The 121,896-nt window shown below is 59.9% G+C and overlaps 9 protein-coding genes, 1 long non-coding RNA gene and 2 other non-coding genes across 22 annotated transcripts; 4 read left to right on the top strand and 8 right to left on the bottom strand.

Annotated features, from left to right (window-relative positions):
- The first annotated feature begins 1,574 nt into the window (after positions 1 to 1,574).
- Positions 1,575 to 10,933, top strand: HDGFL2 (HDGF like 2). 4 transcript variants are annotated; one of them, XM_061466946.1, is made up of 16 exons: positions 1,575 to 1,696; positions 4,004 to 4,080; positions 4,160 to 4,298; positions 5,897 to 6,076; positions 6,432 to 6,548; positions 6,668 to 6,739; positions 6,916 to 7,063; positions 7,277 to 7,352; positions 7,449 to 7,734; positions 8,369 to 8,463; positions 8,907 to 8,977; positions 9,298 to 9,368; positions 9,576 to 9,677; positions 9,770 to 9,983; positions 10,579 to 10,702; positions 10,856 to 10,933. In XM_061466946.1, exons 1-16 carry the CDS (start codon positions 1,625 to 1,627, stop codon positions 10,920 to 10,922), a joined length of 1,911 nt encoding a protein of 636 aa, XP_061322930.1. In that variant the 5' UTR covers positions 1,575 to 1,624; the 3' UTR covers positions 10,923 to 10,933. The 4 variants fall into 4 exon arrangements, with proteins under 4 accessions (XP_061322930.1, XP_061322929.1, XP_061322931.1 ...); XM_061466945.1 differs by having other exon boundaries at positions 10,853 to 10,933; XM_061466947.1 differs by lacking the exons at positions 4,004 to 4,080; positions 4,160 to 4,298 and having other exon boundaries at positions 10,853 to 10,933.
- A 2,020-nt stretch (positions 10,934 to 12,953) lies between these two features.
- On the bottom strand, positions 12,954 to 15,215 carry LOC133276280 (perilipin-3-like). The gene is made up of 7 exons (XM_061466974.1): positions 15,136 to 15,215; positions 14,785 to 14,980; positions 14,463 to 14,545; positions 14,088 to 14,385; positions 13,807 to 13,997; positions 13,597 to 13,719; positions 12,954 to 13,524 (listed from the first exon to the last, which is right to left on the bottom strand). Exons 1-7 carry the CDS (start codon positions 15,184 to 15,186, stop codon positions 13,180 to 13,182), a joined length of 1,287 nt encoding a protein of 428 aa, XP_061322958.1. The 5' UTR covers positions 15,187 to 15,215; the 3' UTR covers positions 12,954 to 13,179.
- Positions 15,216 to 16,028: 813 nt separating this feature from the next.
- On the bottom strand, positions 16,029 to 20,192 carry LOC133276279 (perilipin-3-like). Of its 2 annotated transcripts, XM_061466972.1 has the most exons (8): positions 20,105 to 20,192; positions 19,334 to 19,392; positions 19,061 to 19,256; positions 18,559 to 18,641; positions 18,261 to 18,474; positions 17,540 to 17,718; positions 17,342 to 17,455; positions 16,029 to 16,691 (listed from the first exon to the last, which is right to left on the bottom strand). In XM_061466972.1, the coding sequence occupies exons 2-8, from the start codon at positions 19,379 to 19,381 to the stop codon at positions 16,275 to 16,277; spliced, it is 1,251 nt and encodes a 416-aa protein (XP_061322956.1). In that variant the 5' UTR covers positions 19,382 to 19,392; positions 20,105 to 20,192; the 3' UTR covers positions 16,029 to 16,274. The 2 variants fall into 2 exon arrangements, with proteins under 2 accessions (XP_061322956.1, XP_061322955.1); XM_061466971.1 differs by having other exon boundaries at positions 18,261 to 18,641.
- A 793-nt stretch (positions 20,193 to 20,985) lies between these two features.
- On the bottom strand, positions 20,986 to 22,574 carry LRG1 (leucine rich alpha-2-glycoprotein 1). Its single transcript, XM_061466976.1, has 2 exons — positions 22,404 to 22,574; positions 20,986 to 22,261 (listed from the first exon to the last, which is right to left on the bottom strand). The coding sequence occupies exons 1-2, from the start codon at positions 22,527 to 22,529 to the stop codon at positions 21,254 to 21,256; spliced, it is 1,134 nt and encodes a 377-aa protein (XP_061322960.1). The 5' UTR covers positions 22,530 to 22,574; the 3' UTR covers positions 20,986 to 21,253.
- Positions 22,575 to 23,018: 444 nt separating this feature from the next.
- Positions 23,019 to 43,032, bottom strand: SEMA6B (semaphorin 6B). Of its 2 annotated transcripts, none has more exons than XM_061466929.1 (17): positions 42,909 to 43,032; positions 30,024 to 30,175; positions 29,711 to 29,840; positions 29,377 to 29,437; positions 29,222 to 29,284; positions 28,834 to 28,935; positions 28,648 to 28,738; positions 28,453 to 28,572; positions 28,275 to 28,363; positions 27,622 to 27,839; positions 27,385 to 27,516; positions 26,861 to 27,010; positions 26,116 to 26,310; positions 25,439 to 25,579; positions 25,175 to 25,245; positions 24,921 to 24,986; positions 23,019 to 24,821 (listed from the first exon to the last, which is right to left on the bottom strand). In XM_061466929.1, exons 2-17 carry the CDS (start codon positions 30,139 to 30,141, stop codon positions 23,848 to 23,850), a joined length of 2,721 nt encoding a protein of 906 aa, XP_061322913.1. In that variant the 5' UTR covers positions 30,142 to 30,175; positions 42,909 to 43,032; the 3' UTR covers positions 23,019 to 23,847. The 2 variants fall into 2 exon arrangements, with proteins under 2 accessions (XP_061322913.1, XP_061322914.1); XM_061466930.1 differs by having other exon boundaries at positions 30,024 to 30,172; positions 42,909 to 43,031.
- Positions 43,033 to 63,453: 20,421 nt separating this feature from the next.
- Positions 63,454 to 69,480, top strand: TNFAIP8L1 (TNF alpha induced protein 8 like 1). Of its 2 annotated transcripts, none has more exons than XM_061466992.1 (2): positions 63,454 to 64,055; positions 68,182 to 69,480. In XM_061466992.1, exons 1-2 carry the CDS (start codon positions 63,806 to 63,808, stop codon positions 68,742 to 68,744), a joined length of 813 nt encoding a protein of 270 aa, XP_061322976.1. In that variant the 5' UTR covers positions 63,454 to 63,805; the 3' UTR covers positions 68,745 to 69,480. The 2 variants fall into 2 exon arrangements, with proteins under 2 accessions (XP_061322976.1, XP_061322977.1); XM_061466993.1 differs by lacking the exon at positions 63,454 to 64,055 and adding an exon at positions 67,654 to 67,935.
- Positions 65,937 to 79,871, bottom strand: LOC133276285 (procathepsin L-like). 3 transcript variants are annotated; one of them, XM_061466983.1, is made up of 9 exons: positions 79,385 to 79,871; positions 78,057 to 78,177; positions 77,827 to 77,949; positions 77,180 to 77,329; positions 76,731 to 76,955; positions 76,490 to 76,658; positions 76,241 to 76,355; positions 75,291 to 75,386; positions 65,937 to 65,946 (listed from the first exon to the last, which is right to left on the bottom strand). In XM_061466983.1, exons 2-9 carry the CDS (start codon positions 78,171 to 78,173, stop codon positions 65,943 to 65,945), a joined length of 999 nt encoding a protein of 332 aa, XP_061322967.1. In that variant the 5' UTR covers positions 78,174 to 78,177; positions 79,385 to 79,871; the 3' UTR covers positions 65,937 to 65,942. The 3 variants fall into 3 exon arrangements, with proteins under 3 accessions (XP_061322967.1, XP_061322969.1, XP_061322968.1); XM_061466985.1 differs by having other exon boundaries at positions 79,528 to 79,871; XM_061466984.1 differs by lacking the exon at positions 65,937 to 65,946 and having other exon boundaries at positions 75,282 to 75,386.
- Positions 70,524 to 74,780, bottom strand: MYDGF (myeloid derived growth factor). Its single transcript, XM_061467002.1, has 6 exons — positions 74,607 to 74,780; positions 73,926 to 73,976; positions 72,715 to 72,776; positions 72,401 to 72,482; positions 71,766 to 71,838; positions 70,524 to 71,462 (listed from the first exon to the last, which is right to left on the bottom strand). The coding sequence occupies exons 1-6, from the start codon at positions 74,760 to 74,762 to the stop codon at positions 71,383 to 71,385; spliced, it is 504 nt and encodes a 167-aa protein (XP_061322986.1). The 5' UTR covers positions 74,763 to 74,780; the 3' UTR covers positions 70,524 to 71,382.
- A 523-nt stretch (positions 79,872 to 80,394) lies between the features above and the next one.
- DPP9 (dipeptidyl peptidase 9) lies at positions 80,395 to 100,147 on the bottom strand. 3 transcript variants are annotated; one of them, XR_009745808.1, is made up of 22 exons: positions 100,056 to 100,147; positions 97,970 to 98,057; positions 94,832 to 95,085; positions 92,080 to 92,192; positions 90,948 to 91,121; positions 90,557 to 90,725; positions 90,288 to 90,401; positions 89,878 to 90,006; positions 89,328 to 89,389; positions 88,690 to 88,790; positions 87,157 to 87,334; positions 86,607 to 86,772; positions 86,419 to 86,498; positions 84,808 to 84,960; positions 84,471 to 84,606; positions 84,026 to 84,171; positions 83,588 to 83,734; positions 83,290 to 83,442; positions 82,598 to 82,740; positions 82,175 to 82,286; positions 81,299 to 81,705; positions 80,395 to 81,014 (listed from the first exon to the last, which is right to left on the bottom strand). XR_009745808.1 is itself a non-coding variant. In XM_061466932.1 (22 exons), the coding sequence occupies exons 2-22, from the start codon at positions 98,023 to 98,025 to the stop codon at positions 81,613 to 81,615; spliced, it is 2,583 nt and encodes an 860-aa protein (XP_061322916.1). In that variant the 5' UTR covers positions 98,026 to 98,057; positions 100,056 to 100,147; the 3' UTR covers positions 80,395 to 81,612. The 3 variants fall into 3 exon arrangements, 2 of the variants coding, with proteins under 2 accessions (XP_061322916.1, XP_061322915.1); XM_061466932.1 differs by having other exon boundaries at positions 80,395 to 81,705; positions 94,832 to 94,886; positions 94,983 to 95,085; XM_061466931.1 differs by having other exon boundaries at positions 80,395 to 81,705.
- Positions 100,148 to 100,600: 453 nt separating this feature from the next.
- TRNAG-UCC (transfer RNA glycine (anticodon UCC)) lies at positions 100,601 to 100,672 on the top strand. Its single transcript has one exon. It is a non-coding gene; the product is annotated as a tRNA-Gly (tRNA).
- Positions 100,673 to 100,972: 300 nt separating this feature from the next.
- On the bottom strand, positions 100,973 to 101,045 carry TRNAV-CAC (transfer RNA valine (anticodon CAC)). Its single transcript has one exon. It is a non-coding gene; the product is annotated as a tRNA-Val (tRNA).
- A 366-nt stretch (positions 101,046 to 101,411) lies between these two features.
- Positions 101,412 to 104,925, top strand: LOC133276311 (uncharacterized). The gene is made up of 3 exons (XR_009745819.1): positions 101,412 to 101,465; positions 102,080 to 102,155; positions 104,446 to 104,925. It is a non-coding gene; the product is annotated as an uncharacterized LOC133276311 (long non-coding RNA).
- Positions 104,926 to 121,896: the final 16,971 nt, after the last annotated feature.

Here is a 121,896-nt window from a genome sequence, read left to right as displayed (position 1 = left end):
TGCCCCCAAAGCACGTGCAGAGGAACCGGGTCCCATTAAAACCAGGTTTAGGAATCGAGCTTCTGGGCAGACTGAGCCATAGCCTATAGCCTGACCCGCACCCTATAGCCTGACCCGCACCCTATAACCTGACCCGCACCCTATAGCCTGACCCGCACCCTATAGCCTGACCCGCACCCTATAACCTGACCCGCACCCTATAACCTGACCCGCACCCTATAACCTGACCCGCACCCTATAGCCTGACCCGCACCCTATAGCCTGACCTGCACCCTATAGCCTGACCCGCACCCTATAGCCTGACCCACACCCTATAGCCTGCCCCATAACCTACAGCCTGACCCACACCATATAGCCTGACCTGCACCCTATAACCTGACCCGCACCCTATAACCTGACCCATAACCTACAGCCTGACCCATAGCCTATAGCCTGACCCGCACCCTGTAGCCCTGGTGCATAACATATAGCCCTGCTCTTCATCCTCCAGCCCTGACCCATAACCGGTAGCCTTACCCATCGCTTATGGTGCTGACCCTCACGCAGTAGCCCTGGCCACTTCCCTATGGCCCTGGCTCATATCTATAGCTTGACCCATACCCTATAGCCCTGGCCCATAACCTATAGCCCTAGCTCATAGCCTATAGCCCTGGCCCATAATCTATTGCTTGACTCACACTATAGCACTGACTCATACCCTATAGCCCTGGCCCCTAACCTATAGCCATAGCTCATAGCCTATAGCCCTGGTCCCCTCTCTATAGCTCTGGCCCATAACCTGTAGCCTGACCTACACCCCATATTCCTGACCCCCTTCCTATAGCCCTATCCCATAGCCTATAGCTCTATCCCATAGCCTATAGCCCTACCCCATAGCCTATAGCTCTATCCCATAGCCTATAGCCCTACCCCATAGCCTATAGCTCTATCCTACAGCCCTATCCCATACCCTATAGCCCTACCCCATAGCCTATAGCTCTATCCCATAGCCTATAGACCTATCCCATAGCCTATAGCTCTATCCCATAGCCTATAGCCCTACCCCATAGCCTATAGCTCTATCCTACAGCCCTATCCCATACCCTATAGCCCTACCCCATAGCCTACAGCTCTATCCCATAGCCTATAGACCTATCCCATAGCCTATAGCTCTATCCCATAGCCTATAGCTCTATCCTACAGCCCTATCCCATACCCTATAGCCCTATCCCATAGCCTATAGCTCTATCCTACAGCCCTATCCCATACCCTATAGCCCTACCCCATAGCCTACAGCTCTATCCCATAGCCTATAGCCCTATCCCATAGCCCTGACCCACCCACTGTATCCTGCCCCATAGCCCCCGCCCTGTCCCCACCCCACACTCCCGGCCCCCCCCCGCCCCCTCTGGCCACGCCCCTCAGCGCCCCCTCTCCTCGGCGCCTCTAGCGGCGCGGCCCAATCCCGTTATCCCGCCGTGCCTTCTCCTCGCTCCTACTGGATGAGAGCGCTGAGCGGCGCGGCGCAGAGCCAATGGGAGCTGGCGCCGCGGGCGGGGGCGGGACATCCTGCGGGCCGGGCCGCCGCCGCCGCCGCCGCGCCGCTGCCCGGTGGTGCCCGCGGCCTCCGCCGCCCGCGGCCGCCATGCCGCACAGCTTCAAGGCCGGGGACCTGGTGTTCGCCAAGATGAAGGGGTACCCGCACTGGCCGGCACGGGTGAGCCCGCGGCGCCGCGCGGGGGGCACCGGGGGCGGGCGGGCAGCGGCGCGGGCCCGCTCCGCAGTGGAGGTGCCATAACGGGACCGGGGCCGGGGCCGGGCCGCGCTGCCCCGGGATGGGGCTCGGTGGAGGCGCCCGACGTGGGGCGGACGGAGCGGACATCCCATAGCGGGGCTGGTGCCGGGAGGAGGGCGTGGTGCCGGGCCCGAGCATCCCGTACCGGCACGGGAGGGGGCACAAGGGGCTGTGCGGGACCCGGTACCGGGTGTCCCGGAGCGGGAGGGGGCACAAGGGGCTGTGCGGGACCCGGTACCGGATGTCCCGGTGCGGGAGGGGGCACAAGGGGCTGTGCGGGACCCGGTACCGGGTGTCCCGGAGCGGGAGGGGGCACAAGGGGCTGTGCGGGACCCGGTACCGGGTGTCCCGGAGCGGGAGGGGGCACAACGGGGTGTGCGGGACCCGGTACCGGCTGTCCCGGAGCGGGAGGGGGCACAACGGGGTGTGCGGGACCCGGTACCGGGTGTCCCGGAGCGGGAGGGGGCACAACGGGGTGTGATGGACCCGGTACCGGATGTCCCGGAGCGGGAGGGGGCACAACGGGGTGTGATGGACCCGGTACCGGGTGTCCCGGAGCGGGAGGGGGCACAAGGGGCTGTGCGGGACCCGGTACCGGGTGTCCCGGAGCGGGAGGGGGCACAAGGGGCTGTGATGGACCCGGTACCGGGTGTCCCGGAGCGGGAGGGGGCACAACGGGCTGTGATGGACCCGGTACCGGGTGTCCCGGAGCGGGAGGGGGCACAAGGGGCTGTGCGGGACCCGGTACCGGGTGTCCCGGAGCGGGAGGGGGCACAAGGGGCAGTGCGGGACCCGGTACCGGATGTCCCGGAGCGGGAGGGGACCGCACCGGGAGCTGCCCTGCGATGGGACCGGGCGCTGCCGTGGGCGGCTGCCCCCAGCACCGCACTGGCCCGGGGACCCGGGGTGAGAATGGGGTGTTCCGAGCGGAATGGGGGACCCCGCTCCCCGTGCTGGGGTGGGGGCTCAGCGCTGGCGCTGCTGGGATGGGGCCGGGCACCCCGATGGAAGCACCCGCGCAGGATGGGGGGTACCGGCATGGAGAAGCCCCCAGCCTGTGCCGGGGGTCCTGCGTGGGCACCTGTGCAGGGAGGGCGCCAGCGCCGGGCTGGGGGTCCCACACCGGTGCCTGTGTGATGGGGGGGGTGACCTGGGGGACCTGTGCCCAGGAGCTGTTTGACAGCCCCGAGCCCTCCCGTTCCAGCCGCACCCAGGGGAGACCCTGACCCCCTTGGGGTGATGGCGCGGGACCTCAGCCCTGGTTCACCCCCGGCACCCCTGCCCTGGGGATCCTCCCTGCTGCTGGGGAGGGACCAAAGGACCCCTCCTCTCCTGGTGCTCCAGCACCCGAACCCCATAGGGGTGTCCCTCACATCCCTTCCCTTCACCCTCCATCCTCATCCTCCCACTGCCCCTTCCCAGCTCCCTGCCTGGACATCACCCACCCTCTGTCTGGGGGGGGCACAGAGCAGGGGTCTGGGGCTCTGTCCCTTGTCACGGATGGGGGCACACACGTGGGTGCTAAAGCAGTTCGGGGGTGATGGAGCGCGTGTGGCCGGGTGACAGCATTGTGGTGCCTGGAGGAGATGCAATGGAGCAGGGCAGGACGTGCTCGCTGGGGGGCTCGGATGGGGCCCGTGGTGGTGCCTGGTGAGGCAGGTTCATGCGCTGAAGGTACCCGATGGGAAGACGCTGGCAGGTACCGGGGAGGCTCAGGGTGCTGGAGACGACGCTGCTTGGCTGCACCGCGCTGTGACTGGGATGCCATCCCCGCCATCCCCGCCGTGCCCGTGCTCTGCTGTCGTAGCTGGGGCCGAGAGGACTCGGTCCCTCCACGCTGCGGCCCCTCCTGCTTTAGCTGCTTGCTCCTTTGGGGAAGGCTCCCCTCCGAAGACCTCCCCAGCACCCCGAGGCTCCCGACCAGGCGGAGCGGACGGACGGGCGCTGGATGAAGACGGGGCGGCCCCGGGGCCTCTCCTGCAGCCGGTCTCCAGCCAGGAAGGACCCTCTGGAGCCGGAGGGGGCTTCCCTTGGGCGATGGATCTCTGGGGAGTAGCACAAGGCTTCCCTGGGCGCTGAGCCCGGCGGTGGAGCGACGACCTCGCGCCGAGCTCATCCACGAGGATCCCTTCTGTTACTCTTGTAGAGATCCCGCGTGTCCGTGCTTGCCTGCGAGGGGACGCTCCGGCTGCTCTCTCTGACCACCCCCTGCTTTGGGTTTCCTTTCAGATCGATGACATCGCGGACGGCGCCGTGAAACCCCCCCCGAACAAGTACCCCATCTTCTTCTTCGGCACCCACGAGACGTAAGCGCTGCCTCGCTCCCCGCTCCGGGCTGCGCCCCCGCTGCCGCCCCGGCCTCACCTCTGCTTTGTTTCTCTCCAGCGCCTTCTTGGGCCCTAAAGATCTCTTCCCTTATGAGAAATACAAAGACAAATATGGGAAACCAAACAAGAGGAAAGGCTTCAACGAGGGGCTGTGGGAAATCCAGAACAACCCCCACGCCAGTTACAGTGCCCCCCCGGTGAGTGCGGCGCCTGCCTCCCTCCTCTCTCTGCTTCTCATTGCTGCCGTGCCGATGTGCTTCCAGCTCCCAGACTGCCTTCCTCAGGGCTGCTTCCCTTCCCTGCCCTCTCCCTTCCTCCTCCTCCTCTGGAGGAAGACGCCTTTGCCCCAGCTTTGAGGTGGATCCGGGCTTGTGCTTTGTGCTGCTTGCCCAAGCCGTGGAGGAGTTCATTGCCACAGAGAACACTTGAGGCTTGCTCAGCTCGAGGCTCCTGCGTGCGAACTGCTGGGCGCTCCCTGCTCTTCATCCATCTCTGAGGTCCTGAGCCAAAAGCCCCTGGGCTGCTCCTTCGGTGAGCTTCAGAGCAGGCCAGGAGATGGCTCTTGGCCGTCAATTGCTTGTGTGGGCATTTCATAGCCATGGCTGTGTGGTGCAATCTCGTGCGTAGCGATCTTCAGAGGAGGCGTCCAACGCGGCTTCACAGGCAGCTGGTCTGAGGAGGCAGAGGGAGGTTAAGGTGGGCTGCGAGGACAAGGGGGTCTGCAGGCAGCTGGGCTCTGGGGCCGAGCCCCTCGGCTGTGCTGCTGCCAGGGCAGGACACAGGATGTGGTTTGAGCTGCAGGAGATGCTCGGGCCCAAGGCTGCAGATGTAGGGGAAGGTGAGGCCATGGAGGTGCCCGAAGAGCTGGAGAACAGCTCCAGTTGGGCTGTTGGGAGGTTGGTTGGCAGCACTTGCATTGTGCAGGGGCTCCACAAGAAACCTCTGGTGAGGGCCCTGCTCTGATGAAAGGACCGTGGGGACACCAGTGGCCCCCCCAGGGCTCACCAACACCAACTGCATCTTGAGGCCACACTGCTTGGAGAAGCAGAAGAAGAGACTGAAGGAGAGGTCTTTGTTGGCTTTGGACCCAAGTGAAGCGAGGTGCCGGGATCAGTGAAGGACAAGGAAGCAGGAAGGCTCCAGTGCTGGAAGAATCCTGGCTTTGGGAACACCGACCCTGCCGTGCACGAAGACAGTGAATCAGTCTGGAAGATGGGAGCTTGGATGCGATGTCCTTGCACGAGGAACCTCCTGATGGGCTGGGGAGAAGTCAGGAGACCTTTCCTACATGGGATCAAGGGAGCAGGACACGGGAGATGCCAACCGGGACGAAGGCTGGTCGCCATGCTGGACTTCTCACGGGGACCTTTCCAGTGGGGAAGGTGTGTGAAGTGCTGTGGGGTGAAGCCACCCGAGGAGGAAGAGGCCTGGTGGCCACCGGAGGGGAACGCTGGAGGCACCGTGAGGGCTGTGGAGGGCTGGGGTCTGCTTGCCCAGGAGGGGTTGTCAGGATGAGGTTTCTGCAGGGTCTTTGGCAGTGGGTGCAGGCTGAGCAGGGAAGGTGCTGCTGGTGGTCTCAGGGTGCTGTGTGAGGGGTTTGCTGAGGGTCTCCGTGAAGGGCTCCTAGTGCTGCCCAGAGCCACGCTGAAGGGTTCTGTGCCACACACCTCTGCTCACACCCCTCTGCTCCATGCTGCCATCCATCGCTCGCCACCCTCCTGTGCCCCTTCTCCTCTCCCTGCTCCGCGTGCAGCCCCTCCAGGCCCTAACCCACCTCTTGTCCCCGTGTCTGCAGCCCGCGAGCTCCTCGGACAGCGACGTGCCCGAGAACGACCCCATGGGGGGAAGCGATGCTGGGGACGATGAGGAGGACGCTGCCATGGCCGGAGTCACCACGGAGAAGATGGAAAGCGATGAGGACTCGGACGGAGGCAGCGACCACAGCGGGCTCAAGCGGAAACCGCTGCCTATGAAGGTGGGTGCGGGCTGAGGGGGTGCCACGCGGTGGGGACAGGAGGTGGCCTGGTCCTTGGGTCCACCACTGAGCTTCCCTCCACCCCACAGCACGGCAGGAGGTGGTGGTGAAACCAGCTCCCTCTGGATCCTCCCATGGGAAGTGGGGGTCAGTGCCTGCCTCCTGTTGTCTGTGAGGTGGTGCCGTGGCCGAGCCCTGGTGCAGTTTGCACCCTAGAGAAGCCAGATCTCTCCTGAGTGCCCATGGCTGCTCTTGCGGGGCCGGTCAGGAAGAGCTGGGCCACCCCCTTCACTGCCTTTGTGCTGTGGGTGGAGGGGAATGAGCTGCTCTCATGTTGTCATTCCTCACACACCAGATGCCAGTGGCAAAACGGCCTCGGAAGTCCTCCAGTGACCTGGATCAGGGCAGCCCCTCCGGGACGGAAGAGGAGAACTCGGAATCGTCCTCCGAGTCGGAAAAGAACAGTGACCAGGTGAGAGGAGATTGGGATGTGCTGGTGGGGAAAGGGCTGGAGCATGGCTGGAAGGAGCCTCCCTGGCTTCTGAAAGCATCGTGAGACTCTTCCCTGGTTTTTCCTGTGTTTTCCTGCAGGACTTCACTCCCGAAAAGAAGCCGGTGGCCAGGGCTCCACGGAGGATGCCGGCGGTGGGGAGGAAGAAGAAGGTAAAAGACCCTGAGTCTGTGGTGCTGCGTGAGGGGGGTCTTTGGGGTCTGCACTGCCTGGAGCAGGGGTGCAGGGCTCTGGATGGAGGCTCGGTGCTGGGAGGGACCTGGTGGGTGCCTCAGTGGCCTGGTTGCACCCTGTGGTGCTGTGCTCCAGCCCCACTCTGTGCCTGCAGAAAGTGGAGTCCGGCTCCGACTCAGACTCCAAAGCGGACTCGGATTCGGAGCTGGGGAATGCGACTGTGAACATGGCCAAGTCAGACTCCAACTCGGATTCGGACTCGGATGTGTCTGTGAAGAAGGCTCCACGGGGCAGGAAGCCAGGTAACACTGAGGAGGCCACTTCTGCCACTGCGGGGTCCCTGGGGGACTGGGGAGATGCGAGGCTCTGGGGGCTCCTGAAGCTCGGGGGCTCCTTCTGCCGCAGACCCCTTCCAGCCCATCTCAACAGCCCTCTGCCCCCTCACTCCGGGGCTGTTTGTTATTAACAGAGGGACAGCCAGGGCTCCTGCTGAGCATCTCCCCGTTGTCTTGCAGCTGAGAAACCCCCTCCCAAGCCCCGGGGCAGGAAACCGAAGCCTGAGCGTGTCCCAACCAGCTCCAGCAGCGAGAGGTGAGACCAACGGGGAGCCATCACCCTCGGGGCTGGGCTGGAGCCTCACCCCGTCCCCTTTGCACAAGGGGTCCAAGCGAGCTCCATCCCCTGCAGTGACAGTGACAGCGACGTGGACCGCATCAGCGAGTGGAAGAGGAGGGATGAGGAGCGGCGGCGGGAGCTGGAGGAGAAGAGGAAGAGGGAGCAGGAGGAAGAGATCCGTCGGCTCCGGGAGCAGGAGAAGGAGGAGAAAGAGAAGAGGAAGGAGAAGGCAGAGAAGAGCGAGGAGGTGCACTCGGACTCAGACAGCAGCGCAGAGGATGAAGTGGCCAAAAAGGGCCGGAAAGGCCGGGCCAAGGCCCCTTCCTCCTCGGACTCTGAGCTGGAGCTGGAGAAAGAGGTGAGTGCAGAGCTGGGCACAAGCAGGCAGCCCATCAGCAACCTGGCAGGGACCACAGGCAGTGGCAGGGACCTTGCATTACACTGAGGTTGCCCATGCAGCCCTGGGAAGGGTTGTGTCCATAGGGACGTCCATGCTTTGCACATGGGAGCTCTCCCCCTGGCCCAGGATACCCATCCAGCTCTGGGTGCAGCATCTCCGCAATGCTCTCCCTCTCACCACATTGTATTTTCTCTGCTGTCCTCCCTGGGGCCTGGGGGGGCATCAGCTGGATGGGAAGCACAGGAAGGGTTGTGGAGGGCTCTCGGGAGCCGCACTGCCCATGGGCAGAGGTGAAGTCCAGTTCGTCCCCATGGAGGGGGACTGGGGAAGCAGCACAAAGATGCTGATGTGTGGGAGCACCCACGGGTCAGCCGTTCGGGTGCTGCCTGCTGTTGGAGGACAGCTCCAGGTACCAGGACATTCCCTTTTGGAGCAGCACTCACTGTGCTGCAGGCTGGGTCCTTTCTGCCCCTGCACCCTGCAGACTGGCAGCAGTGGGGTGGCCGCTGTCATTGCTGGCCATGGCTGTGGCATCTCTCCCCCTGCCGCAGGGAGGGCTCAGCCTCTCGCCTGCATTGTTCTCTCCTCCAAGGTAAAGAAGCCAGCGAAGAAGCAGCCCTCGGAGTTGTCAAGGAAACCGAATCAGAAGGAGAAGAGGGGCCGAGCAGAGGAGAAGCCACGGAACAAGTCAGCACCTCCTCCTGCAGCTTTGTCCTTGGGGACGGTGCTGTCGCTCTGCTGCTGCCCAGCCCATCCCTTGGGTGCGGATGGGGCTCCCGTGGAGCTGCCCCGTGCCAGCAGCACCCATGGAGGGGCCAGGTCCCTTCCCTGCTGCCTCCTAGAGCTGGAGGGGCTGGAGGAGGTGTTGGGGGACCAGGCTGAGGAGCTTCCCTGCTGGTTTCCATCTCCTAGAGGGCGATGTTTGGGGCTTTGCCTTGCTGCAGTCACTGGGAGCTGGGCCATGGGGGAGCTGCTGCCTCAGGGCTCTGCTGCCTGGGAGCTGGGATGTGTGTGTGGCATCATGGCAGGGCTCTGGGGTGCACACCCGAAGCGCCATCACCCTCCCGGTGAGCCCAGCAGCGAGCAGGGGCTTCCCATGAGCAATCTTCCCTCTTCCTTTACCTCCACAGACCCTTGAAAGTGGAACGAGGCCGGAAGAAATCCGACCTGATCCCTGAAAGGAGGATGGAGAAGAAAAAGGGTGAGGGCCCCGTTGCTCACCATCACAGGCGGAGAGAAGGGATCCAGGGCTGGTTTCCCCCATCCCAGGGAAGAGGAGGGATCTTTCCCGCAGGGATCAGTGTGGTGGTGCTGGGGCCTTGGCCTCGTGTTGGGAAGTGCAGGGCGTGCAGAGGCATCAGGGAGCTTCCTACAAACATCCCCAACCCCTGCTCCTCAGAGAGGCCCCTGAGGTTGTGTTTGACCTTGGAGATGGAGGAGGAAACCAAGCCCTTGCTGGGGGAGAGGTCCCGTGCTCTGCCCTGGTGGCCTCACGCCACTGAGGTCTCTTTCTTGCTCCAGAGCCCACAGTGGAAGAGAAACTTCAGAAGCTTCACAGTGAGATCAAGTTTGCGCTGAAGGTGGATAACCCGGTGCGTTACCTGCTGCAGGCTCGGCCACCATGGGGGCTCAGCCTGGCTCCCAGCCCTGCGGGTGCTCAGCCTGGCTCCCAGCCCTGCGGGGGCTCAGCCTGGCTACGCCTCTTCTTGCCTTGCTGGCTGACAGGAGGGGAGGGTGCTGCCCCAGGTGCCCATGGGGAGCCTTCCAGGCCCCTTCTGATCTCGGTGTCACCCTTGCAGGACATCAAGCGGTGTCTAAATGCACTAGAAGAGCTGGGCACACTCCAGGTCACCTCTCACATCCTCCAGAAGCACACTGACGTGGTGGCTACGCTGAAGAAGGTAGGACAGAGGCTTCCTCCTCTCTGCAGGGAGCCAGGAGCCTGCTTGGGCCGCCCCAGCCCTGAGCCCATCCCTTCTCCTTCCTGGTGCAGATCCGTCGCTATAAAGCGAACAAGGACGTGATGGAGAAAGCTGCTGAGGTCTACACCCGGTTGAAGTCGCGTGTGCTCGGACCAAAGATGGAGGCGATCCAGAAAGCCAACAAAGCCGGGCCTGAGAAGGACAAGGGGGAGGCGGAGAAGGGGCAGGAGAAGCTGGCAGGAGGGGAGCCCCGCAATGAGAAGGGGGACGAGGAGCCGAGTGCCGGTACCGCTGCTGCGTGGCTCGGGGTGGCCCCTGCTCCGTGCGGGCACGGAGCCATCCGGGGCATCTCCCGTCCGCTGGGGCCAGGGGCAGGGCTGGCTCTCGGCGCTGCAGGGGTTGGCAGCCCCGGGGGTTAGCTCCAGGCCCTTGTTGCCGGGGTGGGACGGCACTGACCAGGCAGCGCTGGTGGCACTGGGAGCAGAGGGCGAAGCTCAGAGCCTTTGGGTGCCTCTGGGCTGGGGTTGGCTCTGGGTGACTGCTCGCAGGCACCAGGGAGCTGCAGGACCGGAGACGCCCTTGGCTGCTGGCTCCGTGACCCAGAGCTTCCAGCCCCTGCCTGGGGCCGTCCCGGGGATGCTGCAACAGCATTCCCAGAGGAGCTGCTGGGGAAAATCCGCCCCGACGCCTGCTTTGGGCCGGGGGGGTGGAGGCTTTGGGGCCCTGCTCGTAGGTGTCGGGGTCAGGGCAGACCTGGGGTCCCCCCGTGCTCAGCTGGGTGTCCTGTGCCTGGATGGGGACAACCTGTGGCCGTGGGTCCCTGGGATGGATGAGGTTCACGGTGAGGACCTGTGCATCTGAGGCTCTCCCTTCCCTTCAGACTTGTCAGGTCCTGTGAATGGTGAATCCCTGTCCCAGAAGGCTGAGGGCACAGAGGAGAAGGACAAAAGCCAAGGGCTGGGAGCCAGCGAGCTGGAGGCATCCACGGAGGAGCCCCACAACAAGTGAGCATGGGGGGGGACCCCTGCATGTGGAGCACGGCCAGGCTGGGCTCGCACAGGGATGATGGGGGGGGCTCAGGGGTTTCCCAGCTTGGGAATGAGCCCGGGATGCGGGAGAGGGGCTGCAGGGGCTGAGGCCTCTGCTCTCGCCAGCAGCGTGCAGGACTACGCCAAGGCCGAGCGAGCCGTGGTGGAGGCTGTGGAGGATGTGGAGGAGAGCTGAGGAGGAGGAGGCAGAGGGGTTGCGAGGGGGAGCCTTCCTCTGCTCGGGTCACTGCACGCCGCGCAGCAGCTGATGTCCTTCGGTCTCGTCCCATGCCCCGGCCCCGGCGGGGCTCTGCTGGTTTGTCTGTGTTCGTCCCCTCGCTTGGTCCTGTTCTGTTCCCTTGGGCTTGGTTCATTTGGGTTGGTTTTTGGGTTGGTTTTTTTTCCTCCTCCCTGATTTCTCGTGATTTCAACCCACATGAAATGAATATAAAGGGGTTTTTTAATGAAGCCCAAGCGTGTGGTTCTTGAGGCTCTGCTGCCCGGGGCTGCCACTAGGACCCCCCCACCACCACCCCAGGCCCCTGCCTGCTGGGCAGCAGCAGCTCTGCCCCTTTGCCTGCTCTTTTGCCTCGATCCAAGGCTTTTGTCCATGGAAAACAAGGATGTTCCAGCTCTGAGTCCTCTTTGTGGCCATGCCCCGGCCCCGCTCAGAGGCTGCTCTTGCTGTAACCCTGCCCTGGGGAGAGGTTGGTTCCTTTTTGCTTCTCCGGGGCTGATTTCATGCTCCATAAACAAAACCCAAATAAAACCTTTTGCCTCTTGCCCAATAGGGCAGGGGCAGGCGGGGGGGGGGTGCTGTGCTCAGCCCCATCCTCACGCTATGGAGATGGGGAGGGACATTGAGGGAACCCAGCTCCTGATGCTGGGGATGGCAGATGGGGACAGAGGGCTGCATCCCTGTGCCCCTTGAGGGGCTGGTTAAGCCCCACACTGCCCCATCAAGGTGTAACCCCCCCTTGGGCCAGCACCCAGGGGTATTTGGATGAGCTTTAAGATCTCTTCCAACCCGAACCATGCCCTGATTCCATGATTTAAAGGCAGATCCAGGGTCATTCCATTGGTGTTCCCCCACCTCCCCCTTGCCTTGGGCCGTTGCAGCCCGCATCGTTGCAGAGGGAGCATGGAATAGCACCAAGATATGGACGTGAGCTTGAGCAGAGCCTTGTTGTTGGGTCGAGGAGGGTTTCAACCCTCACCCGGAGCTGGAGCTGGTCCAGGCTGGAGCGCGCTTCCCTCTACCGCAGCAGCGGGTGCTGGAGCAGGTACGGCACCAGAGCCGCCCAGGCTTGGGCCACCATCTCCCAGCCTCGGGCCACCATGGTCCCCAGCAGCTCCCGCAGGGACCGTGCCTGCCTGAAGGGGTTCTGGACCTCGCCGATGCTGTGCCGTGCCCGGCGCAGGGCCTGCTGCACCGTGTCCTGCAACCGCTGCGCCAGCAGCACCGCGGGCTCCTGCTGCAGCTCCTCTGTGTTCTCTGGGGAGGGGGGAAATGGCACTTTGGGCATGGGGGGGCACACATATGGTGGGGGGTCCCCCCCTGCAGATGGTGGCTGCAACCAAGGGGCTGCTAGTGCTGGTCTGGATGGATGGGGGTCCCCAAGCAAAGTGGGAACTTCAGCTGCAGCATCCCAAGAGGGGCACAGGAGCCCACAAGATGGGGCCTTGGTGCTCACCTCCTTTGAGGGGTGCATAGGGCACCCTGGGGCTACAGTGCTGCATCCCAAGACCGTGCCCTGTGGCTGCTGCCACCGGATGGGGTAGAGCAGGGTGCTGCCGCTGCTGCATGGGATGGGGGCAAGGGGGGTCCTGTTTGCTCCCAGCCTATGATGGGAGCATCATCAATACAATGAGCAGGTCCTGTCCTTAAGCTGGGGGTGTCCCTGGTCCCACAAGGGCAGGGGCCAGGCAAGGGGGCCTGGGGGGAGGTCAGGGGGGCCCTGTTCACTCACCCTCAGCCATGGCGAAGGGAGGCCAAGGCCAGTGTCCTGCGGGTGCCGTGGGGTCCTGGGGGCTCAGCACCCTCCTGCCTCTCTGTTCCAAGGCTCAGGCGCTGTGAGGTCACACAGGGCTATGACATCATCACCTTCCTCAGTGCCGTTTGGGGTCGATGGAACCATGGGGACCCTGCTGCCCCCCCACCAAACCACAACTCGGGCTCATGCAAAACCAGAGTTTATTGCTTTGGGAGCCGTCCCCGAGCGCACAGACCAGGGAGGGCTGAAGGCACTGAGGATGAGGGGACAAGGGGGGGGCTCTGACCAGGGGACAGAGGTCACCCCAAAGGCACTTGGGAGCACCAAGGCACATCAGTGCAGCCCCAGCACAGGCGGGCACTAAGGTTATGGGCAATGGGGGCCGGGCAGGGGGTAGCAGATGCTCTACTGCGGCTGGGCAGGGTTGGAGCAAGCACCCCGCGGATGGGGCAGGCGCTGCTACTTCAGCTCCAGCTCCACCACGCTCTGGCCCGAGGGGGCGAAGGGGCCCACGAGCCAGGTCAACGGGGGGTTGCGGGCCACGCGCTCCACCAGCTCGTCCATCAGCTGCCGCGCTCGGGCGGCGTTGGCACGAGCCTGGGCCAGCACCGTGCCCGTCACGTCCTGCAGGGAGGCGGCGGAGCCCAGCGCCGCCCGCAGCCCCTCCACGCTGTGCCGGACCTGCGCCGCCGTGTCCTGCAGGCTGCCGGGGAGCCCCTGCAGGCTGGAGACCAGGGGCTGGCAGGAGCTCTGCAGCTGCTGGGTCAAGCCCTGCAGCAGGGCCAGCGCGCGCGACTCCACCGCCTGCAGGGGACAACGGCGCCGTGAGGGGACGGGGACCCCATGGGGAGATCCCCCCCCAAATCCTCCACCTACCTCCGGCGGCACCAGCTCCTTGCCACTGCCCGGCTGCTTCTTGCTCCACTCCAGCCACAGCTGCTGCAGCTTCTCCTGCCCCCCCTGCAGCTTCTGGTCCATGCCCTGCTTGAGGTGCTCCACCTGCGGGGAGACAGAGCCTGGGCTGGAGGCGCTGCTGCGGGCACAAAGCGGGGCAGGGGCACGGGCACGCATGGGGATGGGTCCTACCAGGTCGAGGGTGCCCTGGAGCTGGGCCAGCACCTCCTGGCTGCTGTGGCGGGCGCTCTGCAGCTTGCCCAGGGAGTGCTGCAGCGCCCGGTGCCGCAGCTTGGTCGAGAGCGAGCCCAAGCGCACGAAGTAGCTCTGCTGCTGCCTCTGCTGCTCCGGCTCGAAGCCCTCCACGGCCGTGGCCAGCTTGGCTGCGGGACAGAAGCCGCATGCCCACGTAGAGCCAATGGCCCTGCTCAACCCCTACCCACGGGGCATCCTCAGGGGGTTGAGCTCCTTACCCAGCTCCTCATCCGTCATGGGCAGGTAATGGTCCACCAGCTCCTCCGACTTCTCCAGCACGGAGCCCATCCCGCTCACCACCATCTGGCCCACAGTGGAGCCCATGACGGTGCTGACGCCGCTGCTCACCGCGGACTTGGTGAGCTCCACGCTGCCCTGCACGGCCCCTTTGGTCATGTCCATCACACCCGTCACCCGGCTGGTCACCGCGTCCTTGGCCCCGGCCACGGTGCTGGTCAGGACATCCTTGGCCCCTGTCACCGTGGAGGTCACCAGCTGCTTGGTGTCCGAGATGAGCTGGGGGGCACACACACAACCCTCTGTTAAGCAGTTCGGGGAGGGGGGGCACACACTGAGCCCACCCAGCACGGTACCTTCTCCGGGGGCTGCTGCAGGATGGGCAGCTTCTCCTCCAGCTTGTCCAGCCCTTTGCAGGCGTATTCGTTGGCGGTGGACACTGGAGACGGGAGCACAGACGGGTTTAACACCCTGCTGGGTGCCGGAGCGCTGATAGGGACAGGCCTTGGGGCACCCCAAAGCTCATGGGGTGCCCCTGTATCCCCCCCCCCCAGCCTTCTCCAGCCTTTTGTATTCATTAGAGGTGGAAACTACAGATAAGAATCCGGCTTTTCCCTGCCCTGCTGCCCCTCCAGGGGCCAGGTTTGGGGTCGTGTGTCCCCCCCCAGCCCCACTCACGCTGCGGCTCCAGCTTGCTGAGGATGGGCTGTGCCCCACTGACCGCCGCCGCCGTCAGCGTCTTCACCCCCTTCTCGGCAGCATCGCAGACGGAGCGCACGTAGGGGTGGCTCTCCTTGGTGGAGCTGTACGCCGTGGACACCATCCCGTAGGCCGAGCTCACCAGCGGCAGGCTGGCCACCCGCGACCCGATGCTCTGCGGGCACCAGAAGGACGGGGGGGGGGGGGGGTAACGATAGCGCCCCAAATCCCGTAGGGAATAAGGGACCCCCAACGCCCCGAGGATGTCTTCGGGGGACTCAGGTGCCCCAGAGCAGGGACCCCCCCGGACCCTTCCCTCTCCGCACTGACCTGCGCCTCCTCAGCCTTGGGCTGCTCCGTCCCGGGCTCGCTGGCGGCCATGGCGGGGCTGGGGAAGGGGAACCGTGAAGGGGAGAACCCCACGTTACCCCCCCCCATCCCCGCCCGGGGCAGCCCCCGCGGGCCGGGCCCCCGCTCACCTCCGGAAGCTCCGCTCCAGGCTCGCCCCTTTCCTCCCCTCCGACCTTTATAGAGCGGGGCCCTGCCCCGAGCGCATGTGACCGGGACCCGCCCCGCGGGGCCGGCCCGGGGCGGTCCGGGAGCCCCGAGCCAGGGGGCAGCGGCGGGGCCCGGGGCTGCAGCGACCCCGACCGGGCCCCGCGGCCGCTGCAGGATCCGGTTCCGCGGTCCGGGATGCGCCCACCCCCACCTCCAGGGACCGGATCCCCCCCCGACCGCATCCCTCCGGGACCGGATCCCCGGGACGGGGCTGCGCTGCCCCCCCCCCCTCGGCAAGGACCGGATCTCCCCATCCCGGCTGCACCGACGGCCCCTGACACCGAACCCTTCAAACCCCCCTCCCATCGGGAGCATCCCAGTGCCCCCCCACCTGTCCCCGTTCAGACCGGTGCCGGTGGTTGCCGGCGGCAGCAGGACGGGCAGTCCCGGGGTCCTGTGGGTCCTGTGGCCACGCTGCTCCCCGGTGTGAGGGAGACCCAGAGCCCAGCCCCGCCGCGGTGACAACGGGGCAAAGTTCGGTGCCACACGGCCGCGGGTCACAGTCCAACAGCACCGGCACTCTCCACGCAGCACCCACCAGCACCCATCCGGCTCTCCCCATCCGCGCACCCACCGTGCGCTCCCCGTCCCACGGTCCCATCTCTGCCGCCCGTGCTGAGCCCCCCGGCGCGGTGCTGGCGTCGCCACAAGGGGCTGTGAATCACTTTTAAGGCCTAAAAAGTTGTTTTACTTCTTTAAAGTGCGTTGAAGCTGCTAAAAGACATCCGGATGCTCCCCGTGCTCCGGGACACCCGCACACGCCGCTTCCTCCGTGCGCCGCCATCCCCTCACGAGTCCCCCATGTGCGGCATCCCGGGTCCCACACCGGTCACCGCGTCCACGCCACCTCGTCCCCAGCGGGGATGGGGCTCGCTGCTGTGGGTGCCGCCCCAGTTTGACGTGCCGGGGGCTCAACGCTGGGTGAGCCGTGGGGCGGTGTGGATGTGGTGGCCCTCCACCGTGTCACAGCCCTCCCACTTGGCCATCTCCAGGGGGGCATCCTCTGGGTACTCGACCAGGGCTGGGGCGAAGGGCCCCACGAGCCAGGGCAGGGGCGCGTGCTCGCCCACGTGCTCCAGCATCTCGTCGATGCTCAGCTGCGCCCGCAGCACCGTCTCCCTGCCCTGCGCCACCACCAGCTCCGACAGGTCATGGAGGGAGCGGGCGCGGGACAGGGACGCTTGGACGCCCTCCACGCCGTGCCGGACGTGTCCCGCTGTCTCCTGCACGCTGCTGGGCAGGCCCCGGATGCCGGCGGCCAGGCGGGTGCAGGCAGCATGGAGCTGGTGCAGGAGCCCCCGCAGCATGGCCAGGGTCCGCGCCTCCACCTGCGGGCAGCGGGGGACCCCTGGGCCATGGTGTCCTCCACAGGCAGGGACCCCAGCCCTGTATCTCATTGCCTTCCATGCGCGCAGACCCCAGCCCCGTATCTCATTGCCTTCCATGCGCGCAGACCCCAGCCCCGTATCTCATTGCCTTCCATGCGCGCAGACCCCAACCCCGTATCTCATTGCCTTCCATGCGCGCAGACCCCAACCCCGTATCTCATTGCCTTCCATGCGCGCAGACCCCAACCCCGTATCTCATTGCCTTCCATGCGCGCAGACCCCAACCCCGTATCTCATTGCCTTCCATGCGCGCAGACCCCAACCCCGTATCTCATTGCCTTCCATGCACGCAGACCCCAGCCCCGTATCTCATTGCCTTCCATGCACACAGACCCCAAACCCATATCTCACTGCCTTCCACGCACACAGACCCCAACCCCATATCTCACTGTCTTCCATGGCCATGGCCCACCACCCCTCACCTCAGTGTGTTTTATGGTACCCCGGACTCACACATGGTGTCCACCATGGCCGCAGGCCCTCACACCTCGATGTCATCTATGGATACCCCAGCCCTATGCTGTTGTCTTCCCCACGGGCACCCCCCCTCCCAACCCCTCAGTGTCCTCCATGGGCATCCAGCCCCGTACCTCACTCTCCTCCATGGGCACAGCCTCCTGCTGGCTCCACTCCAGCCACATGCGGTGCAGCCGCTGCCGGGTGCCGTACAGGGGCCCGTCCGTGCCCTGCCGCATCTGCTCGATCTGCGGGACGGGGCAGCGAGGCGGGAGCACCCCAGCGGGTACCAGCACCCCCCGATGCTGGCGCGGTCCACACCGCATCCTTACCAGCTCGAAGGTGCGGTGGAGCTGGGCCAGGACGTGCTGGGCTCTGTGCCGTGCCCGCTGCAGCTCCCCCAGCGAGCGCCGCAGCGCCCGGTGCCGCAGCTTGGCCGAGAGCGAGCCCACGCGGACAAAGTAGCTCTGCCACCGCCTCTGGTGCCCCAGCGCTGCCACCTCCGTGCCCGCTGCCGTCGCCACCACTGCAGGGACAAGGGGGGGAACCCACAGGGAGCCACAGCATAAACAGGGTTGGGAAAGAGCTTGAGGAGGATCAGGTCCAACCGCTCCCCCAGCGCTGCCTGGACCAAAGAGCCCGACACCGGAGCATCCCTGGCGCTCTGCGCCCCATGGAGGTGCCACCCCCAAGATGCTCGGGCACTGGGTGCATGTGGAGGTGCCACCAGGAGCCAGGCGGTGTCTCCGGTCACCTCTGCCATGACACGGGGCCATCTCTGCCCACCACTGCCCCGTGCCAGGCTATAAATACCCAGCATGGGGCTATATTTGCTTTCTGGTTTCCAGGTGAGAGGTCACCCTGTGCAGTGCTGTCTTCCCCGCCTTAGCATTCCCCATGGTGGGAATCATCCCCTGCGCCGTGGCCACGGGCATCCCATGGGGCTTGGCACTGCAGAGGGACCGCTGAGTGCAAGCGGTGCCGGGGTGGTGCTGAGCAGTGAGGGGGCTCCAGCACCCCTGGATTGAGGAGATGGCTCAGAGCCCTGTTGACACTCACCCAGCTCCTCGTCCGTCCCGGGCAGGTATCGCTCCACCAGCTCCTCCGACTTGCCCAGCACCGAGTCCACCCCCGTGGCCAGGATCTGGCCCACGCGGGACCCCGCCACGGTGCTGAGCGCCGAGCACGTCCTGGCCACGCCGCCCTGCACCGCGCCGCGCGCCAGGCCCACGGTGCAGGACACCAGCGCCCGCGTCCCTGCCACCACCTGGGAGGGGACAGCACAGGGACGCCATGCGCCAGCCCCGAGCCCAGCGCCGGACCCCCCCGCCTCACCCGGGGGAGACGTTACCCGCTGCGGGGGCTGCTGCAGGATGGGCAGCTTCTCCTCCAGCTTGTCCAGCCCCTTGCAGGCGTATTCGTTGGCGGTGGACACTGGAGACGGGAGCACAGACGGGTTTAACACCCTGCTGGGTGCCGGAGCGCTGATAGGGACAGGCCTTGGGGCACCCCAAAGCTCATGGGGTGCCCCACTATCTGCCCCCCCCCCCCCCAGCTTTCTCCAGCCTTTTGCAAGTATATTTATTAGAGGTGGAAACTACAGATGAGAAACCAGCTTTTCCCTGCCCTGCTGCCCCTCCAGAGTGCTGCTATAGGAATAGTTTTGGTGGCACCCCAAAACTTGTGGGTTGCTGCCCCTCCTCCCTTCCCCAGCTTCTCCTCTCCCTCCTCCAGCCCTTTACATCCATGTTTATGGCAATCTAGAGACATGGAACCAGATTATTCCTCCCTTGCTGCCTTCCCAGGGCTCTGCAGGGGCCGGTTTTGGGGTGTCCCCCCCCAGCCCCACTCACGCTGCGGCTCCAGCTTGGTGAGGATGGGCTGTGCCCCACTGACCGCCGCCGCTGTCAGCGTCTTCACCCCCTTCTCGGCAGCATCGCAGACGGAGCGCACGTAGGGGTGGCTCTCCTTGGTGGAGCTGTACGCCGTGGACACGGCGCCGCAGGCGCAGCTCACCAGGGCCAGGCTGGCCACCCGGCTCACCACGCTCTGCCGGGGGTGCTGGGGGTGAGCTGGGGGCACCGGTGGTACCCGCAGCCCCCCCTCAGCGCTCCCTGCACCCCTACCTTCAGCTCCTGCCCATCCTCGCGTGTCACGGAGCCGTCGGAGGACATGGCAGCGGTGGCTGCAATGGGAGGAAGAGCAAGATCATGGGGTGCCAATGGGGGGGGCTGAGCCCAGTGGGGACCCCCAGCCCCAGAGCCACCCCTCTCCATGCCAAGGGAAGCAGCACACGGTGGGGCTGAGTCCCTCCGTGTGCCCCCAGCCAACCCTTACTCCTCAGAGGGCTGAGACCCATGGACCCCGTTACATGAGTGAGAGGCCTCGGAGCTACTCAAGGGGGTGTCACGGGGGAGCGGGAAGGGTTTGGGGATGGGGGTGGTCCCCTGCCCTATCGGGGGGGTTTCCCCAGCCCCTCCTGGGTCCCCCCACCCGGGTTTGGGGCCGGGGAGGGGTTTTCGGGTGACTCAGCCGGAAGCGGGGCTGGGTCCTCCTTTCGCAAGCCCCGAGTGTGGACGTGCCTCCGGTCACCGCCGCCTCGGCCGGGGCAGCCCCGGGACCCGCTGCAGGGAGCGCAGCCACCGGTGGCTCCCCCCAGACCCCCCCCCCCCCCCGCAGCATCTCCGAGCTTTGCGGTGTCCTCCTGATGCTCCCCGGGTCCCATCACCGAGGGGGGCACCGGGGACCCCCCTTCCCCTGCCCCTGCGGCCGCACAGGCTCTGCCCCCCTCCAGCCCCCGCAGACCCCCGGGCCCGGAAACACCCGAACCCCCCCGGAGCTCCTCCCCGGCCCCGCTTCCCCCCTCGAGTACCGCCAAGTCCCGGAGCGCTCCTCACCCTGGGGGCGCGGGGCCGGTCGCGATTCCCGGTCGCGATTCCCGACTCCCGCCCAGACCCGGATTCCCAGTCAGCGGCGGGAGCCAATCAGAGAAGGGGTGGGACTCGTCTCCACCAATTAGGATGGAGGGGCGGGACCAAGGGGCGGGAGTTGGGGGGTGGTCGCCACGTGCGCGGGACACGATCTGGGCCCGGGCCCTAAGGGGGGAGAAATGGGGGAGGGGGGGGGGGAAGAAAAGGGGGGACACGGGGGGGGTGCAGGGGGAAGCATGGGGGGACACGGAGAGGACACGGGAGGGGACATGGGGGGCACGGGGGAAGTCACAGTGGGGGACACGGGGACATGGGGGGCACGGGGGGACACGGCAGGGAGCACGGGGGGAGACATGACGGGGTCACCCCGTCCCGGGGAGGTGGCCAGGGGCACCGAGCCACCGCCCAGTGTCCCCATGCCAGGCGCCCCCGTGCCAAGCCCCCCCATGCCATGCGTCCCCTTGACGTGCGTCCCCGTGCCCGCTGTCCCCTTGCCAAGCATCTCCATGCCAAGTGTCTCCTCACACCCCCCAGGTGTCCCCGCACCAAGTGACCCAGCGCCCGGTGTCCCCGTGCCAAACATCTCCGTGCCAATGTCCCCAAGCCCGGTGTCCCCATGCCAAGCAGAGCCGCTCAGGGCTCCAGGTCTGCCCTGGCCCCTGTGGGTGCTCAGGGCATGGGACAGCAGCGCCTGGGCGTGCTGGGTGATCCCCGGGGGGAGAGCGGTGCCTGGATGGGGACAGGGACAGGGACAGGCAGGGAGCACGGAGAGAAGGGGCCAGCCCGGCTGGGGGATGTGGTGCCCCTCACTGGGGGCTTCATCGGATGAAACGCAGGAGAAAACGCGGTGGCTCCAAGCGATGGCATTTAATGTGCTTCTGTGCGGTGGGGACAGGGGCGTGACGCACGCAGGATGGGGCCAGGGACGTGGGACAGCCTGAGGCACGGTGGGGCTGGGGGGCACTGGGACAGGCACCGCAGCACGGGGACAGGGCAGAGCTGAAGCCCGGCGCTCCCCGCCTCGGTTTCCCCAGGAGAGCTCCTATGGGCCGGGGACAACGCGGCGGGGAGGGAGGTGGCACCCCCGAGCCCCTGCGGTGCCGCCAAGCCCCTCACCTATGGGCCCGGCGGCTGCTGCCCGTCCCCGTTGTCCTCGCAGCCCCCGGCCCCGCTCGGCGCAGCCACCTCCTGCCCCCGGCGGTGCGCGGGGCTGGCGCAGCGGGTGTCGGCGGCGGCGCTGAGCGGCGGGGCCGCGCTCCGCAGCAGCGCCCGCAGCGCGCACCCGCAGTGCCAGGGGTTGCCCGCAAGGTGCAGCTCCAGCGCGGGGCCGGGGCCGGGAGGGGGCAGCTCCAGCGCCCGCAGCCGGTTCCGCGCCAGGTCGAGGACGCGGAGGTGGCGCAGGGGCAGGAAGATGCGGGGGGGCAGCTCCCGGAGCCCGTTCTCCTGCAGGAACAGGAGGCGCAGGGCGGGCGCGGGGGCGAAGGCTGCGGGGGGCAGCGTGAGCAAACGGTTCCCCTCCAGGTCGAGCCGCTCCAGAGCCCCCAGCCCGGCCAGCGCCCCCGGCGGCAGCGCCGCGAGGAGGTTGCGGGCCAGGTCCAGGCTCCGCAGGGAGCGCAGCGGGCGGAAAGCCCCCGGCGGCAGCTCCGCCAGCGCGTTGGAGCCCAGGTCGAGCCAGAGCAGGCGGGGGAGATGCTGGAACCATGCGGGGCGCAGCGCCCGCAGCCGGTTCTCGCGCAGCACCAGGTGCTGGAGGCAATGGCTGCTGCTGAAGGTGTCGGCGGGGAGGTCGCGCAGGAGGTTGTTGGTCAGGTCGAGGACGCGCAGGGCGGGCGCGGGGCGCAGCAGGGCCGCGGGCAGCGAGGCCGGGCGGTTGGAGGAGAGGTGCAGCTCCTGCAGGCGCGGCACCGGCAGCAGCGCGGAGGGAGGGAGCGCGGAGAGCGCCGTGAACTCCACCGAGATGGCGAGCGTGGTGCGGGGCAGCCCCGCGGGGAGGGAGCGCAGCGTGGGCTCCGTGCAGACGAACCGGGTGGCGTTGGGCTGCGGGGAGCAGGGCGCGGCGGGGCCCGGCGGCAGCAGAGCCAGCACCAGCAGCAGGATGGGTCCCGGTGGCATCGCGGTGCCGCGCTGCGGGCAGCGGCCCCCGTCAGCCGGGGATTGTGCAAGCCCTGCCGTCGCCAGCTCACCCCACGGCGCGGGCAGGAAGGTGCCCCGAGCCCCATGTCCCCCACCCTGGACCCCACACCGAGACCCCCAGCCCTACCCGCACCTTCGCAGCCATCCGGTGGAGCTCCCTGCGGACCGTCCGGACTCCTCGGTGGCTGTGACCCGGGGGGGCTGCTGGTACCGGTTGGGAAATCGCTGCCTTCGCTGCCAGCCCGCAGGGTGCTGGCATCCGGGGTAGGGCCAGGGCGGTGGCATCCCCGTGTCCCCACTGAGCCCCATGGCTCTTGCAGCACTGCCACCCCCTTCTTACACCCTCGGGCCTCCCAGGTACCCCAGCACCCATCACCCATGGTGCTGCACACCCAGATGGGTGAAACTGAGGCACAGCTTGCGATGGGTGCTGGGGAGCCCCATGGCAAAACCCCATGAGTGCGTCCATGGCTGGTGGCTGCTGCAGGCTGAGCACTGAGGAGCTCGTTGCATGAGAGAGGGGCTGGGGGTGGGTTTGGGGGGGGCTGGGGGGTGTTGTCATGGCAATGGGGTGCATGGTGTGGAGGGGGGTAAGTGTGGTTCAGGGGCTTTGTCCCCCATGTCCCCCTCCAACCCCTTCCCCCACCGCATAGCAGCCCCCCCTCAAGACTGGTGCTGCCCCCCCGAAGCCGGGGGGAGCTCCCGGGGGGGATCAGACGGTTCCGAGGCGGCGCCGGGGGGAGTTGCCTCCGGTAAACGGGCGTTTATTGGGGCCGCGGGGTACAGACCGCGGGCGGCCGCATGCATGGCCGCGGGTGGGGGGGGGGCGCCCGCCGCCCCCCACCCTATTTACAGCCTGCCACCCCCCCCAGGGACCCGCCAACCCAGTGTGGCACCAAAAGGGCCCCTTTGCCAGCAGAGAGTGGGTTCGGTGGGGACCCCCCAGCCCCAGCGGTGCCCCCACCCCCCGGCTGTGCTCTCCAGGAGGGGTTGATGGATGAGGTCCCGCCCAGACTGGCTCTGGGCAGGGGCTGACCCCAGGTTAGGGGTGTGAGTGTGCCCCATCCGAAGATATCACACATTTGGGGGCTTCCCCGCCCCACTGCACCTCACAAGTTCACCGTGTCCCATCCCCACAACCAACGCACCGCGGGCCGGGTGTCCCCAGGGCGCTGGCAGCACCCCTAAGCCCCCTTCTTGGGGTGCCTGGGTGCAGCTGATGGAGCCGAGGGGCTGCAGGGTGAGGGGCACAGCCCCGCTCTTCCTCGGCTGTGTCCGTGTGTCCATCCTGCTGCCCCCCAGGGATCCCCCTCCCAGGGTGCCGCACCCCTGGGTCCAGCCTGGGGAGGGGACGGGATGGACGGAACCCCCCTGGGACCCAGGGCAAAGCAGCCGGAACGTGGGGCACTGCCCCACTGCCAGCCGGGGACACCCCCAAACCCTACCCAAGGGGTACCTGTGTCCCCCCCCAACCCATGCAGCATCTCACCCCATGCCCGCAGCTCTGCCCTGGCCACCCCTCCTTGTCCCCAGGGAGCGCGGGGGGACACTCACACACACACACACACGCTGGGACCCTATTTCCCCGAGGGAGTCCGCTCCACGCCGTAGCGCAGGAGGTGCTGCAGGTCCGTCAGCGCCCGCGGGGGCCCGGTGCCGGGGGCCCGTGCCCCTGTGCCGTGTCTCCCGTAAGCACCCTCGCCGCTGTTGAACGTGTGGTTCCTCTTGAGGTGGGCGCCGGCGCGGCCAGTGCCGTTGTTGGCGTTGAAGTTCAGCTGGTCAGGGTGCCAAGGCGGCCCCTTGGTAAAGTCACCCCCTTCCCCACCGGGTGCCGAAACCACCCTGCGGCGCTCGGGGCTGGGGTGCGGGGTGCCGGAGAAGTCACCGTACGAGCTGCGGGGGGCACGGCGGGCGCCGGCGGGGGGGTGCTGCCGGGTGCGGGGCCCCTCCTGAGGCTCCCGACCCCAATGTCCATCCCCCGAGGAGTCGCTGAGTTCAGCCTCCAGCTCCTGATCCACCAGGATGGCGTGGCAGGAGAGGGGGATGCCGCGGGGCGGGCGGGCGGAGCCGGCGTGGAGCCGACCGGCGCCGGCGGTACCGGAGCCAGCGGGGTCCCGCAGCGCGGCGTTGATGATGTTGTGACTCTGCTCCCAGGTGCAGTTCTGGAGCGCTCCGGGGCAGCGTTTCTGCTGCAGCGGGGTCTGCTCCGGCGTGGGCAGCACCCCCGAGTCCAGGTCGTGCTGGGCGACCTTCCCCAAGTCCTTGGGCCACCCGTTGGGCATGAGCGGGGCCAGCAGGGCGCCGGGTTGGCCGCTGCGCGCCCGGCGCTCGCCCAGGCGGCTGACGCTCACCACGGACTCGCTGTGTGCCAGGATGGTCTCCTTGTCCTTGCGCCGCGCCAGCTCCTTGCGGTCCCGGTGCCCGATGAACCAGCACACGCTGAAGCCGGAGATGACGGCGCCGATGACGAAGGCGGCCACGGAGGAGATCACCAACAGGTTCACCGACACCAGCCCGTCCGGCTCGTCCACGAAGCTCTCTGTCACCAGCCCTGGGGGGGAGGCAATGGGGGGGACACAATCAGGGGACGGTCGTGGTGGGGATCTGGTGGAGTCACCACGGCCCCGTGCCCCGTCCCTCGTGCGCTCACCCTCGCACTCGCCCAGATGGGATGTGCTGCCGCCGGTGATGTCCTGCTCGAAGGCCACCCTGGGGGGTACAAATTGAGGGGGGAAGGTGTCAGCTGGCCCCGATAGGTGACGGGGTCCCAGATTGCTTCAGCCAGTGATGAATTGGCTGGGTGTCAGCAGTAGAGGGGTGCAGGCGCTCCTGTTGTCCCCCCACACACCATGTCCCCCAGTGTCCCCCCCCGTCATGGGCCTGGAAGCGTTTGTTACCTGGGAGTGGGCTCCAGGAAGACGCAGGAGCCCTCCGGTGTCCATCCACAGTAGGGATCCTGGCTCCCGAGGCAGTTCCTGGCAGGAAGCAGGGAAGTCAGGATCCCCACCATGAGGGGGACAAGCCCCCTGGCCCTGCACCGTGCCTCAGTTTCCCCTGTTGGTGCTCCCAGCCGTGCCGAGCCATTCCCAGGCAGATCCCAGCACCGGAATGTGATCCCCGGCTCCTCCCATGCCCCCCCCATGGATCCCTGCCCACCGGGACACTCACTTCATGCAGCCTGAGTGCTGCTGGCAGCGTGCCACTGGCACCCTGGCCACGCAGGGCGGGAAGGCCAAGAGCAGGGACCCCGCTGCCTTGTCCAGCTCCAGCCCCAGCAGCCGCCGCTCGTCTGCCGTGTCCCGGCCACACCTGGAGACAGAGCTCAGCGTGGCCCCGGTCCTGCTGCGCCCCAGAGGCAGGGCCAGAGGGGGGCATCTCACACACCCCTGCTTTGACCCACACACCCCTTGCATCCCTCTGACGCATCCCTTCCTTCCTTCCATCCATCCATCATCCACCCACCCACCCATCCCTCCATCCACCCATCTCTCCATCCATCCATCCTTTCATCCATCCACCCATCCCTCCATCCACCCATCCCTCCATCCTTCCATCCACCCATCCCTCCATCCCTCCATCCACCCATCCCTCCATCCATCCATCCTTTCATCCATCCACCCATCCCTCCATCCACCCATCCCTCCATCCTTCCATCCACCCATCCCTCCATCCTTCCATCCACCCATCCCTCCATCCATCCATCCTTTCATCCATCCATCCATCCATCCATCCATCCACCCATCCATCCATCCATCCATCCATCCATCATCCATCCATCCATCCATCCATCCATCCATCCATCCATCCCTCCTCCCGTCCCCCCTGTGTCCGTCTCCAGCACCCACCTCCCAGGCTGGTAGGTCTCGAACTCCTCCAGGAAGATGCTCTGGCTGCCGGGGATGGCGGGTGCGGGGCTGGAGCTGGCGTTGGGCTGGATGAGGAACTTGAGGACGGTGCCGGTGCTGGCGCCCAGGAACACCACGGTGTGGTTGCCCCACGGCCCCGCCGCGGTGTCCACCACGATCTTGCGGAGCTGGTACCTGCGTGGTGTAAATGGAGTCGGCGTCAGGGTGGGCAGGGAAACCTGAGGCAGGGTGGGCCCAAGGAGCGGGATGGGGCGTGCAGATCCCACATGGAAACTACTCCAGATCCTGGCCAGGAAACAGACCCATCTTGGATCCCACCCATGACTCATCCCAAATCCCACTCAGGATCCTGACCACATCCCACCTGTATCCATCTGGATTTCAACTGGGATCCTGCTCAGATCCCACTAAAGAACCAGCCCAGACTCCCCTGATCCGTCAGCAGGACCCCAACTGGTGCCCAAGCCCAGCCCTGTGTCCTGGTTCTCATCCCCACATCCCTATTATTAGCCCCATATCCTTGTCCCAGCCCTTGCTGGAGGCAGTGACTGGATCCATTCCCATCAGCAGGAATTAAGGCAGGTTTCATTAGGATGAGACAACCTTGACTGCAAAGCTTACGGGATTTATCCAGTGCTGGCACGTGCCAGGCTCCAACAGCACCCAGCAGCACCCCTTAGCACCCATTAGCACCCACCAGCACTCACCAGCACCCAGCACCCACCGGCTCATGGTGCGCAGGATCCAGGGAGCGCTGCCCAGCGCCGGCACCGCCTCGTCCATCAGCGGATGCGTCTTGACGAAGTTGAGGATCTCATCCGGGAAGGAGCTGGAGGAGTTGTAGCGCATCCCGGGGGACGCGCAGCACCCGGGGCTGCGGCCGGGCACGGCTCAGTGTCCCCAGTGCCATGATGGAGCCCTGGCCCCATCATCATCCCTGTCCTCATCATCATGCCCATGCCCATCCCCTGATCCCTCCTGTTCCCATCCCTGCCCCTGTCCCCATCACCATCCCTATCCCAATTGTCTTAGAATCATGCTCATCCCCATCCCCACCACCCTTCCTGCGGGTCCCAGCCCTGATCACTCCTGTCCCCACCTCTGTCACTGGCCCCATCCCTGATATTACGCTCACTCCCATCACTCTCCCTGTGGGTACCAACCCTGGCTCCCTCTGTCCCCATCCCTGTTCCCATGCCCCTTCCTGCCCATCCCAGCCTTGTTGCCCCCGTCCCTGTCCCCACTCACCGGGGTTTTGGCACCATGTCCTCGGGCACGGGCGTCCAGATGGACTCGGGCGACTTCTGCTCCCGGAAACGTCCCTCGAAGACAGCGGCCACTTGGGTCATGTCAAAGGCACAAACGGCCGAACCGGGAATGCTGCAGGGACACGGGCACGGGCTGAGCACCTCAACGCCTCCCCATGTCCCCGCCTGCTCCCCAGCCCAGCCCTGGCGGTCTCGGCAGGGTACGAGGGTGTCCAACCTGTTGGCAGGCGTGGAGAAGACAGCGAGCACCACGGGGCGCCCGTCCAGCTCCAGGATGTCGGTCACGGCCTGGATGACGTTGAAGTAGAAATGGGAGTCTCCCGGCACGGAGCAGTTGAGCCGGGCCTTGAGGAAGGACGTCCACTGCTTCTCCAGCACCCGCTGCGAGCCCCCCATGTCGTTCTTGCACACCCGGGCCACCCGGGACACCACCACCTACGGGGTGGAAATCATCGTCACCCGGAACCCAGCCCTCAGATTGTCCCTTTATCCCTGTTCCCAGCACGGATGTCTCAGGCCACCATGGGGATATAGAATAATGGAATCATAGAGTGGTTGGGGTTGGAAAGGACCTTAAGATCATCCAGCCCCAACCCCTGCCACGGACAGGGACCCCTTCCACTGGAGCAGCTTGCTCCAAGCCCCTGTGTCCAACCTGGCCTTGAGCACTGCCAGGGATGGGGCAGCCACAGCTTCTCTGGGCACCCTGTGCCAGCGCCTCAGCACCCTCACAGGAAGAGCTTCTGCCTCGTCTCCAAGCTGAACTTCCCCTGTGTCAGTTTGAACCCACCACCCCTTGTCCTATTGCCACAGTCCCCAGTGAAGAGCCCCTCGCCAGCATCCACCCAGATGGATGCCACCTTCTCCCACCTTCTCCAGGTAGTTGAACTCCATGGCGATCTCCCGGAAGAAGAAGTAGACGTGGCTCCTCCATTCCACGGCGTGCACAAAGTAGGGCTCTGTGGGGACAGTGGCAGGGTGAGGGATGTGCCGGGATGGCGTGAGGGGACCGTGTGCCACGTCTCGGCATGGCACTGGCGGGAGGCACCTTTGAACCACTTGGAGTCATGTTTGACGGTGCGCAGGGTCGGGCTGTCCCCAAGGCTGCGGTAGATGACGGCGTCAATGGCCAGGAAATCGGTGACGGTGGCGGTGAAGAGCATCCCCCCTGCGCGGAGAGGGGGGTCAGGGGGTGCGGGCAGGGGGCAGAGCGCGCAGCACCCACCGTGGCGCCAGCACCGACCTGTGAAGAGGGCCACGTTGGCGTGCTTGGGGTCATAGGGGCAGCGCGCCATGCCGCTGATGTTGTCCCCGACGGGCTCCAGCGTGTCCATCTATAGCGGGTGAGACGGGGCCGTGAGCACCCCTGCGCGCCCAGACACGGGGGGGTCACACGGGGGGGCCCTCCTGGGGGCCACCATCGACTCACGCTGTAGTTGGCGCAGACCGGGTTGAAGGCGTTGGTGCCGCAGACGAAGAGCAGGTTCTTGCTCCGCACCAGCAGCACCTTGATGAAGTTGCGGCACTCTGCCTGCACCGGCGGGAGGGCACCGTCACCCCCAGCGCCCAGAGACACCCCTGGGTGCCCCCCATGGCGAGGGGCTGGCTGGGGGGGTGTTTTCACCCCAAAATGCTGCTTATGGGACCTAACGTTGGATTTGTCGCCAGTAAATCACAGCCACTGGCAGGGGGCAGGGAGGTGACATCGGGGGGGACACGCATAGGGGGTGGCCTTGTCTGCGTGATGTGGGGCATGGAGGGTGCTAGGTCCCCAGCCAGGGGGTGTCTTATGGGGTGCAGGCCCCCTCACCGCATACCTCGTGTTTCCCCTTCATCCTGCAGATGCTGATGTCGTGCTGGTTCGAGTGCCATGTCAGCTTCTGGGGGGGCAGAGAACACAGTGTGGGGCTGGGGAGAAGCTGGAAGCCCCCCAGACACCCCAGTATCCCCCCATGTCCCCAGGGGCACTCACCCGGTGGTAGCGCATCTCAGTGGCTCCAGTGGGCTCCAGGCTGACGCGGTAGATGTTGTCCCTGGGGAGGGGGACACGGGTGTCACCACCCTGCTGTGATGCTGATGTGCCCCCCAGCCAGGCATGTTGGGGGGGTGCAGGATTTGGGATGCTGGGGTGGGCACTGAGCATCACCAGGGCATGGACAACCCCAGCAGCACCCCCCAGGGTGCCCCAGAGCAGATACTGGGGAGCCCCAAGGCCCCATTTTGGGTCCCTCCCCAGCAAAGAGGGGTGGGTGGGTGTTGGGTGCCCCCCCGCAGTGGGGAGAGGCTTTGGGGTGCCGTGGTCAGACCTGTCCCCGATGAAGAGGGTCCTGTTGACCTTGAGGATGCGCTGGATGTTGAGGCGCGGGGGGCCCCCCACCTCGGGGCCGGGCGAGCGGCTCGTGCCGTGACCCACGAACACGGGGTAGTGCTTCACGTCTGGGGGGGCACAGGGGGGCACACGCTGCAGGGGCACCCACGCATCACCGTGCCCCTGGGGAGCCAGGGTGGCCCCTGCACCCAGCCCTGCCCGTGGGTGCCCCCTCCTGCCCTCACCCCAAACCACCCCAAGTCTCCATGCCCCCCCTTGCGCCCTGACCCCCACCCCGGATGTGCACTCACAGTCCTGGGGGGCCACAGCGATGGGACCGGGCTCCTCGGGGAAGGTGCCTCGGGCCGCCCCCTGCACCCAGAGCAGCAGCAGCAGCAGCAGGGGGGCGCGGGGGGGCGGTGGCCTCATGGTGTCCCCCGGCGCGGGCGGGCACCCACCGCTGCTGTGGGAATGGGCAGAGGTGAGAGGGCAGCACCCAGAGCGGCACCCGCACCCCAAGCCCATCACCGCGGTCCCAGGGCTGGGTGCTGGGCTGGGGCCGGCGCTGAGGGGCTGGCGCAGGATGGGGCTGGGATTGGCCATAGGGAAGCGGAGCTTTTCCCGATGGAGGAATTTGAAATAGGCTGGGAAAGGTGGGCGCTGTGCACCGGCACCGGGGTGTCCCCCACACACACCCCCCTGCACCCCAGGCTGATCCCAGCATTCCCATGGCATCCCGGGGTGCACCCGTGCCGGCCCAGCCACAGAACGTAAACCCATTAGATAGGCACCGGGAAAGAGGGGGGACGCTGGGAAAGGGGGGGACATTGACAAAGGGTCACCCACCGGGAAACGGGCGGGACGCCAGCCCTGACATCCCTAAAACTTGTTTGGGAATAACAGCGGCAGGGGCTCAGCACGACCAGTCCTGGCCCCTAACGAATCAGGGTTTGTTAGGAGGGAGGATTATTCTGCCCCCCACCCCCCCATATTATCTTACATTATCTTATATCCAAATCCCATCCCTTTCCATAGGCTCATGCTGGATTTTACCTGCTCTTTGGCACAATTTCCTTTAGAACATACCCAGTGCCAGGAAGCATGGTGGGGCTGGGGACATGGGGCCGCAGGGACATGGGGACACGGATGACAGCCCCAGTGCCGCCGCCACTGCGCCCCCGCCACCCATCCCTGTGGGAATAGGGCTCAGCAATGAGCAGCCAGGCAGGAATTCCATTGATCGCCAGCTCCATGAGAGCGGGTGCGATCGAACCGTCCCCCTCCCGCCACCGCGTCCCTGTGGGGACCGAGGACGGTGACATTGTGTGGGGCTGGGGGTCACGGTGCCCGGTGGGGAGGCTCAGCCCCAGCCCCAGCGCGGTGCCACCAGCCCCGGTGCCAGCCAACACTGACCCAGCCTCCGGGGACGTCTGACCCTGAGCCGGCTGTGTCACAGCCCCTGGGGACAACCGACCCTATCCCTTGGTGGCCTCCCAAGGACCACGCTGGGCCGGGATAACCAGGGTGGAATGGGATAACCGGGGTGGAACGGGATAACCGGGGTGGAATGGGATAACCGGGGTGGAACGGGATAACCGGGGTGGAATGGGATAACCGGGGTGGAACGGGATAACCGGGGTGGAACGGGATAACCGGGGTGGAATGGGATAACCGGGGTGGAACGGGATAACCAGGGTGGAACGGGATAACCAGCACGGAACGGGATAACCAGGGTGGAATGGGATAACCAGGATAGAACGGGATAACCGGGGTGGAACGGGCTAACCAGGGTGGAACGGGATAACCGGGGTGGAACGGGATAACCAGGGTGGAACGGGATAACCGGCATGGAACGGGATAACCAGGGTGGAACAGGATAACCAGAGTGGAACGGGATAACCGGGGTGGAACGGGCTAACCAGGGTGGAACGGGATAACCGGCATGGAACGGGATAACCAGGGTGGAACAGGATAACCAGAGTGGAACGGGATAACCGGGGTGGAACGGGATAACCGGGGTGGAACGGGATAACCAGCGTGGAACGGGATAACCGGGGTGGAACGGGCTAACCAGGGTGGAACGGGTCCATGGAAGAGCAAACCGAGCCTCAAACCCAGCGCAGCTGAGCAAAACCGTGACACAACCGCATCAACCAACCCAGAGGTTTGGTGCTGCCGCTGAGTCCGTGCCAAGGAGTGGGGTACGGGGGGGATTCGTCCCCCAGAAGAGGAAAGGAGCCGTTTCTGGCACAGCGAGCACCCGTTCGGCACCCATCGGCATGGGCGCCAAGTCAGCAGGAGCCCCATCCCCTGGGCACCGGGCTGGGAATTCCTGGGTTTTAGCGCATTTGTTGTGCCTGAGCTGCTCCAGGAAAGCCATTAACAAGTGAATTGAGGTCATTAAAGCCTAGGGGGCTTTTACCACCTGAGCTGAACTCGGGGCTCCCCCAGAGTGTGTCCCCCCCAGCTTCCCCTTGTGGGTGCTCCGCACCCAGCCTCATTACCCGAACAAGCCACCCCCCTCCTTGGTATCAATGTCCCTATCCCAAACCCATCAGATTTAAGCATGCTGTGGAATTCCCAGGTGCCGGAGTGAGGAGGGACACCCCATAAAGCAGCCTTAAGGGAAGGGCTCGGCGCATATCAGCCACTTGAGACTCCACCACCATTTGGGGTGCAGGGAGGTCTTGTTGCCTCCGGTGCCTGTAAGCCCAAGGTGGGGGGGGCCGGTGTCACTGTGTCCCCCCACTAAGCCCGTACGGTGACAGGGAGCGGGCGCGGGGTAACCGGAGCCTCCGGCACCATAAATGCCGCCGATTGTGCGGGCAAAGAAAAGGGAAAAAGGGGAGGTTGGGGGGGGGGGGGGCTGGAGGGGAGGGGGACACGGAGGGGGACGGGTGGCACACAGGGACCCATTCATGGTGGTGGCGGAGGGCAGGGGACGGTCCCCGTGCGCGTCCCCAGCGGGGAAACTGAGGCAGGGCTGAGGACGGGGCAGGGTGCGGGCATGGGAAGGGTGCTCCGGGGAGAATGGGGGGGTTCCGGCCTGGGTGCCTCTGCACAGCCTCGGGCATGTCCCTTGTCCTTGTCCCCGCCGCAGCGCCCTGCTCCCTGCCTCAGTTTCCCAGTGTCTCCCCCGCCTTATTTCCCAGTATCCCCCTGCATTCCCGGTTCCTTTCTAATGGGTTTATGGAAGCACACACAGCCCCCCCACGCACACAAAGCTTTGGAGCTGGAGGGGGGGATGAAGCCTTGTCCTCCCCCTCCACAGCATCTCCCTGACCCCCCAACACAGGGATGGGGGGAAGTCTCCCCGGTTCTGCCCCCCTTCATGCTGCAATTCCAGAGGGAGCCGTGAGCCCCCCGCTACTTGTGGGGGGACGCTGTGCCCTTCCCCGGATGGGAGCCCTTCCCCGTGGCATCAGGGCACGGCTCCTGTCCCCCCCCCCCCCAACACCCCACTCTGCCCACCTGAGCTCCTCCGGCCACTTCCTGCTGTCCCCACTGCAGGGTGTCCCCAGTGTCCCCCCCCGGCTTGGAGAGGGGGTCCCGGATGCCTCAGTCCCATCCTGGGGGTGCCCCGACGGCGCTGGGGGCTCCGGTGTCCCACGAGTGGCTCAGCTGTCACGGCCCCCCCATGGCCCCCCCCTTGGGAAGGTAGAGCTGATGTCACCGTAACCGGAGCCACCACCGACACCCCCCCCCCAGCAGCTGTCACCGCAGCCGGGGAGAGGGGGGGGCACCCATGGGACCTCCCGAGCGGCACCGCCGCGATGTCCCCTCCCACCATGGAGCCATGAACCCAGCCCGGAGATGCCCCCATGGCCATGGGGGGGGACGCAGGCACCGGGGTGTCCCCCCCACACCTCACCTGCACCCCAAGCTGATCCCAGCTCCCCGCATTCCCGGATTCCAGCAGTGCCGGGACAGGCAGAACAGGAACCCCTTAGAAAGGCACCGGGAAAGCGGGGGGACAATGGGAAAGGAGGAGGGGGGAGCATTGACAAGGGGACACTCACTGGGAAATGGAGGGGACACGAGCCCCAAAATCCCTAAGAACACAACTGCTTTGGGAATTGCAGCAGCAGGGGCCCAGCACGACCAGTCCTGGCCCTTAATGAACCAAGGCTCGTTAAGAGGGTGCTTTATTCGCCCCCCCGCCGCCCCCCCCCATATTATCTCCTATCCAAATCCCACCCCTTTCCATAGGGATCATGCTGGATTTTACCCCTTGTTTGGGCTCATTTCCTTTAGAAACCCCCAGCACCAATAAGCAATTAATTATGCTAATGAAGTCCTTATAAGCAGCATTAACTAATTAATTAGAAAGCCCCCCCATCCCCTCACCAGTGTTCCCCCCCCCATGCGTCACTCTGTCCCCAGAGCATCCCAATGGGAGGGACCACAGAGGGGGGTTTGGTGGTCACCAGCAGTATCCCCCCCCCCCAAAACTTGCCATGGGGACCCCCCCATTCCAGCTGCCACCACCGCCGGGGCTGGGGGGGCTCAGCCCCCCCCCCAGTTTCCGTTGTGGGGCCGGTTCAGATGGCAGAGCCAGGAAGCAGCTGTCCCCATGGCGGGGACGGAGCAAATGTCACCCCGGCCACCTGGCCCCTGCCATGGGTGTCCCCCCCCCGCACCACCACACAGCACCCCCAAGGGGGGGGTACGGGGGCAGCACCCCCAGAGCTGGGCCAAGAGGATGGGGGGGACCGCGGGAGGGTGAGGTCCCCATGCAGGTGACAGCGATGCGGTGCCAGCAGCGTGGAGGGGGGGGACACACAACACAGCACCCCCCATTTACCTTGGTGCTTCAGGGCCCGACAGCGGCTCAAATGTCCCCCCCCGGGCCTCCCGCTCCGGTTACCGGCTCCGCTTACAGCTGCCGTTTATAGCGCCCGTCCCCTCCCCACCACCGTAACGCCCCCCCCGCAGGCGTCCGGGTCCCCCAGCACCCAAACGGGGTCTGAGCCCCGACGTGGGGATGGTGAGGACCCCCCCGCGGTCATTTGGGGCGGGTTTGTCCCCACAGTGGGTGCCCAGGGGTGACTGGAGATACGGAGCTAGTGCCCGCCGGGTGGCACCCATGGGTGCTGGTCCCTTCCACCAGGCCAGGGCGGTGCTGCATGTGATTTGCATGCTAAATACATGTCACCTGCATGTTAGATACACGCCATCTGCACAGGTTTCCTATGGAGATATCGCTTCATGCCATGGAGGGGACAGGGGGGTGGTGAGGGGGTGCTGTCCCCCCAGTTCACAGCCCTTGTCCCCTGTCCCCCCCTCCTGTCCTGCTGGTCCCCCCAAAGCACTCGTCCCTGCACACATCCGCCCGTGTCCCTCTTGTCCCCCCAAAGACTGTCACCTCCTTGTCCCCGATGGGACACATCCCCCTGTGCCCCTCCAACACAGCCTTGTCCCCCTTGTCCCCAAAGTCGCACATCCCCCGTGTCCTCAGGGACCCCATGTCCCCGGGGCGCCCTGTCCCCGAGCGGGCAGAGGGATGCAGCTCCTGCCTCAGTCCCAAGAGCCAAATCCAGCCCCACACGGGCAGCCCCACAATAACAAACGGGGACACGGAGCCCCAGCCTGAGCCGCACGCACCCGCACCGCTCCCAAACAACACCCAACCCAACCCCAACGCTGGGAAAGCGACCCTACAACAGCAAACCAGGCGGGAGCCGGAGGAGGGGCCGGGAATGCCGGGAAGGAGCGCTCAGCCCCTCACCGTGGTTTAAGCTCAGGTGATGGGGTTGTGGGGTCATTGCCTGCGGTCCCCGTTCTGTCGCTGTCCCCAGCATCTCGCTGCCCCCGGGTGCCGCTGGTCCTGGAGCTGCCACCCAGCTCCTGGGGACACCAGGGACAGGGCTCCAGGGTGCCAGGAGGTGATGCTGGAGCGTGGGGCACAGCACGTGAGCTTCACCCGGCTGCATCCTCCTCCTCCTCCTCCCGGTGGGGTCACCGGTGCGATCCGGCTCCATGCCGTGGTTTTCCAGCCACCGGGAGCCAGCAGCATCCGGAGCCCAACTGAGCTGCTGGATGCACTAGGGCCAGGTTGGTGCTGCTGGATGTGGGATGGGATGCAGGCTGCAAGGTGGGATGTGAGATGCAGGCTGTGGGTTGGGATGCTATGTGGGATGCAGAATAGGATACAGGAGGCAGGATGTAAGGTGGGATACGGGATGCAGGCTGGGATGCAGGATGAGCTACAGGATGCAGGGTGGGATAATGGATGCGGGATGCAGGATGAGGGCTGGGATGAGGGATGCAGGCTGCAGGCTGGGATGCAGGATGCAGGCTGGGATGCAGAACGCAGGATGCAGGCTGGGATGCGGGATGCCAGTGGCGGTGTGGAACAAAGGGCCATTGTTCCCGGCGCTCCCAACGCCGCCTCCCGCTCTCCGAAGGTCAGGTGCTTCCTCGCTGCCCTCCAAACGGCTCCTTGTTCTCCCACCAGCGCCGGCACAGCCCGAGCGGCCGCTGTGCCGCCAGGCCACACCGCCATTGCCACCGGCAGCAGCAGCAGCACCACCACCAGCACAGCCACTGACACTAGCACCGGTACCAGCACTGCCACCATCCACCACTGTCACCAGCACCAGCACTGCCACCATCCACCACTGCCACCGTCACCATTGCCACCGGCACCGGCACCAGCACTGCCACCATCCACCACTGCCACCGTCACCATTGCCACCGGCACCGGTACCAGCACTGCCACCATCCACCACTGTCACCGGCACCAGCACTGCCACCATCCACCACTGCCACCGTCACCATTGCCACCAGCACCGGTACCAGCACTGCCACCATCCACCACTGTCACTGGCACCATTGCCACTGGCACCAGCACTGCCACCATCCACCACTGCCACCGGCACCGCCATCACGTGCTCCCGGCCACCAGCACCACAAAGCTGCTGCAGGATGGGTGATGATGTCCCCATCCCCTGAGGGCCCCAACAGACGTGTCGGGTGTCATGTGCGTGCAGGCACGTGTGAAACGCGTGTTACGTGTGTGGGCATCAGGTGTCACGTGTGCTGGTGCGTGTGCATGGGGTGTCGTGTGTGTAGGTATGTGTGCACCATGTGTCATGCGTGTGTAGCTGGTGTGTGTGTGTGTGTGTGTGTGTGTGTGCACCATCTGGCACGTGGGTGTGCACCACATGCCCTGTGTGTGCAGGTGTCAGTGTGCACCGTGCCCTGTGTGCATAGGACATCACACGTGTACAGGTGTCTGTGCACACGGGAGGGGGGTGTTGTGCACACGTGTGAGTACACACGCGCCTGCGCATGGGGTTGGTGCATGCGTGCACGCGTGTGCGTGAGGCTGCCATGTACACGTGTGGTGCATGTGAGCTAGGCTGTGCTGTGCACACCCCACCTCGCCGGGCAGGACCTGACCCTGCACAGGGCAAGGATGGATCCCGGATGGATCCCCTCTCCCAGCCTCCCATATCAGCTGCTAAACGCTTCCCAATTTCCTGGCGCTTTATGTCGATGTCCCCGGCGGGAGATGATGGATGGGGCTGGTCACAAAAGCCACTTCTGTTCCCACCGCCCAACCCAGGGCTGCATCCCGTCTCCCCGGGGCGCACGTGGGCGCTGCCACTGCTGCCCCTTCCCATGGCACCCAGCTCCATCACCCTGGATTCGGGCACAGGAATGAGGGTGGCTGCCAGCCCTCTGTCCTGGTCCCCAGCTACTGCGAAGCCACACGATCTGTGCCTCAGTTTCTCCACTCGATGCCCAAGTGCATCCACAACCACATTCCCCCCTTTGGATCCATCCAGCACCAAGCCCGGCGCTGAGCTGTGCCGCGGCGCTGCCAGGTTTGATGGGATTATCCCAGCAGGCAGGATTACACAGGGAAGAGCCGGGGATTAGCCACGGCGCATCGGCACGGCGCTGCCACGGCCACAGCCGGGCTGCCAGAAGGCTGAACTGGGCTGAACTGGGCAGGACTGGGCCAGAGGTGTGAAACCAAGCCCCAGGGCTGGGGTCCCCTGGGACCTCCTCTGGGGAGCAGTGACTTCACCAAGCGCTGTTTAATCCCCCGGCACAAGGAGACGAGAGGGAGCTTTTCCCCCTCTTTATTTTTGTTTTAATTTAACAAAATTGTAATTAAATAGGGAGGAAAATCCTGTTAGCACAAGGCGGCCCCACTGGGAGCTCCCCCGCGCCAGACGACTGCTCCTCCGCTCCTCCCGCCTTCCAAAGGGAATCGAAACCTCCAGCACCCCTTGCATGGGATGCAACCGAAGCCCAAAGGACCCTTGGGATGAGCGGGGGGTCCCCAGCGCCATAGGGTCCCCTCTGCATTGGAGCTGAGGGCTGCTGGGGATACAGCAGCATCCTTTTGGGTACTACGCTCCGGCAGCCACCTCCATCACCACGCTGGGGATGGAGTGACGGGAGGAAGGGATCTCAGATCCCTCCAGGATGCGGCGCTTGGAATGCTGATGGTGATCGGGTGCCAATGGGTTAAGTGGGTGCCACGGCACAGCCCAGATGGAGCTGGGCTCACTCTTGGGTTTCTTTACTACTGTTTATGCTGCCGAACACACGCTGGATGCCACCGCACCGGCACCACCATGGAGCCATCTCACCCGGGCCCATGGCAATGAGCTTGCCTGACACAGCCAGAGATGCCAGCACAGGGAAAGCCACCCTGGCCAACACCACGCTCTGTGCCGGGTAGGAAAACCTCGCCAAAGGCAATGCCAGGGAACGGATACGGTGCGGGAGATGCTCCAAGGGGCCGGCGCAGCTCAGCCCACTGCAAAATCCAATCGCATCCAAACTGGCAGGTTTAATTAAAACTATTTGAGCCGGTCTAAGGATACAAACTGCATCCGGCACTGCAGCAGGGATCCGCATCCAGCTCCGGTACCCGGCGAGCAGCGCGGCGGCGCTGGGCCTTGTGGCCAGGCTGAGCACCACCACCACGGCAGAGCCGGTGGGAAGAGCCCTCCCAGGAGCCACTGGTTTAACTGGGAACCAAGGCAGCGCTGGTGCATGTGCGGAGCAAGCAAGGGAAGCCGAGGGGGATGGTGACCCCGAGCCTGTCATCACCACCCTGCCCCATGGCATCACCACCCTGCCCCATGGCATCACCACCCTGCCCCCTGGCATCACCACCCTGCCCCATGGCTTCGTGCTCTCGGAGGGTGGCAAACGTGCCGAAAACCTGGACTGGGGAACTTGGGGTCTCCAAAGCCACCCCCCTCCAGAAGCTGAGGGTAGTGGTGCCACAGCATGCGGCACAGCCACACACATAGACACACATGTACAGCCATGCAGACATGTACAGCCGTGCAGACACGTACAGCCATGCACACACATGTACAGCCGTGCAGACATGTACAGCCATGCACACACATGTACAGCCATGCAGACACGTACAGCCGTGCAGACACGTACAGCCATGCACACACATGTACAGCCGTGCAGACATGTACGGCCATGCAGATGTGTACAGCCGTGCACACGTGTACAGCCATGCACACATATACAGCCATGCACACATATACAGCCGTGCACACATATACAGCCATGCACACATATACAGCCATGCACACATATACAGCCGTGCACACATATACAGCCGTGCACACATATACAGCCATGCAGACGTGTACAGCCATGCACACACATGTACAGCCATGCAGACATGTACAGCCGTGCACATGTGTACAGCCGCGCACACGTGTACAGCCGTGCACACATCTGCACACGTGTACAGCCGTGCACACACACGTACAGCCGTGCACACGTGTACAGCCATGCACACGTGTACAGCCATGCACACATGCACAGCCATGCACACACATGTACAGCCATGCACACACATGTACAGCCGTGCACACACATGTACAGCCGTGCACACGTGTACAGCCATGCACACACATGTACAGCCATGCACACATGTACAGCCATGCACACACATGTACAGCCATGCACACATGTACAGCCATGCACACACATGTACAGCCGTGCACACATGCACAGCCGTGCACACATGCACAGCCGTGCACACACATGTACAGCCGTGCACACACATGTACAGCCGTGCACACACGTGTACAGCCATGCACACACATGTACAGCCGTGCACACACATGTACAGCCATGCACACATGTACAGCCGTGCACACACATGTACAGCCATGCACACATGTACAGCCATGCACACACATGTACAGCCATGCACACATGTACAGCCATGCACACACATGTACAGCCATGCACACATGTACAGCCATGCACACACATGTACAGCCATGCACACATGTACAGCCATGCACACATGTACAGCCATGCACACACGTGTACAGCCATGCACACACGTGTACAGCCATGCACACACGTGTACAGCCATGCACACACATGTACAGCCATGCACACACGTACAGCCGTGCACACACATGTACAGCCGTGCACACACATGTACAGCCATGCACACACATGTACAGCCATGCACACACATGTACAGCCATGCACACACGTGTACAGCCATGCACACACATGTACAGCCATGCACACACATGTACAGCCATGCACACACATGTACAGCCATGCACACACGTGTACAGCCATGCACACATGTACAGCCATGCACACACATGTACAGCCATGCACACGCGTGCACGGCCACCACCTCCTGCCCGGAGCCGGGGTTTGGGGCTGGTGATTTCTCTTTGTTAATGGGAATGGCAGCGGGAAGTGACCCTGGGGGGGGGGCGCTGCCCCCCAGCACCCTCCAAGCCTGAACCCGCCGCCCCCACGCACAACCCCCCCAGCGCAGCCACGTGCCCCGGTGACAGCGGTGACCCAGTTCCGTGTCACCCCGGGATGCTGCAAAAGGGGCATCGCTGCTCAGCACCCCCGGCTCTGAGCCCCCCTCCAGCACCCAGCGGGGCTCCCACCTCCCAACAGCACCCACGGGCGGACACACGGACACGGCGCCTCCAGGGCCCAGGAACCCCGGGACGGATCCTGCGCCCTCCGGCGGGGCGGGGAGCCGGGAGCTGCCCTCTGCTGCCACCAGATCAGGCCCCAAAGCCTGGCTAAAATCGCCGGGGAGGGACGCACAGAGGGGGCCCCCAAGCCAATGCCCCCCTTCCCCAATGCAGGGGGGTGGGATGGGGGGGTCTCAGCCGTATTCCACCTCAGCCCTCACCTTCCCAGGGCAGCCCCGGAGCAGGATCTGGCCTCATTGGGGCCAAGCTGGTACCTGAAGGGACTGCGATGGGGGGATCCGGGGGGGAGGAGGACAGCGGTGCCAATGTGCCACCGTTGCCCCCACCTTTCCCAGGCACTGGGCACAGGCAGACCCGGGTGTCCCCGCAGGGGGGTCACTGGCAGCAGTTGTGTGTCCCCATTTCCCACCCCCCCGTGCTCCCCAGGGTGGGTGCAGCACCCAACACGGGGGGGGGGCTCCCATCTGCACACCCCCCCCGGCTCACGGCCTCATCCGGCAGAGGGGAAACTGAGGCACGGCGGGAGGCAGCGCTCACCCAAGGTCATCCCGAGCCGATGGCACAGCCCAGTGTCGTGTCCCCCCCCCGGTCTTCTGGGGGTGCTGGGCTCCCCTGCACAGGGATGGGGCTCCCCCCTCCCTCCTGCCCCATGGGGGGGGGGGGCGGCTGGGGCTCAGGGGGGTCCAGCACCCCGATTGCTCTGTGTTATATGGGACCGATGGAGACCAAGCCTGGGGGGGGGATCCCGAGTGAGGGCGACGGGGGAGGATGTGGATCAGGCTCAGCGCCCCCCCCCCATGTTATTTGAGGGTTACCCCCCCCCCAAGTCTGCAGACGGCGCAATGGTGCTGAGCCCCAAAAGGGAGGACGGGGCCCCCCTACCCCACAGATGCTGCCTGCACAGGGCTCCCCAGCTTTGTCCTGACATGGGGGCTGCCAGCCAGCACCCCCCCAAGGATGGGGGTGCCCCACTTCTGCCAGGTGCCCCCCCATACCTTGTCCCCACAAGTGTCAGCTCCATCAAGACGGAGACAGGCACTCCTGTGATCTGGGGGGGCTCTTTGTCCCCCCCAGCCCTACAGGGTTATGGGGGGGCCCTACCACTGATCATCCCAAACTGAGCCCTTGCTGCTCCCCACTGCCCTTTTGGGGGCTGTATTGCCCGGGCCCCCCATTTCAACCCATCCGCCCCCCCCATCCCAGCAGAGGCTGCACTGGCTGGGGGGGCACACACCAGCTCTCCCCTTTTCCTGCTCCTCCCCCCCCCAAAAAACAACAGGCTTTGGCTGCTTCCCGAAGGAGCAGTGGAGGCAAAACGGAGCTCAATGAAGCAGACCCCCCCCCCCCCTTTCCATCTCCATCCTCCCAGCTCGAAGGGGCCCCCCCGGCCCCTCAACACCCCGCGTCCATCACCGTGTCCCGCGGCGGGGGGGGCTGTCAGGGTGCCGGCCCGGGATGCTGATGGGTGGGATGGAGGTGTGGAGGGAACGGGGAGGGGGCGAGTGCGGGATTGAGGTGCTGGGGGGGGGGGTTGAAAGGTGCTGGGGGGGTTGTCGGGGTGCTGGGGTGAGGAGAAGGGTTCGGGATCGGCGTCCTGGGGGGAAGATGGGGGTGCGGGATCAGGGATGGGGTGCGGGATCAGGATGCTGGGAAGGAGCAGGCTGCTGGGGGGGGACATCAGGGTGCTGAGGGGGGGACCAGGGTGCAGGATGAGGGTGATGGGGTGGGCCGGGTGTGCGGGGGGGGCCGGAGGAGGGGGGAGGGGAGGATTGGGGTATCGGGGGGGGGAGGCCAGGAGCGCTGGGGTGGGGATGGGGATGTAGGATGGAGGTGCTGGGGGGGGGCCGGTGCAGGGGAACCGCAGGGTGCAGGTATGGGGGGCAGAGGGGTGCGGGCTGGGGGTGCTGCGGGTGCCGGAGGGGTCGGGGGGGCCCCTCCAGCCCGTGACCCTTCAAGGTTCCGCCCGCTCCGCCCGGAGAGCCGCTAACAAAAGCGCCGTTCCCAATGCAGCAGCCGGCGGCGGCGGGAGGGGGGAGGGCTGGGGGGGGGGGGGGGGGCACCCCCTTTTCCTCCCATTTCCCCCTCCTCCATCGCTGCTCCCCCCCCCCCGGGCAGGGAAAAACCGATGGGGATGGGAAGGGGACACCGGGGGGGACGGGACCGCCCCGCATGGCTCGAAGGGGGGGGGGGGGGGGGCACCCGCCGCGCTCTTACCTCGCCGTCCCGGGGGGATCCGGGGGGGCCCGGGGCACCTGCGCCCACCGGCAGCGCAGCACGGCCCGGCCCCGCTCCGCTCCGCGCCGCCGCGGCGGGAGGCGCCGGGGCACCGGAGCCCGGGCGGGGCGGGGCCGCGGGGGGGGGGGGGGGGCGGTGGGAGCCGGGGCCGGGCCCGCCCGGTGGCTGCGGCTGCACCGGGGCCGTTCCGGTACCCGCGGCGCTGGAGGAGCCGCCGCTGCCGCCGCTCCCGGAGCGGCTGCGCCCCCCGCCCTGCCCCCGCCCCGGGGAGGCGGCTCGGCCCGGCCCGGCCTCGCGAGGAGGGGGAGGAGGGGGAGCCGTCCCCGCCCGCCTCTCCCCCCGCGCACAAGGGCATCCCCCCCATCCCCCCCTTAACGGGAGGGAACGGGACCGACCCCCCCCGGCCCTGCCTCAGTTTCCCGTTTCCGGGCATGGGGAGGCGGAAGGGCCCCAGCCCCCGAAAGCCCGGCAATGGGAGCCCCCCCTTGGCACTCCCCCCCCCATTGACTTTTCCCCCCTTGGACCCCGCTTCCTCAGCTCCCCCTCGCACAAGGGGCTCCCTCCCTGCTCTGCCATCCCCCGTCTGCCTCAGTTTCCCCTCGCACCAAGGGCTCAGAGCTGCCCCATGCCCCCTGCAGCGGGGGGAGCCCAGGCCTGCCCACCGTTGGGTGCAGGGGTGGGCAGAGTGGCTTTGCCACCCTCCTGTCTCTCCCCAGCCTGGTTCAGCTGAATCGGCGCAGGAAACCTTGGCTCAGCCCCCCGAGGTGCTGGGGTGCGCCATGGGCGATGCCACCGGCCTCTCGCACTGGGATCATGGCCCTGGAGCCGCTTGGATCCCCAAATCCCACAGGGCTGCCATTGCTGGAGCAGCGTGCCCCCTGCCTGCATCAGTGTCATCGCTGCACTGAGCTGTGCCCAGTGCTCAGCCCGCCCTGGGTTTCCATTGCCACCAGTGATTCACCTCTTCCTGCCTCCTGTCCGGTCCCTCCCGTCCCAGGGGCAGGGATGGGGACAGCCACCCGGGGGGGGACACTGGGCTGCCCATGCCGGAAGGGGGGGGTCTCCAGGGGAAGGAAACCACGGCTGTGACTCAGCGCCTGACTCACCTTCCCCAAGGGGAACACCGACGGGACCCCAGGGAGCCCCTTGACCTGTTCACACAGCCCCAGCCTCGCCGGCCAAGCTGGGGCTAATTAAGGCCAATCAAAGCTCCTCTTAATTCCTGCCCAGTTCCCACATGTCCTCCTACATGGCATGAGCATCACCAACATCCCACAGCACCCCGATATCCACAGCACCCCGACATCCCACAGCATCCTCAAATCCCACAGCAACCTCATATCCCACAGAACCCTGACACAGGAATCCTCCCGGGTGGGAATTTTGGCCAGCAGTCTGGAAAACGGCAGCTTGGGAAGGGTTATTCTTGTCCTCGGCCTCCGTGCTGAGATTTATTCCCGGGCTTTGGGGTTTATTTGACCTTTTGGGAATTGAGCGAGGAGCAGAGGAGTGAAGCAGTTTGCCATAAATCTTGCTGCCACCCGTGTGATGAGCGGTGCCGTTCTCTGCCACGGGGTGCAGGGGGGTCCGTGTGCGTGTGTCCCACAGGCCTCATGCATGCTGAGCATGTGGGGTGTGATCCACAGCCCCCCAGGCCTGTCCCAGCACGTCCAGCATGGCATTCCCCTCTCCCGGCCCCCCAGCCCTGCTGGGGCCCAAGCAGGGGTTTTGGGGAGTGGTGCCTTTGCAGCAGCCCCCCAGGACAGGCACCAGTGGGGGGGGGAAGGGGGGGGTGTCATGGCATGGGGCACGGTGGCCCCTGGGGACAGGGACCACAGCTGGGAGGGGTTCCTCTGCTCCCCATGTCCCCTCCATGGGTAGGAACCACCCTCAGCATTGGTTCTTTAGGGACACCCCTTCACCCTCCCCGGGGGGGGGCACACCAGGCAGGGCACCCACCTCTGGTCAGAGCAGTGGGCTTGACCCGGCTGATTGCCTTGCTCCCAGTCAGCTGCTGCTCCTGTGGGAAGGCCCTGCAGGAGCCTGGAGTCATGGGATGAACTGGGAATCCTGCAGCATCCTCTCAGGCTGAGCCCGTCCTCCCCTCGGTGGGTGCCAGCAGCACCCAGCATTGGGTGGGGGGTGCTCATGGTGATGTATGTGTGTGCATTCCTGTGTATGTGTGTGCATGTGCCTGTTCATGTGCATGCGCACATGTGTGTATGCATGCATCCATGACCTGCGGCGCTGGGTGCCGCATGCCTTTGGTCTTTATGGTGCTGGGTGCCCTTGATCTCTATGATGCTGGGTGCCAGGTGCCCGTGGTCCCTGTGGCACTGGGTGCCGGGTGCCTTGGTCCCTGCAGTGCTGGGTGCCCTTGGTCTCTATGGCGCTGGGTGCCCCTCGTCCCTGCAGCGCTGGGTGCCATTGGCAAAGCCACGCTGGCGGTACTGGGTGGGCAACGCACCCAACAGCACCCTCCCCCTGCCAACAGCACCCACCTGGGCCCTCACCACAGAGCCGCCGTTGTGCTGCCGGCCGAGTGGACACGGACACATGCACACACGTGTACATACATGTCCGTGTGTGCACACGCGTGTCCCTGCATGCGCTGGGCTGCCATCACCCCCCCCCCTCCCCGTCCATCCCCAGCTGGCTCCGGCCCCCCCAAAACGCGCCGCGGGGTCCCCGGCACCTGCCGCGGCCGTGGCTGCGCCGTGGCGCTGGGGAGGATGAGCGGTAATTAAGTTAATTTGCACATGCAAATCATCCGCGGTTGGAATCTGTTAATTTTATAATTCGATGTTTAATGCTCATCGCCGCTCTGTTTTCCCCGCCAGAAACCCAACATTTTCTGGGTGCTAATGACGGGGGCCGTGCTCCGGGGCTGGGGGACGCGCACCCCTCGGGCACCCGGGCGCTGCTGATGGCAGCAGCCACCGGTTAATCCCCAGCGGTGACGGGTGCTCCCTGCCATGGGGGTGCTGGGGGGGGCCGGGGGAAGGGGCTCACCCCGCAGCTTTCCCCCGGCTCGGCCGAGCCGCAGCCCAGCGGTTTGAGTGGGGTTTAGACACGCACAAATCCCTGCCGGCCGCCGGGGCTGTGCTGCAGGGGGAAGGTGCGGAGCTGCGGGCACGGTGCGAGGGAGGGAGCCGGGGGCGATGTGCCCCGTTCCGGAGGCAGCGCGGGCTCTTCCCATCCCTGTTGCCAGGGAGGTGTTTTGGTGGTGGTGAGCTGAGACCTGGCAGCTCGTGTCAGCAGCCAGGGGAGGCAGGGAGGGAAGGAGGGAGCGCTGGCCACTGGGGTGTCCCTGCGCTGTGGGGCTCTGGTGGCATCCACAGCAGCTCCCTGGGGAGTCCAGCACCAGCCGTCAGCACCTCGAATGCAGGATACAGAGGGGACACGGGGTCCTCATCCCTTCCCAATGCATCCCTGAGAGCTGCCGAAAGTCCTGCCCCAAGAGGGGGGCTGCAAAAGCCGTGTGCCGAGGCTGAGCATCACCCCAAGGTCAAGCATTGCCCCGAGGCTAAGCATCACCCTCTGGCTGAGCAACACCCCGGGGCTGACCATTACCTTGGTGCTGAGCATCACCCCAGGGCTGAGCATTACTCCAAGGCTAAGCATTACCTTGGTGCTGAGCATCACCCCAAGGCTGAACATAACCTTGGTGCTGAACATCATCCCAGGGCTGAGCATCACCGGGGGCTGAGCATCCCCCCGGGGCCGGGCTCTGCCGGTGCCGCAGGAGCTGGCACGTCCCTGTTTATCTGCGGAGCCGGCCGGGCTTTTGCATACGCCGGATTTGCAGGTTCCTTTGAAGCTCCGGCAGCTGCCGGGCTCTCGCCTCTGCCTCGGCGGAGATAACGCGGTTCCCCGCAGCCACCGCGCTCGGAAGGACGGCGTCACCGATCCTGCCCGGGGCTGGATCCGGCCGGGTGATCCCAACGGGGCAGGGAGCGGCCCCTGGGGAGCCAGGGGAGGCGGATGCCACCTTTCTCATGAGGACTAATTGCAATTAATCGCGTCTCATTGTTTACTCGGGGCTGATTTAAGCACATTTCAGGCTAGACTGAGCAGCTGAGCGTTTCTAATGTATTTTCCTTTCTGCTTTCATGACCTCGTTCCTGTCGCCCCGCTCCCATCTCTCTGCTCTGGGAGATGAACAGTAACTTCATCAAGTTCATCCAGGAAGAGAAAACCTCTCCGTGGCTGTGCTGGGGGTGGCCGGGAAGGAACCGTCCCCCCTGAGCCCCATGGACAGCCCCTTGTCCCCCACGAGTGTTACCCTGCCATGGCCATCACCAGCACTGGGCTCTCCCACCCAGCTGTTCCCACTGCACAGCCCCTCTGGCTGCTCTCCCCATGATCCCAGGGCTCTTCCACGCAGATGTGCCCCCATGGCCCCATTCCAGCTGTTCACCCCAGCCTGTCCCCATGTCACCTCCGGTCTCCCCATCATCTCTCTCCAGCTCCGTTTCATCCGGAGTCACTGACTTTTGCAACCTCCTTTTTCCAACCTGGAGACTCTCCCTTCCCTTCCTCTGGTGGTGTAACAATGGCGAGGGGGCCTGAGGACGTGCCCGTCCCCTCAGGTCCCTGCTGGGGGGCTTTGCCACACTCACCTTTCCCTTGGCAGAGCTCCCGCCTGTTCTCGCTCCTCCTCAGCTTTTCCCTTCTCCTTTGGGTTTCCATATCCTGGTGAGGAAGAAGAGCAAATCAAAGGCTTTTGGGGTAGGCATGGTGGGATTTGCCCACTGGGCTCATAGCGTGGTGATGGGGTGATGAAGCACATCCCCACATCCCCCCTCCAATACCACTGCACCCTACTGCTCCTTCCCCATGGCCCCTCGTGCCTCAGTTTCCCCAGTGGCTCAATGCAGTACGCCCAAAGCCCCCCCCCAGACCCAAGCATCGGCACCAGGCTGTCCCCATGGCAGGCAGCCGTGGGGATGCCACCACCCCCCCATACGATTCCCTTTGGGAGAGGGGCTCTTGCCAGGGAAGAGCCGGGGCCGGCTCCTGGCTCGGGGCCCCGGCAGCGATTGTGGTTTTCTCCTCAAGCGTGGCTAACGCCGCGCTCGCCGGCGGCACAGCCGAAGCCAGAAGCATTTTTCCCCCACCCCGGGGTAGCTCAGGCAACACCCGCTGCAGAGACAAGACCTGGAGGGGGGATCGCCTCCCACAGCCAGGAGGGAATGGAAGCCACAAAGAATTCCACCCCATAGGACGGGAGCGGGCTGCTGGTCCCGTCCTGAGGTTTATTTGTCGAGTTCCCCCCACCCCGCATCAGTATTTTCCACCTTTCAGCCCAATTCTGAAGCTCCGATGCCCCCTCTCCAAGAGGATAAACCCCACAGCACACACGGGGCTCTGCTCCCTAACGACCAAACACAGTAAATTCAAGGACAAGCAGAGTTGAAGAAGCTGCTTTTTAAAAAGCATGATTTATTTACGCGATTCTTCCAGCGAGCTGGTAAAAAATGATGCGTTCCCAGCATCAAAACCGGCTAAAAACCTCCAATTAAATGGTGAGAATCCTGCCCTTCCTCCCTGGGTAAGCACCGCAGTTAAGGTCAGCTCTTTCCTTGCCTTAATTTCTGATTTTTTACCTTGATAGCAATTTTCCCTGCGCTGCCGCCAATTGGTAACCGGCCTCTTTTGTCTTTAGCCCTTCCTTTCTCCTCAGGAAAATCGAATCGCACTCTTTTTTATTCGTGTGTTATGTACACGCCGATGGGGCGAGGAACGCCAGGAGGTGGGGGGGATGCTCCGGGGGATGCTCCGGTACCCACCACATCCCAGGGTGGGAGATGAAGCCATACCACGGGAGCAGCGGGGCCGGTTGCGTTGGGCATCAGCCCGTGGTGTGTTTAACGTCGCCGTCTGTCACCGCGAGCACCGGGACGCGGTCCAGGGAGAGGTTTGTGGCAGGGAAGTGCCAAGCCGGCACGCAGCGGGCGCCTGGCAGGCGCCGAGCGGTTCCAGCGGCGTTTCCCATGTCCCTACCCCCAGCACGCTTTGTCCCCAGAGGGTGTGGATGTGCCAGGGTGGGAGGGGGTCCAGCGCCGCACCGGGAATATTGCCCCCCCTTTTGGCTTCCAGATCCTGCATCCCGCTTCCCAGGGAAGCCTTCGGCCTCGCTGCCGCCCAGGGCTTTGCTCCGATCGATGCCCCAGCCTCTCTTAACACCTCGCAGGGATCGATGGACAAGGCAGGGAATTGCCTGCACTGGAGGGATATGGCTAATCCCCCTGGCAGGGCTCTGCTTGCGGCCACTCGCTTTAACCCTTCCCGTGCCGTGGCTCTTTGTCAGTGCCAAAAGTCTGGTGCCCATCACCATGGCCTCTGGGTACCCACGCAGCGCTGCATCCCCAGGGCTCTCCCTACTTTAGCTGCCTGCTCCCTCCTCTGCTTCTCTTCTCCTTGAGCTGCAAAGAGTTCCAACAGCCACCGAGAAGGCACCAAAATCAGCCAAATTCTCCCCAAATTCTGAGCTTGCTGGTGGCTCAGGGGCCATTTCCCTGGGTGCAGGGACACCACCGCCTGCCGCTGACTTTCCCTTGCCAGATCCCTGCGGGATCCCCACGCCGCACTTCCACAAAGCATTTTAATCACTAAAAGGCAATTTGACACCTTAAACCCACGCTCTGCAAAGGGGTGCTGGGGTGTCCATGATCGCACAGGGCTCCCGGGTGGGTGCATCTCCCCGGTGGGGATAGGGAAAGGGCTCCCAGGCTGCAGGGATGCTGCACTTCCCACGCGGCCGGAGCATCCTTAAACGGGAGCAAGAACCAGCTCAGCTGATGCCAGAGCCCTGCAGAGCCCTGTCACAGCTCAGCACATGCCTGAGTTCATCCCAAGCGAGCTCCACGTCTCTGAGGGGTGTCACGACACAGGGATGCCGGGGACGGCGGCAGCCCGGCGAGGAGCTGGATCCCGTCCTGGGAAATCGGCTTTCGAGGAAAAGCGGCTCGGGGAGAGGGAAGAGGAGGCTGGAAAAGCTCCAAGATCAGCGGCACGGATACGAAACCATAAATTATCCTCGAGGCTGAGCCGGCTGCGGGGAACGGCAGCCCCTGCGGGGAGCGGGGGACGCGGCACGGCCGGCGCTGACCCCGGCAGGGGCTGAATCGAGGTGAGCGGCTCCCGGCGGCCGCGGGAGCTGCGATTTCTCATCAATCCAAAGGGAATAATTAACAGGCGCGGGCAGCCGGGGCTGCTCCCCGCATCCATCACCGCAGGGCTGCTGCCCGCATCCATCACCGCGGGGCTGCTCCCCGCTCTCAGTCACCAGCACGGGGGCTCTGTGCCAAAGCCGGCACCGCCGCTCGCCAGCCCCCAGCGTGAGCTGCTCCTTTGGTGAAGCAACCCCCCCCCCCCCCCGAATGTAACTGGGGAGCATCCATGGTGACAGGGATGCTCCGCTTGGGTTTGGATGATTCCCCCTGGCAAATGTTACCCAGCGCCGCTTCCCGGCATCCCCGCGATCTAATTACACCCAAGATGAAGCAGGGAACGCTCCTTGCCTTTAATTAATATCTCAGCACCGCTCAGAGCAGGCTGGGAGCGTGAGCACCGCGTCGCAAGGGGTTGAGGGTGCGCAGGTTTTGGGGGTAGGGTACCCCGCATCCCACAGGCACCCTCCGAGCGCAGATGGGAAACAGGAGCTGAAAAATGACATTTAAATAATAAATCCCAGCTATTAAGTGGAGGCTGTACCTGGGAGAGGCGGCCGGCGCCGGCGGCCAGCAGGGTAATTAGACCACGGCTGAAATGATGAAAAGAGATCTGCAGGCTTTGAGGCCGAGGCTTTGAAGCTGGAAATCCTGTGAAAGCAGCATCCCCGCACGCACCCGCAGGGAGATATTTACCCAGGAGCTGCTTCTCCCCCATCCACATCATGGCCAGAGCCGAGGGGAGATGCTGAGCCTGGAGGGATGTTTCGTGGTACCCTGAATTCTGTGTGTAGTGCTCTGGGGAACGGTAACCCCTGTACCAGGAATCGCGACATTGTGGTGGTACGGCCGGAGACGAATCCAGTGTCACAAACAGGGCTGCCTGTGCCAGGGAATGCCAGAGCCCTGTCCTGCAGGGAGCCAGCGGGAACCAACAAATGCTGGAGCTTCTGGGATGAATCATAGAACCGCAGACTGGTTTGGGCTGGAAAGGACCTTAAGATCATCCAGCTCCAACCTCTGCCACTGGCAGGGACACCTTCCACTAGAGCAGGCTGCTGCAAACCCCGTCCAACCTGGCCTGAACACTGCCAGGGATGGGGCAGCCACAGCTTCTCTGGGCACCCTGTGCCAGTGCCTCAGCACCCTCACAGGAATAACTTCTTCCTCATACCCAACCTGAACTTCCCCTGTTTCAGTGTGAACCCATCACCCCTTGTCCTATCACTGCAGTCCCTGATGCAGAGCCCCTCTCCAGCATCCTTGTAGCCCCCTTCAGACACTGGAAGCTGCTCTGAGGTCTCCAGGCAGGTTCTCTTCTCCAGACTGAACAGCCCCAGTGTTCTCATTCTGGCTCTATACAGGAGGTGCTCCAGTGCCTGCTCATCCTCATGGCCTCCTCTGGCCTTGCTCCAGCAGCTCCATGTCCTGATGCTGGGTCACCAGAGCTGCACCCAGGGCTGCAGGGGGGGTCTCACCAGAGCAGAGTAGTAAAAGGCTCAAACCAGGGGATGGATGAGCTCAGCCAAAGGGACACACGTTGGGAAAGGCTCGGCATCTCCAGTGGGCTCCGCTGGCCTGGCTGGAGCTGCTCCTCCAGCATGTGGAAAGCCCTTGATTCAAACCAGTCCCTGCAGGATGTGGGTACCACAGCCAGACACGTGGATGAGATCCTGAGGAGCCAATGTGCTGCGTCTCCCTGGCCATGGAGCCATCTTCACCATGCTCACTGAGGCCATGGCCACGTTGGTATGGAGCTCATCCCAAGGGAATGCTGGATGGGCATCCTTTGGTCTGTAAACTCCAGCCTGGCTGTGGCCATTCACCCAAAGGGAAGTGGCCAGATCCACAGCAGAACCAGGAGCATCCCAGGATGTAGATGCCTGAATGCACCTGCCCGCAGAGAGGACATCTGTACGGAAAGACCCTTGGATTTGGCCTCCCACCTGCCCCAAAACCCTGAGCAGGGAGTCTTGGCCTTTGGGATGCCGTAAGGGATGCCGGTGAGAGCGGTGCGGCCGGGCCGGGCCCCAACAGGAGTGAAGCAACAGCTCAGCGCAGGGGCAATTAGCAGCTTGCGGTTCCAGATCCTCATTAGGGGCCGGCACCCCCCGCTGTTGCGCTTTGTGCAATTAGTCGCTAAGTAACACGCAGATATTTATACCCTGGCGAGGCACCGGGACCGGCGGCACCGGGATCCTCCGGCTGGAGCCCGGCCAGCGCAGGGATCGTGGCGCTTTGGGAGCAGCAGCCAGCTCTTGAGGGTAGGGGAGCTGAGCTCAGCTCTGAGGGGCACCCTGGGGTGCTCCATGCCCAGGGGAGCACCCTAAGGTGTGCGCCCACAGGGACACACGTGGCTTTGTCACCCGGAGGAAGCCGCAGCACCGCCGTGGGGGACCGGCTGCGCTCAGAGCCGGCTCTATAGGGAAGATGTTTTCTTTTCCCTCTCACCCCACCCTAATTAATTGTTTTAATTAAGGAAATGCCACCTCCACTCCCGACTGCCATTTGCCTGCAGAAACGGTGCTAATTACAGCGAGGGAAATGCGCTGTGGCTTGTTTAAACCCATTCGCAGGCAGCGGGGAGGAGGCTTCTGTGCGGGGGGGGGGGGGTGGGGGGCTAAAAATATATGGGAAAAAGGAAAATAAACGAGCTCCAAGCTGCCAATCGCAGCCCAGGGAGTGGTGGGGACCTGGGGGACCCCTGTGAGGGGCGACTAAGGTGTGGGATGTGCCTGGAGGTCGAGGTTTGGTACCTCCATCCATCACCGGATGCTACCGGAGCGCCCTTCGTTACTGCATCACCCAGACCATTCCCGGCTTGGGAATGGGGATTTAAAGCCCAAGTTTGCAGATGTGGAGATGCCACCAACACCTCCTTCACCAGCTTTGTCAGCAGCAGCCAGGAGCTCGCGCTGCCTGCTGCTTTTTAACAGCTTTCATGAATTTTAATGGCCAGTTGCTGCCGGGTTTCTCCTTTTCCCATAGCTCCCACCCCCTCCCCAGCCCTTCAGGTCACCCTGCTCCTCCTCTCAGGGCATGCCCAGGCTCCCAGCCAGCACTTGGCATCCTCAGAGCTCCCCAAAAACCTTCCCCAGTTTCCCCTTTGCTGCCCCTGCAATGGGGATCTCACCCCGAAGGCACAACCACCAGTGCGAGGGGTTCGCTGTGGAGCTGCTCCGGGCACCTCGGTGGCTTTTCCCGAAATCCAGGGATGTGGAGGCTCTGGAGACTCCACTTCAGAAGTATCCATCTCTATCAGCAGCTGTTTAACACCTCCCCGAGGGACCATAATGAAGGGAAGCAACTTAATCACCATCATGCAGCAAAGTGCAGGCGAGCGCGTCTCTGCTGGGCCCGGCCACGTCTGATTCCACCACCCGTGGTGCTGCTCCCTTGGGGCCGAGGTGTCCTCGGGTGCTCCCACCTGGTGACAGTGTCCCTCATGGTCCCTCCACTCTGACCCTGCAGTGATGTCCCTCCTGGCCTGAGCAATGATGCCCCTCTTGGTCTTTCCAGGTCCTCATTGATGGTCCCTCCTGCTCCGCGCAGCAGCACAGACTTTGGGTTGGAAGGGACCTTAAAGCTCATCCATTCCAACCCCTGCCACGGGCAGGGACCCCTTCCAGTTGCTCCAAACCCCTGTGTCCAACCTGGCCTTGAGCACTGCTAGGGATGGGGCAGCCACAGCTTCTCTGGGCACCCTGTGCCAGTGCCTCAGCACCCTCAGGCCCCTGCCCATCCCACCCGGCCAAATTCCCGGGCTGGGAAGCAGCGGGGAGCTGGGACCAGGCCCCTTTCTTTCCCCATCTCCTTTATCCTGGGTCCACTTCCCAGCACAAAGCAGCGCTGGCGGTTGCCGAAGTGATGGAAATAACATTTTCTGGCGGAGATTCCGCTTTGTGTTTTTTTAAACACAGCTGAGAGCTGGCTCAGCGCTCCCAGTCCCTCCCCTGCGACCGCCACATCCCCGCGGATCCTGGAGCTGATCCTCTTTGGCTCCAAGAGTCCCCTTTTTCTGGGGGAAATTTCCCAGCTCCAGTTCGCACCCCGAGGGCCGGTGTTGGCCCCGGGTGGGTTCTGGGAGGGATGGGAGCAAGGGCTGCTGACGGCTCTGCTTGGCTCCCTATTCCAGGAAGGGTGTGTAGGAGAGAGGGAAGGAGTGGGAGAAGCTGGATCCATACTCCAAAGAGCTTCTGCCACGATGCTGAGCTGGGTATCACTGTCCCAGCATGGTAGAGGGAGTGTGGTCCCCTTGATAAGCGTCTATCCCCCATCCATGGCCACTGCACTGCAGTGTCTGTATGTGGGGAGATGGTGGTGATGGCCATGGGGAGGTGGTGGTGATGGGGTTTGCAATCAGGTGCTTGAATCTGCAACCAGCAGACCTGTCCCTGGGGAAGGATCACGGCCCCACCTCCTGCTTTGCAGCATCCATAGGTGAGGCAGAGTGAAACTGGGACACAAAGGGGGAAAGTCTGAGGTGAGCAAAGGGAAGCTGCTTGCCCGTTGTCCCTTTGCCAGAGGATGTGCTCCCAACCAGCCCTGTCTAAGGAGCATCTCCATCACCTCGAGCCCTGCCTTCCTTCTCTATCCTTCATCTCCATCATCCCCAGCCCTGCCTCCATCCCCACCGCAGCATCCCCGCACCCGCTGCTGCGGCTGCCCCCAGCTCCCGCATCCCCGTGAGGGATGGAGCTGGATTGGAGCGCAGGGAACTGGAGCGCTGAAGATCAAGAGGAAAATGATCAAAGGCGGGATGTGGGTGAGCGCTGGCAACCCCGTCACCCTGGAGACGGGAAGCAAATATTTGGGCTAATAGCGCTCCCGGGGAGCGGGACCAGGCGCTTCCCATTGTCAGGTGACAATAGCGATGGGCAGCCACCGCGGTGGCCCGGCTTCATTAGACATGGTTGGTGCAGGGGGGAATCTGGGATATGGGCAGGCTCGTTATGGGAATTGGCCATCAGCCAGTGCTGGGTGCTTGGCAGAGGGATGCTCAGCTGGAGGGATGCTCTGGCAGATGGATGTTCAGCCGGAGGGATACTTGGCCAGAGGGATGCTCAGCTGGTGGGATGCTCATCCAGAGGGATGCTGGCGGTGGCAGGGTGCACGAGGTGGCCCCAGGGCTGATGCTCTCCCACCATCGCACCACAGCGCAGGCCACACCACCAGCGGTACCCCCACCATGGATGCGTCCCCTCCTGCAGCGGGTGGCTCTGTCACATCCCTGAGCTCAGCCTTTCCCCACTGACAGATCTGGCTGCAGGAGCCTTCCTCCTGCAAGGCACAGCCTCCCTCCTGCCTATCCGGGAGGGAAACTAAGGCCCAAATCCCTCCCTGCTGGGGTGACAACGTGGCCCTGGGGCCACCCATGTGTCAGCACCCACCTGGGTCTGTCTGCACTGGGGGAGGTGGGGTGGGCACAGCACGGGGTGGTGCAGGCCCCTGGGGGGGGACAGGAGGGAGGTAACAGCTTCAACAGAAATGTAGAGAATAACATTGATACTAAAATTATTGATATTAATAATATTGTGCTTATTAATAGATGTACATTCTGTAGTTACAGGATTATCATAGTGTGCTTATATTTATTTTCTAGCCCTTATTGTAATAACGCTGATGCTGGTGGCAATAATAATAATAATAATGATGCTGATGCTGATCCCTGAGCTGGCAAAGGGCCTTTGGCTGGTGCCTGGCGCAGAGCCGAGGCCAGGGCTCGGTACCTGCCGTGCCGCCGGTTCCAGGGCACGGTGGGATTGGAGTGACAGGGAGGAAAATCAATCTGAATGAATGAGGTCACCTGCCTCATAAATAATTCATCCCAACCGGTGTTAATGCTCCGCTCGGCGGCGGAAGGTGGAGGAGCTGCGGCGGGGCTGGGGCTGGGGCTGGGAGCCGGGGCTGGGTGCTGGTAACTGGTGCTGGTACAGCACAGCCACGCAGGATGGGGTGCAGCACCCGCAAGGCTCGGGGTGCTGGTAACACCCGGTCCTGGGGTGCTGGGGGGGTGTGGTGTGTGTGTGCTGTGTCCTGGTGCTGCTCCCGATGCCACGGCACTGCCGGAGCCATGGCAATACCATGGGGATCATGGCGAGGGGAGCCGGATCCTTCCCGTATGGGAGGACCTGATGTGCTGGAAGAAGCCACGAGGTCTCTTAACAGCCCCCCCCCTCCATGGCACAACCCCCGTGTGGGGCCACCCCTGATGGGACCGAGGTGACCCCAGCACCCGGCTGCTGCTGCCACCAGCTGCCCGGGCACATGGCAGCGCTGGCAAAGGGGCTTTTGTCCGCCGGGCCCGGCAGGCAGGTGATGGAGGTGCAGCGGGAAGCGCAGGGATTACAGCGGGGAGAAAGCGCTGCAGTGTGAGGCCAGCAAATGGTTTAATTCCCTTTAACTCCCCGGCTGCAGCTGGGGTCAGCATCCCCCTCCATGCACACGGGGCTCTTCCCAGCCTCTTCCCTCCTTGGAGCTGCTATGGAGGAAGGTGAAGGAAGGAGCCCGGCAGCACCAAAACGTTGCAAAAGAACATCTTGAAGCCATTCTGCCATCTGTTGTGCTTACAGCGCAATTAAGCAGGCAGCAGCCGTGCCAGGCAAGAAGCATCCTGCCTGCAACGTCAGCCCCGTGCCAGGCCTCGGGAATAACCCTGCGGGGAGGGAGGGGGGGGGCGGGTGCTGTGGTCCCCCCTGGCAGACCCTGGCTGAGGACATGGTGCTCAGGAAGCTGCCTGAAGGAGCCAGAGTGATGCTGGGGTTTGATTGGTTGGAGCTTGGATGGATGGATGGATGGATGGATGGATGGATGGATGGATGGATGGATGGATGGATGGATGGATGGATTTATGGATGGATTTATGGATGGATTTATGGATGGATTTATGGATTTATGGGTGGATGGATGGATGGATTTATGGATGGAGCTCAGCTCCCCCGGCTCACCAAGCTGAGTGCCAGTCCCAGAGACACTCACCAGTGCTCCAGGATATGAGGGGCTCAGGAGACCTCAGAGCAGCTTCCAGTGTCTGAAGGGGGCTACAAGGATGCTGGAGAGGGGCTCTTCAATAGGACAAGGGGGGATGGGTTCAAACTGAAACAGGGGAAGTTCGGGTTAGAGACAAGGCAGAAGCTCTTCCCTGTGAGGGTGCTGAGGCGCTGGCACAGGGTGCCCAGAGAAGCTGTGGCTGCCCCATCCCTGGCAGTGCTCAAGGCCAGGTTGGACACAGGGGCTTGGAGCAAGCTGCTCCAGTGGAAGGGGTCCCTGCCCGTGGGAGGGGTTGGAGCTGGAGGAGCTTTAAGGTCCCTTCAACCCAAACCACTCCGGGATTCTGGGATTTTGGGGAGCAGGAGTGGGATGGCAGCGGCACCCCAATGGAGGGTGCTTCACATCAAGGGCTGCAGCACCCCAAAACCTCTCGTCCTGCCAGCATTAGGATCTGGGGCCATTTGGGTCACTGCCCTGGGTGACACCACCACGAGAAGCTGCCACAGACAGGGCTTGGTGCTGGGCTGAGACCTGCCCAACTCGTGTCACGAGCCCCAAGCCCCTGCTGCCATCCCACCAGGACCCAAGGCAGCGTTCCAAGGGGGATTCACCTCCGGAGCTACGGCTGCTGCCGGCTTGAGGCTTGTCACCACTTCCCTCAGCTGCTGCCGGCATTAACTTTCCTGGTAACGTTGGTTTATCCCCTTGATCCTGACAGGAAGCGGGAGGCAAGGGAAGCATCCCTTGGGAATCGCCGCCACACGCGCCCAGCTTTAATTAGGGATGGAAAACCTCGGCCGACAGCCGCGCGGGACCGGCGCTGCGAGGGATTAGCACCGGCATGGAATCATCGGGGAGCAAAACGCTCCCATGCTGGTGATGCCACGAGGCCGGCACCGGGAGGAGGGGGTTGGAGAGCAAAAGGGGGCACGCTGGGGGGGCGGAGGTGTGGGATGCAGTCACCTCATCTGATTAAACCTGGGATTAATCAGCTCCATCCGGTTGGATGTGGGATCACAGCTCCCGCTGCCGCGGTGCTCTCCTGGCTCCATCAGCATTGACCACCGGCTCCCAGCCCGGCCAGGGTTAAACCATCAGCTTCTCCTGCTAATTAATAATCCACTTGATTAGGAATTACCAGTCAATATGTCACCAGCACAAGGACAGCAGCCGGGGACATTGCTCCACGGGGCCATCCTCTTCCTCGCTGAGCTCCGTGTGCTGCAGCCACATCGCTTTGTGCTTAACCTACATTTGCTTTTGTCCCGGCTGGAGCATGCCCGGGGCTCCGTGTTCAGCTCAGCACAGCGTGGCTCGACGTGGCTCAGCATCCCACCTAGCACTGCCGTGCCTCTGAGCATCAGAAGCAAAGGGATTCAATCCCAGTGTTCCCCCGCTGCATGCTGATGGGTGGTGTTGGGGTGCAGCTCACACGTGCCCTGCTGCACCCCCAGGGACACTCATCGCCCTTTCCCTCCCACGACCCTAAAAGATGCCAATGAGTTCCCTCAGTGTCACCCCTGGGGCCTGGGTCCCTCTTTAAGCCCCATCTCTGGGGGGCTGCACCCTCCCCTTGCACAGCACAAGCCCTTTGGGGGGAGTCACAGGGACGCTGCGAGCCTAGGAAGGGGATCTGCTGGCTGCAACCCCCTGGGAAAGGACCCGTGGGATGGTGATACAGCTGTAACGAACGGTGCTGAGGGCTAATTATCACTAATTATCACTCCCAAGGGCTAACATCACCCTGCCAGCGCGGTGGCTGGTGACACGGATGCCACCAGGGTGCTTGCGGCAGTGCTGAGCTCTGCCTATTTTTATCTCCTTGATGAAGTTGCTTGGGTCGCTTCCATCCCCAGCAGCTTTAACAGCCCCGGATGGGACCTGCCGGTGCCGCCCCGGCTTTGTGCAGCGAGGACGGAAGAAGCGAGGCAAGCGCCTGCTGCAAAGTCCCCTCTGGAGGCTGCTGGAGCTGGGTGCGGGGTTGTGGTGGGGAGAAAACGCCTCCGTGGGGACAAGGGATGCGTATTCCCATGGTGGTTGCTCTCCCCTTGGATGAGGAGGGGATGAGCCTCACCCCTGTCCCAGCATCATCCACCCCAGGATGCAGGCACTGGATGGTCCTGCCCCAGCTACAGCCTTTCCCCATGGCTTTAGGACAGCTTCAGCCACCCTTTGGATGCTGCACCCCTAAGCAACACCTTCTCACTCCCTTTCCTTCCATCCACCTCCGGGATAACCGAATGCAGGGGGAGCATTCCCTGCTCATGGTTCTGCTCTGGAGCTGGGATGAGGTTTTCCAGCTCGGTTGCAGCAGGGCAGATTGGTGCTGGGGAAGGGGCCGAGGCAGCGCAGCCGGTGCCGGTAACGCGGCAAGAAGGGGCCATTGTGGTGAGGCACAGCTGCACGGTGCCGGGAGCAGCGGGAATGCCAAATGCCAGTGGATGGGAATTGCTCGGGGGATTCACCACCCCCCGGTGACAATACGGGCTTTATGGGGAGCACCGCTGCCACGTCCCAGGAGCTGCTGGGGCCCAGCAGCTGCCCCGATGGGGCCATGTGGGTCCTGTCCGGTGTCCCCATCGCTTTCCCATCCCATGACCCCCGTTCCTGCCCTGTCCCATGTCCCCCTGCACAGCCCCACTCAGCAAAGCAGGGTGGTGGTGCGGGGTGCTCCGAGGACCTGCTCCCTGGGGAACTTGGGCTCCTCTCGAGGCTGATGGAGACGGGTGCTGGAAGCGGTGACAAAGTGACACTGGGGATGTGTCCGTGCCCTTCCCAGCTCTCCTCTGTGACCTGGCGGCAGCGGCTCCTGTTTCTCTTGCCGAGCCCTAGTGAATTATTCAGGCTCTGCCTCTCTGAGGATGCTCCCCCTCGCCTGGAGCGGAGCCCCCTGCACCGGCCGCGGATGGGGATATGGATGTGCCGGCCGCTGAGGTGGGATGAGCAGTGGGAGAGGGAGCGGGAGGAGATGTGAAACCTCCCCAAGCGTGGGGTGATGCTCAGCGTGCGGGAGAGGAGCCTCTGCAAAGCACCATTTCATTTCATTGAAAGGCGAGGAGGAGGGAAGGGGGAGCGGCAGCACATGAGCTGGCCCAGATCCTGTTTCAGCTCTTTTTCATTCTGTATCCGTGCAGTGCCAGCTCCTATTCCCACTGATCCGTGACGGCTGCTCCATCCACACTGGCAGAGATGTGGCTGTGCTGACATGAGCCCTGACGTGGCCCCCAGTGGCTGCTGCGACCCCACGAGGGTTCGGGATCCAGCTCTGGGGTTGAGAGTGAGGTGGAGAACTGTGCGATGCAGGGATCATCCCCGAGATGCTTCTCAGAGGCAGGAAGTGAGGGTTTGTGTGCTGGGCACACTGGGGTGTACCGGGGAGCACCGGGGAGCAGGCTGCACCCCACATGCCCACCCCAGCCTGCCACCCCTCACAGCACCTTCAGTAATGGGCTGAGTGGGGTGAGCACAGCAGGGATGCCACAGCAACGGGAACATAGGATGAGACAGGGATGGGGCTGCAGAACAGGACAGGAATGGGGACATGGGACAGGACAGAAATGGGGATGCAGAACAAGGCAGCAATGGGGACACGTGACAGAGCAGGAATGGGGACACAGGCCAGCAATGGGGCTGCAGAAGCAGGCAGTGATGGGAACACTCGGGACACTGCCACATTCTGCTGAGGCTTCCCCAGCTCCATTCACCACCTCCCCCTGCTCCGTCCCCATCTCCTCAGCCCACAGGGCCGTGCTCTCTGTTCCTGGCTCATGGCTTGTGTCTCATTGCTGCGGGTGGCCACCAGGCACAGATGAGCTGTGGAGGGTGATTTATGCGGGCAGGTTGATGCTGCAACTGTCTGGGAGGGCGGCAGCAGCTGCTCCGGCTGCTCCAGCACAAGGGGGGCAGCAGGAGGTGGGGCTCGGGGCAGGACATGTCCTGGGGGTGTCATGGAGGGGGGTGGTAGGGCTGAAGGGGAATGGGGACGAAGGGGGGGCTGAGTTCTGCTTCAAAGCCACTGCGTGAGACCAAGATTCAAGTCAAGGCTCCGGCTCACCCAGATTTAATCCGCTCTAAATCCCACCTTTAATCTGTTTAATGCCACCTTCGGGAACTGGGATCCTGAGCGATGGCTCCTTCCCACCGAGCCGGGAGGAGGAGGAGGTGGAGGAAGAGGAGGAGGAGGAGGAAGAGGAGGATGCTCCCAGTGCTGGGGTGCTGGGATGGGGATGCACGGCTCGGCGGGACCGCAGGGCTTGGGGGTCCCCAGCACAGGCCGCGACTCCCCGATTGCTGCTTCCCGACCTGGAAACTCCTGCACCCGCCTCCGCGGGCGGGCAGCGGGGGGGTCCCGGTGAGACACCGGCCCTGCGCCCACCGCGGGGGCTCCGGCTACCGCCCCGCCCGTGACACTGCCCCGGCCGAGCGGAGGGGATGCCCGCTCCCGGTTTGCACCGGCCGTGGGGGGTGGTTTGGGGCCGGGTGGGGGTCTAGGGTCTGGGGCAGCCCCCCCAGAGCAGAAGCCGCCCACACCCCCGGTACGGGGGTAGAGAGGGGACTTTGTGGGACCCCCCCGGTGCTGCTCGTGCTCAGCCCGGTTTACCGGAGCCCTCCTCAGCACCCGGCCCGCTCCGCTCCCGGCGCCCCTCGGCTCCGTACAGACCCGTGCCCGTTCCACGCCGCCATAACGGCACCGGTCCCCGCACGCCGGGACCATCGGAGCCGGGGCTCCGGCTCCGGCTCCGGCTCCGGCTCCGGTCCCGGTCCCGGTCCCGGTCCCGGTCCCGGTCCCGGTCCCGGTCCCGGTCCCGGTCCCGGTCCCGGTCCCGGTCCCGGTCCCGGGGGATCCCCAGCCGCGGGTTCCTATTGGCTGCTTTGTAGCAAGCCCCGCGCTGCCATTGGCTGGCACCGCCCGTAGGCTCCGCCCCACCACCCCGCGGCCACCGCCCCTCCGGGCCCCGCTCGGGACCTCGCAGCAGCCGCGGGCGGGAGGCCCGGACCCGGCACCGGCACCGGGGGCACCGGGGGCAGCGAGAGGCACCGGGGGCAGCGACCCCCCCCCCGCCCGGCCCCGCCCGGCCCCGCCCCGTCCCGTTCCGTTCCGCCCCGTCCACACCGGGGGCACCGGAGCAGCCCCGGTCCCGGCGCCGCGCTCCCCCGAGGCAGGAGCAGGTAAGGGCCGGCCGGGCTCTGCTGCCCGCGGGTGCAGCGCTGCCGGGATCGGGCCCTCTCCCCGGTTCCCCCCGGTCCCCGCGCTCCGCGGGGGTGGCGGTGCGTGGTACCTGCCCGGTTCGTGCTTCTCGCCCCGGTACCGGCTTGCGTCTGGAGGGTGAACGCATCCTTCCCGGGTACCCGCCGTGCCTCCCTCCCTCCCCGTGTCACCGGGCACCGGGGTGCCCCCGGGGACCGAAGGTTTGGGGAGTCCCGAGGGGCGGGAGCTGCCGGGTGGGCAGAGCCCGGGGGTGTCCCCAGGAGCCTTTGGCCGTGCCTCAGTTTTCCCGGTACGGGGAGATCGCCCCCAAAACCGGTGGGAAAACCGAGGGGGGCTGGAAGCGTCCGGTGGGTTACGGCTGACGGGAACTCGGAGAAGGCGGAGGAGGCCCCCCTGGGGTCATCTCTGGAGCGAGGGCAAGGATGGGTGCCCCATGGCATCACCCTGGCCTTCCTCTGCACCCAGCCACTGGCTATGCCCCGGGCTCTAAGGAATGAAACTCCCTCATTCCCTTTGGTGAGGCCGGATCCTGCCTGGAGCCACGGAGTTGGATGTAAAACTTCCCAGCTCCCACCAGCCAAAGCTGTATCAGCTCCGGAGCAGGGAAGGAGTTGGGCCATAAACATTCTTTGCCAACCCCAAGCCCACCACGGGATCCAAATTGTCCCGTGGAGCTTTTCTTCCCTCCTGGAGCTGCTTTGTCCTCGCTGATCCCGGGGCAGGAAGCATGTGATGCACCGAGGCCCTCACCACGGGACGGATGGATGGGCAGACGGTCGGTTTGGCCTCTTCCCCCCCTCCCCATCCTCCGTTTTCCACTTCCCCATCAGTCTCCGTCTGCTCCGAGCAAAGGAGAAAGGAAGTTGCAGCCCGAGAGGGCGGCTTGATGGCAGCTCGATAAAGAAAAGGAGGAAATGGAAGGCGACACAGATGCTCCAAAATAACCCCCCCTTCCTCCTCACCCTCCTCCTCTCCTCCCTGCAGCTGCCTCCCCCTCCCCCCCCAGGGCACAGTAATCCCAGAGGGATTCCTTGATATGGCACCAGATCAGCTCCCCCATCCCGAATCGGCACTGTGGGGGTATCACCCCCACCCAGTGATGGAGCACCCGCAGTCGGTGCCCCTTCAGGTGCCAGGATCCCATTCCCACGCAGTGCCAGTGAACGGGAAGCGCCGGCGGGATTTACCACCTACGCCCGGGGTTGGAGCCCCCTTGGATGCAGCGCCCAGCTCCTTGCACAGACACGTTGGAGCTGCTGGGGCAGATCGACATTCCCAGGCATTGGTGCAAAGGAGAAACCAGAACCCTTCTGTTCCTTCCTGTGGGTGCCCTCGCTGGGGCTGCATTCCGGGGCACCTGCAGGAGGAAGATGATGGGATTGGGGCATTCAGATCCCAGCGCCAGGGATGGTGAGGATGATGACGGGGACGTGTCCAAGTGCGTGGTGTGAGCACCAGGAGCGAGCGGAGCGCGATGCAGCGTGTGGCGCCCGGCTGAGGCGATGCCAGCACTTCCCACCGCATCCCTATCCCCTGCTCCAGGGAGCCGTGGTGGCCGTGCCAAGAGGAGTTTTTCCTCAGGCGAGGTGTTTACCCAGTGGCTTCCTCCCTGGCCTCACCCCGCTGGGCATACACGCGCCGGACCCGGCGCCTTTTGGTGCTGTTTGCGCCCATGGCAACGTGCGAGTGCCGGTGGTTGTGAGAGGCGGCGTTTGTCCTTCCTCTTCCTCCTCCTCTGCTGCCCCGGCGCTGGTAAACGGGGGTCTGGAAGCTGGGAAGGCTCAGGGATGGGGAGGGATGGGTGGTTGGGCTCTCCGGTTACATCGCTGCGCTCTGACCCGGCTCCTGTAATCCAGCCCGGTGCGGGGTTTAATTAATGAAGAGGGCTTGGAGGTGCAGGGAGCTGGTGGAAAGCGATGCCAGGGGGTGCAGAGCGGAGCAGCGGGATCACATCCGTCACACGGGCGTGTGGCCAAGGACTGGGAGGCACCGGGGATGCTGGGGTGCGGAGAAGGGGTGATTTCCAGAGCAGCGTGCATGGGATGGAAGGGAAACCATGAAATGTTTACTTTGGCTGGGAGGAAACTTGTAGCAGGTTAATATGGCCCTGGTGAGGAGGAAGAGGAGGAAGGAGGAGGAGGAGGCAGAGGTGCCCCTGCTCTCAGATGGAGCTTTGTGGATGCCTCCCCTTGCTCCGCATGCCTGCTCCGTGCCCATGAATTATTGAAGTGCTTTTGCTTCCCTGCATGAGATATGGAGCCCGATGCTGAGTGAGATGGGGGGTTCGGAGGGGAAAGAGGGCTGGGGTTGGTCAGGGGCGAGGGGTCTTTGGGGCAGGTAGGAATCGCCTTGGGACTGGCAGGGTGATGGGGTCTCGTGCTCCCCCCTGCAGCCAGGAGCTTTCATTGATGCTCTGTAAGGAGCGGGCCACGCTCTGCTCATGGCCGTGCCCTCACTGGTGCAGGAGATGGTTTCTGGGCTGTCCCCATTTAGACGGGGGCCGAGGCTGCGGCCGGGTGTTGGATGCGATGCTCGTGGCTGTCCCCAGGGGACCCCATGGCTGTGTCACTGCATGCCCACCTCACCCGGGACGCCCACCCCCGCGGCTGCAACCTCCCCACTGAAACCTGCCAAACGGGTGGAAACCCCCCCAAAAAAGGGCTGTGACTCCCCAGAGCCACCGCTGGGACCGCAGCTCTTCCGGAGCAGGGAGGGACTCGGCGTGAGCAGCGCCCGGCTGCTTGGCTTGGGACAAGAAGCTGGGTTTTGAGGGCGTTTTCGTTAAAAAGAAGAAGAAGGGGGGGGAGGAAACAAACAGACCCCGAGCAGGGCTGCGGAGTTCAGCAGCAGGAAGGAAACCGAGCGGTTTATTTCGGTCTCGAGTCTGCTCCGCGGGGCAAAGCTTTGCCTCTTCCGTGCGCCGACAGCAGCCCCTGGGCGAACAATGGGGCTGCGGGGCCCTTCCCGCCAGGAAAACAGCGCGTTCCGGTGACAGCTCCTGCGTGCTGCTGAGTCAGCAGGTCCTGGCGGGGCAGACGGAGCCGGGCGCACGGCCCCGGGGCCAGCGGGAGCCGACGTGCGGGGAGGTGAGCGGGGTTCCCTTGGCCTTTGCAGGAGCGACCTCAGAGCAGCGCAGCGGGGTGCTGGGACGGGGCAGGGTGTGCTTGGGGGGCCCAAAGAGACCCCTCGAGGCCGCTTCGTGCCTCGGTTTCCCCCCACAAGTGAGGACTGGTTCCCTGCAGGAGGGGGCTGTGGGCAGCCAGCTCTTGTTCAGTGCTGGAGCGGAGGCTGCTCTGTTTTTGCAGGTGCTGATTGGGAGCCGTGGGTGTGTGGGGCAGAAGGAGCTGGGGCTTCCTATTTTGTAAGGGCTCCGTAGGTGGGATCTGCGCTCCCTTTGTGGCTGCAGCCGCTCTGCAGAGAGCTCAGGTGCGGGAATCCCTGTTTACAAGGCATTGCTCCCAGTGGGGAGCACAGGGCACCCACAACCGCCGCGCAATGCAGGGGAAGGGACCTCCGTGGTGCCCACACCTTGGCAAAGCCGTGGTCCTTCTGGAAGAGGCTGCCTGCTGCGGGCAGAGCCGATCCCCCATAGAGCCAAAGGGAGCAGAGATGGAGCCCATCCTGCCCATCCCTCCGGGCTCAGCTCCAGCAGCACCTCCCGCATGGAGCCATTGGCATTAAAGTGATCCCGGGAGCTGCCTCTGCTTTGTCATTTGTGCCTCAGGAGCCGGAGCTCGAGGCTCACGCTGGCAGCAATCGATGTCTTCACATGGAAGGAAGCACTCACAAACGTCCGTGTTGTTCCTCAGGGCTGTAAATAACGCTGCAGGCGGCAGCTCCGTTACTGCATGCTCAGCTCATGCCCTCACGGAGCCTTGGCCTCAGGGAGCCGGTGGCTGGGAGATGCTCAGGAAGCCAGGGCTCAGTTTGCACCATCACCCATGCACCATCAGCTGTGCTCCATCACCCATGCACCATCACCCATGCACCATCACCCATGCACCATCACCCGTGCTCCATCACCTGTGCTCCATCACCCGTGCACCATCACCCATGCACCATCACCCGTGCTCCATCACCCATGCTCCATCACCCGTGCTCCATCACCTGTGCTCCATCACCCGTGCACCATCACCCACGCACCATCACCCATGCACCATCACCCATGCACCATCACCCATGCACCATCACCCATGCACCATCACCCGTGCTCCATCACCTGTGCTCCATCACCCGTGCACCATCACCCACGCACCATCACCCGTGCTCCATCACCTGTGCTCCATCACCCGTGCACCATCACCCATGAACCATCACCCGTGCTCCATCACCCATGCTCCATCACCCATGCACCATCACCCGTGCTCCATCACCCATGCACCATCACCCGTGCTCCATCACCTGTGCTCCATCACCCATGCACCATCACCCATGCTCCATCACCCGTGGTCCATCACCTGTGCTCCATCACCCATGCACCATCAGCTGTGCTCCATCACCCATGCACCATCACCTGTGATCCATCACCCGTGCTCCATCACCCGTGCTCCATCACCCATGCACCATCACCTGTGCTCCATCACCCATGCTCCATCACCCGTGCTCCATCACCCATGCACCATCACCTGTGCTCCATCACCCATGCACCATCACCCGTGCTCCATCACCCATGCACCATCACCTGTGCTCCATCACCCATGCACCATCACCTGTGCTCCATCACCCATGCTCCATCGCCTGTGCACTGTTCCCCTTGCACAACTGGCTGCAGTGAGGTGGACCCATGGCCACAGCCGGGTATCTGAGCCCTGCTGGGGTCTGCTCCCATGCTCCATGGTGGTAGGAGCAGGATTGAGGATCCCTGTAGGGTCTCAGCCAAGGGGGCCCTGGTGCTGCCCATGCTGAGGGCAGACTCAGAATTGGGGCTGCAGACAAGAGGCTCTCCATACCCATGGCCAGTTTATCCCCATCCATTGTCACACCAGCAGCATCCTTTAGCTTCAATAGCTCCTCTCCCCTCCCTGGTGATGTTTTTACAGCCTGATCCCGTCCCCTCCTGCTGCCTCTGCGCCAGGCTGACCGTGCCACGTGCAGGTTCTTGCATAAGCAGCCCCCATCCCTGCCCATCCGTCCTGGCGTGGGAGCTGCTTGTTCTCACGCTGTTCTTGCCTCCCCGTGCTTTGTGGCTCCGTGATTTCCTGGGCCAGGGATGCAGCTCCAGGCTCGGTGGCTTTTGATTCATTCACAGCACTTTTCAAAGTGGATCTGGCCCCGCCGGGGTGCGGGGAGCTGGGCTGCGGCTGAGCAAGGGGTGAGGTTTGTGGCTGCTTGAATTATTCACCTCCATGCAACGCTCAGGAGGAAGCAGAACGAGTCCGGGCTCCAGCGCCATGGGTGTACCAGGGCAAGGGCCTCCATCCATGCTGGTGGGTGCTGCAAACCGGCTGTGCCACGTGGCTGCGGGTGACTCAACCAGCACCTGGGTCGTCCCCAGCTCACCCTGCAGGAAATGAGTCAGGGTTTCAGGAAGACAAAAAGGTTGAAGTGATGGGGCAAGAGCCCTTCCTGCACCCGGAGCAGGCGGCGCCGGGCAGGACCAGGACGGGGATGGAGGGTCACAGGCGATGCTCAGGTAGGGAGACCTCAGTCGCCGCTGGCACTGCCCATTGCACTGCAGCTTTCCCCCAGGGTTTGGGGCAGGAAGGTGGGAGCACCCTGTAACTCATCCAGCTCAGCTCCTGCCTTGCACCCAGGAGCTCTTCTTTGTCCTGCTGTTGGTTGGAGATGCTCTTCCTCCTCCCAAAAGGCTGAGGGGGTAGGATAAGAGATGGGGGCTGATGCAGGACATGAACTGTGTGTGTGCCTCTTCCCCTTGCAGAGATGGACACCTTCAGCACCAAGAACCTGGCCCTGCAGGCCCAGAAGAAGCTCTTGAGCAAGATGGCTACCAAGACCATAGCCAACGTCTTCATTGATGACACCAGCAGCGAGATCTTGGATGAGCTCTACCGGGCCACCAAGGAGTACACCCACAACCGCAAAGAGGCGCAGAAGATCATCAAAAACCTCATCAAGATCGTGATGAAGTTGGGCGTTCTCTACCGCAACGGGCAGTTCAGCGCCGAGGAGCTGCTGGTGATGGAGCGCTTCCGCAAGAAGGTCCACACCTTGGCCATGACGGCCGTCAGCTTCCACCAGATAGACTTCACCTTCGACCGCAGGGTCATGTCGGGCGTGCTCACCGAGTGCCGGGACCTGCTGCACCAGGCTGTCAACGGCCACCTCACCGCCAAGTCCCACTCCCGCATCAACCACGTCTTCAATCACTTTGCGGACTACGAGTTCCTCTCGGCTCTCTATGGGCCATCCGAGCCCTACCGCACCCACCTGCAGCGGATCTGCGAGGGGGTTAACAAGATGCTGGAGGAGGACAACATATGAAGGTGGCCGAGGCAGCGCGGGCGCCTGGTTTGAGCAGCACCGGGCTCGGTGTCCTCTTCTCTGCAGCACAACCCCATTTGCTCCTTGTGTCTCCACCAAACTGAACCTCTCGACTGTGTCTAACCCTTGCCCAGGGTCTGCAAACCCCTCCCTGTGCTGGGCTGAGCCCTTCCCGGGTGACCCTGGGCCTCTGGGCTCCTGCTGTACAGTTTCATTTCCTTTGTCCACTAAGTGCTCTTAGCTCCGGGTCCAAGGAACCGGACTCCTCCCCTTGATCTCTGTTGTAACTCTCCTGGGGGAGACCCAGACCAAAGGCTCTTGGTGTGTGACGCCTCTCGGGGCTCTCTGAGCGGGGGGCGGTTGTTTGGATGGACACTGGTGAGGGCTGGGGAGCCCCATGGTTTCCTTTCTGCAGCTCCACGATGTGCTGGGAGCAAATCGTGGCCCACACTGGCACCGCACGGGGGGGAAGGCGTTTCTGCACCTTGCAGGCTCTTCAAAGACAAGGCCTGGGGACCAGAAGGATCCCACCCCACCTGTCCGCGGGAGCAGGGAGGGAGCTGCTCCTTCCCCGCATCCCAGCTACATCAGAGACACAATTCCCCCCCCCGGCTGCTGCGGTGGTACCACTGCGGTGGCTCCGGTGCCTTTGGTGGTGTCCAAAGCCCTCCCATGGATTCCATACATTTCACGTGTCCTCCGCTGAGTTCTGGCTGTGGTTTTTTAGCCGACTGTAGCTCTGATGAGTGACGGAAATAAACCAAACTCATCCTTAAATGGAGATGGCTCCCTGTGACCCGGGCTTTGTGCTCTCCAGCCCCAGCATCGCTGCTGCCCCTGCTCCCTGCAGCGGGAAGCAGCTTTGCAGGATTCAGGGATTCGGTGCAGGTGAGTTGGGCTCTCGGAGCATGAATGCCCCAACCGGAGCCTGTTCCCAGCACGCTGAGCTTGGCTTTGAACACGGGAAATTGCCCTTTCAGCAATCAGGACACGGCACAATCTCATCCGGCCTTATCTCCACAGCCTCCTCGTGCCTCCTGTTCCATGGGATGTCTCCAGGCACAGGAGGACGGCAGTGCTGATGGGCAGAGCATTGTGCTTCCCGTTCGCTGCTACCTTTCCACCGCTGGCTCGAGGCACTGAGAACTTCCAGCCTTTAAGATTAAATAAAAGGAATCCCCCCCATCTGGGTCATTCCACAGGCCTGGCTCCGGATGTCACAGCCAATGCAGTTGTGTGACAGAGCGCGGGGTGGGGGGTAAAGCACCTTTAGGGGTGTCCATGGAGGAGAACGCGGCCGAGCTCCACCGAGGCGCTGGGCCCTTGGGGAGGGCAGGGTGAAGTCGCCCTTTGGCCCACGGTGTTTGGGAGCAGACGTTCCTGGTTCTTTCCAGCTCACGGCAGCTGCCAGGGACGTGCAGGAGAGGAGCCAGAGCTGGAAGCAGCTCCCGGAGTTGCCAGCGGATGCGGGGAGCAGGCAGGGCAGAACGGGGCTGATGGATGCGGCGGCTGCGCTGACACAGGCACTTCCCTGTTCTGCTCTCACGGTGCACACCAGCATCAGCTGCAAGAGGCTCCTTAATTGCATGGAACATCCCAGCGCAGATGAGCCCCGACCCCGTCCCCAGGGTTTCGTACACCCCAGGACCACAGTTAACCCACCAGTGCCTGCCTTTGCCTTCGCATGCAGGTGCCTCATCTGGAACTTCTCCCTCACACCCCATGGTGAACACCCACCTTGTTCCCAGAACTCCGAACGGAGCAAACTGGGGCCAGAGCTTGATGCTTTATTCCTTTATTGGTGGTGCATTTACACAGGGAAGGAATTCCACTTTCCCTCGCTGTTACGACTCGAGATAAGAAAAAGATCCCTTCCGTACGTAGAAAATAGTCCTGCAGTTGTACTGAGGCATGGAAGTGGTGCTCGGGTTGGTTCCTGGGTTGTGTCAGAATAAGCAGCTCTGCCTTCCCCATGTCCAGTTACCTCCCAAGCCCTGCTCTGCACTAGGGCAGGGCAGGAACATCCTCCCCAGCGCAGCCATACTCAACAAGGAGCCCGACAGCTTTGGCCAACTCTATCCCTTCCTTCCCCCTCCCACCCAACTGGATTGTTGGCAGTCCTGGGGGAATGGTTGGACTTGATGATCTTAAAGGTCTTTTCCAACCCAGTTGATTCTGATTCCTCCTGTCAGGCTTGCAGAGAGAGAAATCCCATCCTTCCCTCTGGAGACTACAGAGTTAAGAGCTCCCCTTTAGCAAACCTTGGTTCAATCCAGCCACTTATCTTTCTGTGCTTCTCTTCCTAGCAAGGGAGATAAGGAGCCCCCGTCTGAGGGGAGCTTCACCATATTCAGCAGATCAACCAAGCAGAAAGCGGGTGACAGAATGGCTGGCTGCAGATCAGGAGTCTCAGAGGAGGTTTCAGCTGCAAAGCACATCGTTACTCTGACACAAGCCAGAATGCATCTGCCTTAACACCCCCAAGCCCCGCTTGTGTTGGACCCTAGCACATTTCAATATGGAAAACATCAAAAGGTTTGGCCAACCCCCAAACCCAACCCCCTGCCGTTAAGCAGTGATCCTCTTTATCTGCCGTGCTCTTCCGACCAGAACACCCTGCCCAGCGCCGGCCCCGGGGTCACAGCTCCTCACGGGGTGTTCTTGCTACAATCATGAGCTTGGAGAGTTCAAAACGGAACTTGCCTTCCCTGTGAGCCACTGGAAAGAGAGAAAACAAGGCCAGCATAAAGCAGATGGGAGGGCATGCACAAACCAGCCCTGCTGGGTCCTTTCCAGGACCATAAAGCCAGCAGGTCGGGCACTGCACTTCCTTCTGCTGCACACAACAGGCGCGCTGGGATAAACCCATTCTTCCCCCGTGGTAATTTAACACTTACACTGCAAAACCCAGCCCCGGATGCCCCTGCCTCCATAGCACACACTGGCACCTCTCTGCATGGAGCTGTACTCGGCCCCCGCTTGTCTCCCAGCCCCTTTCTCACAGAGCTCTCAGTCACAGACCTGTTGTTTCGGTGACCTCAAACTCTTCCTGTTTTAAGGGGATGTCGCTTTGTCCACCCGCCGCAGCCTGAGACTGAAATGGGAAGGAAGGGGTTTAGGCAGTTGAGGCAATGCAAGAAGCTGCTCGCTTTAAAGGAAACAAAGCAGCAGCACGTGTTGAAAGGGAATGAATTTGTGTTTTCATCACGCGGGGCGACAGGATGCCACCCTCAAAGGAAACCTGACGGAAAACCTCTGGCTAGTTTTCCATCCCTTACTGAACCATGAACTCGTGCCTGAAAGCCTCACCTCGGAAGGCCGGGAAACGGGAGACTGCACCAGCCACAGCACCAGCAGAGGGGTTATTTACACTGCCACATGGGGTTTGCTGAGGCAAAGCAAGCCTCCCGTGCACTGCAGCCTGCCAGGGGGGAGTCTGCGGAGCCACCAGCAGACCCAGGGTGTTGAGGGAGCACCAAGGCAGCGGTGCAGGAGGCTGTACCTGCAGCTGCTCTCCCGCTGCCACCGCTCTCTAATTAGGGACGTGATGGAGGACGTTTTATTGCACAGATGTCTAATAAATGTTTTCCATGTCAAATTCATGTTTTATAGCAGCCTCCCACACGCCTGCTTCCAAGCGATCAGCTGGGACTTACGTAAGCCATGGCATACTCTATCTTGGCTCCTTTCACTTCGGCTTTAAACTGGGTAAAGAAGAGATAAGACTTCCCCTGGGGCCTGAAATGAGAAAGCAGAGTCTTTGACACGGGCAGAGAGGCTGGAGGCGCAGCTGAGCTCAGGGCTCACAGCTCCCTCCCTCCACAAGCACCTCTGGCTCTCCTGTGGCTCCATCTAATGAGGAGGGTGGAGCGGGGGCCACAGCACCCATGAACCACCCTGCAGAGGCAAACCCAGCCCCCCTGGCCCAGACCCCAGTGGCCTCACTGTTGGTTGGGGTTAAGGAACACACCTCCAGACGGAGCAGGAGAAGAGCTGCTTGTCTTCACTGACTCCAACGTTCATCTGCCACTGCTGCAGAGGGGAAAGGTCCATACAGTCACTGTGGGTGACCCTAACCCTAACCCTTGTACATCTCCCTTGCCCCAGAGACCAGGCACGTCCCCTCCAGCTGCGGCCATGGCAGGTTTGAGCCATCCCACAGTAACACAAGGGAATACACATGCTCCTGACAGCCCCTTCTGCTGCGTGTGGCACAGGGGTCCAAGCCCGGCTGCCATCCCCATCCCCAGTTCTGTTGGTACAGCCACAGAAGGGAGTGAGTGAAAGCCTCATTTCTCCTTCTGCTCACACAAAGGGACCTGACTGGAACAGGACTTGCAGAGGAGACAGCACAAACTGCATCTGCACAGCACCTACAGCATCCGCACGGCACCTACTGCACCTGTACGGCGCCTACTGCACCGGCACGGCACCTACTGCACCTGCACTTCACCTACTGCACCTGCACTTCACCTACTGCACCTGCACTGCGCCTACTGCATCTGCACTGCGCCTACTGCATCCGCACAGCGCCTACTGCATCCGCACTGCGCCTACTGCATCCGCACGGCGCCTACTGCATCCGCACGGCGCCGACTGCATCCGCACGGCGCCGACTGCATCTGCACGGCGCCTACTGCATCTGAACGGCGCCTACTGCACCTGCATGGCACCTACTGCACCCGCACTGCACCTACTGCATCTGCACGGCACCTACTGCATCTGCAGGGCACCTACTGCATCCGCACGGCACCTACTGCACCTGCACTGCACCTACTGCATCTGCACTGCACCTACTGCATCTGAATGGCGCCTACTGCACCTGCACAGCGCCTACTGCACCTGCACAGCGCCTACTGCATCCACACTGCACCTCCTGCACCTGCACTGCACCTACAGCAGCAGCACCACGAGCTGCAGGAAGGCTCCCCAAGAAGCAGAAGCGGCTCCTACGCGGCCCTTCCGGCCCAGCGGGGTACGGAAAGGGCTCTCCCTGCTCTCCAGACGCATCCAGCCCAGGATGCGCTCAGCACCCCAAGCACCAGGGCCGCAGGAGCGCGGCACAAGGCGCCGCGGGCAGGGAGCTGCTTCAGCAAGCAGAGAGCGTCGGGACCGGTGCAAGCGCCGCTGCCCGCAGCCGCCCACGGGCGCAAGTGGAACCCGAGGGTTTCCCCGCCTCACCTCGTTCGTTCCGCCCTGGGCCGAGTACGTGAAGGTGCAGGTGCGCTCCTCCTGGAAGGGGAGGAGGGGATGAGCCACGGCACAAAGGGTGAGGGGCCCATGGCCGCCCCTTGGGCCCCCGTGCGGCAACGAGGGGACATCTGCGGGCACCTCAGGGGGTGACCCCCGGGGGTCAGCGGGGCCCCGTGGTGCCGGGGGACCAAGGACCCACAGCCCCTTCTCCATGGGGAGGCTGCTCCTTCCCGCCGGGGACCCCTGCACCCCGCGGGTGCCCTCCTCCCGCAGCCGCCCCTTTCTCCTCGGGGGCACTGCCCATGGCACGCTCCGTTCCACGGAGGTCTCCTCACACAGGGGCTCTCCCGTTTTCCTCCGGGACCCTCCCGTTTTCCTTGGGGACCCCCTTCTCCTTGGGGACCCCCCCCTTTTCCTTGGGGACCCCCCTCTCCCTGGGCTCCCCCCCCTCCGCAGACCCCCCTCAGGGACCCCTCTCCCGATGGGGTCCCCCCTCCCCCGCCCCTTAGCAACCAGCACGGACCCCCCCCCCCCGTTAACCCCGCAGCTGGTCCCGCCCCCCCCCCCGCTGCCAGCCAATCCGCGTGGCGGGGCCCGGGAGTGACGTGGCCCACCGCTAATCAGCGCCCGTCGCGCCCGCGGCCTTCGCCCCGTGCCTCCGCCGCTCACCAGGCTCCGGGAGAAGGAGTGCACCCCCCCGCCGGGCCGCACGTCGAACCGGGCCGCGCTCGGCTCCTCCGCGGCCCCCGCCGCCAGGCACAGCAGCGCGGCGGGCACCAGCGCGGCCCACAGCCCCCGGCCGCTCCTCCCGCTGGGCGCCGCCATCTTGGAAAGGAAGCCTGCGCTACGGCGGGCGGGAGGGGTCAGCGCGGGCAGCGGGCGCTCCGGCGGCCATCTTGGGTGCGGGCAGGAGGGTTAACCCTATGGGGGCCGCGGTGGGGACAGCGGCACGAGGAGCCGTGGGCATGGGGGACAAAGAGCCGTGGGCAGGGGGGCGAGGAGCCGTGGGGGCAGAAGTCGGCCCCCAGGCGGTGCCCCCGGGGCCCCTCAGCCCAGCCGGGCCCCGGCACTGAATCCGGCGCCATTGAGGACAGAGAGAGCAGGACGGGGATGGGGGCGGCTCCTTCATTTCTGCCTCCTCCGCAGGGGTAAATACAGAGCCGTGGGTCCGGCGGAGGAGCCCCAGCCCCGGCCCCGGCCTTTGGGGTGGAGCCGGGGCCGCAGGGGGAAGGGGAGGAGCGTGGGAGCAGAGGCAGGGGCAGGCGGCGCCATCAGCGGGTCCTCGGGAGGCGCTGGGCTCGGGGCACCGGGAAGCGGGGTCGGGTCCAGCCGCGGGGAGCCGTGGCCGCTCACGGCACCGGGAAGCTGGCCTGTGCGGCCACCCCGCACTGGTTGTGGGCGCCCTTCAGCAGGCGGATGTAGCCCTGCTCACCCCAGAGCTCCGACCAGCTGCAGGAGGGGGAGAAAGAGAGCAGCCATGGGCGCATCCGTGGGCACAGCCATGAGCGCATCCATGAGCACATCCATGAACACATCCATGAACACATCCATGAACACATCCATGAGCACATCCATGAACACATCCATGGGCACATCCATGGGCACATCCATGAACACATCCATGAACACATCCATGGGCACATCCATGGGCACATCCATGGGCACATCCATGAACACATCCATGAACACATCCATGAACACATCCATGAGCACATCCATGAACACATCCATGGGCGCATCCGTGGGCACAGCCATGAGCGCATCCATGAGCACATCCATGAACACATCCATGAACACATCCATGAACACATCCATGAGCACATCCATGAACACATCCATGGGCACATCCATGGGCACATCCATGAACACATCCATGAACACATCCATGAGCACATCCCTGAGCACATCCATGAACACATCCATGGGCACAGCCGTGTGCCTGCACACAGAGAACCAGCCCTGCCTGGGAGGATGAGGAGACAGGGACAGGGACGTTCCTGCCATGCAGCCCCAGTGGGGCCAGGTGTGTGTGGGGGTGAAGGGGGCAGCAGGGTCATGGAATCCCAGCCTGGTTTGGGTTGAAGGGACCTTAAAGCTCCTCCAGCTCCAACCCCTGCCACGGGCAGGGACCCCTTCCACTGGAGCAGCTTGCTCCAAGCCCTGTGTCCAACCTGGCCTTGAGCACTGCCAGGGATGGGGCAGCCACAGCTTCTCTGGGCACCCTGTGCCAGCGCCTCAGCACCCGCACAGGAAGAGCTTGTGCCTTGTCTCCAACCCGTTTGTGGGACATCCTCAGCCCCTACCTGTTCTTTAAGATCCAGTAGCTCACGTTGTGCCCGCGGTCCTGGCTCGTGCCGTAGCCCACGGCCAGCATCCCGTGGTTCACCCGCTGGCTGCAGAGCGCGCTGCTGAAGATGCCTGCGAAGAGCAGAGCCGGGCTGAGCCGGGGGCAGCCCTCATCCATCCTCCTCCGGGGGTGGCTCCCACCCCTCAGGGCCTCCATCAGGACTCAGCCCCCCCTTCACCCCTCCCTAGGATGCGCGAGACGGTACCGGACTTGTAGAAGTGGAACTGGAAGCTGCTGGCGTCCACCGCCACCGACACGGGGCCCACGGTGGCCACCGCCTGCTCCAGCGCCGCCTCATTGCCCTGGGCCACCATGCGCAGGCCGGAGCAGGCGGCGGCCCTGTCCCGGGGGCTGTACCGGCAGCCGGAGGTGTCCTGGCGGGAGGCATGGGCTGAGCGCGGTGCTGGCACCCTCGCGCCCCGGCGCCCCCCGGCGCTGCCCCTCACCGTGCCCGTGTAGGGGTAGACGCACTCCGAGTTCAAGCCGCCGTTGTCGCGCACGTACTGGAAGGCGCGGGTCATGTACCCGCCGCGGCAGCCGGCGTTGCCCAGCGGCCGGGAGCAGTCGATGAGGTTCTGCTCGCTCAGCACCACCAGCTTCCCCGTGCGGTTGAAGACGAGCCCCTCCAAGGCCCCCGTGGCGCTGAAGGCCCAGCAGGACCCGCAGTGCCCCTGGGTGAGATGGGGACGGCAGGGACGGTCACGGCGTCGCCCCAAAACCCGCTGCAGAGAGATGCTGTGACCCCCCCCGTGTGCTCTGCAGCTCCTCAGCCCTCACAAAGCTGCTGCTTTATGGTGACCAGGGGTTTCGTGGCGGCTGGGAGGGTGCTGCTGGTGGTTTCTGCCGCCCAGGCCCCGGCAGCCATCACACAGCCCTGACCGCATCCCGAGCCCACCTGGTTCTTCACGGGTGTCACGTAGCCCTTTGCCCTCCAGTCCACCTCCAGCGGGGGCTTCAGGGTCTTTGATGGCTGGAAGAGCAGCGCTGGCTCCTCCGGCCATGCTGGGGTGAAGCCGTTCAGGAGCTGGTTAAACTCCTCCTCTGTCTGCAGGGAAAACCTGGGTGATGCCAGGAGCAGCACCACAGCCCCACCGGCCCCTGGGGAAGCACCTGCAGCTCCCAGTGCCCATCTCCAGCCCTGGGAGCATCAGGAGGTCCCCGGTCCCCATCTCCAACCCTGGGTGCATCAGGAGGTCCCCGGTCCCCATTTCCAGCCCTGGGTGCATCAGGAGGTCCCCGGTCCCCATTTCCAGCCCTGGGTTCATCAGGAGGTCCCCATCTCCAACCCTGGGTTCATCAGGAGGTCCCCGGTCCCCATCTCCAGCCCTGGGTGCATCAGGAGGTCCCCGGTCCCCATCTCCAGCCCTGGGTGCATCAGGAGGTCCCCGGTCCCCATCTCCAACCCTGGGTGCATCAGGAGGTTCCCAGTCCCCATCTCCAACCCTGGGTGCATCAGGAGGTCCCCGGTCCCCATCTCCAGCCCCGTTGCCCTGGGGGGTGCAGGCCCTGGTGCAGGAGGTGTCCCCGGGGGGGCTGCGGTACCAGGTCCCCGTGGTGGTTCATGGCCAGGCGGAAGCCGTGCTGCCCCTGCAACTGCTCCCAGTTGTGCTGCTGGATGCAGCGCAGGTTCTTCTCCCAGACCTCCCTGCGGATGGGCTCAGCCTCCTGCCGTGGGGCAGCAGGATCAGAGCCAGCCCCCAGGAGCAGGGGCACACGGGATGGGGGCACTCGGGTACCTCTGGGTGAGCCCCCCATAGGGAAGCAGGACCTACCCCTGGGTACTCCTTGCCATGGAGGCTCTTCCACCCTTCCCAGGCCTCATCCAGGGCGGGATCCAGCGCCGTGGTGCAGCCCAGCAGGGCCAGCAGCAGCCCCAGCAGCACAGCCATGGTGCTGAACTGGGGGGAATGGTGAGAGCAGGGTCGGGGGGGGCCAGGGCTGGGAGCAGGATGAGTCCTTCCAAGCCCAGGTTAGAGGTGAGCGTGGAGCCAGAGAAATGCAAGCAGAGGCAGAGGAAAGGCACACGTTGGCCTGTGCAGCCACGCTGCCGCTGCGATGGGAGCTCCAGGAACCATGGGATGGTTTGGGTGGGAAGGGACCTCTAAAGCTCATCCACGTCCAGCCACAGACAGGCGTTCACCACCCTTTGGGTGGCACTGAGCTGTGCTCTGCAGGAACAAGCAGCTCCGCAGAGAGCAGAGCCTGGCTGGCAGGAGGCAGCTGACACAGGGCAGGGGGAGCAGCAGGGACGGAGCCGGCCCAGCCCTCCCTTCCCCATCCCCATCCGCGCCACCAAGGAAGAGCCCCATGGAGCGAGAGCCGCAGCCGCTGGGCCGGGATGAAGCTGCCGGCAGCAAAGTGCCCGGCAGAAACCTGCCCCAGGCCCGAGCACGGGGCCGGAAGCAGCGATCAGGGGCTTGGTGCAGAGGTGGAGCCGCTGCACGGTGCCCACTGAAGCCTCGCACGTGCCCCCGGCTCCCTCCGGGAGGCCTTTCCAGGATCGGTTTCCACCCTTCCTTCGTGCCAGCGAGCACCCGGAGCCCTGCCTCGGCTCCCGACACCACCAGCCCACTCCACTGCAGCCCTTCGCCTTCCTCCCGCACCTCCCCAGTGCACCCTGGTATTCCAGAGCAAGTTCAGTTATTCCCTGCCAAGGGGAGGGAGATAAATGCCTGAGACACCCCCAGACACACGAGTTTCTACTGACAGGGCTGTCCAAGAGCGAGAGCCATCGGCACCCCTTTGTTCCACACGCTCTGGGAATGGAGATGCCGGGAGCTATTCCCCCTGAGCATCCTCCGGGGCAAGCGGTGGCTTCCCTGAGTGAATTCCATAGCTTGAGGAGCGGGGTTGCTGTTAAAACAAGCCATCAGGAACATCTGTTCCCATTCCGCATCCTCCACCTCTGAATGAAGCCCCACATGCTGGGTTGTGGTGGGAGAAAAGCCTCCCGAGCCCCTCTGGTCCCCGTTCCTAAGGAGGAGCCGGTCTTCCCGCTCCGGCCATTCCCACTTGCTCAGTAAATGAACAATGTCAGGCTCCAGCTGCAGAGCCCCTGTGAGGACCAGATACCCCAAGCCCAGCTCCACGCTCCCATTACCTTTCCCACAGGACACCTCCCCCAGTGTTTGTGTTTCAATCCCCGACAGAGCCTGTTCCATATGGAAAAGCTCCAGCGCGCGGGAGGTGATTTTCCAGTTAACGCCTCTCAGGATCCTCAATCCCCCAAAGAAGAAAACCAACCTCTTCCTACAGCATCAAACAGTCCCGGCTTCAGAAGCGAGCTCAGACGATCAAAGGAGCTGCCACGTTTGTAAACTGCTGCAGACGGGAGCGTTCTGACGGCGGTGCAGGCGGTTTAAGCAACACTTGCTCTTTTGGGGCAGGAAGAAGCAGTTTAAATTAAGACTGGGAAGAAACAAAGCCTGCAATAAAAGCTGCTTACCCCAGCCCCCAGCCAGCTCTAAAGAGGGGGCAGAAAGGGAGCAGCTTCTGTGGCTCAGAGATGTGCAACTTCCTTCATTGCATCCCCTTCCGACCTCAGGAGCTGCACGCGGGGCTCCCCGGGGGGCAGAAGCTCAACCACAACGGTGCAGGGCAGTTACGTGGGGACAAGGAGGAGGCAACAGCCCCACTCAGAGCCACGCTCCGAGAGCCAGCGGCCCCAGCTCTAAGACACTTGGCATTCGGAGCAGAAGCCTCCAGCTCGCCCCCTCAGGGCACGGCAGGGTGGATTCATCACTGCTGATTCCCATAGCAGAAAGGGGCGGCCAGGCCAGGGCTTGTGAGCTTCGGGCTGCAGGGAGGATGAGCACGAGGCAGCTCCAAGTGCGGGATCAGCTCCATCCCCGCAAGTCACCGCAGGTACCCAGGGCTGGTGTCAGCCCAAGGTCGCACAGCCCAGGATTCCCAACCCTCCACCCTGCAGCTTCCATTGCCTGGATCCTGCTGCCCCCCAGGCATTTACGAGGCCCTGCGCTGCTCGGTGCAGGCACCGAACAGAGCTCTTTGCTTTCCCCACAGACCCAGCTCTGCCTATGGGGAGGCGGCTCCGTCTCCTCGCGCGCCCGCTCCTGCGCCCCAGAGGCAGGCCCGGAGCGCCAGCAGGAATCTTTGCAATAGTTTAATGAGTCGCTACATCTTACACTCATAATTATAAAAGAATAAGAATCCATAAAAATATTTTCTTTTCATAATACGCACTTAAAATACTCCAGGGCAAGTCAACGTGGTTCATTTGGGTGGGTTTTGTGTGGTTATCCTTTTGCCCCCTGGCAGAACCCTTGGCTTGAGGGGGGGACGTGCTCCCCTGAGGTGCGATTGCTCAATCCCCCCTCCCCAGAACGGCAGTTCCTGTGGAGCAGGTACAACAGAAACCAGAAGAGAGCGTTTGCTGAGGAGATGGGCAAAGGGGACCAGTCACTGACCCGCAGAGAACTGAAGCACAGCCAATTTCAGTGCACATCTGAAAGCTCGGGGTGTCGGGGACGGTGGGCCCAAGAGGCAGCACAGAGAATGGGGGGAGGAGGGGTTTGCATAAATATCATCCATCTTGTGTTGCAAAACACCCAAGTGCTGCTGCGAGCTCCGCAGGGATGATCTGTGCTGGGAGCCAGCTGCTTCAGCTGCCTGTTGGCACAACTCTGCTTGGGAGCGGCCATTAGAGAAAGGTATCGGAGGACGCTGTTACCGACCCCAGCCACTTCCTCCATCTGCTCTGCAAAATTCCACTGCAAAATAGAAAAGACTTAGTGTTGCCATGCTTCTGTCGAGCTCCCGCCACAGCCCAGGGCTCCACGCTGGGCCAGGACACAGCAGCAGTGATCAGCTCCCCTGGGGCTTAACAACAGGTAGCTCTCTCTTCCCTCCTCCCGCTCCTGGCTTAAGGGAACTTGCTGATTCAGCTCTTCCGTTTCCAACACAGGCACTGAGTTCTTGCAGGTAGGAGTATGGGGACTGCAGAGGTGCAGTGGGACGGGGAAAAGGATGGGGGAAGAGAAAGATGGGCACAAACCTCAGCCTCGGGAGACAGACCACTGTCCATTGCTTCCCAGGAGAGAGGGAGTAGCAGCAAAAAAAGCATGAACAGCCAGGCTGGAGGAGAGGAAGAGGATGAGCAGCCGAGCAGGGGCAGACCTCCAGCTTGGGAAGTGAGAGAAGGTGGCACTGTCCAAAGGGAAGGTGCCCTCCAGCCTCCCCCCTGGCTCGGGGGGACACCCAGCCCAGGTGGGCACTCAGCCATGTGTGCTCTGGGTGATGGCTGCGGAGGGAGGCGGCGGCGCAGGGGAGGGGGAGCTCTCAGTGTCCAGCTTGCAGAGGCTTGTGCTCTCAGAGGTATTCCTGTAGAAAGTGCAGCAGCGTGATTTCATAGTGCTCCCCTGACTCGGGGCACCGAATACTGTGTCTCTCGTTGGGGTAGATCTGTGCAGGAGCAGAGAGAGCGGGTGGTTAGCCAGCAGCAGCTCCTGCAGCACGCACATTCCCCCTCACATCGGCCCTTCTCCCTCCAGCCAGTCTCTGGTGGGCACAAAGGGAAGGGTGAGAGCACCAGCCCCCTCCCGCACTGCCCTGCTCTGCTGGGGCAGGCTGGCACCTCTGTTGCCACCAGCCAACCCAGACAGCGAGAGAGTTCAACAGAGAAGGAAAGTTCCAGGCCTGAGGGCAGCAGCCCTGCCTGTGCATGCTCTCAGACACAGGGCACATGTGCCAGGGATGGAACAGCCACAGTGCCACCTCCCGGCCACCTCTTGGAGTCAAACTTGGCACCTACACCGCAACAAGACGTGGAAGCGGCTGCCTCCACCTTCACCCGCCCCCAGAACACACGGCAGAAACGTTTTCCTCTTTCCAGCCTTAAGGGACCTTCCCACTTCTCTCTTGTTCCTCCTACCTGCAGCTGGTAAGGTTTTCCAGCCCGGATTAGCTGTGATACCAGGAAGTTGGTATGAAAAAAGTGCACATTCTCATCCAAAAAGCCATGGAGGATCAGCAAACGATTTGGCCTGAGGACGGGATCAGAGAAAGGATGTGAAGCCACATAAAAAGCTCTGCAGAGGGTCTAAGCAAAGAGCTGCCAGCTGGCAAGCCAAACCAGCAACAGCCAGGCAGGCAGTAGAATAAGGCCCCAGATATGGCCCTCAACCCATCCCTGGCAAAGGAGGTGCAATGCCCCAGCTTGCTGCAGAAGGCAGCGACCAACCAGGAGTTGAAACAGATCGGGATGAGAATCCATCCATCCTTTTAGGATTCAACAGAGATACAAGTGGAGCTGGGAGCAGGTTTGGAGCAGATCACTCAAGCCCATGGTACTCACTCGTTGGGAAGCTTTTCTACGTGTAATGCCACAGAGCCAGCCTCATAACCTTGCTGGTTGTTTTCTGGGATATCCATGTACCGCTCAGTGTAGCCCGTGTCATAGGCCATCCAAACTGTGACAGGAGCACCTGCTATAGCAATCTGTCAAACAAATGGGGGGCAGGAGACAGCCTCAATTATCAAGTGCTAAAGAGGTCAAGCGTTCCCTGTTTTCCTGAAGGGGAAGGAAAACCAGGTTCTGCTCTGTTCCGTCACTCAGACCAGGGTGGCTCTTCAGCAAACCCACATAAAACCCAGATTCCTCCCCCTGCTGTTCCTCTTAAGAGTCACAATGCGGTAAATTCCTGCGCACTAAAGGCTTCCCCTTTTCTAGGGGGACTTGTGGAATGATCCAGAAACACTGCTGGGGACTTGGGAAGGGATTAGGAACAGCACATCAATTATGTCATTGAATGCTAGGCTAAATCCACCCTGAGCAGCCGCTGGGGTATAACAGCACCCCAGTGTCAGACAGGTATAACCTGTAAGCAGAACGCAGGGCTGCTGCCAGGAGCTAGGGGCGGGCAGGACTGAGGGACATGTTCACCTCTGGCAGAAGCATCAAGCAAAAAACCCAATTCCAGATGCCAAGAGTGACAGAAGCTGAGGGAACCAAGTGTCCCAGGATAACAGCCCCACGCCCAGACTCACCTTGAAGACATTGGGTTTACAGATAAGCCCCATGAGGGAGAGGAAGCCCCCGTAGGACCAGCCATGGATGGCCACCCGACTCAGGTCGATGAACCCGTATTTCTCTGCTACATAATGTAAACCTTCCACCTGGTCCTCTATCTCCACCTGACCCTAAAAGGCAACAGAAGCAGCTCAAGTTAGTGGCTTTCTACATCTAGAAGCTCCAGACAGAAAGGACAAGAGCAACGCTCACACAGGCAAAGTGCAAGCTTAGGAAGAGCAATGAGCAGAGGCACCGACGCAAGCAGATCGTTACCATTTGGTTTTTCAGGGCCCCCTCAAACTTGAGTCCTCGCTGGCACGATCCCCTTCCATCGATCACGACCACAGCGTAGCCCAGGGACGCCAGCGTGTTCAGCCGCAGGTACTTGATTCCTTTGAAGGAATTATTCACAAGCTGCACCTGCACGAGGAGAGAAGCAAAGCATGAAAGCTGAGCAGCTGCCTTCCAGCCCCTTCCTCTCCTGTCCCACTGGGTAGGATCCCGAGCCAGCGGGCAGCCACTGATGGAGCTATCAGAGCCACGCAAATCACACTACATGCTGTTAAAACCATCTGAGGTTTGAAGCAGAGGTCAGAGCAGAGCTCCAGTGCTCATCGCTAGCCAAAGTGTAAGTCTTAGTGCATGACCAAGCTACACAGAGCTCTGCCCTGGGCAGCAATCCCATGCCTGACACCAGCAGTGGATTCTTACCTGAGGGCCTCCGTACACAAAGAGCACTGTGGGATGCTTCTTCCCAGGCTGGACATCGTGAGGTTTGTAGACCATCCCATAGAGCTCAACATCTGAGTGGGTGCGGAAGTGGAAGATCTCAGGTGGGATGTAATCTGGGGGGCAACCTGCAGAAGGAAGGTCAGACACTGGCAGTGCAGTAACTGGCAGCAAGCTCTGCCTCCCAGACAAGCTCCTTCTGTTCAAACTTGACTTAGTCGGGGCTCTTTCAACACCAAACCACAGCAGAGAAGCCTCTCACTGGGAAGCACGCAGCCTCTAACTGCCTGCATAGGGCACCAGGCCATAGACAGTGAAGGGATCACACAAGAAAACATCATCAGCTGGGTATTCTCTATACCACAACAGCAAATGTGGAAGGTTAAGGATGACTCACACAGACATAACCATGATCTCCAGAACTTACTGGCTGCCTCCATCATGCTAGCCCAAAACTTGGGCTGCTTGTGGAGCGGGTCATCATCGGGGCCGCTGAGCTTGTAGACGTGCACACAAGGTGGACTGCTCACGCTGCTGTAGTGGCTGATGAACATGTCAAAGTTCTGCAGATGGGAGAGAGGAGAGTTAGGGGAAGAAGGTCTTTCATTTCCCACATCTCAGCTCAGACAAGAGCTCCCACATCTCAAGCAACCAAGACAAAGAAGCCCTCAGGACTCGCTACTGGTCACGATTCATCACCGTCCCTAGTTAGGAGCCCTGTCAGTCAGGAGATGAGGGCATCTTGGGTCTAAGAAACAACAGACCTGGCTCATTGAGCAGCTGTGGGAGAAGCCTGGAGTCGTGAGTCGCACGATCTCTCCAGGAGACTCGTAGCTGACAACGTAGAGGTGGTGCTCCAACGGGGTGTCCTTTGTGCCTTGGAAATACACCAGCTTCGTGGTCTCATTGACCCAGATCTATGGAGAAGAGAAGGATGACAAGGAACTGCTCCTCTGCCAGTTCAAACAGTCTGTCCCCTGGCAGCTTAAAACAGAAATAGACCATGACAGACTGCTCCTGGCATTAGGGACCATGCACAATGCCTGTTGGAGTGACAGGCTAGAGAACACGTTCCCAGCACCCATAGAGAAGTGTGCACAGTCCAGCAAAGTAACAAAAAGCAGCCACTCAGCTTTTCTAACACACTCCAAGCATTTGCTTACTAATAAGCACCAAGAGTTGGGCTCTGTCCTAGGTGAAATCAGGTAGATTCTGTGCTTAAATATCTCTGGATTGTAAGGGTAGACGTGTATTTTTTCCAGCCATCATCATAGCAAATTCCCATCTGTGGAAGGATTGGTCCAACAGCTCTAACAGCACCAAACATCAAGCCAAATTCAAGCATGGTTTTAATGTCCAGATAAAGCTGCTTCTGAACACCCCCGGCCAGCCAGGAACAGAGACTACAGCTTTTAAACACTGCATTGATCCAGCAACACCAACTGAGCTGTTTTCCACCCTCCAGGTTCCAAATGCTGAAGCCCAAATGCTATTTCTGACTAACCCACAGTTTGAAGACCACTGTGAACAGCAAAGGGAACTCAGTTGGGCAGGAAAAGCAGGCAGAGCCCTGCGGAGCAACAGATGCATCCAAATAATTGCTGCTAACACAATTTTAGCCATAAGACATGCAGGCCAAAATCAACAGCATGTACAGTGAGAAGCCACACGGGGAGGGACAGCAGGTTAATTGCAGATTGAGGAAAAGCAGCAGACACCAAACACATGGAGCTGGAGGCCTTTTAAAAGCAGAAAGTGAAAATCCAGATTAATTGGCAATGACCAGACAAGGTCTTTATCTGGACAGGAATCACCCGGGAGCATTAAAGATCAGACTCAATTCCTGAAGCAGAAGTAGAGCTCTGTTTCTACAAGATTAACACCAATTCATTGCTGGCTGTTCTGCAAGCAAGAAGAGATCCAGTTTCTCCATATTCTAAATTGCTTTCTACTCCCCAGCTGCCTTCTTCCTACAGGCTCCACTGAGGGATCAGCTGGAGACCAGGCACTAGGACATCCTTCCAACTCACAAGTACTCATGGGGGTTAAAATGCTTCAGCAAAGGGAGCAAGCCCAAGCTTCTCCATCAAACAGTTCTTTGCTGCTCTTGAACCTCAGACTTATGTCCTTTTTTATGGCCTGATTCACTCATGGGGTTTACCTAAGGAGCAATGTGAAGGCTGATTAAAAAGGCAATGAGTTCAATGTGCACTGGACTACAGCCCTTGTGGGGAAAGCACAGGCAGCCATAAAAAGAGAAACAAAATGAAGCTTAGTTTTAGCTGGTCCCAGGTGTAACAGAGGGCATAGGCCAGGCCTGTGGGCAGACAATGCAGAGCTGTAACACTGCAAGAGAGAACAAAAGTGACCACTACCTTCGATCCATGCCTCGCCAACACCTCCCATTCCCCACCAGTCAGCGCGACCTCCTCTTTGATGGGACATTTGAAATCATCTGGAAGAAAGGAGAGGAGAATCAGTCCCTGCCTTCTCCAAAAGGCAACACGAGCAAACCAGAGAGGGAGCACCCGAAGCTGAAACGCCAACAAGGTGCAGCTCTTACCCTCGCTATGGACGTATGGCTGCACCCAGTCATAGCTGCCCTGCTTCAGAACCGCTGTGACTCTGTACAGGTGGCAGAAACCTGTTTTGCATTCGTTGGCTCGGATAAAGCAGAGTTCTTCCTCCTCTCCCTCCGGTTGGATGAAAGGGTAGAAGATATCATGAACCTGTCCCACAAGGCAAGAGACTGATGAGTGATTGGTATGGAGACAGCAGAGCCAAAGCCAAGGGAGGCGGTGCTCAACTACCGGGCTTCCAAAGGAAAGGAGAGGGGGAGGAAATTTCCCAGGTGAATGGAAAAAAGCCATTCCCTACTTTCCTGTTCCCACAAAGAAGCTCTGGACCCACACAGAAAACCACATGCTCTGGGCTTTCCATTGCTACCATCATGACCAAGCTGGACATTTCACCTATGAGAGTCCCGCTAAGTGGCTGCTATTCCAACACCCTGGTGTGAACTTCAGGCCCCTTTATCACTTCAGTACCGTGATGCTTAACTGTGTGGGAAGAAGAGGCAGCCTGTGTTCTCCTCCCAGCCCCGAGCCCCTTACATTTATCCACACATCAGTGGTTTCTTCATAGATCACAAATGGCTGGACATTTTCTGGCACAGTTTTGGCAAATTCAGCACGCTGTTCCTCGTTTTCTGGGACTGGAATAAAGAGTGCTGGAGGCAAAAGGATTAGCTGCAGCCGCTGCTGAGGTCTGTCTAGGAACATAGCCCAAGCACTGGGGAAAGAAGTTAGAGGTGAATGTCAGTACTGCAATGTAGCTGTCCCTTTCTAACACTCAGAACATGCAACCCTTTTCCCCCCCGCTGGCAGAAAGGATTCAGGCATCTCAATGCAAAGCTTTTCTCATCATTGCTGCTTTCTAATCCCCTGGAAGCTTTGCCAACACACACGTATTGCCAGACAGCTCTGGTATTTCACAGGGAGCTCGCTCAGACGAGGTGTCTGACAGATCTGCCAGAGTGTCTCTTCCAAGGGAGCACTGTTAACAGAACCCTGTCTCCAGAACATAACTCTTCCTTGGACAGCCCCTCCATCAGGAAGCACTGTTTGTTTTCTAGCAAGCTCCTGATGAGCTGAAGTGATCACTCTTAAAGCGATCCATTTGCTTCCTCATCGCACACTGCACTAGCAGGGAAAGGCACAGACCTAAGACAACTGCCAAGTGAAGGAGTCGCTTCAGTCTCAGCCTTGTTCCTCTCCAAGGAGAGTCATTTGAAGTGGTGCTGCACTGCAGGCCTCTCAACATGACAGATGGCAAGCCACCGCTGCATAGTGCGCCTACCCCAAGGCCTGGAAGTGCATCAAGGGAAGTTTCATCATTAAGACAGACTTTGAAAAGAGCCAGTTCTCCCCTAGCATCTCAGTGACTGTGGGTTTCCTGAACTCATAGATTCAGCACATTTAGGTAAGCTCCGGTGCAGAACAGAAGAATCACCAATGGGATTACCTTCTGTAAAGCTCAATGAATTTCACTTCCAGAGCAGAAAATTAATGACTTAGAGAACACAGTCTTCAAAGACAGTGAAATCACCTTAACTCGATGTGCACACAAACCAGGTAACACTCACGCAAGCTTTTTAGGGGAAAAATTAAGACCTTTAAAATCTAGCAAGCTATGGGAGCACACCCGTTCCAGGGCAGCCTTTCCCCACTGCATGAAGGACTTGGCACCATGCAACCTGCCCACCTTCCCCTAGCACATTTGGCATGGATCACAAACTGGACCAATGAAGAATGCTAAACCGGCTTCAGTACATTCTCATTTGCAGCAGGAAGCAGACTGCACTTGTGTTAAATAGCTCCAACTCAAAGGAATTCCCTAAGACTGCCTGCTTAATACATCAATGTCATTTAAATCTGTGGTTGTGACTTAAACCCCACAGCTTGTCACTCCGGTCTACACTGGATGCTACTTTTAGGATGATTTAAAAGTGAAGAAGCCAAATACTCATGTGCCATTTCTGGCACTCATGGCTTTAAAACCAGGTTTTGACCACAATCGAGAGCATATCGAGGGCCTGCAATAGTTCAGCCCTTGGGAGCATTGATTTGGAAGAAAAACTTATGTACTATTTGCCATCTCGGGTCCATCCGGCACGGGCAATGTACTCCACAGTGGGAAACAACACAGCAAATGGTTGCACCAGCTCCTTGTCCTGAGCACACAGGATCTGCAGCAAAAGGAAGGTCCAATATCAAATCAGAGTGCTACCAGGCCTCCTCACCTCCTCCTATGGAAGCTCAGTGAAACAGGAGAATAAGGAAGTTTAACTACTGGCATCAGCAAAGGGTCAGGCCAGAAGAAGCAAAAGCCCTTCTGCAAACAGCAGGAAGAGAAGGGAAAAAACAAGCTTCAAAGCAAAATGATTTTGGCATTCAGCCACAGAAATGGCTACAGCCAGGGACTGAAGCCCAGGATGAGAGTGGGCTTCAACCCTCCTGCTCTGCTATTGACAGCGTGCTATACCCCAGGCTAGCCCTACCTCTCGCTTCCCTCCCCTCTCCCAGCTGCTCTGCCAGCACAATCCTTCCCAGCATTTCCAAGTTCTTCTCTTTCTTGGATAAACACACGAGAGAACCAGGTGTTACAAGAGGGTGAAAACAACCACTAACACTATCTAGGGCTTCTTAGTGACCTTAACTCTTGGGAGCTCCAGAAGCTGTCAACCCTCCTGTGTAACGTCCCATTCTGAGTTGTTAGCACTTACCTTCCCCTTGCTGTCTGTCTTGAATTCTGCCAGTTTTAATGTAATCTTGGGGTTTTTGCTGCCTGCAGAGAAGTAAAGGAATACCAAAATGACCAACTTGAACACTCCATACAGCTTCTAGAGAAGAACCAACCTCGCTCCTACTGAAATGGCTGTGTGTGAATGTACAAATACCAAATTATGGATGTGAGCAAACCCCGCTGTAATCACCAGAGTCATTCTGGGTATGGGAAAAGTTTGCTTTTGCCTTGTCTAGTTGCTGTATGTTCTCAGAAGGGAACGGAAAGACGGGATTCAAAATGTATTCCACAATATGCCACCAGACAGACTCCATTTTCTCAGCAATCCTTTCATGTAAGCTCAACTTGAAATCCCATTCCTTTCTTGCAGTAGATTCTGGGCTCAGAGACCCAATTAGGCCTTGATATTCACAGCTTCTACATTCTAGTAAGTACCCAGATTAATCATGCAAAGTTTACAGCACAGATTCCACTGCTGCTGCCAGCAGGAGTCAAGAGCTGCATTAGCAGCCCCATGGTACTTCACTTACCTGTCCTGGGGTACCGATAGGAGTCGGTTTTTCTCTCCTCCAAGGCAGGTGAAGGAACATGAATTATCTCCACCTCTGACTCATCCACTTCCTCATACAAGATCCTCAGTGTTTTTAAATCCTCTGAACCTAGGACAGACAGCATCGTTTGCTACAGTTTTCCAGCTGCCTCAGGCTTGCCTGGAGCACTGCAGCAATACTCTGGTGCAGAGTGTGCATCTCCTGTATAGCCACAGCCCCTAGTGACCACCTGCAAATACTCCTCAGAGCACGGTTCTATTCCCCCAGTGTTCTGGTCCTTCAGAAACAGAGCAAACACAGGCCAAGGGGGAAATCTTGCTCAAGGAATCATTCATAGCAGGGCTGGCAGCAGGTAGTGTCAGACTTTGACAAGAAGAACAGTGACTGACCTTCTGTGGAAGCTGTGGGACACCACCAATAGCCCGTGAAGCGATCAAACTCCTCCTGAATGACAAAAGTGGCTACACCAGCAGACTTGGGGTCATCAAGAACATTGGATAAGCCTGGAGAGGAACAAAGATGAGACTGCATTTATATCTCCTTGGCAAAAGCTGATCCAGAAGGAGGCACTTGTAATAAGCCATGAAAACATGAGCCCTTCTAGCCCAGATCTGTCAGAAGGAATTTCCTTTCCAATCTGGCAAGGAGCACCAGTTACCTTTATGGCAATATGTCATTCGCTTCTCCTCTCCTGTCTCAATATTTGCTATCCACAGGTCGTTGTTATTAATGAATGAGAAGAAGGCAGGGTCAGCAGGGCAGATCTTGGGATCCATTCGTGGTCCTGTGCACTGAGTCTTGATTTCCAGAGGCTTCATTGGAGACACCTACAGCAAGAGGCACACAAAGAGCTCTGTACCAAAACAGCTTCCATTGTCATGTTTAAAAGGCCTAGACCACAGAAACAATACAGCACATGAAATGATGGCAAACACAACCCTGACAAGATAACTGACCATCACCAAACAGATGCAGATGTGCAGCCATCTCCAAACAAAACCATTAAGTCTATTTCAGGTGATATTCATAAGAATCACTATCAGACTCACCATGAAGCCATTCTTGCCCCCATCTCGACAATGAAAGAGGCTGTTGCTGGCCTGGAAGAGGAATAGGCCACTCTCACTGTGGAAATCGTAAGACGTTATACCGAAGACACCGAGCCTCTTGCGCTCCCTCAAGAGTTCCTCTTCTCTAGAATACATCCCATGATGAGGGGTTGCCTGGTATTGAAGGAAAGGAAAATCTCAAAGCATCTGCAAGGAGAGACACTTTCACAGACCAGGGATGCTCCAAGCCTGGCACCAGTGAGTCTGTGAGTGCCCAAAACACAACATCCCAGCCCAAACCAGCCAGCACGCCCCGAAGTTCCCTCTACAGGAGAGGTGACTTGTGAACGTGTCCCTTCTGCAGTTGGCACTTGAGCATGAGCTGAGGAGAGCTGCACTTGCTCTGCTTATGCAAATCAGATGTTACAATTAACTTAATGACATTATCTCCAGCCTTCACAAACAGTTTCCATGTCAGACACTGCAAACAAAAGCTCTTCTGGGGATCTTGAATTACCCTGAGGAGAACTAGTGATCCACATGGGGTCACGACAGCTACATTCTTTTCCACCAGGAACCCTTTTAGTAGGGAAGGAAGACCAATACCCTCCCCCTCTTCTTCATCAATGCTGTGAGTGACAAAGGGCATTAGGATACTGGTATCAGGGAGGGGAAAATTCACCCCCTTTCTGGTTTGCTTACAAGCGTGTAGGGCAGAAGCAGCAGTGGAAATTCCACTTTCTTAACTTCCTTAAAAGCAGGAGAGATGACAGGCAGGCATTCCACTGAGCACAGCAATGAGCACAGCAAGAGCCCAGCCAAGACACCCAGAAGAAAGGTGCACTGTGCTGATAGCTTGTAATCTGAGGCAGGCTACGCGCTACTTTACAGAGTCCTCTCTGCTGGGTCAGCCCTTTGCTTGCCACATCAGCTGCTGTTTCACTGCTGCTTCACTGCACACACAAGTGACCATCTTGTATTAGGAAGCAAAGCGATTCCTGATACAACATTCCCACCACTGTTATTCCCCGTGTGTTATACTCTGCCACATTATGATCTTCACTGTTTACTGTACCCACCACACCAGCCCACAACATCACCCTCAGCCCAAGCTCTTCGCACTTCAGCTTACCTGAAAGTGATCCAGCATCTGTTTCCATGACAAGAGAAGCAAGGCCTCTTTCCGTACCTTTTTGGGAATCTCTGAATAAAGAAGGGAATTCTCTCGGCTACCATATGGCATTCCTATTGGGAGGACAAAAGCGTCATCCTACTTAAGATTAGTTAGCCAGGACAAAGAGGACCAAGAGCAAATTGAAAAGGAAAGTGTTAATAGAGGGCTTGGGGCTGTCCAGAGGCTTTCCCAGCAGCTCTCAGTTCAATCACAGAATAATCTCTAAATTCTTTAGATATTTATTTACTTGTAAATCTCCCTAAGAAAGATTTCACAGCAGCCAACCTCTTCACAACTGGTTACATCCAACCTCCCGCACCGTGGACGGTTCAAGCCATGCCCTCGATCCACTCTAAGAAAGCCACTCCCTGGGTGGGTGACTCAACATTACTCTCCACATTTCCCAGCCAGAAACTGGCTACAGGAACCTCACTGAGGCCAAGGCAGCAGCCTGCGAGGGGAAGGAAAAGCTGGGAAGCTCCAGAGAGCCCATTCACATGTGAAACAGTACACTACTCTTTCATCCAGTCAAGAGACTTTGTCATTTTACATAAGCCTTTGACTGTGGTTATCAAACAAGCTACTGGCCACCCTCCAGCTTCCAAAACCACCACGAAAAATAAACCACCCTCACACATGATTCTGGCAGCTCTAACAAAATCAAAGACCATGAACTTGCCCTCTACATATGCTGCAGAGACTAGTGCCTAGATCAGAATGCTGCACAGGGAAATGGGCCCTGATATTGTCTACTCTGCACACACTCTGGGCAGAACAGAAAGATTCTGAAGCCAGTTAACCCAGCACTCCAGTTACTGAAAATTAAACCTGAAATATTAATAAGTCCTCAAGAAGCAAAGCAATATGTGAGCATGTAATCCTCAGAGACAGAACCACCAAAGTGCTGAGCATGTGGTGTTTAACATAAGCAGCATCTGCCATGATACAACATCAAATTCTATGGGGACAGCCCAGGAATGATTTAAGATGTCCAAGCAGGAAGAAAAAATGCAGACAGGAACAAATGACTATATATCCACACAGCTGACACTCATGTGAGTGTGCTCTGCACCTCCTCTCTCCTTGTGTTCCTACTTTCTACAACGACCTCACACTGACTACAATCCATCAGCATTCACAAGAAAAATAGTGCCTGCCTCCCCAAAAGACATTATGTTTTGCTCCCAAGTGAGGAAATGTATTCAACCCCTACAGTAAAGTTCTTTGAGAGTCTTCATCCTCCTCCTTGGCATGTTATTTGACGTCGGGACAGGAACAGCACTCTGATGTTAAACCCTCATAAACTGCTGAAATGGGTCTGAGGATTTAATAGCAAAGAGCATTCAGCTCAAAAGATGCTCCTTATGGTGAAGGAATCAGGGTTTACCCTGTGTCAGGAATGCCTGAGAAGAAGTACCCTGGCAGATATTGCCCTTAAATGATGGGTCAATCTGCTCTATGCCCTGTACATTTCCCTAAGGGAGAGAACACTGAAAAGACACTTGTGCATCTTCACTCCTGATTCTGGCTCCTGTAACAGTCACCCCTGTGCTGAACACCAACAAGCAGGAGCTGCTCTGGCTGCCATTTCATGCAACAGAACATGAAAATACTTTTAAATAGGCAACCTGGATCCTTAGTTCTTTAGTCCTCTACATCAAACACTGTATCAAAGTCAACTTGGCCTTGAAATACATTCACAGCTTTAAATCAAACCTCACTGTTCAGACTTGACAAGAAAAATATGCTAACTCTGCATACTGCCCTTTATCGTAGCACTTGTGTCATAAGAATATATGAGGAAGAAATCAAGTCAGTGGCACACAGGAGCTGCTTAATGATAAAACAAATCAGCCCCTCAACCCCAGCACCCTGTGTCCTACAGTGACCTCCACTCAACTCAAACCAGAAGAAAGCAAAGCAGGGTCACTTCAGGAAACAGTTGCTGTGTGGAGTTGCACATCAGGCAATTTCTTTACTGGCCCAGTAAGGATCAGCTCATGCCCCAGAGCATAACAAACTCTTTATAGTCTATAAAGCTTCCCATGCTACCAACCACAGAATTATCCAGTTACTAAAATCCAACCACTCTGTCACTAATTACAATGTGGCTCCAACTAATGAGGGACCTGTACAGCACAGCATTCTGCTGCTTTTCAATCCTGCTGTAAGGAAGAGGATATTTCCCTGTGAATACCATTAACAGTTCATTCCCACCTAATCTCTTTTTTTTTAATCCTCTGCTCCTAAAAGCATTCTACCTACACAGCACTTAATAAAGCAGGGAGACACCACCACCTTGCATTAATACCTAAAACTTGCAACATAAGAGTCTTTACTGACAGCAAATTCCTTGGAAAGTCAGTCTGGTTTATCAACCAAGTAAATCCATTTCTCCTAAGCTACAGAGGCACAAGACAGTTCCGAGTTTGAGGAACAGCTCCATCACCTGGGTTGCCAAAGGACACTGCACTGACACTGTCATGAGGTACAAACACTTCCCCCTGTCACTAAGCAGCGTGGTTAAAGCACTTGTCTGGGGCTGCAGAGCAATCTGCCCAGTGCCAGGCTTTGCTAGAGAGCGAGCGTGCAAACCCAGGGCAATGCTGCTTAACTCACTTCTCCCATCTCATAAATGGAGAGACTTCCCAGCCTTTTCCTTGCCCGTTTTGACTGGAAGCTCTCCTGTCAGACATTCACACTGGCTTACCCAGGTAATAGAGGCGATGAGAGTGCGGGCTGGACTCTTCTGTTTTCCGGACAAACTGGAAATCATGGGGAGCTTTGTTCACTATCATGCCCGAATACTTCCTGCTGCTGTGAATAATGTCACGCAGCCCATCCCAAGAATGCTTTTGCACCTGGAATTGGGAAGGCACATCCTCCATCTCGACCACTTCAGAGCTGTCTGATAGCGTGTCCACTGCAGTCATCTTCTCTTCCCCTTCAGAACTAGATAAAAAACTGAGGGAGGAGTTGAGGGAGAGAATTAAGCCTTAAAAATCAAGCAAAGAAAGCCCTAAGCATGCATCAAGCTCAGGAGAACAGGCACGCCTTAAACTACAGCTCCCAGGCTTCTCTGCACTCAAAGATTACATTTTAAACATACACCGATGTATTGAAGGGAAAAGTCCATTTCCCATCCCATGTCAAGTGCTGTAAATGAAGGTATTAACCTCAGCAAACTCGCTCTCCCAGGACTGATTCTAGAAATAAGCTGTTAGAGAAAATACAAGCAGCAGATTCCGGTGCAGAAAACAACCAGCTTGACTCAAAGGAAAACCAGCCCAGGAATTTGGATGGATGGGTCATAAAAGCTATGACCTATCGTAAAGGCACATAAACTTCTGCTCTGGAAGACCACAGAAGTGAAGTCCCTTCCCCGTCCTAAAGCAAAGCCTGTTCAATGCTGAGAGAGAGGTTTAAAGCCCAAGCACAGCACCTCACTTACCTGAAGAGCCCTTGCAGGCAGAAATGAAGCGGGGGAGACAGTAAAACAGGAAGAAACCAACAGAAAGAAGGGAGCAGCAACAGACTCTGGCTGTATCCTGGAAAATGTGGCATGCATTCCTCACGCATTTCCAAGCTGGCACTTATTGAATGAGAGTCTCCCAGAAACCGCCTCCACAACAACTACAGTACATGTTAATTTGAGGAGAGGTGGGCCAACAGACTTGCCCAAGGTCAATGACGTCATCTATTGCAAAGCAGGAGTGAGCCTAGGACTAGGGAAACCAGTTTGTATCAGCCCATTTGGGAAGCTGGGTATCCTTCCATGAGGACATTTTAGTTCTTTTTGGGGATACCTTGCTGCAAAGCATCTCAGGAGGAGTTCAGTTTTCTGCAGAGATCAGGCTGGAGAAGTCTGCTGCATGGGGACAGAATTGTTACCTTTGACACAGCATCAAGGTGGCAAAGCACTGACTAACATTACACCAAAAAGGACCTGTCCTCAGCAGACCCAAGATTTACATTTTCAAATGAGCTGTTTCTTGAATCCTGCCTGTCATTTGGGACAGTGACCTGCATTCTGAGAGGAGAAAGACTTCTTGGATGCAGCTGTCATACTGCAGGGTTAAGCAAAAACATTAAGACTTGGGCCTCAGGAAGGTGCACAGTGAATTCTTTCCCAGCAAAGAGAACCAGGGGAGAGGGGGAAGATTATTGTTTGCACCACCACAAAACACTCACCTCTGCCCATTTTCTACCCTAACTGTTCCCTAAGGATTCCCCTTGCTTGCAGCTTCTACCAAACTCTCTAAAAAGGAGCCCTCACCTAGTTTGACATCTTATGAAACTATGGCAGGAGATGAGCAAACCTAAACCAAAGCACATCTGGACTTCCTCAAACTACAGGCACATGGTACAAGGGCTGGAACTAAAACCATGTCTTCAAGCTGCTAAGTCCCTAAATCGTGCAAAATGTGTGATTACCACCACAAGAACAAGATCCTGAACTGAAGCTCTAGGTACTCCCTGTACCTACAGCCCAGCAGTAAATCCACATCCTGAAAACAGAGAAGAGCACTTCCCAATCAAAGCCAGGCAGGAAGCCCAAATAAAACCACAAAAGAGAACGTGACGGGATGTTCTAAAGCTGTGAGTGTGGCTGTGGCCTCTGCTGTCTATAGCCAGGGTCTCCATGACAGCGTCTCTGATCGCATCTGAAGGCAAAAGTGTTGCCTATGAGAAACACATGACAGGAAGCCCACACACGCCCAGGAACTGGCTGCAGTTCTCTCAACCCAACCCCACTGCAAGTCAAGTCAGTCAATTCAAATGATCTGCCTTTGGCTCGAGGTGCCTGACCTTGGGTTACTCTCACCCAGGTGGTGAAACCACCTTACTCAGCCAGCTTGACTCTTCACAGGGGAAAGCTGCACCTTTAAGGGCTTAAGAAATCCACAAATGTAATAGTGCTTACTGTCCCACAGTGAACTGCAGGCTGCAGCCCCTTCCAAACCCTATTGCCATGGGTTTATGATTCACTAGGGAAGGGAACACCACAACTTTTAGCTTGGTACTGTTCTCATCCTGGTGATTCTGACACTACAACAGAGTGGAATAAGCAAAGTAGCCAACAGTGAAAGCACTGGGAAATGCCACCATCACACCCTGTGTGGTGGAGTCTCATAAACTTCAGTCCTGACACAATAGAGAGTAAAAAGAAAATCCAATTGCTCCATCCATCACCACAGCCATCTCTTGGACAAAGCACAGGATGTATTTGGCAACACTATCTATGGAAGTAAACAAGTATAGGGAGTAACATCTAACTGAAATTGCAGAGTAAGTTCAGGGATTAAATAGTTCAAAGGTGAGTGGGATCAAGACACCAGTTTTAACCATCTCTCTCTTAGATGGTCTTGACACTTTGACGTCAATATAGCATATCCGAGATCCACACCTCACTGGAGAAAACATGATCCTTTACAGTCCTCATGCCAAGGCACTGACTGAGATGATTCAGAGCTGCTGCAGAAGCGCTGCTAACCCCACTCCCAAAAGCATCCAGCTCTCTCTTGGAGGTCTTTTTAATGCCTCTTCTACCCTGCCTGGCCACGTTAGACAGGGCAGGAGTACATCCCCTGAGCCCTGCTTCAGGGGGAGTCTGAAGACAACAAGCAAGTACAGGTGGGACATCCATCAGCACAGGAACTGGAAGTCAGTGACACAAGTTACCTGCCTGAGTCACTTCCTGACCCACAGATCCTGACCCCGAGCTCCCGGGGAAGAATGAGATACTTGGGATTTTTCAGAACACTCCTTCACTCCAAGAGGTGATTACTGCTCTGTCCCACACAGCCTAAGGGTCAGTAAAGGCCCTGGGAGTAACCAGGACACATACCTCCTCCAACTTCCTGCAGTCTCGTTTTCCAGACGAACCCTCTTTATCTTCTGCATTAACTACTCAGCGAGCTGGGCAGGACAGGAAACTGGGAAGGAAGAGGGAAAAAAAAGCAGATTTCATTTAGCTGCAGTTTCTCTTGTCATGGGAACACAGCTGCAGAAAGCATTCTCCCCAGGTCACATTTCCAACCGAGCAGGGAAGTGCAAACAAACCCCTTGGTTTGCACCTCGCAGTCCAGATCTGCTCTGCCAGCACATGCTGGGTATCAGTGGCTCACAGAGAGCTGAGAGACTTCTTCACCTGAACAACGCGATGCAGGGCACTGCAGACTGCCTCTTTCTTGCCTAAAAAAATACTCATTAAAGCCTCAGCATCCTCAGTGCTGAACTTTCCTTTCATTCCCCTCCCCAAATCCTGGAATTCTCGGGATTTCCAAGTACAAAGAGTTGAGAAAGCAGAGGTCTGGTCCATACATGCACAGGCAGGAGTCAAACAAAGGACACCATAAGGAGCCAGCCAGAGGGTCAGCAGCCCCAGTACCAACAGCGTCACAGTCCCACCTGGGACATAAACCCCACATTTGTCTTCCAAGCCAGGCTGCTGCTTCCCTCTGCCTCAGCCTGAGGCCACAGAGGAGCCCCAGCTCCACACACAAGCCCATTTTCCATGAGCAAAAGCAAGCCCCACCATCACTATCGTCCTCTCTACCCAAGTACACAAAAGTACAAAGATCTTTGTCTCCTCTTCAAGAGAGCTCTGAATCACAGACACACCCGAGACCTGCCACTGCCTTTGAGGAGGCCCCTGCTCTGACCAAACAGCCATTTCTCCACCACAACTGCACTCACAGAGGATCAGGAGAGACAAAACATCACAAAGAAGCCCCAGCAGTGAAGCTCTGAGGCTGCAGAGGAGAACAGAGAGGGAATGAAGTAGCAGCATCCAGTAATTTAAGGGCAATTTTCTCTGCCAGCACAAAGGGCAAGAGAAGCGATGCTCAGGAATGCTGAGTAACCTGGTCTGATCTCGGAGCTGACCCTGCTTCGAGCAGGGGGTTGGGACCAGAGACTTCCTGAGGTCCCTTGCAGTCTCAGTTATTGTGTGCTTTTAATGATTCAGAGAAACATCTTACCCTCATCCCGCCCGCCACAGCTCACACGTTTCACCCAGCAAAGGAACAATAACGTCCTCTGACGCTGAACCCAGAGCAAAAGCAACTGAACAAAACAGATACAAAGGATCAGAACCTCGCATGAATCATGATAGCCATTTGTCAGCAGACCCCGAGGGGCCTGCTGCTGCATTCAGGAAGAGCCAAAGCAACACAGTCACCTAGAGGAGCCCTTACAGAGGCGGCCCTCGCAAGGCTGGGAGCTTTTCAGGTCTCCTTTCTCCAAAAACAAAAGGCACGGAGGGTGCAATAAACCAGCGGGGATCGCTCCACAGAGGGACGAGCTTTGGCAAAGGCGCCCGCAGCCCATGGCCATCCCCTGCCCGCGCTGCAGGGGCAAGGCCGGGCCATGGCTTGGCAGGAGGCGAGGGACGGAGCACCCTGGCCCCCCCCTCACTGCCGGGGAAGGCTCTGCCTGTGCCGAAAGGGGAGCAGCAGCTCCCCCCCTACCTGGGCAGAGCACGGGCTGAGGGGGGGGCACCCCAACTCCGGGTACCCCCATCCCTGGGGACAGGGGGAAGCGCGAACACCCCCCTGTAATGCTGAGGTGCGGCCGCCCCCCACATCCCGGGGGACGAATACAAGTTATGGGGGGGGGAAATACAGCCCATGGGGGGGGGATACAGCCCATGGGGGGGGGGGAATACAGCCCATGGGGGGGGGGGATACAGCCCATGGGGGGGGAGATACAGCCCATGGGGGGGGGGAGATACAGCCCATGGGGGGGGGGGAATACAGCCCATGGGGGGGGGGGGAATACAGCCCATGGGAAGGGGGCGGCAGCGAACCCCCCCCCCCGAGGCACCCCCGGCCCCGGAGGGCGGGAGCGCGGCCTATGCAGGGGCACACGCTCCTGCCCCACAAGCCGCCCCCCCCTCCCTCCCCGCCGGTCCCCGCGCCCTCCTCACTCACCGCGGGGCGCGGCGGCCTCCCCCTGGGGGCCGGCGGGAGGAGGGGGGCGGCGGCGGCTCCGTCAGTCCCGCTCCATGGCCCGGGGCTGGGGACGGGGACCGGAGGGGACGGGGGTCTCAGGGAGGGGGCGCGGCGGCCCTGCCACAGCGGGACCTTTCACCCGGCGGCGGAAGTGGCGGGAGCGCGCAGGGCGGGATGGCGGGAGCGCGCGGAGAGAGGGGAGCACCAACTCGCGGTAGAGAGGGGGGGTGGGAGGAACCACTGCGTGAAAGGGGGGGAACGATTGGGGAAGACGGAACTATTCTCCTTAGTGAGGGGGGTACAGAGAGAATCGAGGGTGACAGAGGGTAAAACAAAGCACAAAGACACTCTTATTTCACCGCCGAGCCTCGGAAGTGGATCCCTGATGCAGCATGTATTGCCGCCGTGAGCAAACTGTGGTGATATTCTTATCCATCGCCTCGCCAGGCCCCCCTCGTCGAGAGGATGGTTGGGTCCAAGTGGGTGAGCTTGCAGAGGGAGGCCGGGGAGCGCTTTCTCGCCGGGCGTTGGTGGTATAGTGGTTAGCATAGCTGCCTTCCAAGCAGTTGACCCGGGTTCGATTCCCGGCCAACGCAGCGCTCCTCTTTTCGCACTTCACTTTTTTTATCCCTCTTTGCACCGATTCCAAAGCGGATTCCGAACGCGGCTGCACCCGAGGGGCCGCGTCCCGCCCGGGCGCGTTACAAACCTCAGCCGCGGCGCTGGCCACCGGGGCGCGGCGGGACAGGGGGGAGGTCGGTGGGGGGCACATGGTGCCGTTACTTGTGTCGCAGCGGGGCCTGCGAACCGTCGAGAGGCGGCGGGGGAAGAAAGAAAACGAAAGGGGGAAAAAAGGAAAAGACAGAAAAAAAAGCAAACGACAATGAAAAAGGAGGTGTTTCCGCCCGGGATCGAACCGGGGACCTTTCGCGTGTGAGGCGAACGTGATAACCGCTACACTACGGAAACCCGCTGTGTATGGGTGCTCTGGGCGGCGCTGATGTTGGTGCCCTCCGGAGCTCACCGCTCCCCCCGCGGCAGCCTCGTACCCAGCCTGCTCCAAACGCCCAGAAAAGCGGGGCGGCAGAATAGCATTAATTAGTGCTAATGACTAATTAGTGCTTCCGGAGGTCCACCCGCCCCGGGGGGGGGGCTGAAGCGGCTCCTCGCGCCGTGCTGGGCTGCACGGCGGAGCGCTCGGGACGCTCCTCGCCCGGAGGAGCCGCTCCTCCTGCCGCTGCTGCCAGCAGATGTCGGTAGAACAGAGCCGGCGGGGAGCGGGGGCCTCCCTGCAAATGGGGCTTCTCCCACGCGCGCAGGGCTCTGCTCTCGTCCCTGGGCAAGAGGACGGGGCCGAGCAGGGGGCCGTGGTGCCGGCATCACCCTGCGGTGAGCTGAGGGTTGGGGTCAGCCCCACTTCATGGTAACGCACCCACGGCAGTCGCTCTTCGGAGTAAAACCTCGGCGCTTGGAGTCGGGCGCGTTTTTCCTGCTCTGTTTTGTTTGTCCAAGTGTTTAATGCTCCGCTGGCTGCAGAGGAGAGCTTCGAAGGGGGGAATGTCCCATCAACCCAGATGGAAAAGAACCTCGCTTTTAATAAAACTTTTAACAAAATCCACTTTTAATTTTACAGTTTTGTAGCTGATCTCTTGGTTTGGAGCTCAGAGGAGGTTGTACCACGTCTTTTACCTCCAGTAACTTATCCTGATCTGCCTCGCGATGAGGATTAGAACACGGCATTAAAGTCCATGGCAAACCTGAAGCCTTGGGGCTTGTTTGCTTCGTGCTGCTATTGAGCAGCCTGTGTTGGGCTCCCCGTGCCTGCAGGGGAGGACTCTGGCAGCAACCTTTGCACTGTGCACAGTGGAGTGCCCTGAGGGCAAACCTCATCGATAGCTGAGGGCAAAGTCCTCTCCCTAGAGCAGGAGGAAGTGGGTCTGTAAACTGAGCCAGGGCCATCAATGGAAAGATTCAAAGGCTTCTGGGTTTGTTTTCGTCCCCAGACCCCTTTCAGGCTGGCAAGCCGTGGAGAAAGGAGAGCTGCAGAGCAGACAGCCTCAGGCAGGAAGCTCTTGGAAGGTACCTGTGGGAGGCAGGAATGGGATGAAAGCTGTTGTGCTGCCAGTGTTAACTCCCAGACCTGCAGAGCTCAGGTGTATCTGGTGGTCATTAAGACAGCGCTGGGCTTTGGTAGCCTTGAAACCTACCGTGTGGGTGGCGTGCAGGCTGTAGGTCCTCCTCCTATGGGCAACTCTGAGGTCACAAAGCTCCCTCTCGGTGCGGGCTGCATCCTGCTGGAATGGCTCCTGGGGATGTTCTTGCTCTTACAGAGCTCCATTGGCAGTGACTGCTCAGACTTCACCTACAGGACAAAGAGACTTGGCAGCATTTTAGCCTCCCCTCCAGCCCCTGACCTATCCCACTTCCTCTGCTCCCAAGACTTACAACCCCTGCGGTGCTGCTCGGTGTGAGAGCTCTTTCCACCTCACCCCCCTCCTCAATGACAGTCTTTGGAGAGCTAGGAAGGGCTGCCACATAAACCCCCAAGGAAAAGAAAGCAGGGGCTCATTTGGAGGTGGACGATGGCTCCTCTCTGCTGTTATCACCAGCATCTGCCCTTTCTGAAGCAGGGAACCCTCCCCCTGCCAGTCCTTTGAGCAGCGCGCTGGAGGCAGCCATGCCGGGCTTTGTTTGCCTGACACGCTGCGATGGTTGTGGAGTCCCATCTCCCCTTCCCCTCCCTCTGCTCCCGAAGCAGCCTGCGTGGCTGTTCCAGGAGAGGGGAGCTCGGAGCAGTGCCGCGCAGGAGAGCTGACAATCAGGGCTGGGAGACAGCGCTGCCTCGCACAATACCCCCCCAATTAGCCATTCATTTCTGCTCCCTCTGAAATGGGGAGCACGGCCCTTGTGCTGGGAGATAAAACAAGAACGGCTTCAATAGCACTGATTTAAATTAGGTCAGGCTAGCTTTTGTGTGGCAGGGACCACACAATAGCAGTCACACGACTGCGGAGGGGAGCAGCATAAAGGAAAAGAGGCCAAGCAAGTGGCACAGATGCTGGGAGTCAGTGGGTGCTGGGAGATGAGGGGTGTATGCACAGGAGTGATAGCAGAGGGGCAGGCACTCCATCCAGCACGTGATGCTAATGCATAAAAGGGCAGATATGGTCAGCGCGGGACACAGAGGTCAAATATTGCCTCTGCTAAGCCAAAGCTATCAGCTAGTTCTGCCCCACCGAGGGGTACAACAGCACAGCCATGCCCCCTCAGCCCTGGGGGCTGGGCTGGTTGCAGTCCTCAGCGCTATCACCAGGGTTTGCAGTTTCTTTCCCCTCAGAAGTTCATCAAAAGCCCACACCTAACCCGAACCCCTGATGTACCGTGGAATCCTATGCTCAGGTCTTTATGCATTGGTGGGTTTGGGGGGAAAAACCAGCCTTTTTGCCTCTAAATGATCTCTTAACCCGGGTTCTCAAAGACCTCTTCAGTGAGAGGTCCTTCAGTGAGAGTTGCCCAGGGGAGTATGAGCACTGGAGGCTAGTCCCAGTTCCCGTTAATATTAATATTCCTGTTGCTGTTATTACAGTAGTTATGCAGATCTGTGTGTATCCGCACTGGGAGAACACAAGAGCTTTCTTTAGCAGTAACACTCTGCTCAGAGCTATCAACAAGAGCCAGACGTTTTCAGGCCAGGCTGAGCAAGCTGCTGTCGTGGTCTAAATGGGTTTATGCAGTTAAGTCCGTATGCAAAGGAAGGGCAGGTAAGTTTAAAAGCAAGAGTTCACCCCTGCAAGTCTCCCAGGCAGAAATCTCTCACACTGAATGGTCTTTTGTGACCAAGACTGGACTTCTACAGCTAAGAACCGCTGATGAGAGAAACTGTGGCTGTGGAAACGTTGAAAGCCATGATCAGCCATTTAATATGGCATTCTTCAGCTGCGTCAAATCAAAGGACAGCCTAATGCTCTTTGGCAGCTGCAAGAAAGAATTGTAAAGATAATACTTCTAATTTGAGCCAAAGGTTTATCCTATTCCCAAGTCTTCAGTTTCTTGCTGGAATAACTATTATTACAGTTTTCAACTACTGATAGTACAAAAGTGGGTGAGCCACAGAATCTGCATGTGCCAGCCAGTGCCAAAAGGAGAAAACGAGGTTAAACACCCAATTATCAGTTATTCTCCTTCAGTTGGTTCTTCCCACACAGATGGCTTTTTTCAAGTCCAAGACAGCCTAGAGTCACTCTGTGGCCATCCTCAATGGCACGTGCAGTTCCCAGGTTGATTTAAAGGCACCGCTTCCTCCACGTCTGCAGCCAGAAGCTGCTGTTGGAGAGATCCACACTAAAAATAAGTTGTCCCTTTTTAACAGCAAGTGTAATTAAGCGCTGAAATAGGGCCTGTTGCAGGGAGGTGGCCCTGAAGGCACCCAGCCAACGGGAGGCATCTTGCTAAAAGGTATGTTCATGTTCAGCCAGATGGTGAGAGCTTTCATGCAGGAAGCTCCTAGTGAAATTATCTCCCCAGTTTATGTCGGGAGCCCGTCTGGAGCAACCATAAGAGCCCTAATGCCTCTCCAAATACAAATAGATGGCTGCTAGTTTTCCCTGCTTTACTGCTATGCTTATTTTTAGCCTTTTAGTTGTGAGAACACGACTAAACCGACACAACAACAAAGTCACACTGGGCCTTTCAGTTTGGTTTGCTCTCTAAAGCCCTCGTCCACACTGCAGGGAAGACTGGAGGTGCCCGATTCCAAAAGCACGTTGTGGTAGCACAGAAATCTGTTACCTGGTTTGTTCTGTTCCTTTGCTCCCTTGCGGCTGCCTCTGGTGCCTCTCCCTGTACACGGCAGGATGCCAGCTCTTACAAGCACCTCACAGATGTGAGCACTGTGGGTTCCAAACAAGAAGACATAAAAATTACATATAATCATGTTAGTAGTACACACATCCATGTCTATAAATAAATCACAACTATACAATTAGGTAGATGCAGCTAGAGATCAGCGTTCTCAAGCAAATAGCACAATTTGGGATGTTCCCGAGTGGTGATTTTGTACATGCCAGTATTACTGAGATGGACTCTGTAACCCCAAACACTCATCTGAGTGCCTCAGCTCTCCAGCAGCCCCCAAAGCCCCGCAGAAACAAACGGGTTTGCCAGAAGGCTGCTTCGTTCCCTGGAGGTTTATTTGCTGTTTGGCTTGGGGGTATTCTGATCAGTTTTTAACGTCTATTTATTGGTCTTATTCTTGCTTTTGTTTATTTCTTCTTCCTTTATCGGCTCCAGCTGAGACGGGAGAGGTGGGAGGAGGGTTTTGTTCCTCTGGAGATAACAGGAGGCTGTGTGTGTGCAGCCATGGTGACAGGAGCCGGGGCGCCTGCTGCCTTCCAGGCGGTTTGCTCCCCAGCCCCTGCTCGGGGGAAAGTGGGGCAGCCACGAGAGGAGCTTTTGTTGCTCAAGTGCTTCAGCTGTTGTGCTAATTAAGCAAAGAGCTCTTGTGCCTTCCCACCTCCCGGGCCTGAGGAGGCTCTGCTCGGGCCCGAAGGGGAGTGGGGAGGCTGTGCTGCGGCTCCTCAGCATCCTGCTCTCTCTGCAAGGCTCTTCTGTTTCAGCCTTGCTGGGTGACCTGTGGGCAGCCCTCCTCAGATTCCCTGGCTGCAGGGGGAGGAAATGAGAGAGGCCGAGCTCAGGCAAGGCCAGATGGAAACTGCCACCCCGCTGCTCGAGGCGTTATTGTCGCTTTAATGCGGTATGTCCCCAGCTTCTCAGACAGGCTGACTATCAGCAAGATTGCTCTTTCCTCCTTCTCCAGCCTTCCCTGGATGTTATCCCTCTCTCCTTGGAGATGCCAGCCCCTGTCCCTCAGTTCTAACAGCATTTCTGCAACCTCCCCAGTGGAAGAACCTCTTTTGAGCCCCTCCGGTGTCTCTGGAACGTGCAGAAGATCCGGTTCATCTCCGGATGGTATTGGGCAACCTGCTCAGGGTGCTGGGACAAGGAGAGCAGGGTGGGGAGAGGGCAGGCTTAGTGGGAGCTAAACAGCCCCTGCTACAGGCATTACACACCTTACCAAAGCGCTGCACGTGTGTGGGGAGGAAAGGAGGCCGGAGATGTGGAGAGAAACAAACAAATGCAGGGAATAGGAACGCTGCAGGAATCCAGCAGCCCATGGAACTGAGGTCTCAGCTCTGGAAGGTGCCGGTCACCAAGGGCTGAAGGTCACGGCTGCTCCCTGCGCCCACTGCACTCAGTTGGATATCTCCATCCCAGGATCTCACAGGGAGGAATTTAGGGCCTCGCTGAGGAACAGATGGTCTCCTCTTGGGCCCCATCTGCCAGGCAACACTGGAGCAGTTGGGCTCTGCGGTGCTGAGCAGGATCTTGTTTGCTTTCCCCTCGTGTCAGCAAGGTGGAACTCAGGCCTGCTGTTACATCCCAGCTTTCCAGGATGCAGCCGGAACTCGAAGGTGTAGCCCAAGAGAGGGACAGGCACCGTGGCATCAGCCAGCCCTGGTGTGAGTCAGAGTCTAGCCTGAGCAGAGGTGCAAGAGGTCAGGATGTTGATGGGGAACCCTTCATTCAAGTGCAGGAAGAAAGCATGTGGCCTAAAGGAGAAACGTGGAGTAAAGCTGCACAAGGGAGGTGCCAGGAGCAAGAGGCACGTGAGCCTCATCCGTGAGGGACTGGTTAGCGCCTGGACTACTGAGAAACACACTGAGATTACTGAGCCAAGTCCTGAGCATTCAGCTCCTGAGCTGAGGGAGGGGGAATGACAAGGCAGCAGTCTGCCATCTGAGACCCACATCAGTGTGATTTGCAGGGTGCCCTGGAATCCTGGTGAGCTCCGGTACGGACCCGCAGGCAGGGAGCTCGTGGCTGCTCTGCAGAAATTGAGCCTGAACGATGGGAAATCTCTGGTAGAAATCCTTTGAGCAGGAAAGCAAGCCAGGGCCTGAAGTGGGCCTTGTGCTGGGCTCTCCCCTCCCCAGCTCTCAGAGATGAGGCAGAAGGGGCTGGAGAGATGGACCCAGTACCTTAGAGCTGCCCCTTCTGTCCCCACTTGGGCACAAGCAGTCTCCATCCACTGGGGACGTGAAGTGTCTCTAGACACGATTAAACACACACAAAAATAGCAAGTGAGAGCAGCTCCCCTTTAGCAGCACCAAAGATTGCTGCAGCACGGCTGATAAAAGAACTTCACTTCCTTGGTCGGTTGTGGTGCTGAAGCCCAGCATCAAGCACCGCAGAGATCATGCACTAGCACATGTTTTCCAGAGCCCTTGGCCCCAGCAGTCGGGCTGCTGAGGTCCTGCTCTCCCAGGCTGCCAGGTGAGGCAGGCAGAGCTCTAATGGTGCTTGGTGAGCAGAGGGCACGGAGCATTACTTTATCCCCTCCCCTGAGGGTTCCCATCCGCAGCGGCTCCGGCGCAGGATGCTGCCTCTCAGCTCTGCAGTAATCAGCCCAGAGGCAGAAAGTGGAAACTTTCTGGTTGCAGCCACTTAGTTTCATTAGAAGCATTGAAAGAGAAAACAGGCCTCGGGTCGGGCAGCGGGAGACGCGCAAGAGGAGGGGCAGAGGGGTTTGCAGCTTTGCTTTACACGTCTGTTAGCAAGTAAGCTTCAGCTAAGGACCGGAGGAGGGAAGGAGGGGCAGAGGCAGCCCGCAGCTGGGGTCCATCACCTCTGTTGTTGGCACTGCTGTCAGGAGATCAGACAGCTCTGGAAACCCCGCTCCCACTCGGGAGACCCGAATGAGCAGGATTCCCATCCTGCTGCCCCGAGGCTCGCTCCTGCCTCACATCCCCTCTGGCAGGATTTGCTCTGAATTGCTTTCCAAAGCCTTGTGCACAGCCCTTTCCCAGGGCTCCGTTCCAGGGCTAAATTGTCCTTATCACTGCAAGGAATTTTCCCTCACGTCTAGCCTAAGGCGTCCTCATTCAACACAAACCCGATGCTCTTCAGGGGTAGGCTGTTAAGGGCTGGAGCCGCTTCCTAATCACATATTGATTTCAGTGAAGTGGAGCTCAATGGAGAGGAGCCTGCCCAGCCCTGCTCCATCCCCCTGGTGTCCCAGGAGAATGTTTTGCGTGAGGCTAAATGCCTCTGTAAGTGCCTCTCAGCTTTGCGCTCCCCGTGAGCCGTTCTGCACACATGGAGGCATTGAGCACACGAGCAGGCCTGGCATCACATTCCCTTCTGGCGACAGGGATGTTACCTGCCCCGCTCTCCCGCGCAGTGGTGCCTGTAGGCTCTCCCTAGCAGAGCCAACGGCACAGCCAGGCAGGAATTCTGCCTCCAGGAGCAGCCCTTTAGCCCTCACTTCTGCTTTCACGCATGTCCTCATCCAAGGGCAGAAACCGCTTCAAGCCTCTGAGCCCCATTTCCCTGCTTCGGTTTTCACTGAGCCGCCTCAAATAAAGCAACACGTGCACGCCAGGGGCCTTGGGGGGGCTTTGGCAGTGGGACAGAGCTGTGCACATCCGGGAGGCAGGTGGGGGCTGGGGGTTTGCTCACTGACCAGAAGCAGCAGCCCAGATTGGTGATCCGTGGTATGTTTAGGAGTATAAACAGGGTCTGGCTCATCCAGGGCAGACCGTGTGCACTGGGACATTGTACCTATACCCTGTGGTCAGTAGAGGCAGATACTTGGGACAGTGTGCGAGGGAATGTAAGGGAAGAGGCTTCTCCTACCTGTAGTCCTTAGCTTCCAGCAATCCACGAGGACTGCCTGGATGCTGCATCCATGTTATTAAGTTTACTCGCTGCTGATAGGCCAAATCTCCATAAACTTGTCTAAGCCCCTTTGAGCCTCCTTATGCTTTCGGTCTTCACAATAACCTGTGGCAAACAAGCTCCAAAATGTAATGATGTGCTGTGCGAAAAAGCACTGCTCTTTGTCTGCTTTCAGCTTCCCTGGTGATTTCACCAGGGCACCAGCTCCTTGTATTGTGTGAAACAGCATCTGAGATGTCAAAGGGACAGAGAACCCCAGATTTTAGTGAGAGGTCGTCTGATTTTGTCTTCTAAGCGCTAAAACCACTTCTGAGAGCGCAGCAGAGCTTCTGCTTGTAGTGCTGATGACAGTCCTGCTCCAGAGCCGCCGTTGGCTCTTCAGCTTGGTTTTATTTGTTCCCTTTTTTCCTTTCACCTCTGCTTCCACAGCCTGCTGATCCCTGACAGAGCCACTTGTCAAGTTCTTGTTTACTCAGTTAGCAGGGGCTTTCTCTTTACAATATTCCCCTTTTAACTGCTTCAGCAGCTGAGAGTCTATTGCTGGAGACGCGAACACAAACTCAGCCGAGGCCAGGCACGTTTCTCTGAGTGACCTCCCTCTCCTCATTATATTTGTGATGGTCTCAATGTCGCAAGTTCAAGTGCATGCACACGGGGTTTAATACAACACAGAGATAGAGGCAGGGAGATAGACTTCCCCGCTCTCCCTTGAGGCGTGAACGTACTCTGCTGCTACTTGACTGTGCCTTTTGCAGACAGCTCATTAAAAGTGTGTTCATTACCCATCACCGCAGCCCTGTGCTTGCTCAGGCAGACGGGCTCCCACCCCCCGTGTGCACACCCTGAGGGACAGCTCAGCCTGGCACAAACTCGTCTCATTCCTCACTCTACGGAGACCTTGGCTCTGAGAAGCGGTTGTTCATTCGTAGCCTTTGTGCCCTCCACGGAGTTGTGTCTTCCTGGTCACGGCGTTAATTCACACTTAGATGCGGTTTTGAATGTGCCACTTCTTGCCTAAGCCTTTGAGCTGAGTCCAAGTACCATTTCTTCTCAGTCCGAGACACCACCCCTAGGGGGTTTAGCAGATGTGAAGATGTGCTTAGGGACATGGGTTAGTGGTGGACTTGTCGGTGCTGGGTCAATAGTTGGACTTGATGATCTTAAAGGTCTTTTTCAATCTGTTATTCTACAAAACTATGTTTGAGACCTGTTTTCCTGAGTGTTCATGTCCTGCAGCAATGCAAACCACTGTGGCAGCAGGGATAAATCGGCTCTACGAAACTCAGCTGAATGAAGCTGACTTTCTGCTGCCAAAGTTGGACAGGGGTCTGAGCAACTGCTCTAGTTGAAGGTGTCCCTGCTTACAGCAGGGCGTTGGAACTGGATGAGATTTAAATGTCCCTTCCAACCCAAATCCTATTACTCTGATTCTACACCTTGTGGCCTCCTCCTGCCATGCTCAAAGCTGTGGTTTGGTGCGTTGCAAAGCAGAGAGCTCTGCAGGGCTTGTCTGTGCCTCAGTTTCCCTTTGCGCTGAAACCTGGTTTAGTGGTGGACTTTGCAGTGTTAGGTTAACAGTTGGATGCTCTTTTAGGTCTTTTCCAACCTAATGATTCTCTGATTCTGTGCCCTGTGTGCAAACAAGCAGGCACAGCTACAAGCAAGGGTGCGAGTGTCAGTCTGCAGAGCGTGTGCACAGGGGATGGAGTGCCCATAGTGCAGAGCCTGTGTAAGGACGTGTGTGCGACGGAGGTGAGAGGAGCGGCTGCGGATGTGGAAGCCACCACGCCTGTGTGTAGGCAGCATTGTGGCTGGGATTTGAGGGGGCAGAGAAGATTGGTCTGTGTGGGAGCTCTGCAAAGGTCAGGCTGGGTCTGTGCGTGCCGTGGTGGGAAGCTTCCTCTCACGGGCCTGGCTTTCCATCCGTAAAGGTGCCTGTAACATGAAAGAGTTTTTTAGCACCCCTCAGGAAAGGGGTCGTGGACGCGCGCCCTCAGCTGAGCTGCGCTGTAAAGAGGAGCCCCCCGGGAGCGTGTCTCGGTGAGCACGTAGCTGTCGTGTGGTTTGCGAGGTGCCTCTGGCTGGACGGGGGGGATTGGGCACAGGCGATGCGCGTGTGGGCTGGGGTTGAGCTCAGCGGGGTGAGCAGAGGCAGGGCTGTGGCGCGGGCTCCGAGCAGCACGGCAGGGCTCTGCCCAGAGGCAGAGCATCGCTGAATTCAGCGCGGCTGCCCGGCAGGGGTGTTTCTCCGCACACCTTTGCTCCCGGCAGCGCATCGGGCCCTCCGGAGCCGGCACTCGTTGAGGAGCATCGGCGGGAGAAGGAGCGGTTCCCTTGGAAACCTCTGGATGCCCAGCAACAAGTCGCTGGCAGCTGCCATGTGACCAGGTGAATTAATCAGACATGGTGCATGAATCGGGTCAGCCGGGGCCAAAGTCCACCTCGCTCCCCCTTCACTCCGTGGTTAATTACCCGTCCGTGAGGGCTGCTCCGAGTACGGGGTGGAAAACAACTTGAAATCATTAAATCAAACGGTGACCTTTTTCCTGTTGTGGCTTCTAAGTTCATCCCAGACTTTCTCCACGGGAAAAATCCGTCCAACCCCCTTCTTCCACGCGAGAATGCAAATGAGTGAGGCACAGGAGTCTCCCAAGGTGGAAAAGCCAGAGGGAAGGAGGCTGCCCCACACACAGTGAGCTTCCAGGTCTCTTCTTGCAATAAGCCCTGCATTTCAAATGCATCTTCTGAATGAGTAGCTCAGGCTTCAGACAGTTTGATCTTGGCAGGTACACCTCATGTTCACAACTGAGAGCCCTTTGAAAATCAGGTTTCTGAAGTCTCAACTGAAATTGCTGCCTGAAATGACTGGTTAGGCGGCATGGAGAGGAATTGAATCCAGAGTCCTGCCTCATACAAGAGCCTACAGCTGCCAGGAGAACAGGCAGTGCCTGTGCATTTCTCACCCCTTCTGAACAACTGTAGAATGGCTGTTCTTCACTGATACACAGCTGGAGAGTTTCTTCTTCATCACCCCTTGTGGGCCATTTCTCTAACCTCAGTGGGACCTTCCTCCACTTGACTTAGGAGCAGACACAAAGGCTGGAGGGAAATCAGAGATGATGTAGCTGCAGCTCTGTACCAGGAGGTAGCAGCAGTTAAGGCTAAGCTGAGAGCAGATTGGGAGAATCCTGGTGAGCAAATGAGGTAAAGGGATCCAGCTGGGGTAATAACAGCCACAAGCCCTGAGCTCAGTCCCATACTCTGGATTTCCTTTTGAGTAGGCTCCTTGAAGGGAGTTGGGTACCAAGTCTCACTGTCCTTTTGCTGTATGTTCTGGGGTTGGTCCTGGGAGGCACTGAGCACCTTACATCCACACAGCAAATGCCCCTGCCCATGGCAGGAGGGTTGGAACTGGATGATCTTTAAGGTCCCTTCCAACCCAAACCAGTGAAAACATGCAGCTCCTTGCTCCCATGGAAGCACCGGAAGAATCTCAGTAGCTCTTTGGGCACAGAGGCAGCGCCTGGGTTCCCCACGGGTACACGTGCCCCCCTGGGGATACCTCCCCAGCCCACTGCCCTATTTCCAAGGGATCCGGGCGCTGCCCGCCCAAGGGACGGACCTGTTGCTGTCTGCCACCGCTCCTCCGACCCGCCTTTACCCGGGAGGAGACTCTTACACTGAAACGCAGGCAGCTCTCCATGATGTAATCTGTGCAATCTCGGCATTTGCAAGGAAAAGCAGCTTCCCGTTGGCCGAAGCGGCGAGTCCCCGCCCGGGTGCTCCTCCCGCCGCCCCCCCGGGGCTGATAAAAGCCCCGAGGCAGAGGCCGGGCAGCTCTGCCAGCCCCTCTGCTTCCAGAGGTGACCCGGGACAGGTGAGCTCCGCGGGTGCGGAAGCGGCTCGGCCGAGGGCGGAGCGGGCTGAGCGGAGTCGGGGATGCTGCAGGTGCCCGGGGGAAGGCGAGGGGCACCCCGGGTACCTGTGGAGCCGGTCCCGCCTCTGCCGGGGAGCCCCTCCAGCGACAGAGGGACCCCGGGGGCTGCAGGTGCCCGGGGGAAGAGCCCCGGGGCAGCGGGGAAGGGCGGCGGGGGCAGCCGGAGCCGCGGATCAGCACCACGGACAGGGCCCGAACCGCGCGTCCCGCCGGGGCCGGGGTACCGGGCATGGGCACCGGGAGCGGGTACCGGGCATGGGCACCGGGCACCGGGCATGGGCACCGGGCACCGGGAGCGGGTACCGGGCATGGGCACCCGGCCCGACGGGTCGGGGCAGGTCTTCCCCCGGGGGGAAGCGCCGCCAGGTCCCCACCCCGAGCCTGGGGAGCGGCGCTGGGCGGTTCACCGGGGCCGGAGGGGGCCGGGGTGAGTCCAGCCCCGCAGGGGTCAGTGGCAAGGGGCTTCTGGCCGGAGAGGGAAGGAGCTGGAGCGGGGAACGCGGGGCAGACACGGCCCCGGTCAGCCCGCGCGGTGCCCGGTGGCGGGCCAGGAACGCCGGTGTGGGTTGGCGGTCCGGCTGCGCCGGGGCAGGTACAAACAGCGCTCCAGGACCTCTGCTGCAGCCGGCAAAGCTGGGGTCTGGTGAGAGCCAAGGGCTGAGCGTGGTGGGAAGAGAGATGGGAACAGATTTACCTGCGCCTCCCCGAGCAGCCCTGAGCGCCCCCGGTGAGACACAAGCCCTGATGCAGGTCTGGGGTAGGGCAGGGGCCAAAACACTTCGGGAAGCAAAGAATGACTCTAGATCTGCCCACGTGCTCCAGTGTCAAAGCTTTGTGCTGGAAAACCCAAAATCACCGCTTTGAAAATGTGCCTGACTGATAGCTCGTCTGTAAAGTTGCTCTTAAAATTCTCTAGTTTCTAGGAGAAATGGGATCTTTCACCACGGTGCTGTTGGGGGTAAATTCTTCTTTGACATCTATTTTTCCTCAGTAGTTTCTTCTATCTGAGCACTCAGAATTGGTCTTGCTTCAGTGGGACTTTTAGGGTCCCTCAACAGACATCTTCCAGTACTCAATGGCTATATCATTTTCCCAAAATGCTGACCCCCTCCACCACCCCCCCCCCTCCCCCCAAAAGATAATTGAATGGAATCAAATGAAACCAAGTTTTTCTTTTCTAATTTTGACCGAAATAAAAGAGCAAAGTCTTGAACCCTGCCTCAGGGCAGACATTTGAGCAATACAATGTAGTTCAGGAAAGAAAAGATAAAATGTGAAAGGTCTTAATGTTAAGTTAATGTTAAATATTAAAAGTCTTTAAGCCCTTCAGAAATAAGGCATTTTCCCAGCTCTGTTTCAGCTGAAGTGATTTGCTGCCTTGGCTTTATCTCCGGTTTTGGAAGGTGAGACCTTTCCCTGTTCACTGGAGATCCTCCCCCAGCTCTGTTACACCTATGTTTAAACACTTTGCTAAGCAGAGGCTCAGCGAGGAGAGGTAATCCAGGGCTCAGACTGGCCCCGTCTCCTGCCTTCTCACCCACATTTCTCTTCAGTAACACGGATCTCCGAGAGGAAAAGGAAACCCAATGGTTTCCATTTGAAGGAAATTCCTATTTGCTGTTTCAGGCTTAAATATTTGGGAAGAAAAAAGAAAAACACCTGAAAAGAAAGTAGATATTTCATTTAAGGCCTTGAATATACCACAGCCTTCAGAGATACACGTTCTATCTGCTGAACATGCTAACGGTGGAAGTGCTTGCCTGTGGAATTGGAGGGGAGAGATAAGAGATAGCTTTGTGTTATCTACCTGTAAATCCTTTCACATCTTCCATCAGCTGGGTAGCTGCACAGTGACTGTGATCGTTCTTAGTGCAACAGAACACGGAGGCTTAGTTTGTGCAATGCCTCCTCTCTCCCATCAATAGAAGGGCTTTTCCCTTTGAAGTTCAGCTGTAACGTAAGGGCAAGAAATGCTGGTCTTTAGCTCCTGTCCCCAAAGAGACACACAAAAGAACTTGAGGAGAAGCCAGGAAACGATATTGCACCAAATCCTATTCCTGTTTATATGGGGTTGTGTCCGTATTCCGTGACACTGTCTATTCAGATTTAATATAAAAAAGAGGCTGGGAGAGGATATCAGATCCTCCACTAATCGTGTTTTGCATTGTGCAGCATGTATCGCTTAATCAAAGTCATTTCAATTTGTTAGGGGGTGTTTGGTTACCTTGGTTTTTACTGGCAGTTTTCTGTAGCTCTCAACCAAACCCCATGTCATAGAAGGACACAACCCTGTCCCTCTTCTGAGAAATCCTAACAGAGAGGACTCTGAAGAGCAGGGGATTTGAACCAAACCGACTTTAATTCCTGACCCTTAAAGTATTTAGCAAAGTGCATAAACTGGAGATCGATGTGGCAGGAGGTAACCACACTGCCCGCTACAAGGGAACAGCCCATGTGTGGCTAGAAAGAAACACTCCATAATAGATTTTTGCTATTTAATTCTGCTAAAGGCAAGATCCTCCTTCCCTTTCCCCCTCCCATCAGAGACAATGTGCTCCAGTCCCTGGGCTCTCTATGCCTTGCACAAATATTTGTCTGTGCGGTGCCTGCCACTCCAGTAATGAGCTGCTTTTCCACTGCAATCGTGGCATCTGGTAGGGGTTTGGGCTGGGAGTAGCTGGGAGACTGGGAGGTGCTTGGGAATCTCAGCAGGAAGAAAGAGTGGATTTCAGCTGCGAGATCTGCGTTTGAGCTTGGATAAACACGTTGAGGTTCTTCTCTCTTGGGCAGAGATTTGTTCCACCCCAGACACCTGAGCTTGGCAGCAGCCCTGGGCTCTCTCTGCCTGCTCCAGGCACCTGCACTCACATGCAGTTTACATTCAGCTCCTTCCCAACACCTGCGTTCATGCCCATGGAATGTGTGCGTGTCTGTGTGCGCCGTGGCCCGGCACTGCACTGCGACACCAGCGCGGTTCTGGTAACCCCATCCTCTGCTGGACAACGGGGGCGCAGGGGCTGCCCTGCCTCAGCCGGGTATTTGAGCACCTGCAGCCATCTCAGCTCAGCAAACACCCCACAGGGCTTGGGGACACAACTGAACCGGGGCCGGAATGAGATCCTAAGGCACAACTCTGAGCAAGGAATTTGCCTTTCTGCTGGTTCAAATCAACGGGAGTTGTCTCTTAAACTCCTGATAAGGACCCAAAGCCCGGAGGAGATGAAAAGCAGGTGATGGAGTTGATGTAAACATTCTGTATAGGCAGGGCCTTCCCTCCAAGACTCTGCTGAGAGTTGTGTGGCCTCAAGTGTGTCATTGTTTAATGGCTCTTTAAAACTGAGGGAGTTGTAAGGAAACAAGGCACATGCGCCTCACTGGAAAATAAGCAGGAGTGGGGATCCGGATTCCTTGGTAAATCCTGGTAAAATGATCTGTCTTTAGACGCTGAAATATCTTCGCAAATCATGTCCTTAGGGAAAGAGATGCTGGGATAGAAATTGAATAAAACCTCCTAAATTTAAGCCTAGAGCCAAAATAGACAAAGAAACAAGAAACGGCTAAGGAACAGTTAATGCAATACTCAGTATTGCTATTTAGTATCCTAAGGCCGCGCAGGATATCTGGAGTCTTCAGCTTTGAAAATCCTAGCTCACTGCTGCCAAAGGAGCGCTTGATGTGCGCTGTGCTCAGAAAGCGCCCAACCCATGCTCAGCCCTGCAGCTCCGGGTTTGCCCCTGCAACAGGGGAGAAGCCCTCCCTGCCGGGTTTTGTTTGATCGGCAGCTCCTGCTCCTCAATAGGGCTGTTCACCCGTTCCAGAGGGAGCCCGCTCCCCCCTGCCTCCAGGAGCTCGTATTTACAGCGAGCAGATGGCTCCGGCGAGGTCCGGTCGGGATGCGCGGCCCCTGCCCGGTGGGTGACGAGCGCGGAGCTCCGAGGCGGCCCCGCTCCGGGGGTGGCAGCGCAGGGAAGGGGCAGCGCCGCGCTCGGCCCTCGGCAGCTCGGGGCTGGAAGGGGAGGCTCTGCTCCCCGCCGGGGTTTCCTCCCGCCTGGGCTTGTTTGCACCGGGACTTGTCTGCTTGCCCTGCGCGCCTCTGCAGCCTTGCAGCCTCTTCCCCCTGCAAGCCCCGCAGTTACCTCCCCGCGGGGAGCAGCCCGGCCGTGTGAGTGCTGCTGGTCCAGCGCCTGGCACAGGCTGTGGCTCGGGCTTGGCATGGAATGGACTTTTCGTGGCCCAGCGTGGGGCTCTGCGTGTGAATGCATGGATGTGCAGGAGGGTGGCAAAGCCTCGGGTGTCTTACTCAGCATCACACTTCAGGAGAGGGCTTGGAACTTAGATGCTCTCTAAGGCCCTTTCCAACCCAAACCGTTCCGTGATTCTGTGACAGGCGGGAGACTTTTGAGTCTGGCTCCCAAATGTTCATCAACAAACCTACAGCACCCCCCACATCAGGCCCCACTGGAGGAGAACACGAATGCACTTCCCTCCCACAGGAATCAAACACACGCCTGACGTTAAACCCTTGCCTGAACTGAGGATTAAAGGATGTTATGCAAAGGTCTTCTTTTTATCCTGTGTTACTTGAGGCTGTGCAGTCTTCCCAAGTCATGTTCAGAAGCAGAACCTCCCCCTTCATTTTCCAAAGCATTTCATGTTTTCGGGTGCCCAGCACAATGTATTCCCCTTAGGCCTGATTTTCAGGAGCCTTCTGAAAGGAAGGTATCCAAAATTGCTTACTTGTTTCGAAGCTCTAGAGCCAGGATGAGCAGTCCACCTACAAGATCCCAGCATGGACTGAAGCCCCCCCAGGCCAGCAGCAATAGGCAGTACCTGCTGCTGTGCCAGGAGCTGGGGATGGGAACAGGGACACGCTGCGAAGGAGAGGACAAGGCTGTGAAAGGTGGCTGCAGCTCTCTGGTTTCTCCAGCTGGTGTTCAGTGTGCTCAAGGCACGGGGGGTAGCTAAGAGCAGCCTGACAGGAGAACACTTGGGTTGAGTTTTGCGCTCCTCATGTTAAGATGAAACCTAAGTAATAGCCTCAGATCCCTTTTCTGTAAAGATGGGCATTGTGATAGCCATTTCCCAGGGGGACCAGAAGACCAAATGAGGTGATATCCATCAAGCCCTGGAGTTCTAAGAGCAGGTGGGACTAGAGAAAAGGAAAAGGTTATTATGTTGTCACGTTTGGCCCAGGAGGAAGATTATCCATCTGTCTTACCAGACCTCTTTATCATCTGATTCTCTCCTCCTTTATCTTTGGCGATCTTTCCAATCCATCTCACTCAGCGCAGGTCTCACTGCGCGCTGCTGAAGGTGTGTTCGGCAACAGAGGCGCAGGCAGTTTCACACAGCCTGGCAGGGTACCACACAGGTAGGGAGCACAGTAGGTGCCAACTACTGAGTTCCCAATAAATCAGCTGATTTCTTTTTCTCGAAAAGACAGGGATTCTGTTTTTCTGCTGCCTTACCCATGAGGAATGGGTTGGAAGGAGCTCCTCTTCCTGGATTTTGACAGAACAGACTCCATCCTGTGTAACACACCTCAATAACGCATGGATGTTGTGCACCCTGTGCCGGGTGTGTGTGATGCACACACACACACAGAGCCTGTACCGAAGTGGATGTAACGTATGAAATAGGTTTCTGTGGTGGGAAGCACTGGGATGCATCATTTGAATCATGCTGGATTCTACGGTGAATTCAAGGTGAATGATGTTTGTTCAAGTACTGCTTGTGATGTGGCTGAACTGGCTCAGAGAAAACAATGAAGTTCAAGGGCTTCCAGTCCCTGACAGGGTTCAACAGCCAAGTCACAGCGTGCTGGAGGCTTTTCTCAATACCAATGCATTCTCAATACCCTTGCATCTTTCCTTCTCATCTATAATCAAGCAGCACTTTCCCCCCTTGTTGTTAGGGAATGCATTAGGGTCTAAACTTCAGAATCTCTGGAGCTGCTTCCTGGAATAGATGCAAGCAGAGCACTTGGTTAGGGACAGAGATGATTACCTACAGGCAGTCTCAGTGGAACATCCCAGGGTTCCTACAGGCACAGCCTAATGCAGGACTTACAATGCTGAACAGACTTCCATTATGGGGCTGGCTCTGTTGATGCACATCCACAGAGAGCTCCTTGTTAAAATGCACACCAGTGGCTCCAAAATACAGCAGCTCAGTCAGGGTTCATTAACAGCCAAATCATTCCAAGGGACATTGTTTCAGAGAGGAAAGAATTGGGATTTGGTTGCACAGAGGCTGGAGATTTTGCTAAGGATTGTGTTGGAAGTCGACTCGGGCGAGGGCTGGAGCTTGCTTGCGCTGCCCTGTGCCATGTTGGAGGCTTTAGCAAAGGGTTAACTTCAGATACACGTACAGCATCTACTGCAGTGGGACCCCAGCTTACACCGGGGGCATGTTAAAAGGAAGTGGTATTAAAGAGGTGGCTTTAAAGCACATGTGTGTGCAGGGAATTGCTCAGGGAGGTGTCACAGGCCTCACACTGCTGCTGGAGGATCTGTGCCCATGACAATGGCAGAGCAAGCGTGCTTGGCTCTGCTCTCAATCTCCCCTTGCAAGCAGGCCCAGCAGCAAAGACCTGTGATGGTGATGGGGGAATCTCGGTCCATTTTGATCAGCAGGTATGAAGCAAACAGAAGAGTTATCACTAATAGATACCAACGGGCTGCGGCACAGCTTGAGTGTCAACTTCCTCTTCCTTGTTTACCAGGGAGGACGCACTGGAACACACAAGACATCTAATGGCTTAGCAATGCACTGCAAGGGAACACCTAATTACCAGGTCTAAGAGGGGAAGGAATGAAAACCAACTGGGATGAAGCCATCCATCGGCATAGCTTTGATTTCTTGTATGGGGTCTTGCATGGACCGCGCTGGTAGCTCCCACCTCAGCCGTGTGCTGCTGCTGCTGCTGCTGCCCAGGGGCGTGAGCCTGGTGCCTGCTCATTCCCAGCTCAGCTCTGTTTTTAAAACCTCCTCTCTCTAAAAGGGCTGTCTTTAAAAAAACCAACAAACCCAACAGAAAACTGCACAGCAAAAGGGACAAAATTGCTCCTCAACAAAGGGGCCTATCAAAAGCCTGTCAATAACGTGCCAAAGGCCAGAACCTGCCTTTCAAAGAGGCTCTGCAGCCCCTACGTGTACTTTTGAGAGCAATTAAGGGACGTGAGCAACATGATGATTATCTCATGGGTGACATTTTCATTGGCTCTTTGGGGAAGAGCGATGGGTTTGAGATGGCTGTGATCAATGTTCATCCCGGTCCTACAGAAATGGCAGGAGAACATGGGCCTGGAAAGCAAAAGGCAAAGAGGAGGAAGGGGGTGGTGGAGGAGGTGATGAAGGTAGGAGGATTTTTAACTCCTACAAGGGGAAAGAAAGCTACAGTGAGAAGTAGGATGGAACCTGAGCAATGAGAGTGGGGATGTCAGGAGGGCCGGTGTGCTGTGCTTGCACATGGAGAAGTCTCCATAGGGCACATCACCATGCCTCTGCCTTTTCCCATCATGGATCCTGTGCCAGTGAGCAGCGTCGTGCCAGTGAGCAGCGTCATCCCAGGCTGAGCCCGTGGTGTCCTGCACCTTGTTGCTTCATCGGGTCACAGTTGCACTCTGAGCCTAAGGGAGGAAGAACAACACATCCCACATAGAGCCTAAAGCAGAGACTTAGGGCAGGAGTGCAATTATGACTACTCTGGGTTTTAATAGCGTATTCCCATCAATGTTGTCCATCTGTCCTTCCCTCCTCTCTTCTTTGTGCTGCAGGTAGCACCAAAAGCCCAGAGCTGGGAGCAGGCAGCAGCACACAGAGGTGGACTGCATCCGATGGGATGCGAAGGCCATTCGGGTGCAGAGACATGACTACACAGAAGAACCTGGGGCTGGTGTGTGAGTCCCATGGTTACTAATGCCCGTGGGACACGAGGAGCCTGGATACCTGTAACCCACAGGTACAGACTGGCTCAGTGGTGTGAATGCTCAGCACGGGCTGCGCTGCGTGGGCAGGAGGGGCAGAGCCCTCTGCCATGGGCACTGGTGCGTGCAGCAGGAGCAGGGCAGAAGCGATGGCAGACAGCAGCCAGATGTTGCAGTGCCCAGATGTTTTGGAGCTAGGCAAAATGTTTCCTATGCAAAAATGCAGATTTGGTTACACTGTTCCCCCTGTTTGCTGAATTGCTTGTTTAGGAAAACAGACTTATTTTAGCAGAAGAAAATGTTGCTTAATTTGGTCTAAACCAATCTCCTTCCTGCTTGTCATTTTAGGAAGGGAAATTCAAAATGTTACTGTTCAGCTAAAGCAAAATTCCTTTGTGAATATTTGGACATCTTCCCCAAAAGACCCCATTCCGTTTGCAGCTCCTGCCTTTTCCTGCGGTGGGGGTATCAGGGTGTATATCCATCTCTGTGTGCATCTCCATCTCTACACAAGTGCATGCTCACACGCTGTGCAGTTTCAAGTAGATCCAGCAGCTTCTGCTCTGCGTTACCCAGGATTGCCTCCTGAAGAGGATCTTACTAATAAAACTAATGCTATGTTACTAGTTAAACATTGGGAATAACTCTCCATCGTAGGCAAACTCTGCTGAAGGCAGGAATCAACGGAGACGTTTGCACTGGAGGAATCCCCCGGGGTACCAGCAGGCTGCATTTACTGAGCATTTCTCCAGTGAGCTGTGATGGGAAGCGCATGGAGCAACAAAGGAGGTAAAGTGCTTAAAAACAACTTGTATTTTTAGACCCCAGTCTCCCATAGAAAGCTTTGGAATGCTGAGCTCTCCACTTCTTATTTGCGAGCAGAAATGATGTTTGAGAAGAGACTGAGACCCCTGCGTTTTTTAGAGTGCCCATAATACTTTTCTTTAGACCTATCTGCTGTCCTGACAGTTAATCTGCCTAATGGCTGGAGGGTTTTTTATCCTTCAGAAGCAGTTTTTGTTAACACAAGCAGAGAGAACACGAAGCAACAGTCTCTCGAAGGATGCAGCCTGACAGCAATATTGCCATCGCGCTGAAAAGAACTCAGACATCCGCATAATCCTCGGCAAAATTCATCTCCAGCCTCCCAACAGAGCCTGGTGAGAGCCCTTGAAGTGGTAATTAAAGTCTATTGAGTGGCAACTGCACCTGTTTAGAG

This window comes from Pezoporus flaviventris, unplaced genomic scaffold, assembly GCF_033815535.1.
Source record: "Pezoporus flaviventris isolate CSIRO_AGI_PZ_B2104156 unplaced genomic scaffold, CSIRO_AGI_Pfla_v1 ptg000043l, whole genome shotgun sequence".
NCBI classification, from domain to species: domain Eukaryota; kingdom Metazoa; phylum Chordata; class Aves; order Psittaciformes; family Psittacidae; genus Pezoporus; species Pezoporus flaviventris.
The sequence above is the reverse complement of the archived record's forward strand: the minus strand, read 5'-3'. Positions and strand labels throughout refer to the sequence as shown.

What these genes read in the sequence shown, in the direction of transcription:
- TNFAIP8L1 (XM_061466992.1), top strand. Translation starts at nt 63,806, where the DNA reads ATGCCAGCACTTCCCACCGCATCCCTATCCCCTGCTCCAGGGAGCCGT. An exon ending in CCTCTGCTGCCCCGGCGCTG is followed by an intron (nt 64,056 to 68,181) that starts GTAAACGGGGGT and finishes TTCCCCTTGCAG; the next exon opens with AGATGGACACCTTCAGCACC.
- SEMA6B (XM_061466929.1), bottom strand. Translation starts at nt 30,141, where the DNA reads ATGAGGCCACCGCCCCCCCGCGCCCCCCTGCTGCTGCTGCTGCTGCTC. An exon ending in CAACGTGGCCCTCTTCACAG is followed by an intron (nt 28,573 to 28,647) that starts GTCGGTGCTGGC and finishes CTCTCCGCGCAG; the next exon opens with GGGGGATGCTCTTCACCGCC. An exon ending in AGTTCAACTACCTGGAGAAG is followed by an intron (nt 27,840 to 28,274) that starts GTGGGAGAAGGT and finishes TCCACCCCGTAG; the next exon opens with GTGGTGGTGTCCCGGGTGGC.
- LOC133276280 (XM_061466974.1), bottom strand. Translation starts at nt 15,186, where the DNA reads ATGGCCGCCAGCGAGCCCGGGACGGAGCAGCCCAAGGCTGAGGAGGCG. An exon ending in CCAAGGCTGAGGAGGCGCAG is followed by an intron (nt 14,981 to 15,135) that starts GTCAGTGCGGAG and finishes TGGTGCCCGCAG; the next exon opens with AGCATCGGGTCGCGGGTGGC. An exon ending in TGCAGCAGCCCCCGGAGAAG is followed by an intron (nt 14,386 to 14,462) that starts GTACCGTGCTGG and finishes TGTGCCCCCCAG; the next exon opens with CTCATCTCGGACACCAAGCA.
- LRG1 (XM_061466976.1), bottom strand. Translation starts at nt 22,529, where the DNA reads ATGCCAGCACCCTGCGGGCTGGCAGCGAAGGCAGCGATTTCCCAACCG. An exon ending in TCCACCGGATGGCTGCGAAG is followed by an intron (nt 22,262 to 22,403) that starts GTGCGGGTAGGG and finishes CGCTGCCCGCAG; the next exon opens with CGCGGCACCGCGATGCCACC.
- HDGFL2 (XM_061466945.1), top strand. Translation starts at nt 1,625, where the DNA reads ATGCCGCACAGCTTCAAGGCCGGGGACCTGGTGTTCGCCAAGATGAAG. An exon ending in GGACGAGGAGCCGAGTGCCG is followed by an intron (nt 9,984 to 10,578) that starts GTACCGCTGCTG and finishes CCTTCCCTTCAG; the next exon opens with ACTTGTCAGGTCCTGTGAAT. An exon ending in ACGGAGGAGCCCCACAACAA is followed by an intron (nt 10,703 to 10,852) that starts GTGAGCATGGGG and finishes TGCTCTCGCCAG; the next exon opens with CAGCGTGCAGGACTACGCCA.
- LOC133276279 (XM_061466971.1), bottom strand. Translation starts at nt 19,381, where the DNA reads ATGTCCTCCGACGGCTCCGTGACACGCGAGGATGGGCAGGAGCTGAAG. An exon ending in AGGATGGGCAGGAGCTGAAG is followed by an intron (nt 19,257 to 19,333) that starts GTAGGGGTGCAG and finishes CACCCCCGGCAG; the next exon opens with AGCGTGGTGAGCCGGGTGGC. An exon ending in CACCAAGCTGGAGCCGCAGC is followed by an intron (nt 18,642 to 19,060) that starts GTGAGTGGGGCT and finishes TCCCGTCTCCAG; the next exon opens with TGTCCACCGCCAACGAATAC.
- DPP9 (XM_061466931.1), bottom strand. Translation starts at nt 98,025, where the DNA reads ATGCAGAAGATAAAGAGGGTTCGTCTGGAAAACGAGACTGCAGGAAGT. An exon ending in GCCATACGTCCATAGCGAGG is followed by an intron (nt 86,499 to 86,606) that starts GTAAGAGCTGCA and finishes CCTTTCTTCCAG; the next exon opens with ATGATTTCAAATGTCCCATC. An exon ending in GGGCCCTGAAAAACCAAATG is followed by an intron (nt 83,443 to 83,587) that starts GTAACGATCTGC and finishes GTTGCCTTTTAG; the next exon opens with GGTCAGGTGGAGATAGAGGA.
- MYDGF (XM_061467002.1), bottom strand. Translation starts at nt 74,762, where the DNA reads ATGGCGGCGCCCAGCGGGAGGAGCGGCCGGGGGCTGTGGGCCGCGCTG. An exon ending in TAGAGTATGCCATGGCTTAC is followed by an intron (nt 71,839 to 72,400) that starts GTAAGTCCCAGC and finishes TTCCCATTTCAG; the next exon opens with TCTCAGGCTGCGGCGGGTGG. An exon ending in TGAGGTCACCGAAACAACAG is followed by an intron (nt 71,463 to 71,765) that starts GTCTGTGACTGA and finishes CTCTCTTTCCAG; the next exon opens with TGGCTCACAGGGAAGGCAAG.
- LOC133276285 (XM_061466983.1), bottom strand. Translation starts at nt 78,173, where the DNA reads ATGGCTGTGCTGCTGGGGCTGCTGCTGGCCCTGCTGGGCTGCACCACG. An exon ending in TGACACCCGTGAAGAACCAG is followed by an intron (nt 76,956 to 77,179) that starts GTGGGCTCGGGA and finishes CATCTCACCCAG; the next exon opens with GGGCACTGCGGGTCCTGCTG. An exon ending in TACTGGATCTTAAAGAACAG is followed by an intron (nt 75,387 to 76,240) that starts GTAGGGGCTGAG and finishes CCCCTCCTGCAG; the next exon opens with CTGGTCGGAGCTCTGGGGTG.